Source organism: Platalea leucorodia (assembly GCF_965183815.1).
Source record: "Platalea leucorodia genome assembly, chromosome: 2".
In the NCBI taxonomy this organism is placed as follows: Eukaryota; Metazoa; Chordata; class Aves; order Pelecaniformes; family Threskiornithidae; genus Platalea; species Platalea leucorodia.
In genome coordinates this window covers 115,038,882-115,161,340 of record NC_138824.1, presented here as the reverse complement: position 1 = coordinate 115,161,340, position 122,459 = coordinate 115,038,882, and the positions used below count along the sequence as shown (strand labels likewise).

The following is a 122,459-nucleotide window of genomic DNA, read 5'->3' as shown; positions in this document are numbered from 1 at the left end:
GGGGCGGCTGTATGTGTGGATGGTGGTAGGGGGAAATGAGGGGCAACATAATCCCCAAGTTCAGGAACTGGCAGGTGAAAAGTCGGTCCAGTGGTAAGAATTTCTAGCAGCGGAGAGAAGCATAACAAAGGTCATTGCTATCATTAAGAAGCCAAGGCTGGAGAGGTATGTGAGCTGGGATCTCCAAGCAGCCAACTAGCCTGACCTTGGTAAATGGGAAATGAGATAAAGTGCAAAATGAGTTTACTAAGTCTATCTCATGCCAGGCTATCATAGTAGGTTTATTTTGATAAGGTAATTGACTATGTAGACAGAGGACTTCAGAAAGGCAGTCCTTCTTATAGTGCTACAGGCAAAGCCATTAAGCTGGTGAAACAGGGGATTAATGTGGGTGTAAGGATTTACCTAAAGAAAGGATGTCAGGAGGTTGTGCCTAAAGGCAAGCAGGCAGGGTGGAAAGGGGTTACTAACGATGCTCCTCAAAGGGGTGATCTTGTTTACCCAGCAGGAAAACAAGCTCTAATCAGATTCGGTCAGATTTGAAGGGCTAGTCATTGCAGAGAGCGCTCAGGCTACAGCACAAGAAGAGCTGATGGCACCGAAGACTGGAACAGGGGAAACAGGGTGAAAGTCAGCAGGACAAAGCGCAAGCTTGTGCATGCAGAGAGCAGCTGTAAGATATTTTGCTCCTGGCTTGTCCCCTGACATTCGGAAATTACAGAGAAAGGGGAGTTTTGATTGATTGATGATGAGTCCTCACCACAGTGTAGCCAAAGAAAACGAAGGTGACCACAGATGAGACCTCCCCAGCTGGTTTAAAGGCACCTTTGGGTGGCTATGGAGGCTCGGGGCCCCCGCAGTGGGCATGCAGGGTGGCTCTGGGCAGCCCTGCCAGGCTGACAGAGGACAGGGCAGAGAGGGCCAGGCTGGGAGGAGAGCCCGCTGTGTGGGGAGAGACCAAAATGGCATGGCCAGCGCCCAGAGGTGTGGGAGAAGCCCCATGGCAGTGACAGCAGGGTGCCGATGCTGGAAAATGCAGGGTGCCAGTGTCTCACCAGGGCATGAGGGCAGCCAGTCTGAGCCTGTGCCTCCCTGTGAGCCTGCTGCAAATCCACCCTCACCCGATGGGGCTGGCGATGCCGGGTGTCCACTGCTCAGCGTGCCACCTTGCCCTGGGGTAGATCTTCCTCGCAGTAGTAGGGACAGGGCTGGGTGCTTGGGAAAGCTCTTCCAGACCTGTTTGCTTCAGGCTTATTTCCAAAGGCAATCTTAGCGTTGCTGGTGGTGCTTGCAACCTTCTTCTGAAGGTCCTGACCATGGTGCAGCCTTCTTCTGAAGACTGAAAACTGAAAACCAGAGCTCAGCTGTGGGATGCCAGAGAGGGAACTTGTGTGTATATGGGCACGGGCAGCACACCTGCCGAACAGGCCAAACACAGCACCTGTGCCACGAGATCGCTTTGTCTCCTCTCATGACTTTTCATGAGCACGTTTAGATCTCAGGCCTCCCCTCGGTCTTCACCCTCTCCCAGTGCCCAAAGTGGAAGATGAGATACATTGGCTGAGGAGCTGAATTCAACAGATGGGCTCACCTGAGCCTCCCAGCGAGTGGCTGGTGCCTCTGAAGGAAGGCACAACCAAGTAAAAGGTACCTGTGCCCCAGAGGTCCAAGGGTTTCCATCAAAAAAGTGTGATGCGCGTGTTAAGGGGGAAGTCCCACGGCCCGCACTTACAGAAAATCACTCTTTTTTAGGTTTGAAGGGAAAAGAAACAAACCAAAGCTGGACACCACATTTAGGTTTGAGGTTCAGATGTTTTCAGGTTTGCTTCTTGTTTTAGGCTTTGGGGGCTTTTGCTTTTATTTGTTTTCTCCTGAACTCCCCCTCCCACCTTCAAATGTCAGCCTGGCAGGTTTCTGGAATTGAGTCCTTTTGAGCTTTGCTTCTTGAAAGCCCTGAGTTTACACTTCCCGTAGTGCTGTCTGCTTTGTGTGTACACTAGAGTGAGCTATGTCTGCGGATGCATCAGCAAGCACAGATACATAGCTGTCTCTAAATAAGCAAATCTGCCAAAAATGTGTTTGGCAAGAAAACTACTCCAACGTGAGGAGTGGCCAGTCTGCAGGTTGCCAGCACAACCTTGCTGCAGATGGAGGTTTTGGAGGCTTTCTGTACTGATCCCTCTACTGAGCACATGTAAACCGCAACCAGCTAATGGTTTTTAACACACATATGGGCATATTTTTTCATAAGGTCGGAAAAAGCAGGGTCCCTGACAATGCTCTTCTGGCCATTTCATTTCTTATTCCAACGCAGAAACAAGCCAGAGCCCAGTAAGGATACACATGCACAACCTCAGACATAAGGGAAAAAAGCTTCTTATTTTCTTACTGTTAGTCTTAGAAATAGATGTTTCTTTTCTTTCTTTTTTGGTGGATTTTTTTTTTTAATAGATCAGTCTAAACTGTACCTGGTATATAAAATTTCATCCCAGCAGAGCTAATGCCGTTAAAATGAAGCCTAACCACAACCAAAGCAGAGGATAACAATGCCTAGCAGCGCTGATTACAGGTAGTGCTTTCAGCTCTGCTTTTAACAGAGGGTATAATTATTCTCTTCAGGTGTGACTCCTATTGAAATCAGTCTTGCATTATAGATACAAATCTGTGTCAGAATGGTATTCACACTTGCAAACACTGTGCTTGTCCATATGGGGAAATTGCAGGTAGGAAGCTGGGCTGCGAGGTAGCAGCATGCTCCTCGATTCTCATTAACTCCTCATTTACATGCTCTTAGTGGGCACGGGGTGTGATTTGCCTTACTCCACTCTCAAAGACAGCAAAGGTCCGAATGCAATGGTTCAGGTGAAATTATATACAACAGTCAGAGCTGATTTAATGCCTGGCTTTTGCCAACAGGGACCTGTCCCTTTTCTCTGCCCTCAGCCCACCAGATCCTGCTGCTGACACTGGTTCTTGGGCTCGTCTGATGTTCCAGTGAGTTGATGCAACTCACAAAGATGGCCAAGAAAAGCAAGTGGATTTTATTTATTTTCTTTGCTGGGTCAGCACGTTGAACCAGATTCCAAGGGGGCACTGAGGGGTAAATGTTCCAGGGTGAGATTTGTCCCTCTCTCTGATCAACTGTGTGGAAGTAATTCTTGGGATTTTTGCCAGCCTACATCTTAGAAACCAAGCACCATGCGAATCGAATGTGGATTACTAAAATCAAAACAACATTCTGATGAGCAAAACCCACTTACAGGTTGTCAGCCTTTAGTCGTATTGACAAATTCCTTCAAGTTGGCAGGACAAATGCCCAGCAGACCTCATGTAGAAGGCAGATCTAAAGAGCTGTTTCTCAAACATGCTACTTCATGCCTTGATTCATTCATTTTACACATGCGTTTCCATATCTGCACATCATCATGTTGACACACATGCTTAAACATTTACTTGCTTACGCTTGCGCTGTGCCAGTTTCTCATTGTCACTGTGGTTTTATGATTAGGACAGCTTGAACTTCCATGGACCTCTGCAGAGCCTCTAGGACCAAAATCCTCAGACCTCGCTTCCATGGGGTCCACTCTGAAGCCAACTCAGAGCCTTACACTTTTTTGCCCAGTGAATGGCTCTGTTCCCCAGGTGACACAGGGCAATACTGTCCTATCTGGATAGGAACCAGATTGAAAATCATCTTCCCCATGATGCAGTCACTTGTGCCAAATAGTAAAATGCCTGATTAGGCAGGCTTTCCAGGGATCCGTCTGTCCTCAGCTGCACTCTGGCACTGCTAACACCCGGAGCAGGGAGCACAGGTGCTCTGCCTGCCAGGAGAGGCAGGGCTCCAGCAGCCCTCTGAGGCAGGAGAACAGGGCCGGGAGCGTGCTGTAAGCGCGTGTACCACGCAGCAGCAGCCCTCTGAGGTCAGGCAGGTCCCTTTTCAATGCTTGCTCATTGCTGCATTTAAATCTCTCCTGTGTAATAGCACAAAAAAGGGAAAATACAGCACCGCGTGTACTACCAGGTGCTGCGTTTCAGCGGTGTCTACCTGATCGCTGGCCTGGTGTGGCAGCCAGTGCTGCTGCCTGTGGTGCCGTGTTGTCCCTGCTTTCTGTGCCGGGGCCACAGTGAGGGTAGTCAGGACGAGACCATCTCAGGCACAGTCATGCTCCTCCTGCAGAGCTGCCATGCCCCGGCAGCCGAAGCTGCTTGTGAAAACAAGACCAAGGCTCTCAGCCCCTTATGAGCCAGCAGAAGCCTACAAAGCAACCAGCACAACAGCACGGTACAGCCAGCGATAGAGTTTGAGCCACCCATGTGCTGAAATAGTTGGTGCAAATGTTAAACAAAAAATCAGCCCGCGTCTTCCTCGCAGCCTGCTGCTGCCGAGGGCTGTGACTCCCTGGCAGGGAGGGCTGGCACAGCCACTGCCGGCAGCGCAGCCTGCTTTGTGGAGGAGAACCGGCGCTATCTGCTGCTCTGTCTTCACGCATTGGCGTGGAAACCGTGGGAGATCGAGTTCTCTTTACTAGCAGATGAACCACCTCTGCTGCAAGGGAAGAGCTTGCAGGAACTAGCCTGGGGGGGCAGGGGGTGGATGAGGGCAACTGTGCGTGCCAGCTTGCAACGCTGCGGGGCAGCGACCCACTCGCTTTTTCCTGCATGGACCACGGGAGCATGCTGGGCTTCTGCGGGGTGGGTACACAGTGATACCTCGCAACACCACCCTGCAATGATCAAGTGGGTCCCATACAGCAGTTTGCTGTGAGGGTAACTGAAGGCAGCTAATCCCAGATTATTAAGGCAACTTTGGTTTTGGCAAGAAGCCCTGGTGCTTTGAGCAGTAAATCAAATATCCACGCAGTAATTGGGATGAAGTTACGCCTGCCAAACAGTATGGGTGCATTTTTGCATTTACCTTACTTGAATGAATTGCCTACCTTTCCCCCTCTCTGTTTCTGAGTTCAGAAGATTTTTTTAGCTTTATTTGTCACTCCTGACTTACCATGGCGCAGCAGACATACTACCTGTGGTTTCTAATGCACCATGGCAGCAGAGCATGTTATCTGTCTGTGCATGGCCAGTCCAGCGCCGAGCAGTGCTGCATGCCCTGGGTGTTGCTGGGCTCTGGTCCCAGCCGGGCACTGTTCTTGTGATACTTGTCCCATCCCCAGCACACTCTGATAGCAGCGACTCTCTGCCTTGGTCTTGTGAGAGCAGAGTTTGGCCCTCCAGATTACTGAGCTAAAGAATTTGTGGATTTGAGTAGCTGAGTGATAATGGGAAACAGAGTCTGTCTGCTAGCTTGGATGTTATCTGATTGCAAAGCTGCTAGCCCTCTGAAAGGCCTGCCACAGCATACAAACCTCTCTTGAAGGCCAGAGGACCGCTGATCTCTGGAGCATGCATCAGGCTGGATGGGCTGCGGAGCAACGGTGCACCGAGCCCAGAACACTCTACAGGCGAAGGGCACAAACGTTGGCTCTGAGCCCATCTCCCGGGTTTAAAATGTCTTTTACAGGTCCAGTGAGGACTTCCTTGGGCCCAGGGTGGTGGAGGAGCACAGTACCTAGGGGATGGTGCCAGGGGAGGGATCCCCAGCCAAGATGTGTGACCTTTGCTGAACAGAGGGAGAGGACTGAGCCCCGCACGGGGACACTACCCCAGGTTTCCTCCTTCAGTTGGCCTGAGCACCAGTGCGCGTCGAACGTGAAACCCCTTGAAGTGGGCCATCGCCCAGCAGCGTCTTTGGATTAAAGTACTTTTGAGAGCTCCCAGTGAAGGGCCTAGGGCACAAGAGGGGCAGGCTCCCTCCCATGCTCTGAGCGGTTGGTGCCATCTGTCCTGCCCTGCTGAAAGGAGGTTGCACAAGTGAAACCTGCCCTTGTTTCTTGAAAGTCCTCTTTTTCTTTTTCTGTAAACAAGACCATACTTGAGCTCTAATCTGTGCTGAGGTGAAGCATTTAACTTCTTCAAATCCTGCCAGCTTTACAGTCTGAAGGTTGGGGACGGCTAGGGGAAAAACAAGAACAAGAAATCTCTTGAGCTGTGGGGTTTTTGTTATTGTTATTTTCCTTTGTAAGATGAAAGTGATTTTTTTCTGTAACATGAAACTGTTGGATTTTCCTCTTTCCCCACAAAGTTTTTTCTTTTGTTATTGACATTGCATAGGAGACAGTCTATCTTTGTGTGAACAATTTAGCTTCTCAGGATGCTGGGACCTCTTTGCTAAGGCTGCCTTCTGCCCTTCTCTTACAGGGAAAAAAAAAAAAAAAAGGTGCCATTTACTTCCACTGGTGAACAGATGACTGTTATCAGCTGAATTCAGTTCATTACTCCATATACCTTGTATTCCACATGCTGATATTGGAGCCATCAAATGCTGACAGGACGAGAAGAAACGTCCTCAAGTTGTGCCAAGGGAAGTTTATATTGGATATCAGGAAAAATTTCTTCACTGAAAGGGCAGTCAGGCCCTGGAACAGGCTGCCCAGGGAAGTGGTTGAGTCTCCATCCCTGGAGGTATTTAAAAGACGGGTAGATGTGGCACTTAGGGACATGGTTTAGTGGTGGACTTGGCAGTGCTAGGTTAACGGTTGGACTCGATGATCTTAAAGGTCTTTTCCGACCTAAATGATTTATGATTCTATAATTCTGTGAAAAAAAAAACTTCCTAAAAATGTTACTCTGCAATGGGATCATTTCTCTGACAGAGATGTTTTTAGAGCACTTGTGCAATCATTTTTTGGTGATTTACATCTCTGGAAACACATCTTGGTTACTTCCCATTCAACCTGGACGTTCTTGTATTAAAAGCGTGCGCATGTGCTTTTAGTTCAGATTGACGCAGACGGGAATGTCCGTTCGCATTAAAACCAATAAAAGAGATCCCAGTTCTGTAGGAGGGAATGTGGTTACGAATCCTCACCAGAGAGTAGCGGTTTGGCCAGTTCTGCCCTTTCTGATATTTCTCTGAGATGTCGACAGAGAAACAGGGGGAGGTTGGTTTTTTTTTTGTTTTTACCAATCACTAAATGTTCAAATTAATGATGTTTGATTGCTCTGGAGGTGCATTTCTGCAGTGGTGGCTCTGCCGTTTAGAAAAAGTTGGTGATGTCAGTGGGTCTACAGGAGAAATCTAGCAGCGATATAGCCTTCCCTTTGAGAGCAAAGGATTTCTACCACAACTGCTGATGACTAAAAATTAATTTCCTCTACATAGCCCATACGCTGCAAAATTTCATTTGTCTTTTCTGCTTTTTTCCTAATGATTTTGTGTGAAAGCAAAGGAAAAATGCGGTGTGTGTGATGCTCTCACATCTTCCTCTTTTCCACAGTAATTGTTTTTAGCAGAATTTAAAGGCCCTTTCTTATTAAATCCAAGCTTCCCTTTTCAGGCTGCAATGCTGCTTCTACCCGTTTAAACGTGTTTCTGCAGCAGGTATAGATGAAATGCTGAAAGCTTATTAAAGCGTGTGAGAAAGCTTATTCCTATGGGGATTTCTCTGTGAATTAGTGGGCTTATAGTACCCACTCCAGTGCTCATATAAAGGAGTCTCTTCTGAACTGTGACTTCAATATGTATGAGTCCTTCAACTTTGTTAGCATCCTAAGGATGCATAATACCTTTTCCCTTGAAGAGATGGTTTCCAAGAATCAAGGATATGTGCTTAGGGAAGCTTTACGTGATGGAAAAATTATGACTTCTGCCTCTGATCAAAGCAGAACAAAGCACTTGGCTGCTACACTCTCTCCGTTATTGCAGTCTCCTTGCAATCAGGGAGCTCTCTGAAGGAGAAGATACCAAGAGCCATGATACATAGAAAAGGAGAAGGAGCTCTGACCGAGAAGAGCATCCATGAGATCAGCTGTCGATCTAAAACCTAAGCAGCATTAATGAAGCAATTAGCTGCTCTGGGTTTCTCTGTGGGTAAGAAGGGGTATGATGCCTCCTTGCTACAGACTGGCAGCCGATGAGCTCAATCGCTTTCCCTGGGACTGCTCGTCTAAGAGCAGGGTTAAACCCCAAGCAAAAAATGCAGATGTGGATGTAACAGGCTGGAGTTTCTTTCTAGTTGTAATATGCTAATGGCAGAAATATTAAAAAAAAAACCAACAAACCAACCTTGAATTTAAAATGAAAGTGAGATGGTAAACTCTACAGCTATAACAGGGCTGCCAGTAACTCTATAATGATGCAGGGTATGTGATTAGACTAGGAGTAGAAAGCGCACGGGCCCTGTTGTGGTTTCACCGCAGCCAGCAACTGAGCACCACCCAGCCGCTTGCTCACTCCCCCTCCCCGGTGGGATGGGGGAGGGAATCAGAAGAGTAAAAGTGAGAAAACTCGTGGGTTGAGATAAGAACAGTTTAATAATTGAAATAAAATAAAGTAGAAAAAAAAAAAAAGAAGAATATACAAAGCAAGTGATGCACGATGCAATTGCTCAGCACCCGCTGACCGACACTCAGCCCGTCCCCGAGCAGCGATCGCTGCTCCCTGGCCAGCTCCCCCCAGTTTATATGCTGAGCATGACGCCATACGGTATGGCATAGCCCTGTGGCCAGCCTGGGTCAGCTGTCCTGGCTGGGCCCCCTCCCAGCTTCTCGCTGGCAGGGCAGGGGAAGCTGAAAAGTCCTTGACTGGTGTAAGCACAGCTTAGCAACGGCTAAAACACCAGTGTGTTCTCAACATTATTCTCATCTGAAATCCAAAACACAGCACTAGACCAGCTACTAGGAAGAAAATTAACTCTATCCCAGCCAAAACCAGGACAGCCCGTCTGACTTGCAGGGAGTTACAGTCCCTGTTTGCCTAAAATGCTGCCCAGCCGTATGGGACAGGCAGTGAGGGGAGGACGGATCGGTGGTAGTCATGATATTTTTTTCTTCTCTGAGTATCGTGAAAACACTTGTATGTAAACACATGGTCCTAGTGTCATCTGCATTTGCAAACTGTGCTGGCGGTCCTGTTTGTTAGAAAATCCACGGGTAGAGTACAAAAGTACAGGATTTAAATTGGAGCCCAAATAACCAAACCCCTCAACGGAGAGACACAGAGTCCCAGTCTGACTCAATGGCAAACTCCTCTCTGCCGTTTCATACAGAACAACTTTTTTCTCTACAGAGAAGTTGTGACCTCTTCTTGTTCTGCCATTTGATTTCTCTATAGAATACCACCTGGTTAGTTAAGTCAAAATAAAACTCTGATTCGTACTATGATCCAATAAGCCCAATTCACTTCTACATCAGTACATCTACTCCACCTAATCCAAGGGAGCTGTAATGAAGAAAAACTGGAGCAACATAATGGCAAATCATTTCTGATAAAAAGGATGCATGTGCTTTAAATCAAAGTAATTTAAATCAGCAAGCCAGAAATCTGCATTTAAATAAATTATTTTAATCTTGGTTTGCATTTGCACTTTATTTTTTTTCTTGAAGAAAATCAGGTTTTTGTTGGTGTGTAACCCTCTCACTGTGATTATTACAGCTAAATATAACCCCTTACACTATACCCAGGTTCGTTTCATTTTGCAGGAGGGCGTGCAATATCTGTACAAATCTACATCACTTAGCACACGTTTACTCCCTTGGACTCTTATTTACTAAGTGGTCGTTTTTTCTGCTGAGGATTTGCTTCAGACTGGTTTGGCCCTCCTGTTCCTGAGGGCTCTCCCCTTCCAGGCCTTAGAGCAAGGACAGCCCGCGCCTCTCCCCGGCCCCGTCTGGAGCTGGGGCGAGCGGGGGAGCAGGAGGAAGGGGCTGGTGGTGGGTGCCATGGGCAAGCGGTGGGTGCCATGGGCGAGCAGTGGGTGCCATGGGCGAGCGGTGGGTGCCGTGGGCGAGCGGTGGGTGCCATGGGCAAGCGGTGGGTGCCATGGGCGAGCGGTGGGTGCCATGGATGAGCTAGTGGGTGTGATGGATGAGCTAGTGGGTGTGATGGGCGAGCGGTGGGTGCCATGGGCGAGCGGTGGGTGCCATGGGCAAGCGGTGGGTGCCATGGGCGAGCGGTGGGTGCCATGGATGAGCTAGTGGGTGTGATGGATGAGCTAGTGGGTGTGATGGGCGAGCGGTGGGTGCCATGGGCGAGCGGTGGGTGCCGTGGGCAAGCGGTGGGTGCCATGGGCGAGCGGTGGGTGCCATGGATGAGCTAGTGGGTGTGATGGGCGAGCGGTGGGTGCCATGGGCGAGCAGTGGGTGCCGTGGGCGAGCGGTGGGTGCCATGGGCGAGCGGTGGGTGCTGTGGGCAAGCAGTGGGTGCCATGGGCGAGTGGTGGGTGCCATGGGCAAGCGGTGGGTGCCATGGGCGAGCGGTGGGTGCCATGGATGAGCTAGTGGGTGTGATGGGCGAGCGGTGGGTGCCATGGGCGAGCGGTGGGTGCCGTGGGCGAGTGGTGGGTGCCATGGGCGAGTGGTGGGTGCCATGGGCGAGCAGTGGGTGCCGTGGGCGAGCGGTGGGTGCCATGGGCGAGCGGTGGGTGCCATGGATGAGCTAGTGGGTGCCATGGGCGAGCGGTGGGTGCCATGGGCGAGCAGTGGGTGCCGTGGGCGAGCGGTGGGTGCCATGGGCGAGCGGTGAGTGCCGTGGGTGAGCGGTGGGTGCCATGGGCGAGCAGTGGGTGCCGTGGGCGAGCGGTGGGTGCCATGGGCGAGCGGTGGGTGGCTCTTGGACGGGGAGGACACGGTGCTGGGAAGGCCAGCGCTCCCTCCGCCTCTCTGGCCAGGGCTGGTGGATGCTCCCTGGAGCCCGTTTGGTCCTGGTGCTGTGTCTGGCGGCTGCTCCCTGTCCGGGTGCTCGGCCGTGACGGCCAACATGTGCGGTTTAAGCGGTCTTTCTTGAATTTTCTTTATGTACCTGAACTTGATGGATTACATCCAGCTGGGCCTGAAATGACAGTGTGGTTTTGTTTTGTTTTTGTTTTTTTTTTTTTTTAATTTCAAATGTAATTTTATGGGCTTATTCCCACAGTAGCATCAGCGGTTTCACCCAGTCGCATTTTAAACTCCAGCTTGAGACGCCCCGGCGGTGCCGCACTGCCCACAGCCCCCGCTCGACGCCCGCCGGCGGGGCGCAGGCCCTCATCTGCCCCCTCCGCCCGGTTCCCTCCCGGCCCCTCGCCGGGGGCGCCTCCCAGCCGGCTCCCAGGGGCGAAGGCGGCACCCGGGGCCGGGGCCGGGGCCGGGGCCGGGGCGGCGGGGGGCGGCCGGCGGGCGCTGCAGCGTACGCACGCCCCGCGGGAAGCCGTGGGCGGGCGTGAGGCGACTTATGAGGCCGCGCTCCCGCCCGCCGCCCGGCCTTGCCCCGCGCCCCGGCGGGGAGTCAGCGTCTCAGCGGCAGGAGCCGGGCGCCTATGGCCCGGCGCTGAGCCCCCGCCCCAGGGGAAGCCGCAGGTACCCGGGGCACCGGGGGGAAGCGGGCCGGCGCTGCGCTCGTGGGTTCTTTGGGGCGGCGGCGGGCAGGAAGGAGCGGGGCGCGGCGGCGGGCGCCGCGGCTGCTGGGGCGCCGCGGCTGCTGGGGCGCCGCTCCCCTGACCCTGTCCCCCTCTCCTCCCCGCCCAGGAGCTACAGGACGATGGCGTGCCTGCCCGCCGCCCCGCCGGCGCTGGCCTTCAGGAGGTGGCTGGGGCTCGGGCTCCTGGTGCTGCTCTGCCTTAGCTTAGGTAAGCGGGAGCGGCCGGCGTGGGGCGGGGGGGCGAGCGGGGCCCCGGCGGGCGGCAGGGCCCGCCTGACGGCCTCCGAGGGACGGCGGCCCCCGGGCTCTCCTCCGGGTGCCTGCTGCCAGGGCTGAGGCTGGGCAGGCTCTGGGGGTGGCTGGCTTGCTGGCCACGGCGCCAAGGACCCGCGAGCTCTCGGCTCCCCAGGCTGGTCACGGCGGCGAAGGTGGTCACCCACCCCAGCCGGGGCGAGCAAGGAGGGCGTTTTCGGGGGGCTGACGCCCACAGCAGGCAAGCGGCGTGGCCCTTGGGCTTCGGTGGCAGGGCAGTTTCTGCAGTTTTTCGGATGGCTAAAAGCGAGCGCGCAGGGCGGTGGGTTGGAGGGCGCAGCCAGTGCTTTCTCCGACACCACAAGTCCCCATCGGAGGACTGCAAGGGCTGTCCCCCCTCCTTCTCCGAGGACCTGCCGCACAGCTTGCTGAGGTCCACAGGTCCCCGCTGACCTCAGGAGGCTTGGGATGAGTCTTCCCGGCTGTGTGAAATGTTAACCTTGAAACCGCACAAAGCTCGCTTCTCAGCTGGGATTTGTTGTGGATGCAAAATAGGTTGTGCTTATTGGCAATTTTAGTGTTTCATTGCAGCTAACGATACTCTGGAGCAAACCTGGGCTGAACTGGGGCTTTGATTAAAAATCAAGTGATGCAAAATTAGGAGCTTTTCATGCTGATGTTGTGAAACTGGGAGATATTTGATGCTGAGTTTCATTTTGAGTTTCAGTCTCAGAATCTTAAAACAAAACTTGGAGAATTTAACAGGGATTGAATCACAGAGCTCACTTGTGAAGAAAGCAACCACCTCAAACATCACTTGTGAGATCTCTGCTCTCCTGTCTTCCCCTGCACTCCTTCCCCTACCTCTGCGCTTGTGAAGCACGTGTCAAGCACAGATGTATTTTGCCTCTACCGCAATGGGCAAACAATCCGTCATGTGCAGAACTGTTTTTCCTTCCATACTGTAAGAGCTTGTGGTACGTTATTAATGTAATTATGAGCATGTGGTAATTAACCAGTCATGTAGTTTCCCTAAAAAGGATGCTGATTGCAAGACCAAAGACTGGCAATACGTGGATATAAAGCCTGATGCGTGCTAATAGCCAGTACTAGAAATACGAGTTTGATAACAGAAAACTAGGTGTTCCTGTAGTTGTACTTTTTTTGATATGGCTTACCAAGGGAACGATAGTTTATCCTGCTTTCCATCTCTCCGTATTTCTTTAGATCCCTGCTCGTAACTTTCACATCCCCTGCAAAATTTGACAGGGAGGCAGAGCTGGCAGAGATGCGGTATCCTTGCCCACTGCACAGAAGCCCCTGGCTAGTTGCGGGCAGCACCCAAACAGCCGGAGCTCGCCCTGCCCCTCCTTGTGCCCCACCGGCGGAAAGGGCAGGAGGCAGCTGTGAGGGGGCTGTAAGGAGCGTGGCGGCACCGAGGGCTTGGGAATGGGCTGGGAGGCGTGGGGAGAAGTGCCTGGGCTGGGAAACACAAGGCACAAATCCATACGCCAGCAGGGTTTGGTCATCCTTTGGCTGAGAAGATTTACTTCTCCAAATCTGGTCGATTACAAAATTCTGGGGTTTAATTCTGCAAGAGGCAGAGTGGAAAAAAGGCTTTTTTAAAAGCATTATATCAGCTTTTGGGGCATAGTTGTTAGATGCTTCCCACACACTGAGTCTGTGGAAGTCCTGGTGCCTCGGGAGCGGGTTGCTTGGCAGGCTGACAAGGACAGCACATCTGATGCGCTTTCTTTCTCCCTCTGTATGCGTGCGTACACACCCTGCCACCTTTCTCTCCAAAAAGAGGTATTCCTGTGTTAGCAACCCTTGAAAATACATGCTACACTACCCACAAACGAGTGATTTTAAAAGCTTTAGCGGCACTTGTAGGTGATGCCTTCCCTAGGTCACCCACAGGGACTACAAGGACCAACTTCTGACCTTGTCGTGGCAAAATGGTGAAGCCCAGAAAGGGAGTCTGCCACGGCCCTGCCAGTGACTTCCCACGTGTTGTTAAGCGAGTCACCAAGGTCAGCGTTTACAGAACTGGCCCCATGTGGGACTGATCATGACCATATCAAGGCACAGTCCAAGCTGGCACCCAGAGCCTGTGGCTGCATCTTGCATCTTTGGGCTTAGCCCAGGTGTTCTGGTGCTTGCACACCTCCGTGCTGTAGCACTCCAAAAGGTCACGTAGCATGCTAGGATGAAAGCAGGTGCTCTCTGTACGCCCTACTTGAGTGAAATAGTAATATAGGAAATGCCAGGCTGAATTTTTCCATCGTAGCAGAAGGCGGCTTTAAGAGGGTCTTAATTAAAAAGGATGATTTGAAGGTTGTAGTTCATAGGAAATGGTGTATGCCCAAGCTACGCAGATACGTTTGTTTCCCCTTGAATTGAATTTTGCTACTCTGGGGTTCACCTGAGGTGACCCACTGAAATGCCAGTGTAATTTAGAGCTGCTGCTGAGATGTCATCTGCTGCTGGAGGCACTGATGTGCAGGAACACCATGCTGTCTCAGCACAGTGGAAAAGTGGCAGAACAGCCTTGATTACAGCGCAAACTTATTTACGGTCTGAATGCATTGCTGGTATCCCCATGGGCTTGGTTTTTTCCTGCCATTGCACCTTCACACCTACCGATGAGCATCAGGATGTTCTCAGTCCCAGTTTGTTGTATTAGGAAAATGTTGCTAGAAGTCACCCAGTACGACCTTTCCCTGCCCTGTGTGCATGCGTGGCATAGCCACTGATTGCAGGGCCCCAGCGAGCCCGGGTTTTGTCCATGGAGTATTCCTTTTAGGCTTCCCTGGAGTCTCTTCATCCGACTGGGGACTGTCTAGTTCCTGGTTTCTTCCCAGTGGTGACTTTTTTGGGAAGTTTTGAGGAAAATCCCTACAGCTTTTCTGAGTTATTGGAGAGTGGGGAGGGGGGGAATAGCCACTTCCCTCGCGTTGCCAGCGAGCGCTGGCTCACAAGTAACTCACTCTGGGAATCCCCTCTCACATGTTACTGCCAACAAAGAGCTCGGAGTGGAGCTGGGTTTCAGAAAGGCACAAAAAGGGTTGAGAACGGGAAAGATTCCCTGTTTCGTGGCCACCCCCAAATACTGAAGTGCTTAGCAATGAGCTTTAGGTGCTTGGCGGCTAATTTCCGTGCCAGCTCCAGTATGAGTTGTGCCTAGGGCAGATTTCAGGGTGGAGATGGCAGAAATTTTTCTTTACGTACCAGATTTGCCCATTTGATCACTGGATGCAAATTGAGTTTCTGTCTTATTGCTCTTGCTGCCTTCAGCTGGTTTTTTGATTTCTTTTTTCGGATGAGTTTCTGTCTCCTCCTGTTCCAGACATGCAGAAAAGAAATGTCTTTGGTTCAAAACCAAGAGCAGCAGAACTAAGGAACTCCTTTTCTGTATGTCTGTCTATCCAGAGTGAAACCTGCTCTAACAACTTGTCTGGAGAAACAGAAACCCAACTAAAGGCTCCTGCTTTTGCTTATAGACTATTTTACTATTTCTGTTGTGTTTTTTGGTTTTGTTTTGTTTTTTTTTTTTTAATGAAAGAATTCTTTAGAAAAAACACAGAAAATGAAACGCAGACAGGCTACATTCTTACACAGTCAAAATACAGTTATATGCCTGCATACTGAGTTCGTAAAGCTACTGGTCGAACGTTCACCCACGTTGTTTCCTTTTTCCAGTTAGATCAGAATGAACCCAGGTAATTCTGGTGAGCTCACATTAGTCTGAGGGCAACAGCTTTTTTGCATTTCTTGGATCACTGAGACATTTGTAACCTTTCTGCAATGTGAATGTCAGATATTCCTGCATTTAAACATGCAAAGTTTGGGGCTGAAGTTTTTACGCACTGCGTTAGGTTGCCAGCAGAAGTTGCCACCCTGTATGCCCTCACGCCTTTCCTGCTCGTCACTGCCTCAATTCTGAGTTAGAAGCATGGTTTAACAGGCATCATTGATATAAATGAAGGCTGCCACTGATGGAGTTATCCCCCTGCCCTGCTTGTGATGAGTTATTTTTTTGTGGGGGTCAGCCCGCTCTCTTCAGTGCCAGTTTGCTTTTACACCCGACGCTGTGTACCCCAGAGGGGGATGCAGACAGGCAGCACAGCTGAGGGGACCAAACAGGCCGTTGTCACTGAAAGGTGCAATCCTGCTCCTCTCTCCTCTGCTTCTGGCTATGCTATCCTCCTTGGATGATCTAATTCACCTTCCAGCTTACCAGAAAGTTTCTTTTTTTTTTTTTTTCTTCCCCTTGTTTGACACCAGTGTGGCGTATTGAACCTGCCTCTGGAAAGCCCTGCAAGGAAAGCAGCGGGAGCACGTGAGGTTGGAAGGGAAAGGGGAGCCAGATCCCCTCTGCTCGTGTGGGGAAGGCACAAGATCGGTGCCAGTTTGTCATCTGGCTGCGCCCCGAGGTCGTGCCAGGCTGGAGGAGAATTTCCATGTTCAGAGAAACTCTCCTTCCTTTTTAACATGTGTTCCCTACTATAAGCCCTGCGTGCATGTAGGTGTGGCGTTTTTCATGAGGTGGCAAGGCAAATGTGCTGAAGGCAGTGAAGTCTGTTTGCATGGCAAAAGGAGGTCGGTTTTGTTTTTAAACAGATGAACTTTATGTTTAATTGTAGCTTTTCTGTCCCCTTGGAGGGACATCACCATCGGGAGTCTCAGGAGGTCATTTGAGAATATGTAAATCTTTCCCAACACGGAAATGCCACAGGCTTTGCTTCTGCTTTTTCACTGTTATGCTTTTAAAATATCATTGGTCCCAGGGGACTCCCTGGCTGAAAATAAAAGTGCTGACTGCTGGCTAATGGTGGCACATCTAGCCATACAGCGCTCAAAAGAGATTCACCTTTTGGCAAGCCCAGAATGCCACCGTATCGTATAAAAAGTTGTTAGAAAAGAGCATCGAGGCAAGTCTCTCTGTGCACTGCTGCTCTCCCCGTAGCAAATACCCCTCCGGTGTTGTTTTAAATGCCTGGCAGACAAGGATTTCATCCCTGTGCCGGGGGAAGTGCTTTGGTCTGAGCAGACCTCGCCATCAGATGGTGCTTCCTACCAGCCGAGAGAGCCCCCTCCCTGTGCCGCTCTGCCCCGCGGTGCTCCCAGCCGGTGCCTCGGGCGGCCCCTGCCCACCTCTCTCATTTCGCTCCCTCCGTGGCTTTTGTAGCTTTCGGACACCTCTGGGCTGCTTTGGTCTTGTTTTCGTAGTCATCCTGAAGTTAATTACCATTCGCCATGCTGCACTCTTATATAGGGCTGCTTAATCTCTCCTCCAGCTGCGGGGTTATTGTCAAGGCTGTTGCCTTCAGAGCATTTGTGAGTTAGTGCCCAAGCAGGGACCAGGCTTTTGTAACAAGATGAGGGCTGGCAGGTCTGTAGCATTGTTAGCTGCACTGGTGAATATTGCTATGACTGTGGACAAGTACTTTAGAAGCAAAAAAGAAAAAAAAAAAAATTGTAATTTTCCTAATTTTGAGTGGGTTTATGTGAGAGGCATCATACTTGATTTTCCTGGTTACTGGGCACTTTCGCCTTCTATTAGTTTCAAGAGTGGGCTGGCTACTTGGGGAGCACAAAAGGCAGTGAGATTTAGCAAGCACGGAAGAAAACTGGGGCCTTAAGCAGTGGGGAGGACCTCAACTTCAACATCTGTGCTCCGAGGACAGCAGTATGCATGGCAGTGGTACTGGAGGAATTAGGAAAATTATCTGAGAACATCTTCAGCTGCGAGATAAATATAGAGGAAGTGTGAAGTGATCCAGTCAGCGAGGGACAGATTCTGCAGGGGAAAAAATTAACAAATTTATTTTCGTCTTTGTATGCGACAAATCTCCCCCAAAGGCCTGTCTTACACAACTGCCACATCTAGTTTCTGGCCCCAAACCGGGAAATTTTAAGAGTGCTGAGCCAGTTGCAGGAATTTGATCTCGAAAGGAGCTAAAACATGCAAATCGTCTGAGGACATCCAGATTTAGTGTCGCCCCTGCCCTTTTTCATTCTAGCGAGGTCACCCGCTCCACGTGCTGCGAATGGAGAAAAGGGGAAGGTTCAGAAAGACTCTTGCCTTCGCTCCTTTACCCAAGTCAAGGACGTCTCTCTGTCCCCATCGCTGGTGTCCCTGCCACTATGCAGCACGGGAGATAAGCAAGCCCTCCTTCCTTTCCTCCCTGAGCAACACCCATGTGGAGGGCTCCGCAGCAAAGGGGAAGATCTTAAGACACAATATAGTCCCCACCTCGCCCTCAAGTACTTTGGCGTCTCGTCTTCAGCTCCTTGCTTGGATCTGACCTCCTGGCTAGCGCCAGAAATTTGCTGACTGACTTGTGAAGTGTTGAGATCTTACTCATGTTATAAACAAAGCAGACTGGACATACCCAGGCGGTGGGCTTGCCCCAGCTGGGGCAGTGGTGACTCAGAAAGCAGTAGATCTTTATCTCAAGAAGTACAGAAACAGGAGCTGGGCACAGCAGGAGCAAGAGGGAGGGGTGCAGGCTGGCTGGAGCTGCCCCAGCGCTGCAGCAAGCCCCGTTACCAAAGTATTTCAGATTCCCTTTTGTATTCTCAGCTGCTAATTGCAGATCATGGAACTTTTTTGTGATTAATGGAGTTTCCTTCCCTTTGAAACCAGGTTTATGACACAGCCGTGACTCAGTAACGGTGCTTCCTTGGCACTTCCTTTCATTCCCCGTTGCCTTGCAGGCTTCCGTGGCAAAAAGGCTATCAGGGGGGCGTGAAATCTGCTTTCTGGTGAGCTGCAATTAAGACTGGAGAAAGCAGAGCGTTCATTCTGCAACCTGCAAAGGAAACCGTAGTCAGAGGGAGGGCTTCAGTGGGAGTAGTGTGTGTCTAAGAAACTGGGATCGCATCGGACACCAGCGTGTGTTGAGCGCGCCCTGTGAACCACTCTGAAATGAGTGTTACCTACAGTACATCGCTGCTTATCTAAGTATGCTCAGGGAGACAAATAACATTGATAATTTCATTCGTCATCAATAAGGCCTCAAGTTAACATGTTGCTGGAAAAAAAAAAATGGGATTGGTGCGCACCCCCAAATGTGGGCTGTCTTTCTGCCTATAGATGCAGGAAGGTGTCCCTGGTTTTCACAGCCGCTTCATGATTTCAAGGATTTCTTCACTAAAGGCTTTGCATGTGAAACAAAACAGCATTAAAATGGAACGAAGGCTGCTGAAGGAGTCAAGCACCAAAACACCATGGGGAAATTATAATCATTGCCAAATCATGCAGTATAGAGCTGAGTGAAGCAAGGTTACTGTTTTGTTTAGGAGGAATGTGGCAACGTGACGATGGGAAGCGCATAAAGCCACGTAAGGGGCGCCATGCCCTTGGTACACCTCTCCAAGCAGGGCACCCCAAGGTTACGGCACAGAAGCAAGCAGAGCTGAACTTTTAGAAAAACCTCTTTAAACTGTTTTCCTTCCTCAGGCCAGCCAAGACATCATCGTAAGCTAGGATTAATCCCGTCGTTTAATGACCACGGGCACGCTTGACTAGCGTGAGTGGGCACAGGGAAGCGAGACTGAGCAGAACCGCGGCCGAGTGAAGTGTGTCGCTATTTTTCTTTGGGACGCCTTCTCTTCTGCTCCTCTCTCTCACCGCATTTGGGATGAGTCAAGGGAACATGACCTCGCAAGAGGTCACTGTGTCATGAGCGAAGCAAGCTGGGTTTGCAGTGGCTTTGCTTTGCTTTGCTTTGCCAGAGCAGCCTGGAGCAGCTGAAGGGTAGCAGCGGGCCTGCGGTTTGTGACCGGAAGGTTGGGCTTGGGGTTGTGCAAGGGGAAAGGGCTGCTCCTCCTTTCTCTGCATGCTGAGACCTCTCTTTGCATGCCTCCGCTTGCCAAAGTGGAGTCTGGGTAGAAGAAGCCTGGGAGCCTTGCCAGGCACTCGTGCCCAGGTTAGTATGCAGTCACGGACTCCCTAAAGAGCATGGCCAGCAGGGCCTGCCAGCACCCGCTTTTCTCTGTTTCATCCCACCTTTCTCATTTCACGGGGTCTTTACAGCAAAACGCAAAGGAAGGCAATGATTTTATGTGCTGCTGAAATGTCATGATGTTTCCACGTAGAAGTTATCTGGGCATCTAATGGGGTCTTTTCTGTGATCAGTGTATTCACAGTGTCACAACACTGTTTTAGCTTAAATACGAAGCATTTCTTCATGTATTCCAGTGTAGCGCAGGATGTTTGCTGAATTTTAACTCTACGGAAAGCTTTGGGAGAATCTGATTCCTCAGTGGCAAAATCACCTGGGATAAAGAAAAGACCAAAGTCTTTTACAGACTCGGCTTTTCAAAATTTCTCAATTTTTCAACTGATTATCTGTCTTACTGAGAAATCCCCACAAAATACAGAGTTGTCCTCAAAGGATAAATCCTGCAAGTTTGGGGCAAATGTGCTATTCACAGAAAACGAGAGGCCTGAGCTGCAGAATTACTCGGGGACTGTCTGATGTGATTCCCGCACTGACCCCAGGGGACGGCTGCCAGGAGAAAGCTGCAGCTCCATGAGACATGTTTTCCCCAGCTGGCCCAGCTTGGTTACCAGAAGTGCCCTTGCCTTGCTACGACATGGTGTGCACCGACTCCCGGAGCTGAGTGAAGTCCCTTTTTCCAGCCCATGCCCAGGCAGAGGGCAAGAAGAGTGTTGGTGCCCTGGCAGAGCGGGAATCCTGGGTGCGTGGTCCTAGGCAAAGTCAGTGATGCCAATAATTTAAGAGTACAGAGACCAACTGCTGTTGCAAAGATAAATAGGGGACCTTACGGGGAAAAAAGCAACACAAGGCTGTTTCGACCCTCCTGGTTTTGGAGGGCGACCAACAATATGCCTCAGAGCTTTTTGCAGAACTGTCAGTTGAAAAAATGTGCAGATCCACTGTCTTACCTGCTGCTTACACGGGGGGGGGGGGCAAAGGACTCCAGGCCAACCAAGAAGGACCTTTCTCTTCACGTGCATTGCTTTGTGGGTTGTGTGCGAAGCAAGGTAACACAAGGTAAGATCAAAAAAAGGCAAAGCAGTTCAGCAATGGGGAAAGGAGGGGAAAGAGAATGGCTTTGCGGTTTCTGTTCACTGGGAATTATCTGAAGGTTTCCAACAGTTCAGCGCTGCTTCTCTAAAGCATGGCGTGGTCTTTTACTGCCTTTTACAGTCAAATGTCTCTGCAGGACTTCTGTCCCGGAGGCAATCTGCTCCTCACATACTGCCTGACTGTATGCGTGGCCGGGATAACCAAGCTCTCTGTGGCCGGGGAATTTCTGAAACACAACTTGGGCAAGGAGTGAAGGAAATAGGGATACAGGCTCAACAGCTCTCCTGCTTGCTGACTCTTGGAGCAAACAAGAAAGGACAGGCTTCTTCTACACTTACCTTTCTGTTCTCGTTAGCCCTGCCATGCGGGTCATCTGCGGCACACGCGTAGTTTGAATGAAACATGTTTTTCTGCCTGGGGAACACAAAGTCAGCCCTTTCATCGGTTCAGCATTGCCACACACCGCGGGCTTCCAGCGATGGAGCAACGTGTGTGCACAGCAAGGGAGTGGGGGGGCTTCAGGGGACGTGGGAAGAGGAGGGATCTTTTTTTCTAGAAAAGTCATGAAAAATTATTTCCACGGTGGATACCTCCCCCACAGCCTGGTTACAGAGAGCACTCAGCACAGAAATGGGACAGAATTGAATTTTCATTTTTGCTTTGCAGTTCACCTTTAAAGTGAAAGGGGACTTTTGTGGGGCTGAATGACTCTTCGTGGACTTTGGTTCCTTCAGGCTTGCAGCATTCAGGTTGCAGTTTCAAGGGTGCAGAGCCTTTTAAGGACAGATGTGACATCAGCAGGAGTTTCCAGCCCCTGCACATGTACTGCCGAGGAGGTTTTTGTTCTCCTTTTGGTTGCAAAGGAGACTCTTAGGGGCAAGGCGTGGAGAACCTCATGCAACTCATGATGTGATGTCACCCTGACATTTACTGTACGCCTACTCTTCCCCTATTGCTGCAAAAGAAAATAGAAAATTGACTTTATTGGGCTCCACAATCCCAAAGTTTGACTGGCTGCTCTTGTGAATCTCTCCAGCAATAGTAAGAGCTGAACTGTGAGAACGAGCGAAGATGAGGGCGAGAGGAAAAAACGCGCGCGTGCGCACACACGCACACACACAAATGCACACAGGCACGCAGGAGGAGGAACTTCAAGAATCACAGCCTAAAGTGGGATGCTTCTAAGGTGAACAGAAGGAAATGCTTTTTCACACAGCATGTAATCAAACCGTGTAACTCATCATCACAGGATGCTGTAGAAGCCAAAAATATACATGCATTCCTGAAGGGGAAAGATCTCTTTGTGAAGGGTAGGTCTAGCAGTAGGGATTAAACTGCCAGTGTCAAGAAATCCCTAAATTCGTGACTGCCACAGGTTGTCAGGGCATGGCAGTTTTTATCCCGCGCAGTGTGGAAGAACTGTTTTTTCTACCGTTCTGCTACCAGTTGCTGGCTGACACAGGTCAGCGGGCTGAGTGGGCTCCTGGTCTGCCCTGGTCTGGCTGCTCGTAGTCTGCAGTGCATTATAAGGGGAAGTACAGGTAGTGGCGGGGGAGAGAATTGTGTCTTGAGTCTTTCCCTTTGGAAGACCAATGAAGTGGTTGGGTGGAGGGAAACCAGTTAAATGAGAAGTTGATCGTTTAATTACATATTCTACTTAATTGGTATTAAAGCATTCCATAATGTTGCCAGGACCTCCCCAGTATTTTTTACTGTGTTTCCTATGGATTTAATGTAAAACGTGTGGGTGGGACAGGGGTAGGTGTGTCCCAGGGGAAGGGGGTGAAAACTTATTTCACGTTCTGTCCCAAGCTCTCTGCCTGGGCTAAACTTCCTCAAGCAGCCCCAATGCTGCCCCAAGATCAGGCTGAGCATCTGCTGGTCTCCCTCCAGCACCGGTGGCTGGAGGACTGCAAGGCACGTCATCAGGGTGCACAGGTCAGCGTGCTGCAGGGGCCTCGCTGCCGGCTGTGTGACAGCGTCCTAAGGGTCTGTGAGTCACCTCTAAGCAAATAAGACCTGGTGGGCAACAAGCTTGTGGCTGTTTTGGACACTTCAGCTGAATCTGAATGTCACAGCACGCCGGTCACACCCTGAGCGCTGCACACTGTGCCAGTGAACGGCGTGGCTGTGGGTAGGCATTAGCAGTGACAATAACATGTGAGCCAGCATCAGCCAGGTTTTGCTGGGGGTGGGTGGCAGTTCTTAGGCTCAGCTTTGTCAAGTGTTCAGGTCATGCTTCAGGCTGAGGCTTTGCACATGGGCTCTCAGTTCCATCGATGGCTGATGCTGCACTCTCCCCATACACTGCCTGGTCAGGACTTTCCTGCTTTCTCAGCCGTGTTTATTGAGATCTGTTCTGCAGGGAAGGAAGAGGGAATTTGAATCTTCTCTGTCCTAAGGCTGGCTATTTCCTTGTTTTTCTGCTCTCAGTCAATGGAGTGCAACAGATTGGTATCCCCCTTCCGCTACGGGAGATGAGCGCTAAGGTAGCGAGGCTGAGGCAAGCAGGGCAAACGTAAAGCAACCCGACCTTCTGGACTAACAAAGGAGGGCGCGCAGGGATAAGCATCATCCTCAAGGCTGCACGAGCCCAGGCGAAAGCCCAGCCACCTGCCCTGGCCTTGCTGCAGCACAGGACCGTGTGTCAGTCCTGGGCGACTCTTCCAGCAACAGCTTCCTTGCTAGGCTGCTCCCTCCTGTGCCAGGTCCTGGCCCCTGTGAGCACCTACCCACTGGAAGGAGGAAGGGGAGTGGGAAGGCAGGGCTGATCATGGGAGCGGCGTGCTTAGCAGTCGCAGTGTGAAGCAGGGGGATTACTGCTAACCTGGTCAAAGTTGTACTGAATTTCCCCCTTGCAAGGGCCTCAGCTTGTTATTGTAGGCGCATGCCTGTATACTAGGTATGGCACCAATGAGGTTGCTGGGCAGGAGTTGAGGAATGCATGTGCTGGTTCGCAAGTAATCCCAAGCGAGGCCAATGGGCCTTTGCAAATATACATTTGTTTTAGCTAGACTAGGCAAAATCGTTCATTTGCTAATACTAGGAGGCTGAGGACAGCGTGGCTGTAACCTTTGTTTATCATTGCAGGGCTGCTTCTAGCTACTGGGATCTTGAAAGGTTTGGGTTTTATTCTTTAAAAAAACCCTTCCAAAAAAAGCCCAAACCCCCAAACTAATAGTCCAGTGTGGCCCTGTTTGGCATGCAGGAAACCCACTGGAGGGTGACACAGACTTTCCAGACCCTGAGCTCTGAACAGGGAGAGCGGAGGAGATAGCAGTTTGGGCATGTATGTTTTTATCCCTTTACATGAATAATGGCAATTCTTTACTCTGAGGTGTGGTTTTTTCAAGGGGCCAGCAAAATTTCTGTTCAGGCAGGTAACTCTCCTGCCTTTGCCTTCAGTAATCCATGCAGAAATCATTGTGTGCCCACTCGCTCGGGATCCTAAGTAGGACTGGAACATCACGTAAAAGGCAATGCCAAGGCAGGCCTCCCCTCAGTGCAGAGCCGAAGCTGTAAACAGCTTTGTGGGTGATGAGGTACATTAGTGGGCACAGACAGAGCTGAAAGAGGTGAGCTCGACGCAGCAGGTCCTGGCACAAGTCTCACTGACTTTTGTTTGCCCCCCACCTACAGGCTACGCACTGGAGAAGAAAGTAGTCAAAAGCAAAGTGGGAGAAAAAGTCGGCCTGCTTTGTTGTCATGAAATTCCCAGCTCAGAAAGCCTACATAACTACCGGGTCTACTGGCAGAAGAACATCACAGAGGTTGTGCTTGCCTACGCGGAGGGGAACATGATCTCCAAGCACAAGCGGTACGAGAACCGGACAGAGATGGACACCAGGAACCTCACCCTGTGGATCTCCCCCGTGGAAATCCTGGACAATGGCTCTTACCAGTGTGTGGTTCAGCACCGCAGACGTTCGCAGAACTCAGTTGTGTGTGATGAGCATGTCACCCTCTTCGTTACAGGTAGGTGGATTGCCTCCCGATACCTGAGGCTTTCTGGTGCCAGCCTCTGGGGGTAAGAAACACTCCTCCAAGCTTAGTGTCATAGTGTAGCAGATAGACTTTCATCAGGAAGCCTAAAAGAGTGGTGGAAGGTGCGTTAAGGCCCCTGTATTTCCATTCTAGCGTCCTCCCTCCTTACCTTTCCAAAGCTGCCCCAGGTACAGAAGATCCACCTTTCCCACCACCAGCCCACCATCCTCCCCTTGATGCCTCGCTCCTGGGCAAGGACCCTCCCTGGGCACCTCCCCAGCAGCACTGCTGCTGGGTGCCCTGGGCCGCCTCTGCCCCCTGCTGTCTTTTGGGCAAAGCACGGACCAAGCCCTTGGTGCGCGGGAAGCGTCCAAGCCAAAAGAGGAATGGGGTGGGTGGCATTCCTCCTCTGTGGCCACAGCAGCATCCCAGCCCTGCATCCAACCCCTTGGGAGCCCAGGCTCTCCGGGGGGATGGCCAGCTTGCCGGCGACACTGCAGCTCCACAACCTACAGCTGAACTCAGCTGGAGATCTGAGGCTTTTTACCTTAAAGAAACAACCCGAGTTCCTTTGCTCAAAACGAATCTGAATCTTTTCTTGGAGGCTACAAAAAGTTCCGTTGACATTATTTTCCATTTCCACCACTGTTTTTGTGGCGGTTGGTTTCAACCAAAGGCAGAGATACTGGTGACATATATAAATATATACATACATTTGAATACCTTTAGCAGCAGAGAGTTCCAGGAATCTTCCAGACAAGCCAGCTGAATGAGCATTCCCCATCTGGAATGAGATTTGTCAGCAAAATAAACAAGCTCCTGAGGTCTGGCCATTGCCTGCCTGTCTGAGGGCATGGTGGGCATATGTGCAAGGAGGCAAATTTAGTGATCTTTCTGGGAACCAATATGAAAAAAGGGAAGTGCGCTGCCAGCACCCTCTCTAGCTGTGAGGGCTGAGGAGTTAACTGCACAAAAACCGTGAAACAACAGATCTCTTTTCCTCTCCGCAAATATTCCAGTGTCTTTCCGTCCAGAAATCCCTTTGCTGTCTTAACAGGCCAGTTGTAATAATTGTGGTAGACTTCTGCTCCCTTTGGAAAAGTGGGATCTGTTATTGCGGGGATCAGGAAAGGGAAAGCTCCCCTTGCCCCTGCTGGAATCAGGCTACCCTGCGAGAGGCAGAAAGGTGTTACTCCCTAGTGACTGATCAGAGAGCCTCGGTGAAGTCGGCTGGGATGTCTGAAGGGACTTTCCAGACTGGATGTCAGTGCCGTGTTGCTCAACAGATAGTGGGCCTGGAAGGAGATCTCCTTGTCTGCCACTGGCTGGCTGTGCAATGTTGAGCAAGTTTCTTTCACTAGTTAGTCGGTAGCCTAGACCGTGGGCTCGTGGTCAGCATAAGCTGTGGAAGATGCGCTATGACCGCAAGGCTGTCTGCCTTATCGCAGCAGGCCTGTGGTCAAACGGTGAGGCAGGCAGGCAGCCATCGCAGAAGGGGTCGTTTTGCAGTGAGCTGAGCAACCTGCTGCAGCTCTCTGCCTGGCCTTGCCATGGCTGGGGCGAGCGCCTGAGGGGGTGTGCGGCTACGGGCCTACAGCTGGCAGGGGTGGGAGGGAGAATTCGGTCCCTTTGGCAGCGGTGGCGTTGGTGTGACTTATGCCCACCAGGAAGCCACATGCTGAGTTTCTCTTTCTGACTGGTTCCTCTCTTGCTAAAGATGTGGTCCCACAGAGATTTTTGCAGTGGGAGAGTTGCCTTAAATAGTTCCTTTGCCACCCCATGCCTCCTCCTCCTCACCCTGGGTCATTTATTGCAACTCGTGGGCATCCTCAGTTGTACCAACACAACTGTTTACAGTAACACCACGAACCACAGTAGCAAAGGGAAGCAGGCTAAAAGACACCACCTTTCTTCTCCTTCTTCACTCATATTAGTCCTCTCATCCATTTCACCATGCAGCCTCACAAACGCTTACAGCAATACATCTGACTGGGTGGGAAGGCATGGAACAAGCTCTGTGGGTGGGAAACCTCTGAAAACTGTCTTTGGCAATGAGAAAAAAGTCCAGTGAGAATGTGGTCTGAGAGGACCTGTGTATTGCAATGTATTTTTGCAATGAGTAGTATGACTGGGTCTTGCTCTCAGCTGGGCCTTCTGGAGGGGCTCTCGTGCAGAAAATGTAATTCAGCTGCTTGCTGGCCATCCAGGCTGAGAGAGCAGCAGCTGCCTCGCCTCCTTCCCCAGCAGGGACGGGCTGCTGGGAAGGGACTAATGAGGGAGGGGAAAAGGAAATTGTCTACCATTGCCTGTAAGATGGATTTTTATTCAGTCCTGTATTTTTCCTACCTGTTTTATGATTCCTTCTGTTGTTCCACAAACTGCTGTATGTAAAGAGAAATGGCGGCATTGGAGAGGAGGGGTCACGAAGTCTGCATACTACCCAGGGAGGAAAAGAAGCAAAGGCCAAGGCCATATCCAGTCAAGGCTGTGGGGGGGGTGCTAAGGCAAAAGAAAGGCCAAACAGATTATGATAGAGGAAGAATGCCCTGTGGGGGAGTCTTTGCTTTGACTGTGGGTGATCGGGACTGCAGCCCTCGCTGTAATCTGACAGAATGGTAACTCAATCTTTCTTGCTTCAGCTGACTTCAGTAAGCCGAACATAACAGCAGAAGTATCCGCTCATTCTTGTGAATCAACTGAGATGGTGGTAAGCTGTTCTTCTCATGGAGGTTTCCCCAAACCCAAAATCTCTGGAGTCCTCAACAACATGTCCGTGGTGTGGAATACCAGCTGGGTGTCCGTGTCCAGCCTCAGCCTGTACAACGTCACTGGCAAACTGTGGCTCAACGTGACCAAAGATGTCAGCTTCACTTGCTCTGTTGAATACAATGGCTTTGTCAAGTCCACCAGTTTGCTTCTGAGTAGGTTTTATTAATAGTTTGTGTTACAAAACCATTTTGTTGAATCTGCTGAGTTGCCTCTCTGAGAAAGTGGTAGATTTTGTGTATCTGTTCAAGCAAGGATGACCCAATGGTCCTGCCTGTGAGCTGCACACCAAAATATTTCAAAGGCTGTAAGACAGCGGGGGTGGGAGAGGAGAGTTGTGACAGTGACTGACAAGCAGAGATGGCTCTGTCTTCCTGCTGCTCTTCCGTGAGTCACAGCTGGGCTGAGAGGGCAACTGGATCCCGGTGTGACCTGGTGGTGGCAGCCTTGGTGGCTCCCACGGGTTGGGGTTGCCACCATTCAGTGCCCCTCTGTACCAGCACGGTCTCGCTGCCAGTTGCGTGACACAGACCTGGTATTTGAATGGCGGGACTTGAGAAATGCGTGTGCCTTAAAAGCCACAGGTTGCACTTAAAAAGAATTTTGCCATTTAACAAGCATGTTTGTTCCTGCCTCAGTGACAGAAACTGTCAGCTGGGATCTAGACAAAATTCTGCTTTCATACACATATTTAATATAGGGTTAACTCATACAGAAAAAATTCCATCACTGTGCATGGCTTAAAAGTGATAACATAATAGATAAGTCTGTGCTTTGAAAAGCTTGAGGCACAAGTGGAAACAGCATGAGGGAAGGCAACATGCTACAATCCAGATATTTTGCAGTAGAAGGGGATTTGCAAGAAAATTCTTAAAGCCAAAAGGATTTTTTTTTTTTCATGTTGTTACCAAAAAGCTAGAGAAGCGCTGTTTTTCCTAGGGAATTTTACCTTATTCATCAAAGTACCTTATTCATCAATCTTACTAAAATCAAAGGGGCTCGTGAGGAGAGGTGCCATTCAGCTTCAGGACGAATGCCAGAAACTAGTGCTTTATGAATATTGGTTATTGCTGGATGTAGTGCATAATGTCCCTAGAGATGGTAATGGAAGAAGGTTATGAATATTGTACTACGTAGAAAAGGAAAGCAACAAAAAAAGTAATAATAGTAATACACTATTGTCACACAGATTCTCAGAGGAGGGTGCAATCAACAGTGACAACAGCAGTCACAAAACCCCCACTTTTTGATTTTTAAGATGTGGAACCACTCCCATTTTGGTATGACGGAAATGCTCCTCCAAACAAGTCTTTCATGAGCATGGAGTTCCAGACAGAATACAGCCTCTGGTAAACATAGGAGGGGAGGGGAAGATTGTACAGCGGCTCAGGCTAGTGTCTTAGAAGTTGAATGATGCTTAATTGTGCCAGATGCAGAGGATGAAAATCTGAAGACCTATGAATATGCACCAAGTCTGTCCCTCCTCTTGAATTAGAGTTGTCCTGTACGGTACGGGAATGGCCTGTTATCTACTCTAATGTCCAAGTGGCAGAATGGTCGTCTCCAGTGGTGAAAAGCCAAAGGCTCCAGATCCACTGAAACTGAACTCTGCCACAACACTCTTGTCCAGCTATGCCGAAAAAAGTCTATCCTAGTCTGTTTAATGCATCATTCTCCATCACCTGTAAATTCAGAGGCAAAAAAACTAGGCATAAATCTGGTGAAAACAGTAAGAAAAACTGCAGAGTACCTTTAAGAACGGTAGTTTTCTAGATAGGGACTCAGGCTTTTCCACGAAGCCTAACCAGTTTCTTTTAAAAACAGCTTATGTGTTTTTAAATATTGCTTGTCTCAGTCCTGTTGTGGACAAAGACCCAGCATTTCAGATTCTGTGGATGTGTTAAAAATTTCAGCACATAGCAAATGTGGGGGAATGGAAAAAATGTAGGTGCCAGGTTTATCTGTTTGTTTATTGAATAGGTAAATTTTCGGGCTGAATATTTGAGTTCGAATTTGGCCAGAACCACCAAAATTCACATACCTGCTTTTACATGAAAATGCCAATATGTTGTTGGGCCCTTTATTTATGTTCTATTTCTTCCGTTTCAGAAAAAAACGATGACTGTGTTGTCCCTACTGTGCCTCCATCTTATAATGTCATTACTGCTTCAAGTATCATCATCATCATCTTCATTTTGGCTATCACCCTAGCAGCAAGATACCTCCCAAGGCATGGTAAGTGTAGCTCCTTTTTCAAGAAACAGTCTCTTACTGCTTATGGAGTTTCTATGTAAAATACACATTTATAGAAACTATACTGACACACTAGGTATTTTTGTACCTTCTTCTCATTTCCTTTTTTTTTTTTTTCATGCAGCATCTACTGTCACAAAATCTAAGTCCAGCTCAGGACTTTCCTACATTTTGTGTGCAGGCAGCTCTAGGGTTCAGGTTTGAGAGTGAAGGGGTGATGGGGAGTTTTGACAGCAGATCAGAATATTTCCATAATCAGGGGTATACAGAATTGAAGAGATTCATAAAGGTCCATTTTTATGTATTAAGATGCTTGAAGATGCCAAGAATCTTGGTGATCAGGATAGATACATCTGAGCACTGATAGTTCCAAAATTGGATTGCTCTACACACCCTACTTAGACCACCCCTCAGAAAAGTCACAGAGCCAAAGTTACAAAAATACAGAATGCTAGGGCCACAGGAAGGACTTAAGCATAGCAATATGTCCCACTTTTAGGAGAAACCCGATCAGGAGAGATGGATCTGTCATCTGTGTGTCCAAGAATGGCACAGGTGAGGTGCCCTGTCCCACTCCATGAAGTCTTCAGTAACTCCAGACATGTCTCCAGGAGTTTTTCAATGGCAAAGGGCACCTCAAGCATCTCAGGACTAGCTGGCAGCTGAATAGATGGGTGGTTTTTTTTTTTGGTGGCTCAAAAAAAATCTCATCTGTTAGCTGTTGCTCCTAATCATGTCTAAGCTGACCTAGCCAGAAAGCCCCTGAAGATGTAGGTAGACATCTAATGGATTTATAAAGGCAGCTGGGCATCCAGACAGTGTTGAAAGTCAACAGCAGTAGATGTCCTATCCACACCCTGTTAGCAGCTTTGAAAAGCAGTCCTGGAGAAAGGCAGCAGGCCTCGCAACACGTTATAAATATCACCCAATCAAGTTCTGTCAGGTCACTGGGGAAGTCAAGTCTGGAGGCAAGAATCCCACACTGACAGCGCTCTGTGTTCAGCCCACTTAAACCAGAAGCCACCAGTCTGAGTGTCTTAGCTCATCATGGTCACAGTGGTATCCCCCGTTGGAAAGAGGTTATTTGCTAGGCAGCAGGGACTCAGTTCACTTAGGGACACTGGTAAGTTTGTCATGCTTTTGTCTTCTGCTGCCTCTATTTCAACTTCAGGCAAGTTCACTCCCAAGTCAGAGGTGTGGAGGTAGCATTACTCTTTTTCTTTTCTCCTCCTCACCAACAACATCCCTTCAAAAACTAATGTGACCACTGAGTCAGGCTGGGCTAATTTTCTTTTGGGTGTTTTATCACAAAGAAAGGAAGCTTCTGTAAGGCAGTGACTCTTAACTACACCTGTGCACCTCTTCATTTTCCACTCATGTGCCCCTATGACACCAGTGCTGGGTCTGCCCTGCTGCTCCCTGGGGCTATGTCAATGGGAAAGCAGCAAGCAGGTTGAAACCAAGAAAATCACAGCTGATCACAGCCTGTGCCATTAGCCGCATGGATAATAAAACTTCTAATTATAGGAGAAAATGAACTGGAATTGGAAGATTTGGATCGAAACGAATATAGGCTGGAAATTAAAAGTTTCCTTACCATTAAATTAGTAAGATTTTGGAGCATTCTGAGATAGCCTTTTATATAGAAACCAAATTGCTTTTAAAGTAGATGTAAAAAGCATACTAATGCGGTAGAATGTGATCACCTGCAACAGCATGGGACGTGGCTGCATAAACTGGAATTTCCCTTTCAGTCCCATTTTCCTAATATACACAGGGAATAGATTTGCCGAGTCAGGTGGTGCTATTTTGTACAGCTGCTTCCCAGACCAGGTATGTACTGTAAGAAACTGAAGCTAGAGCTTCAGTCCAACTTCCCAGTTTGTACAGTTGTCATGTTTCGGTGCTGCTGTGCATTGCCACCTGTCTGGGGAGGGAAATAGCTGTCCTAAGAGTGCTTCCTGCTGGTGTTGCTACAGCTCACCTTTCGGGAGCTATCGTGGGAGCTCAGAATAGGTCTGAGAGCACCTCTGTTGTTCTGGCATAGGGAAAGCTGAGTCAGGAGCTGCCTTGATGCTAAGAGTGGTTTCTGAGCTCAAAAAGCCATGCTTCAAAGAGCTGGAGTGTGGGAGGGAAGAATAGAAAGATAGAGCAAAACGGAAATATGAGTTCTCAGATGCATGATTGTGGTGGTGACCAAAACATGTAGATGCTTTGTTGAGGTTCACAACCCCCTACTTTGAGGAGCTCAAAGCCTATCTTTGCAGTAATTTAAGAATGGAAACTCTCCAGATTTTTCTTTTTTGGGCTTTTCAATTGATTTAACACAAAGCACCAAGATTAGACTGAGATTAGAGCTCACTTAAAGAATAGCTTAGGATCCATGTTGCAAAATTCGTGCAAGTACAATTTGCTGTAATAGTACAGAGAGATTCAACTTGAATTATTAAAACAAAAGTCACTGATAGATGCTGAGATGAGATAGTAAGGGGATCTGTTTAATCTGAACTCCGTTTAAAGCACTGAAAGAGTTGGCTGGCTGGTTCTAACACCGGTGTCCTTTCACTTGCTTGGTAAACTGCATTTAGCAACATGTAACTTTTACTGTTATTTCCCTTCTGACCTTGTCTTAGCATGTACCAACCTGTCTTTGTGCCAGGCTGAGGTCCTAGCCCTGTGCTAATGAGAATGGTTCTATCCATATGACACTCTATAGATAACGTTTATATATAAGAGAGCTTTCTATCAGATCAGACTATGGCTCTGGGCCAGCCCTGTTCAGATGTACTGCAGGGATGAGCCCTGCCAAGGAAACATAGAAGTAACTAGACCTAAAAGATTTTTTTCTTTAATTTCTTCTCTGCTTTCTTCCCACTGTCAGTTATACTTTACTTTGTTGAAGAAGACATTTGGGTTCAGCACTTTTATGTCTTCTGGAATTCTGAATACTAATGAGGGATCTTCTTTTTCAGTCTGTTCTCACTGTTGTAAGCCTCAGGATTCAGTGGAAGAGGGTGTGAAAGAATGTATGAAGCCACCCGTAAGCTCCAAAGTGACATCTGAAACATCATCTGTATGACCAGATTGCATTTGCAGGTAGTTTTCTTCACCATTCTTCTCTTGGCAAAATAGCTTCTCAAATACTATTAGATTCTCATGTGATGTTAGCTCACAAAACCACGTATGGCTTTTAATATGAGTGTGTGCTGTCCGTTAGGGTAAATAAAAGTGGTAGAGCCCTGCTGCCAACTCAGACACGTGGTGTTTCCCGGTCAGGTAACTAGAGGAATGACGCTCATGTTGCTTGTGGGGCATTGCTTTGTTTGGGTTATTTGAAATTTCTAGAAACGAATCTAGTGAAAAATGTTAGAGGACCAACTTTCCTGGGCTGCTAAGCTGCTTCCTGCATAGAATGGGGCCTGCATGGATGGCGTGCAAGTTTTTGTGGCATTCATTTCCTTAATTAACATAAATTTTTAGGGACTAAATGGGGATGGAGAGAGAGAGATGAAAGAAAAGGAACATTTGACAACTTTGACTGTTAGTGTCTCCTCTGAACCCGTGTAAGGAAGCTGGTTAATATCTGAGAGGTGGGTTTGTAGCATGGTCATCCATCCATCAGGGTCTGCAGTGACACCCCCTGCCACTGCCCTCGTGCTCATTTATGGGCCTTCCAGCTAAGAACGGGGCAGTCTTTTAGTTCCTGTCCCGTTGGACTCATTTGGGCGTAGCTCATCGCTACTACAGCTCCCACGTGTGGCTTCATCCCCTAGAGGTTATTTCTGGCTGACGCCCTGTGAGCCATGTTCCTGATCTGGTGCATAAACATGGGAACATCACTGATGGTAGAAATGAAGGATTGACCAAATGGTGGCGAGGGAGAGGGGAACAAGAGAACAACTCCAGCTTTCCCCGTAAGATTAGCGATGCCAGTCCACTTCTGAGATATCTCCATTCCCTTCAGCAGCTGGAGGAATGGAGGAGGAAAAGTTTCCCCTCTAAGACTTGCTCAGGAAACACTTGTATTTTAAAAACAGTCACTTTTGATAATGAGGTGCTGTGAAGGATGGGGTGGGGAAACGTCTGGGTTACCAAGGTTTTATGACTACAAAGCATCATATTCATTTGGGCTTGAAAGCTCAGCTGTGTTCAGGGCTGTGTCCTCCAGAAAGACATTTTTCAAGTCAAGAGACTTAAGGAAAGATTAGCAGCTAACTGTTCTTATTCACCTCATTATCCAGGTGACTGCATTTCCTGCTCTCGCCACAGCATGCTGAATTGCCAGGGTAATGCTGTAGAGTAACAGCTGTAGAGTCCTAGAAGTCATGAATTTGTCACGCTGTGCATTGCAGTAATCTGAAAGCTTAACGTTTTTGAGATGGAAAGGAGGGGAAACTATCATTCAGGCCACTCGTCTCATTTCCAAACTTGACCACCCACTCATGTTTTCCTCTGGGGAAGGCCCTGTCTGGAACAGATACTAGAGCCTTGGTTAGCATGAATTCTGGGGGGTTTTGTGATGGGAGTGGCGGGAGTTCACCTACTGAATAAATCCATTCTGCCACATTCCTCTTTTGTTATAAAAGTTTGCCAGGCTTTTTCTGTAAGTGGCTGGTGTTTCCCAACTCCGGTGCCTGGGAGGGGCTGCCTGTGGACAGGGATGGAAGCTGTGCTTCCTTCGTGGCTGACTGTCATCTCGTAACCATGTGGTGCACTGAGCCATGTCCTGTCGCTGCTTAAATAGGGTAGCGCATTCATTAGGCGTCCTCACTTCGCAGAGGGATAGCACCTCTGTACGGTCCAAAGCTGTTCACAGTAAGTGTTGAGCCGGTCTGTAGCTCACTGTAGTGCCTGTCTTGAGCTGTCTAGCTCTGAACAGCTCTCTCTTTACTGCAATAGGAGCCCTCTTGTGGAGGGCTATCGCAGCTGATCCCCGTTTGTCTCGGCTCTGCAACATTCTGGCTTACATTTAGGATTAAGAAGGAGGGGGGAAAAAAATCAGTAAAATCTTTTCTTTGTGTCTTTCAGGTTTCTTATCCTGTGTATTCCGCACTGCAGTCCCCACCGTTCGTTGTACAGCAATGCTTATTGCGTTGATCCTTTGGCTCTCCGAAAGGGGATGACAGCAGTAGAAAACTGCTCAAGAAGACTGACAACGTAAGCTTGTGTGAATGAATACAAAACCCCACCTGCGCCACAGAAGCTGCGGGGTGGTCTCGTTACAGCGGGGGTCGCTGGAATTCCAACTGGGAGGACCCTCCGTGTTCCTGCAATGGGGCAGCAGAAGAGTCGTCAGCATCGACGCACCAGTTCAAGAGTTTGGGATCCTCTGGCTTTTTTTGCTGCCTCTGTGAAAACCAGGGGGCCTGCAGAAGCCCTAGCAGGTAGCCCTCGCCCACCTACCCCTTCAGTAACGCAGAGCTGGCCTTTGGGAGACCCCAGACCCCAACACACAATCTCAGGTCAGGCTGTGCCTCCATGTTGTGACTGGGAGCAGCTAAAACTTCTTTTATATTCAGCCATGCACAGGTATCTGCCAGTACTGTTCTTTGTGCTGCAGGACTTTGGATTTGGACTTCACCATTACAGACACATGTCCCTTCTCCCCTAAAGAGGCGATAATGCACACGCTTTTGATGAAAAAGCACCTTGAGGTGGGACTATATGCCTCATGCTTATTTACAGTGCTATGAGACTTTTTAGGGAATGATACCTACCGATGGCACACCTAACAGTCTCGTGGAGGAGCACAAAGCCCAATTAGGCAGGTGATGTAACCAAAAATAATATTTATTCTAATCAAAAGTGTTTGGTACTCTGACAAACATTAGTAAACCACAGGTTTGGGATGCCAAAGGGAATTTAATACTACGCAGCCGACTTAAGAATTCCTAAGCTCCAGAATGACGACTCGGAACGCGCAATCTCTCACCTGATAAAGTGAGGGCTCTCAACCGTGAGGAGTTACCTTGGGCGGCGGTGCGACCCAAGGGGAGAGTCCCCCACTGCAAGCCCGCTGCTCCGAGGAGGGCTGACTCCATTTGCCCCCCGGCAGGACCCTGTTCATAGCCTAGTCAAATCTCGCCCGTGGTCATGTCCGGTCGTGTCCGTTGCCGTTGGCCAAAGGCTCCATTTACCTGCGACTGTGTACAGGACACCAGTCACAGGAGGGCTGTAAGGGCACGAAAAGTAACGAAGGCCGGGTGCATCTGCCGCAAACAGGTAACTGATGTTGCTGAGCTACAGCAGTGGCAGAAGTTCTCATAACCTTTCTCTCTGGAAAGGATGGCATCGCCAAGCTGGGTACAAGATACAGCTCCTCCATTAAATTACTCGGAGACACAGGAGCATATCAGACACGGCGCAGCCCGCTGGTGGTGGTGTGTGCGAGTGCATGCGTGTGCACACCTTTGCACGTACACGTGTACAAGCTTTTATATGCATTCCTTCCTACCCACACTTGTAAAGCCCATTTAAATTTCTGTAACACTCAGTGGTTATCTATCTCGCATGTATCTACTGTAATGAAATGTAACTCAGGGCCTTGCTTCATAAACGTAGGTCTGCTTTTGTTTGTACGTTTGCCCAGGAATGCTTGTTAGGGTGGGCTCTCCAGATTCTTGGGAGTCTCTCACAGCGACATAGGGATTTACCTTGCGTTGAATGCCACTGCTTTCTGCCAGCCTTCTCTCTACCCAGCTGGGACTTGAAGGAAGTTCCCTACAGTATGCTGACATTGGATAGGACTCATCTGATCCGGGTGATATTCTTACCTACTGTGTAGGAAAAAGTGGTTTCTTGTTTTGAGGGGGAAAAGAGGAAAAAGCCCCAAGCCCCAACAAGCTTCCTAAGCAACTCTGCATACTAACCTAACTCAGCCCTGCCCTGAGTTTGACAGGTTTGGTTTTCCCTTTCGCTCTGTCCCACGGCAAGCTGTACCCATTCCCTTACTGCTCTATCCATGTGTGTAGTTAACAGGGCAGACCGAAGTCTGAAAGCACCATGCCGTCCTCTTTGTGGGATGTTTTGTTGCTTGAGCTGTTTATCTTGCTAGGACACAGCAACAAAATATTCCATCCATTTCACTTTTTCCTAGCAGGTACATATTGAGAGAGAGATTGCTGGAGGAAATAGGACTAAAAGCGGTTTATAGAGGATTGAGCTATGAGAGGCTAAGAGATCGAGGTGCTAGTAAAAAATAAGAGACTGCTCCCTTTCTACTCCTGCAGAGTCATGCTGCCCCATCAGCTTTTTTACTGCTTTCCCATTGTATGAAGCGAAAGGGGAACTTCAGAACATTCTTATGGAGGGCTTTTTGACAGAGAAAAGGAGACAAGGTGGGGGATAAGGAAACGACACTCTTTGCGCTTGTGCGTTCTGGTTGCAAGCAGAACGTGGGTGACAGAGAAAGCAGTGTTTCCAAAAGGCAGCCTGACCTTATTGCAGGACCTGGTGCATGGGCAATGGTGTCTCATGCTTTTCAAGTTTCCTTTTCTTTCAGTCTATGCTTGTTCTTTCCAGCAAGCGACTAGCTTCTTGCAGGCTGAGCACCCTCTTTTTTGTATTTACTTTGCTCACTTTCAACGTTGTGCTTCCTTCCTTGCTATGACCACGAGGCATTTCCACCTTACCAGCCACACCGCAACTCTGACAGTTGTACCGGCACAACATTTTTCCCTCTGACTCTCCCACGCTCCACTTCTGCTCCTGACTGACGATTGCACAGCCTCCTGGAGAAGGGTTTGTCTTTTGCAGTGTGCCGAACTGTTCCACATCACCACGGACTCCTGTGACACTTTAAGTAACTCCTTCTAAAGGAAACAAAAAGTCCCACTAACAAATATGTCTAGCATCAGTTTATTTTCACATTCTTGATGGGCAGGTTATTTGGTTTATTTTTTTCCTTTAAGCACTTACACTATGAGTCGTGTTTTCTGTTGCCTCATGCTGTATTCAGTGAATTGCGTAAAAATGGTTTCTGTGAGACCTTTTCAGCTTAATATCTGGGTCTTTGTACCAGGTGAGCTGCTCTGTTTATCACGGGTATTTTGTATATAACATTTTTTCCTGGGGTTCCTCCTTTAATTGTATTAAAGAAAAAAAAAAAAAGGGGGCAGTAAACTCAGTTTCCTTTTCTCAGTAATAGAAGATGTCTGTTCTATGTGCTGGGAAGCGGCAGAGCCTTTCAATTACTCACATGAGCCCCAGCCACCACTGCGCAGCTGCTAAAAGCATCCGCTGCGTAGCATGGAGGTAGGTGATGCAGCTGGTTGGCGAAGCTGTAACAGGGACAGCTGGCACCAAGACACAGCTCTGTTTGGCGTGCTCAACAGCAATGACAAAATGGCACTCAGGTACCCAACGTGTAGCTTCCACGTATCTCATGTCTGCCAATTTGTCAGGGATTAACTGAGCAGTGTAGCTATGGTGCTCGACACTCGGTTTGCAACAGGTCTTCCCTTCTCCCTCCTGAAAAGGGAGGGTCTCCGCAAAAGCAAAATCCAGTGTAAGATGTTCTCACTGTAGCCCTGCTACTTGTGTTACCTACTCCCAAAGGGGAGGACTGATAACTTCAGTGCTGTGCTTTTGCTGGGGCCAGGGGGGAGCGGGGGTATGGAGAATCCCTTACATTTGTATTGAAAAAAAATAAGCTCTGAACCAACTCTTCACTCCCCATTCGGACAGTGACTTTGAATACAAGAAATGAGGAAGTGCAGGGAACTGAATTCAGCAGGAAACAGCAAAACATGGCTGCTAATCTTGAGTGCAGATGGAAGTCTCTGCTTCCCCTTGCTAATGGGTAGCATAAGGACATCTAGCAGCCCCTCCTGCCTCGCGCGGAGAGAAAATCCACACAGCTGCTATGCCTCGGCTCTGCCTGCCCTCCCATGGAAGCCCATCCCTCATCAATGGTCAGACACAAGAAAATCAGTATTCTTTAGACATCACATCAAATACCACTAAATAGGAACAGAGAAAGACAGGAATGACACAGCTAAATGTCATCAGAACTGCTGTACAGATAAGAGTGTGCAATATTGGGCGGGGATGTAACAGCAAAAAAAAGAGAAGGAAGAAGATAAAACATCGCTGTGTAACCACAATGGCAAAAAGGTGACTCGGAAAGGCCTGCTATTTTGTTTTTTGAGGGGGCAGAGGACAATAACACTGCTGTCACCAATGCATGCAGAGCTCAAACCAGGGAGGGGGAGAGACATAGCCATACCTCTGCTTAGTCACATCCTTCGCTTACCCATAGAAAAGGAAAATCAAAGCTGGTTGATGACAACCCCGAAACACGTGCATTTCTTCAATGGAAAAATGAACTACACTGAGGTGTTTAAAAAATAAAATGCTCATTTCAGAAGTCAAAAACCACAACACCTTCTTGGAAGCAAGCTGTGCCAGAAATCTGCTTTGGGTGGGTGGAAGACGCTCTGTGGAATCAACTGTTCATATTTCAATCAACAGTAATCAGCTGTAACAGGGACAAGCATTCAACCAGAACAGCCTGACTACTCTTCTTTTGGGGAGGAGACCCAGCCCCCTGCCTGGATGTAAATCTCTTTAATAGGAGAAAAAAAAACTCCAACAAAGGAAGGAGACCGGAATTCTGACCTTCTGCTTTGAGGGAAATGGTGACGGGCCGCCTGGCCCTTCTGGGCCCAGGCCGTTACGACATGAACTTCAGCCCTACCCATAGGTAAGAGCTATGACTTAACAGTGCATCTCTGGTACAAAATAACAGACAGAGCTGGCGCTCTCCTGGCTCTTGTCTTTGTTACTGCCCAGAGAGAGGAATGTCTGACACCGCCGCCAGACTTCATTGCTCGCTGGTGGGATCTTAGATAGAGCTCTTCTCATGGGGTATCACTCAAGTACGTTTCTCTAATGAAAATACTGTACTAACATAAAGAGCTTATGGACACAATCACCACTGCTAGATGGCTTTATTGAGCGCCTTGAACCACATTTCCCCCAAAGGTAATCCCCTAATTTCCAACCTTCAAATGAAATTAGAGGCCTTTTTATTGTTAAAACTGCCCACAGTGCCAGTTTTTCCACCATCACCACCAGAAACAAGTCATCCTTTCCATGGCCCCCTCAGCCACACTTCTACTGAAGAACCCAAAACATGTCTTCTTCAGGGTATTTCTGTATCCTTCCCAGCTCCTCCACCCTTCCTCAACATTGATTACAAAATACCTCAAGTACTGTAGGAATCAAGTGTGTTTTTCTGCAAAAAGCCTGAAGAAACCACCATCAGCAAAACAGCACTGCTCCCAGCCAGGCCAAACCAAGCTGTGGGAGAGGGACGGCGAGAGGAGGAGGAGGAGCACCACTCGCTCTGGTGCTGCCTGTATTGCGCTTCGACAGCAAGTTCGTCAGGCGCTGTCAGCAGAGCAGCTTCCACCAGAGCATCATCAGCTTTCGGAATTAGGGGACCTTTAGCATCCAAACTATTCATAGGCTCCTTTACCTTGAATATTTCTACATCGCTGGTGGTTTGGACATTTTCAGCAGTGAAATGGGTTCTAGACAAGGCTCTGGGGCCCCCTCGCTGCCTGCCAAACCTAGATGACACTTCCTAGTCTGCAGAGAGTCTGCATTTCCACCTTCTCAGGTGGAACAGGTTTGGCCCTTCCAAGCTCTTGTGCAGTGATATGCATCCATGAACAATGTTTTCAGCAAAATGCTTTTTCACAAGTGCACAGGATATAACTGTGTTCACAGAAGACCTCCATGACCCCTCGACTGAAGACTTTTACGAGCAGAATCAAAATACTTTGTAGCTGCTTACAACAGAGATCTGGGGAAGACTCAGTAGCTCCGAGATTCTCTTGCTCTCTCTGTCTCCGGTCCTCCCTGGGCATTGCTTTCCGTTTGGCCTAAGACTTCAGTCACACTGAGCCTGGATTGCCTAATGAGAGAAGAGAGGGTGCAAAGTCATTTTATGCCTGTGTCCTCCTGACAAAGGCATCGCTGCAGAATCTCAGCTCTTGAAAAGCTTCTTCTAGAACTGGGACTATTTGTGAGTTTTAGTAAGTCACGGAACGAGTGCCATAGCCTTTTCTCCCCAAAGCCTCCAGCTATCCTTCTTCTTTCCTCTCTTCAACGGGGATGGAAGGAAGGCAGCAATGAAGGAAAAGCCAGACTTCTGGCCTTTCTCAATTTCGGTACAGAAATACTAATGTGCTTGTCCCGCTTGTCTTCTCGGCCACTGCAAAAGTGAAAAACTGGCGCAGAGTTACTGGGCCGTGGCGGGGCATGAATTTTGAAAAAAATACCTTGTTACAAATAAGCAGCAACATCTAAAGCTGGGAAGAAGTTCTCAGCCTGGTATGTGAAACACACCAAAAACCAAGAGCAGAAGAACCGAGGTTTAGAAAACCTAGTGTGTCATGGTTTCTTTAAATGTTTGAACCACACAGACCTAGACACGCTTCTAGTCAAAGACTCGAACAGGCAGAGCTGCTGTTCCTTACCACTCCGCTAACTTCTGCTCATACAGCTCCCTGCGCTCGCGATTTCTCTTCTCCTGCAAGGTCTCACCAGCAAGCTTCTGCATTATCATTAAGAGGCCGCCTGCAGGGATCCTAAAGGAGGAAACAGAAGAGTCACAAGTCACCCAGGGGACACACAACAGTAATAACTTACCGGCATCAGCAAAAGGAGCATGCGGGGGCCAGCCACCAGATCAACGGAGCGTAACCTTCCCCAATGCTCACGTCGCACCACAGCCTAAGGTGCTCCTATTCTAGCGTCAGCCACCAAACGCAGCCTGTCTTCAGCTGTGACTCACTGTAGCCCCTTCGATAACATATTTTGAATTTACTCATTGACAGGCACACACAGGGCAAAGGGGTGAAAGGATTTAGGGTGCCCAAACAACCCCTGTAGATCATCTAACCCATAATTTAGACAGTCACAGCCCTGCTTAGCCTCTGTCCAGCTCTGGAGGTGTTTTCACTGGTAAAGCTCCCTAGGCTGCTTCCAGGCATGCCCACAGTCGACACTGTCCTGACGGTGCTAAGTAGCACATAAAAAGCTCAGCCTCTCGTCCAGGCGAGATCCCCAGATTCACTTGTGAGGATATTCACAAGTCAGTACTTTGAGAAGAAATCTCAGTTCTGCTTGAAAAGTCAGACTTCTCCTGAGTTGAGAGGTCATTGTCCTGACGGACAGAGCCCCAGAGAGAGAACCACAGGTTCCTCCATGCCCCAGGGAGCTTTAGGAGATACACGACTGCAAGACATACGCAAAGAGATGTGCCACCTTACAGCATGGGCCGTGCAGCCCAACCACGCAGCTTCTTCCTCAGCATTTCCTAACGGCTCCTGCTCCACATTTTGGCTTTGATGGAGCCCATTTTGTAAAAAAATCATTTTTACACAAATTCCTAACCTAGGGGCTGGCAGTTCCCAGAGTGCCCCCTTCTTCAAAATGCGTCACCATGACATCCAGCACCCCTCGTGTACCGTCTGGATTCTGAGCTGCCACAGGAGCAGTTGCTGATGAAGCTGAGAAGGGAGCCCAGGAGCTGTGTCTTACACTCCTGCCTTCACCCACAGACAACACAATTTCTTAAAACGGACGCCCAGCGGTTCTGTGCCCAACCATTGGGCTCATCAGTGACCACGCCAAGGAAGGGGGACAGGACACATGGCTATAACCCATCCTCATAATTTCCTATCTAACAGGAGCTAGTGTCTCCTCTAACAAGCAAATAGCAGCAAGATGCTCTATTAACAGCACTGAGTTCTTATTACTGAGGAAGCAGCAAAACACAAATCAAGAAAAAAAGAAGAAAAAAACAGTTTAAAGGTTGGAAGAATATTCATCGTCATGAGGTCCCAAGAGAGATGATACAGAAAATCCCTGAAGGCAAGAGAGGAAGGAAAGCTTCTGTAGTCCCACCCATGATTCAAGGGTTGGTGTGTGAGGCCACCCCCAACAAACACCCTTAAAGAGTGGCTGTGTGTTGATCACTCATCGGCAGCAGTCGCAACTCACCCAAATGCTGTTCCGAACACGAAGCCGCCTGCCAGTCCCTGCAGGCCCAAGTGCATTCTGAAAAGGGCTCCTGTGAAGGCTAAAAAAAACCCACAAACGCACTGAAACCACGCACAGCCCCCCACCAGCCATCACATACAGATGGAGGGAGCTGCTTTGCTGCATTTCTCCTCTCGGTGAGCTGACATCTACTTTTAACAGAGCAGAAACCAAGCGCTGTGGCCAGCGGGAGGGACCCTCACCATACAGTCACCACAGGCTCTGCACTAAAACACTGCACAAAGCTCTTTCTGCTTCAGAAAAACTCCCCAAGAAATGCTAAGTATCTATGAAAGTAAAACCGAGCTCTCTCCAGGCTGGAGCGTGATCCCTCCCCCTCTTTTTTTTTCCACCCAAAAGAACTCCAGCGAGTATTTCAAAGGTGATCTGATAACTACAAAACTCCCCAATGGTTTCAGAAGGGCATCGATATCTGTCTGTTACAAATAAAGGCATGCAGCAGTTAAACAATGGAACAAAGCCACAACGGCAGTTGGTAGAACAGGAAACAAAACCCAGGAGCACAGAAGCTAGAGAGCTGCTCAAATCCAAGAGATATGGATTTCTGCTGATGTTTTTCTGCTTATCACCCTTCCTCATAACGAGAAAAGTACACAAGGTTAGAGCAGTCTTACCTCCTGCTGAAGCAAAATTACTGATGGTGGTTTTATTGCGGTACACAGACAGACCGGTGCTCACCGCGCTGCAAAGATAAGGCACAGAAGAAGTCAGCAGTTGCACATGGAAAAAGACAGGTAGCAAAACATAGCCTGAAATAAAGCTGGATTTCATTAAGCCAACCCTCAGGTTGCCTCTAACTGCCTCGTTGCCCATCTGTCCAGAGCGCACACGCGCCAGCCACACGTGCCTTGATTTCTGTAACTTTACTGCAGGCAGCCGCAGAGCCAGAGGCCGGGCGACACCAGGATTCCTGGCCTGGATCTGGGATATTCTTTCTTTCTCTTTTTGATCAAAGATATTTTTTCCATTGTATATTCAAGGATAAAAGGAACTGAGCAATGAAAAGGTCCCGTCAGTCAGTCAGTCCTGACGTAGCACCTTTACCCCCAGAAGCTGAATCCGTGTGTCAGTAAGGTCTTCCCTCCCTTGATGCGGACAGTCCCCACCCCTAGAGCTAAGTCACACTCCTGATGTCAGCAGGGCCACCTACTCTTGCAGCATGAGATGTCCCACCAGGGGAGGTGCACCACCTCCCCCCAAAACATCAGTTAAGCCCCCCAACACTCTCTGTTCTCAGTTCAGCAGCCACATCCTCCGCAGCACTTCAGTGAGCCTCCTGCATGACATCTACAAGTCAACAGCGATGATGATCTCCTTCCCAACGCTGTAACGTCACCCTAGCCTTTGCACAAGGTAAAATTAAACAATTTGGTTTGAAACTGCGAAACTCAAAATTCGCGCAACTGCAGGACAAAATCTCCAACTTGGACTTTACAGAAACAATTAGAGCTGAGTGGCAAATATCTTCGAAAGCCTTTTACAAAGGGGTGGTGAAAAAGGGGGGTGGTCTGACTGCAGGGGAGACATCTGGTGGAAGATGACAAGGTTACATGTCAAGCCCAGGAAAACCTGAAGAAATCAAAAGCTCCAGGAGAGACAGCAAACAATACGCTAACTAAACCTAAGAACAGATACTAAAACAGAAGGAGCCAAAGAAACCAAGAGAGATCGAGGAAGGAATTCAGAAAGGAACAAAAAAATCAGGGAGACGGAAATATAAAATAATGCTTCTCAATACTGCTGGTATCCTAAAAGCAGAAGGGGAATTCAAACAGAACACACCTGCAGATGTAGTCAGTCCAGGTTTAGGACTACACAGAAATTTACCATTTTGAACATCACGGAAGGAGATATTCCTAGTTTAAAGGGGCATTGTTTGGAAGAGCGTGCTTAGGTTGATGCTATGTTATCAGAAATACACTGACACATCTGGGGGAGAAAGTCAGGGAAATGGATCGTTATCTCTGCCTTGGTTGTGTGCGTAGGAAAAATCTGAAGGCCCAAAGAGATACATACAACTGGTAGGTCTGATGTTCAGCGACTGCTTAATAACAAGACAATCATCTGCAAGCATTTGAGGACAAGAACAAAGAATGGTGAGTAATGCTAGTGTACACAAAACTCACAACACTGACTAATGCTAGTGTACACACAGTATGTAATGAGACATTTCAAACAGGAGAAAAATTAGGATGGATTGAAAGCTCTTCCAGAAACAGCCAACACACTGTAACACCCTCCCAGAGAAAACCGCAAAAAAAAGAGATGAAGCAAAAGCAGAAAGAAGCCATCAAGTACAGGGAAGAACAGTATTCAAGGCAATAACAGCACGGATTAGATGTACGGAACAGGGCTTTTCCAGTTTTAGTTTTTGTGTTGGCTCATTAGAAGACTTGAATTCTGGGATATTTATAAAAGGTTAAATCCTCTTCATGTTCAGGCCTTATCAATCAGACTCGCTGTTAACGCAACACTTTGAGCCTCGGTTAATCACCAGCAGTCTCCCAGGGAGCTGCGTGCACCGCCGGCACGAAGGGCTCCTGGCCACTAGTGCTTCAGCAGAAGCCAGCTCTTCTCCCACTGCCACCGGGAAACACTCACTTGAATATTGTCACAAAAGCGGCTACCCTCCAGCTCCAGCGCCAGCCGTAGCGGATGAAACTCCTGAGACCAGCACGATGCGCCGATTGCTGCGGGAGAGAGAAGAGGAGGTTACAGACCACAGCCCTCCTCCTCCTCGCCCGCACCACCAGCCCGCTGCCATCGGGGTACTCGCGACAGGTCGTGGGACTGGTGTCGCTTGGGAATGATACCCTGACCTGCAGGGATCGAGTCGGTCACCTTCAGAGGAAAAGCCGCTCACGTTTACCCCAGCCACCACGGGGAAAACCGAGAATTAATTCCAGTTTGCAACATCAACTGGTCTTTCTAATCCTGGTGCTGAGACACACCTGGGGGGACGGGGAGAGCTTTCTGAGGGCAGTACAGGAGAGCAGCAGAGAAGAAAGCAGGGACAAACTAGAAACTAGTTCTTCATTATTATGAGTTCATAACTATTACTAAATGATAACCATTAATAAATAATAACCATAACAAGTAAATAATAACCACCTACTTCAAACGTTAAGAGACCATCAAGCTCTGCAGTTTAGCACTGGTGCTTAAAAGTTTGACAATAAGCGGCTTTTAAAAAGATGCGATAAGCAGAAGCTTCATAAAAATTAAAAATATTCCAGTTAATACCATGAAAGAAAATAAATTCTCTCTTCCAGTGGCTGCAGTGTAAGGGCTTAGCCCGGGTGCAGACACACAAGGCAGTCAGCAGAAGGACAGAGTGAAGCCAGGCACCGATACTTTGCAGGCCGCTACGTCGGAGCCAAATCTAAATAGTGAATGTGTAAAAACAGGCAGATTTTTAAAGGTTTTTTTTTTCTAACAATCCAGGTAACCAACACTTTCATCGAAGAACAAACCCCCAACACACCTATAAAATGTCACAAACGTCCTTTGTTGCGGGGTGTAGTGGTAAGCTAAAAGAATTTTAAATGGCCTCAAAGTAACTCGCATGAAGAAGAGGACGCCGCCAGTTTGACGCTGTGGAGTGAGGCCTCTAACACACCAAAACGGAACAGCCCAAGGACTGTTCAAGACCGTTTGGAGACAAATGACCCCCTTAACGCCCGCGCAGAGCTGCCCGCTCGGCACCGCCCTGCAACCAGGCCCTTCGGCCGCCCGCCGACCCTTCCGCCGCCGCCAACGGCGGGCGCCAAGGGCGCCTCCTGCCGCAGCCGGACCCCCCCCGGCTGCGGGGCCCCGCAGGCCTGCGGCGGCCCCGGGGAGGCCCTGGGCAGCGAGGCCGCCCCCGGCGGCCCGGCGACGTGCGGTGCCCCCCGCTCCCCCGGTCTGACCGACCTCCCCCCCGGCTGCCCCGGCTCGGCGGGCGGGCTCGTACCACCGCGTCGGCGCGGTTCTGGAAGAGCTCCCCCTGGCTCCCCTCGATGAAGGCCTTCCGGGCCTGGTAGAAGGCCGGCAGCCCGCCGTACACCCAGCCGACGACCCCCGCGGTGAAGGCCGACTTGATGATGTTCACCGTTTCCTCCGGGTACCGCTGCCGCTCGCTGCAAGGGAAGGGTAGGGCTGGGCTCCAGGCACGGGGGGCACGGGGAGCCGGCGGGCAGCGCCGGGCCCAGCGCCCGCCCGCCCGCCCCGGCCCGCCCCGCCCCGGTCCTCCCCGGTCCTCACTCCCGCCGCCAGAGCTCGCTGAGGCGCTCCCAGCCCGTCTGCGGCGGCGGCGCGGGGCGGCCGAACCGCGGCTGGGCGCCGACCGCGTCCGCCATGGCCCTCCCGGCCCCGGCCCCGGCCCCGGCCCCGGCGGCGGCGGCAGCGCTGGGCGGGCGCGGCAGCGCCCCCTGCCCCCCGGCGGGGCACCGCACCGCACCGCACCGCACCGCCCGGAGCGGAGCGGCGGGAGCGGCCCGGGCCGCGCTGCCCCGCAGGGAGCGGCGAGGGTCCCGTCCTCTCTGCTAAGAGCAACCGGTCGGGGCCGGTTCAGCAATGCGGAAAAAAAGGAGTGGGAGCGGAAAGCCGCCGGTGGGGACAGGCCCGAGCCATTCCAGCCACCCGCGGCTGGCGGCAGAGGCACCCTCCGTATTACGGGGGCAGAGGGAAACCAGAGAGGCACGCTTCGCCGTCCTTGGGGGAACAGCGATGGCTGTCCAATAGCGATAGGACGAGGGGTAATGGTTTTAAACGAAAAGAGGGCAGATTCAGACTAGATATAAGGAAGACATTTTTTACAATGAGGGTGGTGAAACACTGGAACCAGTTGCCCAGAGAGGTGGCAGATGCCCCATCCTTGGAAACATTCAAGGCCAGGCTGGATGGGGCTCCGGGCAACCTGATCTGGTTGTAGATGTCCCTGCCCACGGCAGGGGGGATGGACTAGGTGACCTTTAAAGGTCCCTTCCATCCCAAAGCCTTCTGTGATTCTATGAAACAGCTGCGGGCTATCCGGATCTTTTACTGCAATTCTCATTAAGCAACAATGCATCCAACAAAACTTCGTTTTCATTTGTTTTATTCCAAAAGCACTTCACTAAAAATCGTTTAAAAATACTATACATAGCTCTTTCCGTTTCTCAGCCTCTCCATTGACTAAAAATACAAAACCAGAAAACCCCTGCGACTCTTGCACAGCTCTTTTCCTCAGAAACCAGGCTATTTTAATACCCCGATTTGTTTCCTTTGCAGGAAACATAACCGGCACGCTGCTCCAGCAACTGGCGCTTGACAAACAGGTCCGGCGGTTACGTCCCCACACCAGGGCTCGGCAGTGCCGCGAGGCCCCCGCACGAGCGCGTACCTGTGTAGGTGCACTTCGCGTTACTGTTCCTTGTAGTGTTTTCTTCTTCTCCGATCCAAACCGCCTGCGGAGGAGACCCTGAGCTGCTGCTATCATTCTTGTCCATTAATGTGTCGCTTCCTAAGCCTTGAGGCCGCTTTATCATCAAGGGTGCTCCCCTGGGAGGCAGCGGCCCTCCTGGGATCCCGCTGCTGCCTCCCACGCTCTTGCGAGCACCCGTCTGGATGCCAGAGAAGATGCTGCTTCCTACCAGGCCTCTCAACTCAGGGGCCGCAGAGCATTTCAGAAATGGCACTCCCTCTGAGCTGAGCAGCCTGTAGTGGGCGTAACTAACAGTGAGCACAAGCAACCTGTGACTGAACTCAAAGTGAGTAATGTGAGGAGTAGCTGCCACTCTGTGGCTGAAGTCGTTCCCTCAACCAGACTGAAGGAGATGAGAAAAGGAGTGTAACAGCTGTGGGAAAGAAAAGTGAATACTGAACTGAGCAGACGTGTTACCAGCTTCAAAAAAAAACAAAAAACAAAACAACAGAAAACCAAAAAAACAACCCTAGAAAGATTACAGCGGAGAATCTGTGAACATCTGGAAAAAAGAAGAGCTGACTCTAACTGCATCTACTTTCTCTGGGTTCTTAAGGACGCCTGGCCAGCCGACCCGGGAGAGCTTGCTAGCAGGGGCTCAGTTCTGCATGGCTGCGCGGGCACCCGCTCCTCTGTCGGAGGATGAGCCGCCTTTATCTCGGGTGCCAGCTGCCCGCCTGCCTGCTGCTCAGGCTTAGCGCCCTGGCAGCATCGTCGCCACCGGCCGCCCCGCTATGAGGTAGGTAGGTCAACTGCGCAAGGACCATTTGTCCTTTCAATGGCACATCAAAGCCTTACCATCAACCTCTTTAGAAACCTGACATAAAGCATCAGAAAACTAAGCTCTAAGCTATCTAAAAAGGTTACCCCAAATCCCAGTACCTGCTTCTGTCAGAGAACACCTAATATCCCAAGTGATATCACACGGGTGGCAAAACATTGACCATCTACAAAAAAAGGGGCAGGTATCTCCCAGCTGAGTGTAGCTGACAGTCTGTGTACCTTGCTCACGAGTATGGAGGACTCGGTAAAAAGTCCAGTAAAATTAACAGAAAGGCTTCTCATTGACTGACTGGGATTTAGGATCATTCTGAGACAGGTAGTAACTAAGTCCCAAATGCTAACAACCCTCTTCCAGAGACGAGCATAACCACCCCATTAAATAGCCGTAACCCAACATTCTACTCAATGTTCTCACGGCGAGAGTATAACCGGGTCCCATCGTACGGGAGAAATTTCAAAGTCGGCCTATTGCTGTTCCCTGTAGTTCTAGCGTCAAGGATAAGAAGTCTGAGAGAAGAAGATACACTGATCTTTAGATTTCCACAGAGATCAGTTTGAAGAGAAAAACAGAGGAGTCTCTACAGTTCTGTTTTCAGCCATTCAGAAGTGATCTCGCGGTAGCTCTTCCTCCTTTTGACTTTGTAAGTCAGGGTTTGGGAATATTCAGACAGCAGATGCTCCCAGTAGCACGAGACATCCTCCATCTGCAAGTGCTCGGTGATGAATTGGCGTCCCCTAGAGACACACAAGGCACAGTCAGAACCAATTTCCAGTTTCTACAAGAGTCTTTGGTTTTGTTCTATATGTACATCAGCTTTCACTCTTCTGTGTTTCAAATGAGAAACAACACGCGCTGCTCTGTACCATCTATTTTAATGTCACACTTCCCATTCATGCTTGCAGCTCTGACAGTTGCAGTGCTTTTGTTATCCTCAAGATGGTATTTGTTATCTGGGATAATAAATATCAGATTTCACATATCAGATACAGCCTGAGCAGCACTGACGCACGCCGCTTCAGAAGCCAGGCGCTGCCAGCCCGGATACATAATGCTTATAGTGCAGACACAGTTCCCAGGGGTCAACTGACCTCATACTGAGACGAAAGCTCCCAACTTCTGATAGCGTTCAGTGGGGTTCCTGACACGGGTCACATCTGAACCAAAGCCCTAAGCATAGCATCTTGCTCTCCCGTTCCCCCTGCTTGTTACGAGTTCTCCAGCCCTCCTGCTGTCATTGCGGAATATCAGCTATACCGCGCCCTATTAATACTAGGCTGTCTTTGATAGGTAGCCCCTTCAAAAGCTGCCTAAGAACGTGCTTTGGAAGACTGCCCGATAGCCAGAAAGGACACACCACTTACCTCTCTGAAATTTCTTGTGCTATGGCATCATTTTCCTTTACAAATTGCAACAGCTCCCTAAAATGAAGACCAAAAAAGTGCTATGAAACAACTAGCTCAATGGAGAACGCAGTCCCTTAGCTAAACTACTGCGGAAGACGAGATTAAGGATCTACAACTGAGTGAGCGACTGGTGCTCCTCATTTCAGAGCACAGAAGAAACCTGCCATTCTCAGTTGTTCCCTATCAGTTCTGGGCGGCATGCTGAAATCTGGGAGCTAACACAATTTTTGGCCCAGCGATACGTTCCTCTTTCCCTTATCTGTGCTGCAGGGCCCGCTTGGAAACTGAAGTGCCCAGTGCCTGCCGATTTCAGCGAGGGTGATAGACCTCCATACCCCAGTGAAACCGTACTCTCTAAGTAACATGAGTGAAGGATTCTTTGGGGGCAGTAATAAAAAGAGCACGACCTCCAAGAGCCTTTGTCTGATGCCTCGGAGTGGAGGCACTTCTTAGTGTACTACAAACCAAGCCGCCTTCCCAAACGCAGCAGCGTTTCCCTGTGGCGCGCAATGCCCCACTAAGCACGCTTGGGGTCTCACACCTGACGTTAGAGAGGTCTGATCGGACTGGGATGTAGTGGACCCAAGGCTTCAGCTGGGGGTAGAAGAACTCCAACCACTCTTCTCCAACGTGAAAGACGAGTGAACCACACAAGAAAAGGTGTTTCAACCGGAAACTGGCAGCCACTCCCCGGAAATTAAACAGATACCTTTAAAAGGAGAAGCAAAGAGAGGGACCTGGTTACACCTGGCATTTTGTGAGGAAATGCACTAAGAAACTGGGCTCTGAGTAGCAGTCAGCCTTCCCTCACGGGTAGCAGCTGGGGGGGTCTCCCTCACACTCAGCCAAGCACCTGCCGCTAAAACAAAGGGAAGACATTTATTTGAAGCTCCTCACAGGAAAGGTGAGCTGAAGTTAAGGATGTGTTAGGTGAGTTTCTGCTGCCCATCAAAACCAAGGGAGAAAAATCAAAGCGTGCTGCTTTACCTCTGATAAAGACCCCTGCCCGTGACAAACCAAAAGAGGCCTCACGGGCAACGGCCAGCAAGGCATGGAAGGTCACAACATGGGTGCTGATCCTGTGACTCTACACTTCAGAGACTCTGTTACCACAAGGAGCTTTTTCCCAATTCTCTGTTGTCTTGCAGTGAGCTTTTCTGTTCATTGTTCTGCTTTGCCACATCTATCTCAGTTGGTTTTTTGTTTTTCTTTTCTTCCACTGGGATCCTGCTTTAAACTGAATGTAATTGTTTCATATTAACTTGGGAATGCAACCCCAGGAGGTTAAACAGGCTAGCACACAACAGATGGACTTTGCAGATAACAAAGAATCCACAATTTTGTTTTCAGTATTTTCTGCCAAGTTAGTAAAGTGGGCTTGACTGGTGGGGGATTTCTCTTAGCAAACTGTATCTCAGAGGGATGTTTGTTTGCTTACTTGCTTGCTTTTTTAAACCCACATTTCTCCAATCATATGGAAAGCTGTTTTTCCTGTGGGTAAAACCCCTCAGTACATATAACTAATCTTTGAAGTCAAACATTTTGGGCTGGGGCAAGGGAGTTCTTCCTTTAATTAAGCTATTTGGGGTGAGATGGGAATTATGTATTACATGTATTTTGGGTGAGTTGGGAATTATAGCTAAACTTATTTCAGTGCTAAGTGACAAGGAGTAAGTCTGAAATTATTTTGCATTCTTTGTATTACCTAGGAGCTCAAGGCAGGGATGAGGAGCTCACTGTATTAGGAACTCAACAAATACATGTAGAGATGTAACAAGAACAGGGGTCTGGAAGCGAGGAAACGCCTCTGTCCAATTCCAGACACGGCTCCCACCATCTGTCACCTCAGCCAAGTCACTGAGGGCTGCTCTCAGACAGCCTGCTGTAGCACCTACACTGAAGGAAGCAGCGAGAAGTTCGTGTTGACCCCACCAGACCCTGGGCTATGACAAAAGCTTGTGAGAATGTCTCAGCCCATACTGTACGAGGGGCTCAGCAGGCATCAGGAGTTGGGAAGTCTATGTGTAACAGAAGGGAGAAATCTGGGCAACAGTCTAGTGAAATATAAAATGAGACAAGTCAATCATATTTGCACAAAAACACAGATCCAGCCAAATGACTGAGCTCTTACATCAGCAGATTCTAGCTGGTAGAATTGTAACTAGGTAATTCTAAAGCAAAAGAAAAAGCACAACATCAGACATGCATACACACTAAGAGTTTATATTTCTTACACAGAAACCCACAAGAATATTACACCAAAAGCCCCTCCCTAAAGTAGTTAAAAAATAAAAACCTTTGTAATTCAAAACCACATTCTCCCAAACAACATACAAAGTATGAATCAATCCTGTACCTGCTTGATCGTATTTCAGGTTCTCTCTTTTACTATGTACATCCAACAGCAACACTTGCCCCAGTATGCACACGATGACATGATTCTTTAGTTCCTTATGTCTTTGAAGACAGTAATGCTATCACCGTAGCACCGAAAAAATAATTTTGAACACACAGCTTGGTACAGGAATATAAAGAAAAATTGATAGAAAGCCTTTTTGATTAAAATAAAATAAAATAAAATTTTCGATCTATATGTTTATTAGTGATGCAAGACCTTTACTTTCCCCAAAGCACTTTATTTCTCCTGACCTGACAGGGGAAAGCTGACACCGAAAGAGGCCATGTTAAGCTCCCCAATTTTCAACCGCCTTCACAAGCTTCCTTGTCTGCATGGAGCTGGTTGCTGGAATCAGACCTTAAAATAAAATGAGACCTTACACCATAGCCCTTGAACAGCTTTAGTAATCGAAACTCTTACTTGTATTTGCAGTGATCAACCAGTGGAATTTCCTTTGCAGGAGGCTTTCCTAAGGTGTCCTTAAAATAAAGAGAATTAAACAAAATCAGTAGGCTTTATATAGTGATTTCATATTTGTTTTCCTTCTCAGTTAGAAACAAAGCTTCAGCTTTGTCTCAAAACCCTCCATTCCCACTTCTGAGAAAACCTTCTCTAGTGGGCTTTTATAACTATGATGAAGAATTCCCAGCCCTTCAAACAAGAAAAAAAGTTCAGTAAATTACACACTGCCTGTAAGCAAATGCCAGCACAAACACATTAAATGATAATGTTTAGCTGGCAGCTACAGAATGGAAAACAGCTTGGGACAATGGGCTATGTGAAGCCAAGTGTAACTGGATTAGCCAAGACTGTCTGGAGAGAGCTGGACTGTAGACTAAGCGTGGAACTAAAAAGTGATCGGCAGCAGCTATCAGAAAGTTATCAACAAGACGACCAAGAAACGGAGATGACAGAAAAAGGTTGAAAAAGACTGACAACACCACACAGGCAGCTTGGGGCTAGAAGGGGAAGAGTTGGCTAATTTGGTTGTAATGGAGGAGGAAGGGATTGGCACAGGCTCGTTTTCTTACGTGTGCTCGTTTCCTTGAACAAGAAAGTGTGGATGGAAGGAAAATGTTTGGCCTGCCAGGCTCTAGAGACTCCTTCCTTTCATCCATCAGAGAGACGCAGCCATCAAGGGAACTACAAGCCTCCCCCACTCTAGAGGATCACTCACAACTCTCCAACAAGATGCATCTCAATCATCAAAGCCATCTTGCAATGCTACCCTTTCTGGCCTTCACGCTCAGGAGACAGACAACACCCGCACACCTTCTCAGATTTCCAGGCCTGGTTTTTAGTGTACTCGGCATCAACAAGTTCTGGGTTTTCTCGGGACAGCAGAATGAGGGGATCTCTCTCGGGGCTCGTTCTGCAAAAGAAATGCTATCAGTAACTGTCAATCCGCATGATCCAACACAGCTAACAAACTACAGGACTCGAGACCCTGCCTCTTTATGAGGCTGACCTCCGTATGTGCCCCAAAAACATTATATGAGTGCCTACCATACAGTGTATTTCTGTCTCAGGGTATACTAGCAGAAGAGAATGAGTTATGTGTACCGAAATTATGTGAGGCCATGTGTCTTTATTTCACTTACTAAATATTTAATGGTATTATTTAAGCAATTCCCAGGACAAATCAGCAGAGATTTTTTTTTTTTTTTCCTTCAGGCCTTATCCTGATGGGTGCCAAATACTTTAACTCTCTTCTATGTCAGAGAGCGAGCTAAGAGATGCTAAGCATCTTCAGCACTTGATCCCCCTGACACTAATTTAAAACACTACTGATAAACAAAGTTATGACATCCCTGAGACTCACTCCTCATCACCTCCTGAGCCTACCCAGTAAGACATCAAATCCATCCCTACTGGAGATGAAGGAGGAACAAAAAGGAGCAGGGGTTAACACTGTTTTCAAACTGTCGCTGGAGAGAGGGTAAAAATAATCTACTTTCTTATCCCCCACCACTCAGGTAATTTAATGCAAGAATACTTGTTGATTCACTGTCGAGCACTTGCATAGCGAATAAAGTATTCACACTGGCAAGAAGCGTGCACATCAATATCAAATCTTTAAATTTGTATCATGCACCTGCAGTTCCCTTCACAGAACAAAACAAGCTTGTTCCTAGTGTGACAGTTTTACTCATTAAGAAATAACGTAGCAAATCCATCACAACTTCTGTTTCCAATATTAGACTTCTGATAATAAACTAGTTGCAAATGGCAGTTCTTATGGAGAATCACTAATGGGGGAATGCTGCTGTACAAAATGCCTTGCTTTCCTCACTTTTAAAAAATACATTCCGGGTTACATTTGTTTAGGTCTTGGAGATACAGAAATTTCTACATACAGACAGCTGTCATAGCATATTTTGGTAGAATCTCCTGCTGTAGGAAAATATGCTCACCTGGATCCTCGGAAATATCCTTTAGAGATTTTTTTCATCCATGGCCATTTTTCTGCAGATCTGAAAATATTGTTTATACATGGCAATAAATGATTTAATATAACCACGAAACAGCGCTCTCATCAGTTTTCACAGCATGATCTCTTTTTATTATTCTTCATTTTTGATGGAAATCACTTTCTTCATTATAGCAGAAAAAACTCTCAGCCAGGTCCAATGAAACAGGTTTTCCTGTGAATATTGTGTTTAAGGCAACATGACATCGGCACATTCTACTTTTCAGAATACTTTTCAGTCAAAACAATGACTTACACACAACCCCCTTACTAAATCTTTACAGGTATTAAAATTTACCTAAAATTTGAATCCGCTTTTTGCACTGTTGTTTTATTTTCCTGTACTTCGCTGTTGTGAAGTGACTAGCTGTGACTAGTTTCTAACCACTGCCATTTTCCATTAAAAAACCCCCAAACAACAACAAACAAAAAACCTACCTAGTGTTTTGCATTTAAAACACAGGGGTTGATTATTTTCCCAAATAACTTTCATTTTAAATCTAAACGACTCCTTCAAAATAGCAGTTCACATGTTTTATTTCTGTCAGTGCAGTCACCTGCCTCCCTCTGGGGAATTCTTTGTTGCACTTTTTTGTTTCACCTGGCTTGATATGTAGGTCCTGATCCCCAAACTGATCTGCACAGGTCAAGCTCTGCATCTGCTCGTAACCCAGTGACACAAGTGGGGTTGACTGGGAAAGAAAGGATAAGTAAATGCTTTGGATCTTCATTACATTACATCACATTAGGCTTCAGCTATGATTAGTCCCATAGAGCTTCAGATTTTGAAGAGGGAAACATTCAACCTTGCATTCTGGTGTCAAGTGATGGACATCAAGGTGGGTTTTTTTCTCATTATGTTTCTATGTTCACTCACTGTTGCACACTTTGTCACTCTCCATGGGAAACAGCCCCTTATTCTGCTAATAGACAAAGATCCTGCCAAAAGAAAGACTCTCAGAAGAGTCTTCTGTCTTACTCTCAAGCCCAGTAATGACTCTTGAGTCTTGGGAACGATTCCAGGTTTCTCTATTGCACAACAATACGCAAGTAAAAGCAGATCTAAAGAAGACTTTCCTTTACCCTTCCAGAAGCTTATACAAACATCCTGGATCATCCCTGCAGTGAAAAAACCACAGCTCTTAGAGAAGTAGTTGGAAACAAAGGAAAACATTTCCATGTGTCAGGGGAGATTTCTGCAGGCAAAAGATAACTGCTGCTTTATTGACAAACCCTATCCCAGCAAAAATGATAGTAATCTGGCCCTGACAGCATGAAGAATGTGTATACTTTGTCCTCTGCATTCCTTACTAAAGTGCTGGAAACAGAGAAGCTAATTATAACTTCTGGTTACATCATCCAAGGTTTCCATGGAGAATTCTCATACAGCAGTTAGGCTGCATGTAGTTCACGGGAGGCAGCAGGACAGATCACAGGCCAACAGACCTATGGTCTTAGACTTCAACGTTGCCCTAATGCTGCCCAGTGCTAGATGGCTTTTTACTGTGAGTTTGTCTTCCATTAAACCTCCTCCCCACATAACCATTTCCAAAACATACCTTCTGAGGTCTTCTCTCATGAGGTCCCAGCGCCCTAAACCTGTTGGGTAAATTGGCCAAACAGCTGGTCCTCCTTCCCAAAACGTCCAGGCAGGATACATGATATCATTGTATTCAGGCGTCTTCAGAAAAAGGAGAGTAACGTAAGAATAAGAGTAATATCTACTTCAGTTTACTGACTGAGCCCACCAGTAAGGAACGTCCCTTCTGGGAGTTCTGTCGGCTCTCTCCGTTACTGTTCCATAGGCAGCCACAAGAGCTCTGCGGCCACCACGATGTTGCTGGGGTTCACATAAAGACAACCCAATATCGAAATGTTTCAATGATTTGAAAAAAGGCTACATCTTGCTGCATGACAACATGGGACTTTCATGTTAGAAAATTACTAATCAGCTCTATCATGGATCTCTCTTGTTAATAGCGGAAGACCTGAGCTCCACTCACCTTTCTGAAGACTTGTGCCTATGTGTAGCTACAAATGTTTTCTACTGATCATATGTCAAGAGGCATTATTATCTCCTCAGAGAGAGGCACTTATAGACACTTTGACATTTAGGTTTCCAACACTTCAGTTCATTCCAGCCTTCCTAGAGATCACTTAACAATTCACTGTCACAAATATCCAGGTCACGTAAGAATTTCAGTTCCTTGCTCCTATTTGGATGTTTAAATTCCCATATAATCAGAGGGAAGGCCAGCACTTAAGTAAGACTAAACCCTTTCATGAAACCAGACTATAGGCCGCTTCCTTGCACTAGCAATAAACTTGCTATGCAATTATCCATCTGTCTGTCACCTGGAGATACTGGAGAGAGTCCAAGGCCACCACCGTAGCTAGGAGGTAGGTGCACATGACGTATAAACAGGGGCTGAGGAATGGGTTTGTTCACACATAGGAAGAGGAGGCTTGGGGGAATCTAAATGCCATCTCCTACTACCTAATGAGAGAGTTCAGAGAAGTTGGAGGCAGACTCTTTTCAGAAGTGCAGAGACAGAATGAGAGGCAACAGGCTTTGATTACAAGAAGAGAAATTCCAATTAGATATTGGGAAACACGTTTTCATTCTGAGGGAGGTCAAACACTGGCTGTGGACACCCTGTCCTCAGGGATGGTGAGAACCGGGCAGGACACAGCCTGCAGCACCCCGGTCTCGGTGGTCCTGCTCTGAGCGAGGTGCTGGATTGTGTGACCTCCTCAGGTCCCTTCCAACTTAAATAAGAGTGTTCTATGATCTGCTCCTTCTCAGTCTTGCTATAAACAGGCATCGATAACAAACCATGACAGATCCACCACCACCCCAGGGTGGACCTTCTGAGACGTAGAATAGGACAATCCTGCAATCCCTTATGCTTTCAGCCTCAGAATACATCCTGGAGCCTTCCTCCTTCCGGCAGTGACTAACGCTGGCTGGTTAAATCTGAGCTGTGCCTGGGTCACGGGGTTTCAGTCAAGGACAGGGCTGAGGTTACAGTTCAGAATCTCAGACAATGGTGACCGGAGAACTCAGTTTCTTGTGGGGTCCTGCAAGGCACCCAGGGGCAGGATGATGAATACGGGTGCAAAGATTAAACTCCTGCAACCTGCTCTGCATCAGCTTGGGTCCTGCTGGCTGGAGTTAAGGCTGTGCAATGGTCAAGGGGCAAGACAGCTAGTGTTACTACTACATCTGGCAGCGAACATGGTTCTTGAGTGACAGCGCTTGCAATGCTGTATTGAAATTCTAGAGAGAGTTTTAGGATGGCTGGAGACTAGGCAATAGTTACGGATTGTATTAGGGTTCAGGCTGCGTGAACTGAAGACCTGGGTAAGATGCTACAAGCTAGCCAAAACAGAATAGGGCCTGAACTAGGAAGAGCAAATGGTTTATTGCTTCTTTTGCATCTTACTGTCTGCTGGGCTTCAGCCAAGGACAGGATCACGATCAGGGTTAGGTAGTGAGGGTGCAGGATTTGGGCACATGAGGCATACACTAAGGCAAAGGAAGATTAGCTGAAGGTGTAACGGTATTTTGTTGAAAAGGATGAGACACTATGCTACAGTCAGGTTTAACAATGGGAGAGGCAGGAAAACACATGGGAGGGCTCTCCAGTCTGGGAACAGAGACGCAGAGAACGAATGTCTGTGTGTGTGTGCCTCTGCGTGCGTGTGCGTGTTTGGAGATGGAAAAGGGAATCCAAGGGAAAAGCGTTCACAGGAGACAGCCATATTACAGAAAAGAAGATAAGAAACACTTATCTGTGGTACCAAAAAAGAGGACTAAAATATTCATATTAAATGAGATTAACTGTGTGACAGCTGACTGATGATCAAAAATCCTTAACAATACTGATAAACTACTGCTACAATTTTAGCAGAAACACTGTAGCAAATGACAGCGATGCTGGCACATATCCCATCCAGCTGTGCATCATTCCACTGCAGCAGAGGTACATTTTTTGACCTGGAAGAGGAGCTAATGAGGGGAAAAACCGTTCTATTGAACAAATCTGCAAGTCTGTCTGCCAGAAAACTGGAAGCAAAAGGAAACAAAGAGCAAAAAAAGAGCAAGCAATTTTGACACAAAGAAAACCTGTGGGGAACCATCCTCAAAAATACATTCCCAAGAGAAAGGAGGACATGCACGTCTCAGAAACGCTCAGCTTTTAAAGGTGTGCGCACCTTACTGAAGGAGAAGACTGGGATAATGGGTTTCATCCACTTGGGGACCTGGGGGTAGTCTCGCACGTTGATCACCATTTCCATGTCAGGGAGGCGGCTGATGAGCCCCAGAAGGAAGTGCTCAACTCCACTGCATCTGTGGAGAAACGACATACGGCAAAGAGCTGTGAGGAGAAAGCACAATCCTGCAGTCTCTTGCAGGCCTGCCTTTCTGTGCAGGAGCAGAAGAGATGGTGAGCCTGAGCCACACCACAATGCAGGCTAGGAACTGCCGATAGCAGCCTCTAAGCCCCAACGCGGTACAGGCACCAATGAAGTAACCAATCCTGTTAAATCTGGTCTGATCTGCAGCTTTCTCTGGGATCCCACAAGCAACCAACTCTTTGTATGCCAAAGTGCAACAATGACACTTAACTCTTGCTACATTTAAGCCTCATACATCATTTTCTAGGCTCCTGCTCTGATAAGGAATTCAGACCTCTGAAATATCGTTGTGCTCCGTGGCTTTCAACTTGGCAGATTTGGAAGTACTCCTGTGCCCCAGCTAGGGAGACGAGATCTTCTGCACAGCTCTTACCTTGCAGGGAACAAGCAGTCCTCCTCACGGTACAGTTTATTCTTAATGATTTGGTAGTGTGTCCCGAGCTTCCGGCTCACCACATCTGATATTATCTCCTTGGAAATGCCACCTCGAAAAGGAGCCAGGTCCTGCTTCCAGACACTGAAACAAAACAATCAGCCATTATTATGTACTATAGGAAGGATACTGTGCATTAAATTACTGCACTATACAGAACAGACTTCTAGCTAAAACAAGCTCCGTGTAGCTTCCAGGAGCTCTGCTACATGTGGCGTAACAGAGAATTTAAGTCACTTTGAGTCTCTGAGTAACAGCTCTTCCAAGGTCCAAGTTTCACTCTTTGACTATCTATGTGTTGTATATTGTGCTGTTTGCCCCAACAGAAAGCCCAGCACAGGACTCTGAGGCTAAATCAACATGGACAACTCTAGTTACTCTCCCAGACAGGACCCTACATACCCTGGCAGGTTATGGGTAAAAGCCTTCAGCTCACTTAACCTTTGAGTTGCGAAGCTTGTGCTCTGGCCTTCCATGAATGATGGGCCACACCATGACCAAACTCCTCACACAATGTCACGCTATTTATACATGAAAAAGAAGGTAAGAGTCCAGTCACAAGGAGCAGCATCACCAAATAATGCTGTGTGCAGTGAAAGCCAGCCCAGGAGGAGAGGCCTATGTAGTTTGTGTTCTGTGGCACCTGCACATCATCAGTGAGCTCCAGGAATGCAGTATGAAAACATAAACCTAACGTATAAAAGAAAATGCAGAAGGAGGATGCAGTTTATAGGTCCTCAGATCTAACTGCTTGGAGCAGTTAATGAACACTGTCAGATTGCAACAGCCATGGAGATGTCCTCCCCACTTTTTGGTAGACACTGCATCAATGCCTTGGTTTAATACAACACTGCAGGGGTGATCGCACTGTGAGGGTGGTCAAACACTGGCACAGGCTGCCCAGAGAGGCGGTGGAGTTTCTGTCCTTTGAGATATTCAAAACCCAACTGGACACAGTCCTGGCAAGCCCACTTGAGCGGAATAGTTGGATTTAATGATCTCGAGAGGTCCCCTCCAACCTCCAGGACTCTGCTATTTCATAATCAGGCAGAAAACAGTAAAATTACATAAAGAAGTGCCATTGTGCAGATGGACTGACCACAGGATAAGCAGTCTGGCAGGGATGCAAATGTAATGAGCTTGAGAACAGGAGCAATGTTGCAGTTTTATGGCACATCCATGTCATTGTAACCTAAGTGACAACTGAAAGGTAGCAACAAACAAGTTTGGACCTTTGCTCCTTGCCCACTGAGTCACAGAAGACTAGACACAAGTAGAATCTGTTATACAGGGGAAAGTACTGGCTTTCAGTGTTCTGCTGCATATTTACATATCTCCAAATCAGCTGTCAAAATGAACTGAGTTTCTCACAGCCTATGTGCTGTATTATCTTCCTGGATTCTTTTGTACTGCCTGTCACTACAGCAGTGCTCCTCAACAACCCTTAAATAAACTACTGCTTTAGTGAAAACTAGGTTTCAAGATCCACAGCAACCCTAATTTCATGTTACTATTGCCTGTCACGTTCTGAAGCAGGTTTGGAGGTTGTAACCACTTGGGAAGATGTTCTTCTCAAAGGTGGGCAGAGGATGGTGCAGTGTATGTTTAAAGATTAGGAGATGTCTTTAGGCTGTATCTGAATTGGAACTGAGGAAAAAGACTGGAAGGCTAAACTAGAAGAGACTTTTCCTCATCAATATTTCAAGAGCAATGAAGATCAAAAACTCCAAACAGAGTGTACAAACAGTTGCCCAACACGACTCATCTGATATTAAAAGCCGATATAGCACTCTTCTCACCCTCAGGATTACTGAGCACATCTGGTATTTTTTAAATAGGAGGCTTAAAGTTGGGCATCTGTGTTTCTCCATTTGGAATCCAAATCCTAAGGACAAAAGAATATTTTGACTCTTCCCTGTACTCCCTCTTCCACTTCAAATAAAAACACTGCTTAGAGATACCAGAAAAACCCAGTCCTACAGTCCCTACCCACATTAACAGCGATGACCTATGCACCTGTAATATTCTCCATGCTGAAGTCATGCTCTACCAGTGGGAACAGACGGGAAGTTTGGTTTGGCTATGTCTACACTTGTACCACCTACAGTGGTCTTGCGTCCACATACAAGTTTCTAGCTCTCTGCACTATATTACTGTAGGAAGATTAGGCAGAGTGCTGGCATTTTGCATAATGCTCCATAGTTATAAAAAAATAAACAGGACTTGTGTCTTCCTGAATGAGCTCCTCTTGGATCATACTTCGGTCACATGAAAATCAGGTAGTTGAATATCCACTGCCACTCCAATTCTCACAAGCAGTGAGCTGAACTCCCTAGAAAGAGCACTCCTCCAATTCTCCCCTCCCCTCTTCCACTGGAAGCCCTGTCCAAGCACAGGGAGTGAGCAAAGTACAACACACTATCACACCAAATGAATCTGTGTTCTGTAACAATCTTTCTCAATCTAGCAATTTTAAAATATTTTGCAGATACTTGTTTTCTTCCACTTTTAAAAGCCCACGAGGAAGAGTTGTTAGCAACATTGCACTGAGAGAAAAGGCAGACGTAGATTGTTGACACAGAAATATCACCGTGTACAGGTTTATTGCGTGATCATTTGGGGATGCTGACATAGTGTTTGTTGTTCAATCACAGAGGACAACAAGGAGAGTGATCAGTTTGCAGGTGAACACACCTTCTGTTGAGGCCAACCTGTTTCACACATTAATAACCATTAATAACCTCCCTCTTTGAAGCACCGTGACCTACGACGGCTGTAGATGTGATACCTCAGAGCCCAAATAGTCTCTAGCTAATTCCCACCCATCAGTGCTGGCAAAAGTATTCCCTCTCATGGCCTGTGCAGTCAAAAGGAAACCAGCCTCTCACCTTTGGTGGCAGCTACAATTCTCCTTTACGCATGGCTCATAGACTTCCACCGCTGTCTTAATTTGGTCAGTTATGGCTTTCCATTTGGCATCTAAATTACACAGGAGGGAAAAGTTAAAGGAACGAACGCATTAAACTATCAGAGCAACTAGCGGGAGTTGAACAGGATTTCTGGCCACGCAGCTGAGGGGGGATGGGGCAGGGGGTCGGGCACCCCGACGGCCCCCGGGCTGAAAGGGAAGCCGGGAGGAGCCCGAGGCTTCCCTTTCGGCCCGGCGGCCACCACGGGGTGCCGGGTTTGCTGCCCGGCCGGGCGGAGGCGAGAGCCCCCCAGCCCCCTCACAGGACGCGCGGGCTCCCGCCCGGGCCACCGACCCTCCCCGCCGGCCGCGAAGCCGCGTCCCGTTCCCCTCCCAGCAACACCCGCACGCCCGGGCGAAGTGAGGGGCCCCGGGCGACGCTCACCTGCCGGGTCGCCCGCCGCGGAGGGCTCCAGCCGCCACACGGCCACCGCCGCCAGAGCCCACAGCGCCAGCGCTGCCCGCCCCATGCCGCCGCCGCCGCCAGCAGGGCCTTGCGCATGCGCGACCCGCCGCCCGCCAAACCAAAGATGGCGGCCGTGGCCCTCAGCCCCGCACAAAGATGGCGGCGCTAGCCGCGGGCCTTGTGCCGCGGGCCTTGATGGGAGCTGTAGTTCCCGCGGCGCCTCAATGCGGCGCTTTCCCTCCCCACTCAATGGCTGCGTGTGGGGGGACCCCCGTTGAGGCCATGTCGTGACAGCAGGCAGCTTTTGTGGCAGCAGGCACTGGCGTGGGGGGGCCACAGTAGATGGGGACTGTGCTGCAAAAATATCCACTGCCAAGAGCAGACCTGAGTGTGGATCTGTGGTAGTCCCTCCAAATCATCTCCTCGCTCCGCTCCTGTGCGGCTCAGGAGCCCCGCGAGCCTGGTGGCCCCCGCTCCTTTTGGGTTTTTTTGCGGGGGAACTTCCCTGGACACCTGAATTCATGAAGCAGTTTGCCCAACCGGTAAGAGGCTCCTTCTCCTGGCCCGACTTCTTGCTGTTGCCAAGGCCTGATTCAATATGATCATTTAGGATTAAGTCATGAATCTCGTTATGGCATAAAGGTTTAGATGGATTTGTGTAAAATACTCTGGAGCTTCAGGGATGTGGACTGCAAGAAAGAAGAGAAACAGCAGGACTGAGAATTGGTGGTTGAGTGCCATCAACATAACGCACAGGACCTCCTCTTTGCAAAATGGTTTCTAAGAATACAGTCTTCAGAACTACGCTCCACTTAGTGTTCGAGTCAGCCTTCAGGAGACAGGCTCGTTAACACCGTGCTGGATGCAATCACCATGCTGATAAGCAGCCAAATTAACACAGGTAAGAAAGGACGGGGCTGAGCAAACACTGTCCTAACATGAATCCGTACCAGTCAATCAATGTTTTTCCCTAGGTTGAGTGTGGGAAGGCCTGTCCTCTCTTTGTGGGGTCTATGTATTCAAATGCGAACACTAAACCTTCATCTTTCCTAGCCCAGATCCACCTTGGAGGTTTTAGATTCCAGGAGGAGGTGCCGTGGCTGCTCATTAATAAGAAGGAGCCACATTTATGTTAAGTTTGTACCTACAGCATGAAGGCTGAGTGATTAGCCCCAAAAGCTACCAACTCAACTTGTTATAAAGGCCTGTTTTGTGTGAAACAGAATTGGTCCTGTAGGTATCCGTAGGTTTGGATGGAGAAATAGTTACCAGAAAACAGACCAAAGAGGAAAAGCATGTGCTGAGGAGTGTGAAGCTTTCCCGAGGACTAATAAATTCTAGAGACTGGTAGTCCTCCTGAATCTGCAAGAGCTGATAAACTCCAGGCACCAAGTGTCTGCTCAATCTGTGCAAGGCCACAAGTGAATACCGGTATCAGCCGTGGGTTGTGTGACTGTAGGGCAGGCGCTGCTATATGCAGACGAAGATGGCAGGATTATGTGTACATCCATTGAAATAAATGACTTTGAGGGACTTTCTGAACACCTACTGCGAAGTTGCTAGCGTGTCAGCACAACCCTCTACTGAGTATACAGCTGGGGTTGTCCTCCAACTGGGTAACTGGGTGATTGTATGAGTAAACTATGAGGGAATAAGTGAATGTTGTGTGCATTATCTGCTATTAGTAGTAACAGCTTCCTAGAGTGAAAATCTTGAGTACTTCTGGCTGTCTCATCCTAAACTCCTGTTGCACAGCCAAAGAATTTTTAAACAAATCAGGGGAATTAATCTCTTCTTTCCATCTTCTCCTAGAGTCCCTCTGTCTTCCTTTTGATTTCTGCATCGGGTCTGCTTTCTTCCTTTTCCTCTACAGTCTCCCTTGCAGCTACAGTAGTCATAGATCCAAAACTGGAGGCTGGTCTGGAGAGTCCCCCAAAAGCGTAAACCTTAAGTAAGGTAAAAGCAAAAATTGCCAATACTCTTATATATCTATATTTGCCTCCACTGGCCTCACTCAGTCTTAGCCATCTCTACGTGGCTAATCCACCCATTATTTCTAGCAGTTTTCTGTCTTCCCTCTCAGGTTCCAGACCAGATTTTCCTGCTTCTTTCCTGGTTGACTGAATAGAGACATCAGCGTGCTGTTCCAACACTGTTTCTGGTTGTTTCTCACAGCTCCCTGCTAGTCTCCTACACAGCCAGTTGAGCTGTAGTAGTTCACTCTGTAGCAAAGGTTATTTCGGGTGCTTTCTCTGAGGCAAAGAGTAGGAGTGGTAGTCAGCAAAAATGCTTAATAGCCCCTGAGAGCTAAGACTTTAAGATGAAGCTCCTTTTGAAGCTACATTTGCAGCCTCTGCTCTCCCAGGCTTTGTATAATGAAAGCACCCCAGGCCACTGTGGTGTGGTTTTGGCATGCGCTGTAGTTCCCCCCGAGCACCTTGGATGGTTGTAAGCTTCAGAACCCCTTGACTCTCACTTCAAACACAGCCTTTGCCTCACCTTCTCTGCCGTCTTAATTTCCTGCAAATCCAGAGCTCTGTGCAGGAGCATCTGGCTCTGATCTTTGATACCCTCCCTCAAACACAATCCCTCCCTCATTTTTTTTCTCTGCCAAATCAAGCACAAACACCCACAAATTTACTTTCATCATGTTCCATGTGCCTGGAGTGGAAAATCACTTGGCTGTAAGTCTGGTGTCCTTGCTTTACATATTCAACATAGGTTAGAAGAGGGGTGCTTGGGAAAGAGTTTGGTTCTCTAAGCTGGTTATAAGACTGAGCTAAAGGAAATGTGCTTTCTAGATCTTGTGTCTCTCTCAGAGCTGTGGTCTGCCTTGTCTAATTGCTACTGTCTGCTTGTGCAGGGGTGCTCCTGGGGGCCTTTCTCCCTTAATTCATCCTTTTGTGCTAGATGGAAGTCCTAGGTTTTCTGAGCTCCTCAAAGAATGGCAATTTTTTCTTATGGAGAACGGCCATCCTACCTGCACTGAAGTTTTCCAGAAGTATGGACAACTAGAGAAGGTTTATTTGCAGATATAAAAGGTGATGCTAGTAAAAGGGGAAATACCCAGTCATGATAAATGAAGCTTCCAATAGTTGTGAGGTAGCTGATGTGTGGCTCTTCTTATAGCTTTCACGCTTGATCATCAGTGGGGCTAGGCTGCCGCAAAAGGCTTAGATAGCTCCGCTCAAAGCTCAGCGGAGGGAGGAAGCTATACAGGCTGCTGAAGTTCAAAACCTGTGATTGACGTTACCAGGGCTTCTGGGGCTGAGCCCAGTCTTTCCCATAAGAAGCCACACGGCTTCTAGAGCGTCAAGATTGTTTCCTGTTGGTGAGCTCCTCGTGGAGCTTCTTTTCCCTTTGGCTCTGGGCTGTGTCCTGTAACATTCAGCCCTGTGGAGGTGTTGGACTGTGGCTGGCAGGATTCAGGAAAGCTGGCCACATCTTCAGTACCTGGCTTGGGGATGTTTGGTATTGAATATTCAATTATTTTATGCAAAGGAGGCAAATTATTAGACCGTTACAGTAACTGGAGCACTGCATGAGAAGTGTAGTACCAGAATACAACACCCAGTGAGGCCTGGGGTCATGAACTAAGGCTCAGACTAAGACTCTGCAGGACCTGCAGAACAGCTGAGTTGGACTGGGCAAAACAAGCGCAGGAGATCCCAGAGTTTGGTCTTGATGAAACCCCATCGGAGTCTGCCAGTGAAGGAAGTCAGTAAGCCAGCCCTCAGCCTAGCCTGAGGGTTTGTGAAGGCAATGGAAACAATGGAGGATCCAAGAAAAAGTGGGCAAGGCATCTGTAGCTCAAGCCTGAGGTCAAAGTTTAAGTAGTTGTGCATGCTGTGGGAACAACACAAACCAACTACACCTGGTGCCTGAGAGAAGATGCAAGAACTGCAGTCGTTTCACCCCTTGAGGAATTTGTATGTGCCAGGGGATGCCTGTGCTCATGGCAGTGATGACAGTATTATAAATAATTTTTCATAATGGCAACAGAGTGTAGCAGCCCCGAAAGGGAAGAAGGACACCGGTTTAGTGTGAACTGTATGTGTAAGTGCACATATAAACATGGGGCCAGGACTATATTTAAGTCTTTTTATTTGTACCCCTGAAAATGGGAACAGGCGAATCCACCTTTCTTTGGAGGAGTGCAGAAAATGTAGGATTCTTGTTTTGTGCAGAAGAATGAATGAGGGATTAAAAGTCATCAACGCCCCCACACAAACAACAAGCTGGAAAAGGCACAGATTTGTAATGGTGGAGCATGGGGGGATCCGGTAGATTCGGAAGGTATCAGGCCCTTTGCCTCATCACGAGGATGTATTTAATATTTGTACCCATTTGCCGTTGCAGTTGTGTCGCAGGGCATCAACACAAGCTAAAATTGAGTACATTCCTATAGAAAAGGCTTTGGCGTTAGGCCATGGCTGTAAAGACTTTTAAAAATCTGTTTGAGAGGCCATGTTAACTAAAACTGATCATAAATCACTTTTTGCCATTGCCAGTGGGGTTCTGGCAAACACCTTCCTGCAAACAGAACGTCTCTTTCTTTAGCTACAGTTGTATAACTTGCAAATTGAATGCGAACCTGAGAAAGATTTAGTAGTTGCAGGCATACTCTCTAGTGCCTTTGACAAAAATGCTGTGGAACAAAGTCCCAGGCTAGATTATGTATATGTCAATTGGGGAAAACAAAACAGAAAAACCCAGCCCTGTCGGTTCTCAAATGAAATGCAGACTTTTATTGCTAGTGGTTTGCTGAGGACGAGACACTGCAGGATGTAATTAAGGTTCTACTAGAAAATGATTTGCACAGCTTATTCTGTCCCTGTTTCAGTTTAAAACGATTTAGATACCACTTCTCTGAGGCATGAAGAAAACTGATCCTTGAAGTGTTGCAGGAAAATAAAGATACAGAAAACCATTTAGAGCCTGAAGGCAGCGCAAGACATCTCTGCCTCCCTCAATAGTCAGAAATACAAGTGATGTTAAATGGAGGAGCGCGTGCTGGTGGAAAACACTCACCCTCTAGAAGGAAGTTAACGAAGCAGGCTTGCATCAGCTTGATGTGGGAGTCCTGAGCAGCCATTTTCATATCGCCGGGTAGTCTTTACTGGAAGGCACTACAGCATTATAAGCGAGCAGGTCACTTGTATCTGCTAACACTGGATTTCATATACATAACGTCTGTCAATGGACTGCAGTTCAGTACAAGCTTACATGTATCGCAGCTAATCCCCAGTGCCTACATCTACCACGCCAGTGGAAAGCGATGTCAAAATACTGCCAGAAAGGGGACAGTGTCAATCTGCTGCACTTCTGGCACTACTCAGTTCCAGTGGATTGTCACATCTGTGCTAGCAGAAACTGATATCATAGTACGGGTGGGTTGGTTGAGATAAGTAAACAGAAAAAGTGGAGCAAAAATGTGGTATGAATTTGTAGTCTGGGATTGGCAGCATTTCACAAGTGATATAGATGCATAGTAACAGCAAGAAACAACAATTACAGATGGGGCGTGCTCTGTGGAGACTTTGTGATCATGTGAAGTGGTTGTTGTAGGCAGTGCGTGCTGGGGAGAAATAGATTCGCTTTTCCCAAATTGCAGAGGGCGGTGGGAGAGTGTAAATTGCTGCCTTTCACAGTGGCAGTGTCAGGTTAGAGTGGCTGTAGTCCAGAAAGGCAAGCAGCTAGAAGTAGTGGGCTTTTTGCTAACTAACCATGGTGTGGGTTTTCCAGAGGACACAGGTGACAACGCAGGACATCTGGGACAACAGGACATTTACTGGGGGGAGCAGACAGCTTGTATGTACAGACAGCTTGTATGTACTTGCCACTGTCCATTAGCTGGGTGCAGCTGAACTTGGCTCCCCAGGGAAGCTCTGGGGACCTGTACCTTTCAGAAGCTCTCAGAGGAGGTGCCATTGCACGGAGGCTCGTGCTGAACAGCACCCATCAGCTCGAGCTCAGACAGCGATTAACGCAAAGCTCTTTGGGGCTCCTGGTTAGGAGTAATTCCTGAACAACGCAGAATATGGGAGCTCTTACGTGCTAATTCAACTGGCAACAAATGGCGTGTTCATGTACAAAGAGCTGAGTGTTGAGAGGGCTCTCGTTCCTCCTAAAGCCCTAGCACTTGTCACTACCAGTGTCATTGCTCCAGCTACTTTGTTTCCTGAAGACCATCATTGCTGGAGAATTCCTAGATGTTTGTGACTCCGTAGACGTTAATTCATTCAAGTTGTTAAATCATTGAAGCATTGAACTGTAATTGTGAGCAGCTTTGTTCCAACTACTTTTTTTGCAGAGCTGAACAAAAATTGTGCTTTTCTGTATCTTAACGTTGCTTGAATGTAATAGAATTTCCTTCTGCTAATAAACTGAGGCATTAAGTTTCTAATTTAGGGATGGGATAAAATGAGTTGTGCTGTGATTTCTAATCATGGGAGAACTGTTCTAATGTGCACACGTTCAGTGTTTGTCTTATAAAAATGGTTTCTTAACAATGCCCATTGCAGCTAATTTGTAACTACATAGTGTAAACATTGATTTCTAAAGTTTTTTTAATAGATCCCCAAGCTACTTAATTATCACTTACTGACCCTTGTTTTCTAATGGTGCTTACTTTAGTTTCCTCAAACTTTATAAGAACTGGGTCTCAAGAGGCAGTAAGATGGACAACTTCTTATTCCATATCTAATAGGATAGGAAGGTCTCCAAAGCATTACTAGTTCACGTCTTCCCAGGAGTAGGATCTTCCCTTCACGGTGATACCCCTCTTAGCTGGCCATCTAGAATGTTCTTTCTGGTTCAGCTAAAGCTTTTATTAAAATCAGGGAGAAGCAAATTCAAATCAGAACTTCTCCAAGGTTTAAAAAATCCTTCCTCTCGCTAAGCCTCTTGCTTGTGGTAGGCTTCTTTCAGGTCTGGCACACCTTTTGGTCTATGAACCAGCTGTATTCTTCAGTACCTGTGTCAATGTGAGTTGAGGGGAGAGAGCAACCTGCTTTCTGAGAACTGTTTGCCATGACAAAAGTCTTCAGGCTAACCTAATCCCTATTACAGTTCCATTGACTTGAACAGTTATCAGAGCTGAACTTCTCTTTTAGACATTGAGTCTTCCACTGCAACTTTGCAGCCCGCTACACTATTTAAATGACTAGCACATTGGCTGTAACGTCAGAGCATCACATCTTACTCTGATGTTCTTGTAGTGCAGATGATTAGAGAGCAGTTCAGGGACTTGGCCACCTCGAATGAGCTATCACCAACAAGAAAGGGGATGGTTGTAGAAAAAGTTGATCAGTCTCTATCCGCATTTGGAAAAATAAAAGGTGAGATACATGGAGGGAGATTGGGAAAGCATAAGGAAATTATAGAAGGGTCATCAGAGATGCCAGAGATTTCAAAAGCTTTCAAGGCCATTGCAGACCATAAGGTATATTCCTTATTGTCCTTGTTTTGCTGTAGACTAATCACAATCTGTAGTGGGCACTAAGCTAGCAACTGGAACACATGACCTTAGAGTACCCCCTGCACTGCCTGTGCTACAAAAATAATAGTTGTACTTCACCTGTCAGGTAAACCCTACAGTTTATAAAGGGTGAATAATTACCAGCTATTGAAGATGTGAGAAGCAAGAGATTCATGCATCCAGAAGAGATCTGAAACAGTTGGCAGAGTTCAACAGATGGCTTGTGCTCCTCTACAGCAACCTGGGACATCTTCTTGTAACAGGACTGAAAAGAATATCCTTGGGCTAGGAATCCAGGCCCCTGGACCAGGTGCTTCAAGCAGCTGTGTTGTGTAGAGTACCCACAAGGCTAAAAGCAGTTGGCTTATTCAGTCCTCAAAGCAAGATAAATCCTGATAGCACTGTTGGTTACTGAAATATATTGAGAAGACTAGAAGAGAAGTGGGAAGCACGGGGAAAAGTGCAAATTAAAGAAAGGGGGATAAAAGAGAAAAAGTAGGGACTGATTTTGACTTATTTAGGCAGAAAATTTGAGAAAGGCTTTTACTGATCACAGAGGAGATCTAGAAGAGACTTCCAAAAGCAGCAGTTGTTGGTTTTTCTTGTTACCTCCTGTCGTTGGGGGGCTAGATCTATCTTAAAAGGGATGCTGAGACGGTCTGTCAGTGATGATAGGGCATAGCTCAGAGACACCCACAAGTCTGAAACAAGCAGTGAAACTTCTTGTCAAATACAGTATCACTGAAAACTCAGAAAATAGGACTGAAAGATGCATTGGGATGCCTTCTAGTCCATCCCTCTATCCGATAGCATGGCTAGCTGTCATTCTTGACCAACATTTGCCCTTTTCTTAAAGACATGCAGTGATGGAGCCTGCTCAGACTTGTAGGAATTTTTGGCTCATTTTGGACTTGCTTCCATGGTAAGTCCAAACCGTGTCTTCCAATGCTGGCATTGTAGCTGCCGTGTAGCTAGTCCTGCCCCTGTCTACTGCATTTGAATAGCTGATTTTTCCTAAGTAACTGTAGAATTTTGCATGTCTTTTTTGAATAACATCTTTTTTTTCCCCAGACTTTCTCAGATAATCAAAGCTGTTTTAAATACTAAGTCTGTTTTCCAGCATATTTGCAGCCCCTCCCAGCAAGGTGCCATCTAAAAGTTTAATAAGCTCAGCCTCTGTTCCTTCATTCTTGTCATTAATGAAAATATTGAATAATACAAGTTCTGGGAGAGTTCTCTACAGAAATCCAGCTTGATGCATCTCTCCAGTTTGATGGAGAAGTAGCAGCAGCTTCACTGGGTATGAAATTTCCCTCTCCCCCAAATGATGATCAAGAACAATTTGCTTTCCCAGGTTGTGAAACATTCCAAGTTTAAAATCTTTTACGAAGAAAAGTCTCCAAAGGCTGGGGAAGCGTAGAATATGCCTAACAGCAGAATTTACTCATAGATTGTAGAAGATCCATGCTCTAGCTGTAAAATCCATAAACATTTAAAGTTAGACAATCTGCTCAAGGAAATGCTTTAAGTATTTATGGCACCCTGCCAGACAGCTACCAGGCCAACACACCCCCTGGCCTTAAAGCTGGAGTGTTACAGAAATAGTCTCAGCAGATTGTTGAAAAAAAACTGTGGATTTAAGTCTTTTGGAACAGGTACGACCTCTGTAGAAAGCTTGGCAGTTCCTTAAAGGTTTTATTTCTTTGAAAAAAGCTCTTATGATTTGCTACTTTTGACTTTTGAGTCATACAGTGATCTCGTACTGAGGGTACATTGATCTGCATGTAGCTAAGTACTTCTCAGACATACTTCTAAGGGTGCTTAGACATTCAAATGACCAAGAGGAGTGCTTGAATTTTTCAAGGTAATGATGCCTTGTACCTTCAAGATTTAAGCCAACCTCTAACTTTTTGGTATCAGGAAGAGGGCTCTGCAAAAGGCAGGTTATTCCAAATGGTTGTGCTGCCGTTCAAAGGGATCTCAACAGGCTGGAGAAATGGGCCAACGGGAGTCTCATGAAGTTCAACAAAGGGAAACACCAAGCTCTGTCCCTGGGCAGGAATAACCCCATGCCACCAGTACAGGCATGGTGAGAGGCTGGAAAGCAGCTTTGCAGAGAAGGTCCTGCAGGTCCTGGTGGACACCAAGTTGAACATGAGCCAGCAGTGTGCCCTTGTGGCAAAGGCGGCCAACAGCTCCTGGGCTGCGTTAGGAAGAGCATCACCAGCAGGTCAAGGGAGGGGATCCTTCCCCTCTGCGTGGCACTGGTGAGTCACATCTGGAGTGGTGTCCAGTCCTGCGCTCCCCAGTACAAGACAGACATGGGCTACTGGAACAAGTCCAGCAAAGGGCCAGAAAGATGATTAAGGGCTTGGAGCGTTTCTTATATGGGAAAAGGCTGAGAGGGCTGGGACTGTCCAGCCTGGAGAAGGGAAGGCCCAGGGGGATCTTATCAATGTGTATAAATGCCTGATGGGGGTGCAGTAAAGAAGACAGAGCCAGACTCTTTTCCATGGTAAAAAGTGAAAGGACAAGAGGCAACAGGCACAAGCTGAAAGACAAGAAGTTCTGTCTGAACATAAGAAAACCCTTTTTTTCTTTTCCTTTTTTACTGTGACGAGGGGTTGAACACTGGAATGGGTGTCCAGAGACATTGCAGAGTCTCCATCCATGAAGATATTAAAAATCTGACTGGATACAGCCCTAAGCAACCTGCTCTACTTGTTTGACCAGGGTTAGACTAGGCAATTTTCAGAGGTCCCTTCCCACCTCAATGATTTTGTGATTCTTGGGGACATTCTTACACGTTCCTCTGAAGCATCCATGTGTGGCACCGTCAGAAACAGGGCACTGACTTGAGTCCCAGTTTGTACAGAAGTCCAAAGGAGGAATTTGCATTTTGATGTAAGGGAATGACAGGTGTCTGTTCCCTGTGTCTCTCACACTTAGCAGAGACACCTCTGCATGTGTCAACTGATGCCAAATTAGGATTTTACACCTAAGTAACTCTGGAAAGGCAAAAGGAAGAGGTGAAGAAAACCCTGTGTGATATAAGTGCAGACCTTTCTATGCATACAGGTCTGGATACATAATTAAGAATGCTCTCACTCAGTTATAAACTTTATTCATTATTATTGTTGTTAATGTTTTCCTATCATTATCTGTTTTTAATTACAGGCAAAGATGGATACATAAATCATCCCCACTCTGAACTAATGATGAAGCAATTGCATTTTCTTTCCCATAGTGGAAGAGGACACAGATGAAGCCTGTGCCCCAAGCCACAGCCTTGAGCACAAGGTAAGCCATTGGTTTCAAATTACCTGTTTGAAAAAGAGGGGACGGGGACCTGGGGAGCTGCCACTGGGACAGGCCATGGAAAGAGTTTGGAGCGTGGCCTGGCAAGGGACAAGAGACATTGCTTGCTCCAAAGGCAGACTCCAATTTCTGTAGAGGGAAACCACCTCCCTTTGTGTATTTCCACAGCGTGTAGGGAAACGGGACTGGAATGCAAGACAGAGGCTGTGTATCAAGAAACACTTTGCTGATGCAACTGGTTTCTTCTCCACATAGGAATAACCCAGCAGAGCCTCAAAAGCTAGGCAATGAGCAAACAGCATATTGGATTTTTCTGTATAGGTATATTAACAGTGTGTATTTTTCTCAGGTTCTCAGGTAGACCTTTTCCTGTTCTGTCTATTTCTTATTTCAACATCCTTTTTTTCCAAGTTGTACAGTCTTTGTGTACACTGCAGAGGCGCTTCTGTGAATATAATCTGTCCAATAGGCCCCCAATATGTAGTTAAATGCTGCTTTCTGAAGGCATCTATAGGATCCTGAGAAAGAAATAATTCTTTAGTTTACAGAGAGCATTACCTGTTGCTCAAATGTAGGATTCCTCTCTTACTTTGGGGTGCAAAACCTGGAGCTCTGCTTGTGCCGCGACTTCAGGTTGTTCTGTGACAGAGCTTTTTGGGCTACCCTATAATAAAAATAAGAAGGCAAATGTCATAAGGGACATTTTAACATGTACCTAAAGTCTGATCGGTATTTCCATACTGCTTCTCTATATCACAGAGCAGTAGTGGTCCAATCTTTCTATACTAAAATAATTTTAATCCAATAATTTTGGACTGAATTTGAGGGCTGACCTTTTACTGGGATGTAACTGGTGCTGTGTGAGGGAAATTACAAAAGAGGCCGTTATATCGCTGCATCTGGATGCCGTATACATATGCTGTATACATGAGCTGTCGTCAACATCTGGCCTGCGTAACCAGGTGGTTTGAACTGGAATTGCAGAGTGCTGCCATGATGCTGGTATCAGCAAGTTCTGGCTGCAGAGGCATCAGCCTCTCGTGTGCCGCCCTCTGTGGAGCTGAACTGGCTTTATGTGAGGGCTTTTCCAACAGAATCCAAGATGCTGTGACAACAGCTGTCTGCCACCCAGACAACACCCAGACAACATAGCATACTCTCTCTCTGGTACAACTAGCTGCTGAGCTCTCTGAATCGCAGCCCTGCCATCCTTATAGGACCTCTGCAGTAAAATAAAATGGCCTGCAGGTCTGGGGTGAGGCTGCTGGAGCTTCTCCTGTTATCCCAGATCTGAGACTCCAGGAAGAAGGAAGAATTTCTCCTCCCCAGAACAGTGTTTCTCATTAGCCCTAGTTTCAGGCAAACAATTTTTGGATGAACTGGTATCCTTCAGCGAGACAATAGTACCTTACATGCGCTCCTTTTGGGGCCGTGTGCTTTGTGCATTAGTTCCTCCTGCCTTGAAAGAAGAGATGTCTGTATTTACAGGTTTATCTAGACAGTGGTGTTGTATCCACGTGGAGTACCATACACGGATACTTTAAAATGTGCCAGACTTCCTGCCTTTTTTTCCTTTAAGCTGTAGGGTGTTTCTGATTTGTTCTTTACTGTGCCCTTCTTGAAAGGGGGAACCGTTGTGTTGCTGAAGTGGCAGCCTTGGGCAAGATGCGGTATGTGATTTCTCTCACCAGCTTTGGGGTTAAGTGCCAGCACTGGGGTACTTTGTCTTGCCCTCCCCTCCTGTCCTTCTTTCCCTCCCAAGAATCAGGGAGAAAATGCTGCCCCTGTCATTAACCCGTATCCGTTTAGGACAACGTTCTGCCTTGGTTTCCAGGAGAAGTAGAAGCAGCCCATGCTGCTGGAGCGTCTTCAGCTGCAGCCCCGCTGGGGTGCCCCTCCTGCTGCTGAAGTGTAAATCCCCAGTAGCTCTTTTAACCACCCTTCTCATACTACTTGAAAAATAACTTTCTCTTGTCATTAACGCTGATCTATAGCCGCATTAATGTGTGAAATCACTGGGTGTGAAAATAGTGTACTAACCGCTACTTAATGTAATATTACCACAGTAATGTCTCTAAAAATATCTTGTCCACTTGATTGCTTTCATTGTGAACTAGAGATAATGTACCACTTACAGCTGATGATTAAAATTCATAAAGCTTTGGTTCTTAATTACAGCAACTTGCAATCAAAGTGAAATGTCAGATCCTGAATGTTGTTTATCTGTATACAAATTCACAAAAACAAGAAAATATAAGGACCGTCTACACAACAAAGCTGAGCTGCTTTGCTTTAAGGTTAAGTAAAATAACTACCCATGTGTGTATTTATTGAGACAGGTTGGAATCAGTGAGCGTGAGATCTTTGACGAGGCAGAACTCATCTCTTATGAAATGCATATCTTTGGGAATATTCAAATGTTTAAATTATGGAAGAGATTTGGAAAATATATTGATGAAGATGGAAATGTAAACTTGATAGAAAACTGTTGTGGATGGATGGAAGTAACTAATTGATGTGCTACGAATGGAAATTTTGCAATGCGGGCTCAAGGTTAAACCTAAGAGGCATCCAAAGAGGGAGATGATACCTGAAAATGCAGATATGGATTCCCACTGCCATGGGGAATTACTGTGGTGGCTGACAGGAGAGGGTAGGGTCCTTGGCTTCAGATGTCAACATGACTTAACTATAATCATGCTCTTGGTCAACAGTGGCACTGTAGAACAAAATCACATTCTTTTGGGTGCCCTTAGCTCTGCATTTCCAGAGCTATGGTGTATCTTCTTTTTTTTTTTTTTAAAGTTAACACTAAGCTCTGAGGGTTTACAGTGCTCTGGGGTGTATCTTACCCTAAATTTACTAATACATACTCTCAGCCCTAACTCCATGTCACCATAGCTCCCCCGCCCTCGCTTTTTTTTTTTGTTCTGGTATGTGAGATGCAGGCATAACTAAGTGTAGAAACTACAGTTCTATTCCATTTATAGTCCTACTGGCATTCTTCATTTGTTGTATCTCTCCTGTGCCAGTCTGGAAAAATCCAAACCAGAGGGAGACAATTTCTTATAACATCAGTAAAACAAAATAACATTAGAACAATAGGATCACTTCCTTACTAAATCTGAGTAGCTCCATTTCTTTCTTCTGATTAAATGTCACTTTGAAGGAGATCTGGCCCATTGTTTGGAAACTTCTTTAGAAAAGCTAAGTTTTTTTTCCACAGGATATTCCCACTGTCTACACACTGATTATTTTTTTGCATCCTTTTTGCCAGTAGATTAAAAAAAAAAAAAATCATTGCATGAATGGGAAATCAAACCTTAACAACGGTATTCATTTTCCTAGGCTTTCCATGCCACCTGTCCCTTCAGGTGTTACTCTTCCTGGTGGTTTTGGTCATCTTTGCAGTGACACTGATGAGGAAAGCGCTCAATTTTAGAGCTGATCCAGTACACCCAAGTGTTATTCCCTTGGCAGTTTGTCTCATAGACATTTGCTATTTGCCTGCCTCTGTTCCAGCTACACTGGTGAACATTTTCGAAACAGGAAAACCATTTCCTACGCTAGCCACATCATGCAGCTCTGATTCACTGTGACTTATTCTGGCACGGAGTCTGTCCTGCTGGCTGTTGTGGCTCATGTAGTAGCTTTTGTAGCTGTCTGCTGGTGTTTGCACTGCTTGTGTATCATGAACAGGATGGCTAGCTTGCAGTGGGAAGGATTTCTATGGCTGTGTGGCTTGGTGAGCGCCTCGGTACATGCTTTCCTAATGTCAGCCTTAGCCATCAGCAACTCCTAACAACTCAGCATGTCTGGGGTGTCCCGCTGCTACCCAAGCTCTCCTGCTTGGACTGCTGCTGCAGCAAAACCTGCTTTCTGCGTGGACTGTGCTTCAACTGGAGCGAGCCTGTTCCTTGTACTCTTCTGTACCGGTTTCATGGGCGCTATCCAGAAGACATGCTCATCCACAAGTAGAGCCAAAGCCTCTGAGCAATGCAGAGGCAAAGTCACCCCACTTCTGCCCCTTTGCAACTTCAGGCTAACCCCTTTGCCTGGGGCATGGTATGAGCTTGCTGCGATGTTAGCTTTTTGTAGCAGCTTCAAAAGGTCTCTCACTGAGTCCTGCTCAGAGCTTTCCCCTACTTAGTACCTGATCCCTGTTTCAGTGTATAAGGTGTATGTGGCACAGTCCAGGCCAAAAAGGAAGATTCTCATCACAAAAAAATACTGTCTTGTTCCTCCTCTTGACATCCCAGCCAGAACACTAGTAGGAAATTCGATGCAAAGGTCCTGTTCATCTTTACGTTGCAGATAACTTGGCCCCTCACATCTCAAGTGATGGGTTTGCAATGTATTGCTTCCTGCAAAATCTGTAAAACAGTTACCCATCCTTTTTAGTGCCAAATGCATCATGTTTTATGTCAGGTGGCTTGCAGCTGCAAGTGGCATCCGTATGTACCTCCTAGGCTGCTTCCAAAGCTCCTAGTCTGCTTCCAGAGCCTGAACAAGTTCATCTCCAGCTAACTCAGGCATCCCTCCCCTCCAGGGCAATGTGCACTGTGGGCACACTGCTCCCAGCTTACTTTTCAGTCCCACTCTTGGGGCTGTTCACAGTCCCTGAGAGGTTTAGGTGCTTCTCGTGGGAGTTCGCAGCTGTGGTGAGGATGTGAAAGGAGATAGACTTAGCTCAGCTGTGTCTATGTTGGGCACAGAGGTACAGATAAATGCCCTAATTTTCTAAAGTGCAATTGCAGCAGGCATAACCTGGCACAGCAGTTTAGAGACAGGTAACCAGGAGCTGCCTGGCTTGGGGGAGGAATCCAGGATTTTCTGAGCAGCCTGAGCCCAGTGAGGAACGTGTCCTCAAGAGGCAACGTCTGACAGCTATCCTACTCGCATGAAACACCACATGTCGAGGAATTTAATGTGAGCACAGTGGGCCAGGTTTGCATTTCGCCTGTTGCCTCTTCACACTTCCCGAATGCTGCAAAAAGGCCCAAGCGTCAAAGGGAAGGCAGCCCCTGGCAGTCGTGCTTCGTGCCACTGGAAATCCTGTGGGCTCCCGCTGCCATATGCTGCAGGTTGCTCGGGGAGGGAAGGCTCTCTTGTGCCTCTAACGTTAGCCTTTTATTCCGTGTAACAGGTTCGGGGCTGGTGATGACAGCTTTGCACCTAGGGGTAAGACAGTTAATTTAGATTGGGCACCTGTGGCTCCCTTGTCCTCTCTGGCTGAGGATAGATCTCCTTTAAGTACTGTATTCGTTACCTACGCCGTGAGCAAGAAATCAGACTGTGCAAAGGAGGCGAGGAGGTACAACATGTAAAAAACATGTCCTCCCACTCTCCCTTTTCCGCAGGATAGGCGATGTTTGACTTCACACTCAAGGAAGCAGCTGAGAAATCCTTCAGATGGTTAAACATTTCAAACGGTTTGGATGGGTAAATGTCCTAGATTTTAAAAATTTCGCAGAAGTACTTGAGTTACAAAGCAGACCATGAAATGTTTGTGGAGATGTTCTTATCCTCCTGCTACTGACATCAGAGCAAACAACGGGGTAAGGGAGGGGCGGCGGGAATTTTAGGGTAATGGGAAAACAAATGGGTGATGCTAGGTTTCAAAATAAATTTCTCATCCTTAGAATGGAGATGCTACACTTGCCCGGTTTTGGTTTCCCTTGTTTCAGAGAATATTCAATTTCTGTGAAAATTTGCCATTTTGGTTTAATAGTGTTTCTGTTTCGAGTGATGCTTTCCGTCTCAGAGGGCTGCGGTTCTGGTGACCCCGGGCTGAGGCTTGGGCTAACCGACGGTCACTGGGGAATCCAAAAGGGAAAATTGTCAGTGCTGGTGAATTAGCATTTAGTAAGAGGAAAACATGTATTCTGGAATACATAATACTGCTCCTCAGCGACGCTCGGCTTCAGCTTCCCATTCAGCAGCACGGACATGAGTGATTTTTCTTTCACTCTGCAGTGGTGAAAGGTCCTGGCCTGACCGCCCTGGGAATTGAGCCCTGTGTAAACCCTCAGCAGAGAGGCAAAGGATCCCGGCTACAGGCTGTTCTTCTCATCCGGTTTCAATGATGGAAGAGGAAACAGAGTTTATACAAAACCTAGCCCAACCCCCAGAAACATCTTGCTTTGTTTATGTTCCGAGCTGAGCCTGCGACTCTCGCAGTTTGGAAGAGCTATCCAGACATTTCTCCATCTGACTGACTTCGCATCTATTCCTTGATCTCATCAAGAGATCTGGCTTTTAGCTCCCACTCGTGACGTCCCACTTTCCTCTCTCTCTCTCGCTCTGCTCTCCAGCGCCTGAAAGATCCCTGTATAACGCGATTATGCAACCATGCAAATGGACACGGTTCTTTTCATTTACTGCAAACCCCGCTTCGGGTCTCCCGCTATGAAAATAAAATCGTCGGTGAGAGACACGCTGTAGAAGGTAGCAGGGAGGGAGCTTTATGTGGCTGGGTTTGAATGCTTGAAGGTGGTATTAGAGATGGAAACAGACTATTTGAAGTAAACCGGTGTGCCACCATCTCTCCACAGGAACCAGCATCAGTTAATAGACTCAGACAGTTCTCCTCTGAATCCTTTCCCCCTAGGAAATGGCAGACACTCGCCTTCCTGCTTGTTTTCCTCATCTGGAGGTCTCCCCCCCTCCCAACCCTGAGCTGCAGGGAAATTAGCGGTGCGGCTCTCCCAGAAGGCTAATTTGCACCCTCCCACTGTAAACAGGCAGTTGCCTTCTTCGCTTTGCACCCAGGCGGGAGGGCCTCGGGGGGCAGTTAACCACGCTGCCGCTGCCGCTGCGCCCCACGCTCAGCACAAGGGCGCCCGGCACCGGGCTGAGGGCGATTCTCGTCCTGCGGGGATGAACCGGCCTCTCAAATTGCTCGCGTTGCTTGGAGGAGGAGGAGGAGGAGTGAGGAAGTCCCTTACACAGAGAGGGAAAAAATAAATAAAATAAAAGGCCCAAAGCTCGTACTACTTGGTTAACGATTCAAGAGACCTCAGCCACCTCATGTGATCCCTGTAAGTGAAGATGCCCCCCTCCACTGCGGCAGGAGTCAGACCTGTTCAGTTCTGGTGGCCTTGCTCATCACAGTGCTCAAGTCCCTTGCTGGGGCTTCATGGCCCTTATCCTACGGGATGATCCCATGGATCATCCCTGTGTTACGTGCGCTGGGAGCAAAGGTACAGGGCAGGCTGAGCTCTGCCACGGAGGTGGGCTGCAGGCTTGTGTCCGCCTTCCCCACGCAACCCCTTCCTCGCTCTCTGGCGGTGGTGCTACATCGCCTGCAGAGCGAAAGGGGTACATTAGCTCTCTCCGATTCTCTCCAGAAAAGCTGTTTTTCCATTTCACTGCCCTTGAGGAGGGTCTTACCTACCCAAAAGTTCCCCTGACTGGGTAACCAGGGCTCTGTATCCCCCCGGTTCCCCTGACTGGGTAACCAGGGCTGTGTATCCCCCCGGTTCCCCTCACTGGGTGACCAGGGCTCCCCATGCTTCCCAGATGTGGGCAGCGATCTGCAGCTGCCGTGCCCTGCAGAGGCAGCGGGAGGCCCCCTGCGGCAGCCGCGGCAGCAGCAGAGATGCCGGCCCTCGGCCCGGAGAAGCCGGGAGAGGCGAGTGCGGCACGGCGGCAGGAGAAGCCGTGGGGCGAGAAGGCGGAACGCCGCGGGGCGGCTCTGCGGCGGGCGGGGAGCGGGGGCCCGGCCGAGGCCGGGGGGCGAGGGCGGGCGGCGGGGCCCGGGGGCGGCGGGGCCGCCCGGCCGCGCCCCCAGCCCTGCAGGGGGCGCCCTCTCCCGCCGCGGGGGCCGGCAGGGGGCAGGCGCGGCCCCGCCTCCAGCGCCCCGCGGCGCGGGGGCGCGCACCCCCCGTCCCCTTCCCCCCTTTTTCCCCTTTTCCCCCTTTTTTTCCTTCCCGTATCTTTGTTCTTTGGGGGGTGGCGGTGCTGCTGCCTCTCCCCTTGAGCTGCATTTGTCTCTCGCTGCCCGCTCCGCCGGCCCCCCGCGCCCCCGCCAGCTCCGCGCCGCCGCCGCCGCCGCCGCCCTCCCCGCGGCTCCCCCCCGTGAGACGGGGCTGAACGGTTGCACCGGAGCGGCTCTTTCTGTCGCTGCCATATGTCCCTCTGCCGAGGCACCATTTCTCTTGCGGTATTCTGAATGCGTTCGTGCTGGAAATACTAGGACGATCAGGAAACTGTGAATTTCTGCCTGTGCCTTTTTGGATCGTAATGAGATTCGAAATTGAGCGTGAATGAGGTTTGATGGATGGTTGTACTGACATTTTGAGCCGGTTTAGTTCAGAGCCATCCGAGAGGCCCAGGCTCGACACTGCCGGGAGGACCTTTCAGGAGGAGAGGGAGCAACCCCCCGGCTGTCACCCGCCATCCCAGCACCAAGAGGGATGCGAGCCACTGAAGTGGCATCATCCTTTCCCTCCCCCCCCCCCCCCCCTTTTCCTTTGGAGATAGATACGGTTCTGCAATCAAAGAACCTCTAGTAATTGCCCAGTTGCTTAAACATGAAAAGATGATGCCTGCCTTCATCTGCAGGGCACCTGAAATGACAGTGGCCGTGCTCAGTGTATGCTACCCCGTTCCCCTTCATGTGGTGTCAGCTGAGGCTGCCTCTGTAGCGCAGGACTCCCCTCTTGACGCCTGATCTGTCCCCTTGAAGCCCCTGCTGGAATGCCCCGCAGGTCCGACCCCTCGCACACACGCACAGGGGGATGCACAGCCCTGGGTCCCTCCTCCTGGTGAAAAGGAGCTTTGAGGCTGTGAGCCGTACCGCCCTGTAATTAATGTACACTCGGCCTCAAATACGCAGTGACAACAACTTAAATGTCAACATTCCTAGTTAATCCCTTGCTAACAAAATATGCCTGGAAAGAGATGCATAATCTCCAGTGAACAAGATCTTATTTTAGCAGTACAAGCGCTTGGGAGATTCCCCCAGTTTGACCAACGAAGCCAAAAGCCAAAAGATTGGCTTTGGTAGTCGCAGCTGTAAATGATGCGTTTGATCCCCGCAGTGAAGACACCCACTGCATGCGGCAGAGCGTGCAAGCCCTCCTCTGCCCAAGCCCTCCCCCAGAGCAGCAGCAGGCTGGTCTTCCCGGGTGGCGTCTGTAGGACCAGGGATGGGATCTCTGTTCTCTGATGTTCGCTGCTCTCCTCCCTGTTCAGCGAGACGTCCACAGGCTCTTCCTGAGTCACGTCTTCCAGTCCAGACAGCTAGCAATATTAACAAGGAAGTTGTAGGGGAAAATGGATTTTAATACCCTTGCAGGAGCACTGGAGCAGGGACCATAGACATGTGGTGTTTGGATTCCTCTCTTTATGTCTTGAGGCCAGCCTCGTGCTTATCCTGGGGAGCCCAGGCAGACCCTGAGTGGTGGTCACATTGTTTCCCTGTGGCTGTTTTAAGCCTTCAGCGTTGGCGAAAGGCAGAGTACCCAAGGTGAGGAGACAAAGCTCCTTGCTGTTCAAAGCAGTCCAATGTTTTCCGCGCCCTGGTTCCCCGCAGGCAGGATACGTGTGCTTCCGAGGCTGGCATCCACAGTCGCAAGGCAGCAGCATCCCCCTCCTGCAGGCTGCAGAGCCAGGGGGGCACCGACACAGGGTTTCTTGCCTGGGGTGGATCGGTGCCTGAGCTCTAGGCCCAGCACAAAAACACAGTAGAAAAGGTGGTGGGCCATTCTTCTGGGGATCGCCCCAATTTAAGATGCAATCCTTGCATCCCCTGGTTATTTGTGTCTGTGGTGTGCAAGCACGTGTTGGGGAATTGCGCCATTCTGCCTGTGGTTTTCAATCACTGCGTTCCCGCACGCCAGCGTCACCTTCCACTCGATAATAAAACGATATCCACTTCTTTCCCTTGCATTTTATGTTTTTTTTTTCCTTTTTTCTCTTTGTCACTTCCTTTCTGAAGGGTGTCTGAGGGGTGCTCTCCCCACCATTATTTCAGTCTCTCATTTCAGCCTGACTCCGTTCACGCTCTCTTTCTCACACCGCCTCGCTTTTATTCTGCTTTGTTCTTCCACCACCACCTGTCACCAAAGCCTCTTCCTTCCCTACTGCGTTATCTTCTAGAGACCTATCGATCTCCTTTTTCTCCATTCCTAATCTCTCCCTTCCATTATTTTCTAAAATATCTTCTCCGTCTCCCTCTTTCCCACTGCCCAACACTTCCCTGTGCCTTAGCCATCCCTCCCCAGCTCCCTGCCATGGAGACACCCCCCCACCGAACTTGCAGTCGCTCCCTGCCTGTTGTATGCCACAACGGCGCAGCAACTCTCCCTTTCCCTGTCCTTGCTCGTCCTCAGCATCTCCTGCTCGCAGCAGTTGGAGGCAGGTTACTGGGCTGCCTTGAGCTTTGAGGCCCAGCTCAGCTGTGCTTACAGATGGAGCTGCCCTCTTCTCTGAGCGTTCCTCCTGCAGCCTCTCACCCCTCCGGAGGAGTCCTTCCCCAAGGATGTATTTGCCCCAGTATTCCCCATTGCTCCTGCACAGGGGCTCTTGGGGGCTGCAGTTGTTGCCCCTCTCCACCACCCCTGCCCGCAGTTGCCTTCCTCTGCCTTGCCCGCTCCTCGCCTCTGGGGCCCCCAGCCCCGCTAGAGCCCCCGCGCTGCTGGTCCTCTGGACCCCGGTGTGATGGAAATCCAAAGGCTTTGTTCAGCTTAAGTCAATGTGGAAAGATGTGACTTCTGGGCCAGGATGGGCTCCCTAATTATTTAGTAATGAGTCTAAAGTGCTTGAATCCAAATAACTGTTAGAGATGGCTTCCTGTAGCCCTGAGCCACCCTCTTTACCATCTTGCTGTGCTGAAGCAAGCGTGCAGCACGCTCGGGCTCTGGAGATGACTGGGTATTTTCGAATGCCTCCATTCTTCTGCAGAACTTGTAGTGCTTCCATCTTTCCCTGCCCTCGCCTTATTCCTGACTCTCTTCCCATCGACTGTGACTGTTTTCTCTTTTTACTCTTGACAAAGGGTTGTGGGCTTACAGGCTGCTCTTGTAGCTGTAGATGTAAAATGCCTGCTGTGTGGTGTTTGTAATGAAAGAACCGCTCCTGGAAATTAACTAATTCACAGACCTAACTAATTAACTCTGCAGCCGTGCCGAGCGGTGGAGGAGTGTCAGTGTGGTTTCATTGCCGAGGGCGCTGGGCTGGGGGAGAGGGAGAGAAGGGAGGCGGAGAAACCCGTGTCTGTGATCCCAGCTCTTCCCCTGGCCCCTGCCACCATAAGCATGTCGTTTCCCATCCCTGTCCCCCTTCTCCGTGCCCTCACTCTCTTCTTCAGTCAAGCCGCTCAGGGCAGGAGCTGTTTCTCATTATGCCTATTCAGTGCCTTGTACAGGGAGGCCTTGACATTGGTGGGGGCACTAATCGCTGCTGTTGTACAAACAATAAATACTGGAGAGACAAAGAATTATGGAGCCAGATAGCTCCAGATGTCAGTTTGTCCCTTTCTGGATTTCCTCCCTTTGCTATCTCTGCCTCTAGGAGAACGGCCACATGGCTTTGACAAGGGCAGGTTGATTCCTCCATGGTGGCACCGCATCCCATCTTTTCTCCTTCCCTCAGACCCAAACGCAGTCCTCCCTGGAGCCAGTGAAGAGACTCCTGCGGAAATACATTGGAAGTGGGCCAGGCTCTTCTGCCCTAAGCAGTGTAGTTTTGACATCAACCTGCCAGTGTTTAGAGTACACTGGGAGCCAGACGAGGTCACCCATACTATTTCAAGGCTGGATGTTTGATAGGAAGGGTTTCCCTCCATGCCTGCTCCCACGGAATTTCAGTACATCTATCCTACCCGCCCTGGCTCACTCTCCCCTCCACGTGTGCCGCTGGAGCTCCCCGGAGAGCTCTGCTGGGCACCTGTGTGGTGATCGCTGGCAGCACGTGGACGGGTGAGCCCACTGCCCAGGGGCCTGCTGAGAGACTGCCAGGAGCTTCCCTGACCCACGGGAGGGTCACCCCTTCCTTCTGCCCGCTGCCTGCCCCCGAGCAGGCAGTGCAGTAACTGTGGCTTGTTCTTGCTGGGATGGTGGTTAGGACTGGGGCTTGCTAAGTAGTGCACAGCTCAGATGGGTTTCTGAGGCTTGAGGCGGCCAGAACGCGCGAACTAGAAAAATCCCGTCCACCGGGTCCCAGCGGGTCGAGGCGGTGACAGCTGGTGCTGTTTGGGATCAGGGATCGTGCCTGATGTCGCGGCTGCATGTGCTCCCAGCTGACACACAGGGCTAAGCACTGCTGGGACCGCATCCAGCATGTGAGGAGGCAGAGGCACTTGGGCTGGGGACCGAGAATGAGGAGAGGAAGCAGAATAATTGCTGGATGAGGGAGGAGAGACATTCAGCTCCTTGACTTAAGCACGCCTTCCTGCAGGATTGCTGGGCTGTGCTTGCCGAATGTGAGCTCTGGCCGCCAGGGACAACAGAGCAGGAGCTTTTCTGGTGGTTGATGGCAACTTGAAGAGAAGGCTCGGGGCTGGGCAGTGCTCACTAAGGGGACACATGACGATGACTGCCAGGCTGGAAGTATGTGAGTGTGCATGCTGAAGCATACCTGGCACTGGGGCAGGTGACAAAACATACCTGAGATCACTCTGGGGCGAGCCCTCTGGATTCCCCACCCTCAGAGAGAAATCTCTTGACGTCACTCATTCCTCCGTTTTTCTCTCCCTGGATATTGCAAACATCTTGACACCGTGATGCAAAAGGTGGTGCAAGGATGTCCATGCCGGTGAAGACCCAAGCCACTATGCCTGTGCAAGCACCATGAAGCCTGGTAGACTTCATAGCTCAGGCCTTGATCCCATGGAGTCACGGTCCCTTTTTGAAGCTGTGCACCCGGTATTAAGGGTGAAGCTTGTTACAGAAGGCATGCTACTGAACTGAGGAAGCAAGACTAGTACCGGACCCGTGTCCCACCAGCTCTGCTACGCCTGTATGCTCTGGGAGAGTTAGCAGCAGCAGAGCTAACTCTCTGTACTGCACAGGTGTCGGTGTCACTGAGGTGGCCAATGCTGCAAGACCATGCAGACTGGCTCTTTGGGGCATTGGCTGACCTGCCAGCTGCGTGAGGTGTAGCTTTCAAAAGGACTACTTTGTCACCAGGTGTCATCCCCATCACTGTAGAGATGTATCCAACTGTGATTCCCAAGGACCTTCGGACCTGCCCCCAGTTTGGCAACCTTGCCTTGCTTCATAAGGATCACTGGTTATTGCTGTGGTTGGTGACTGTGAACCTGCAGAGAACCCAAAGACAAATGGAAGTAACTGGAGTATTGAAAGCCTTCTCTTTGTAATTTCATGCTGCAGGACTTTATGTGTTTGTCAGAGCAGACGGTCAGAGGTCAAATATGGGGGCAGAGCCAGAGCTGAGGAGATGTAAGAATTAACCTAGCAAAACCACTATCTCTGGTTCAAGACCACTTGCGCTTTCAAGTTCTGCCAGGCTACAAAGGCTGAAGCTGATGTCAGTCTCATGTACCCCGCTCACACATGACGCAGAGGCTGCGCTTCTTTTCGCACCAGATCTGCCAGAGGTCTGGAGAACCAGCTACTGTGCTGGTCCTTATTGCGCCCACATGGATGGGCTCTTTCTTTTGGCCTGGCAGTGCTCAGCACCATGCGTTATGCCAGTCTGGGATTGCCACCCAGTAGCTCTGCAAGAACCTAGACAGTCTAGATACCAGCTCATGCTGAATCTGGAGCAGGTAGCTCAGGCTAACGGCAGCAGAGAGCCGTTACAGCAGCAGAGTTTCTTTCCAACAACTGTGGTTGTTAATTTGCCTCATAATAGCAACAGATATTTGGGCAGGAAAAAAAACAGCAATAAAACACCTGTTTGCAGTTTGAAGTTTTAATTCCCCTGCTGTCCCCACCCCAGCCTCTGCGCCCCCTTGCTCTGGGTCCTAGCCGTATGCCCCAGCTTTGCTAGGTTTCTTTGGACCGTCACACACAGAGGTACATGCCATTCCTCTGCCTCATTCCAGTCCCTGATCTGTTGTCCCGGCCTGATGTGTGCCCCTGAGCTCACCCTGCAGCCCTCGACCACCTCAGGGGCTCCTGGGCGAAAGGTTGGTGGGGATCATTGGGGCTGGCGAGAGGGGACAGGAGGGACCCTTCTACGGCACAAACCGTTCACTCGCAGGTGACTTTGGAGCACTCTGCCCCAGCTCTGACAGCGAGTTAGCAATTGGTTTAGCCGGTTAACAGCTGTAATCTAGGTTCATCCACCTGGACGCAAGCATGGACCTCTGCCCGTTGTGCAACCGCTGCCGTGCAGGACGAGTGGCTGGCATGCGGCCCTTAACCCAGGCACCGCACCTGAGACGGGCAGAGGCCTGCCCAAACCCCTGGCACCCGGCGTGCCCCTGCCTCGCAGAGCCCGGCTCGGGCAGCGGTGTCGGTGCTGGTTGCCTGCTGGAAGTGCTGGGTGCAGGCAGGGGGAAGGCGGACGGCTGTCCCCGCTGAGCTGAGGGCCGGGAGCGGGAGGACTGTCAGCTCCAGCCCCGGCCCCGCTGGCGGGGAGAGGGGTGTGTGTGCAGCTGCAGCGTTGGGCAAGAGATGCTAATGGAAAACAGAAACAATTCAAACTGCATGGTGGTGGTGGAAATACTAACAACGTTATGAGCTTGGAGCGTGTAACAGTCCTGCTAGTGAAATAACTGCCGGTGAAATAACTTTTTTTTTTTTCCTTTTCTTTCTTTTAATTCGGACACAGAAGTCTTCCAGCTTGTTATGCCAGGGCCAACAAAATTCTTCAGTGTCAACAGGATCTTGGGCGAGCCAACATTTTTCCTGCTAAGCAATACCAGGGACAGAAGGGCATCACGTTGTATTCCCTTCCCATGCGCTAGTCACTAGGAGCATCGCCTGTCGCCTCGGTCCATGGGGAGGCAGAGGGTGAGGGGGGTCCCTGGCAGGGTAGCAGCAGCTCTGCAGGGCGTGCTGTCCCTCTTTCCCAGCAGAAGTCCATGGGGCAAGCATACTGCAAATGGCACCCTTTGGCGAGAGAGGCTGGGAGGGCTGGAACAAGTCTTTTTTTCCTCTGGGAGGTGACAGAGCACATTCTGGATAATCATTTCATGCTGCTTGGGAGTGGCGTGTAGTTTGGTTTCTCTGTGGTTGTGTTAATTGTGTGGTAAGGTGCCTAGAGCCTTCTATTGGCATCTTTATTTATTTAAATACAAATGAAGAAGGCATTAAATCAATTGTTCCTTTTTCTTTGCTCTCTCTTGCCTTATCATTGTTTCTATCACGTACTCTTAGCTGTACCAGGCTTTTGCTTTTTCAGCTGAATCAGGTACACTAAGTGAGAGTCCCAGGCTGAATTTCCTGCAGACTCAGGGAGGCTGCACTGAGGGAGCAAGCACACTTTACATCGCTGCCTTTCCCCTAATGCTATTTCACTTATATTTCAGGGCACTTCCTAACCTTATTTGCTGACCAAGGCTTCGGTCTGTGACCCCCTGCACACCTAACCCTCCTGCAATGCCAAAGTAAACAAAGAGAGACGAGAATAGAGTTCTCTTACCCCTTCAGCTACTCTGCCTGTCATCTGGATGGGCTAAATCTATGTGACTCGGTTGGCCCCTCTGCTATTTTAGCCTCTAGGTCCTATAGCTAGAAGCAGAACCCAGCATTCCTGGGTTTGATCATTCTCCTGCTATGTAGCAAACAGTTTGCAACCAAATGGCAAACTATGAGTCGAGGCCCTCTCTCCTCGCCAAACTCCATAAAAGATAATTACTCCTGGAGTTCAAGTGGTGGCATGTCTTGCGAGAGATCTGGAAGCCTAGTATGCAGCTTTCAGATAGACATTGTAATTGTGCCTGTGATTCCCCCCCTCCTTTTTTGTTCCCAACGATTTATTAAATTCACAGATTGAAAACTTGCTGGAAAACTAAGATGTCTGTCAACAATCTGCTCATCGTGGTGTGCCAGAAATCAAAATACCTGTATGCTGATTGGGAGGCATTTGTTATGCGTATGGACTGGTGAAATCACAAGCGTGTGGTCCTGAGGGCTGAGGACTCGGCACCTCTCGTGGCAGTAGCGGGAGGAAGGCAGACTTGGTCCTTCCCAGAGGCTGTATGTCTTCACCATGCAGAGGTCAGAGCAAGGGAAGCTCTTCATTAGGGACTGGGTTCCCTCTGTTTGGAGTCTATACTCTAAAGGTTGGACCAGATGATCCTTGAGGTCCCTTCCAACCTGGTATTCTATGATTCTGTAAGTTTTCTTTTAAACTTTGACTCCTCTTTGTCTCTGGCGATACCTCCTGCGACGGATGCTGGCCTCTTTGCTTGCCCTAAATTCTGTTGTACTTACCTCATTACTCTCCTAATGACGAGCTGACAAATGCTTTCGCTTGATTTACTGGCGGTGTTACAGGTGTGTGGAACACTTGTCAGTACCTTGCTACTACATGCCTAATTTTTCAAATGGCTGGGTGTGCTAGCTTCCTTTGCAAAACGTCCCTGCACATTTACCTGGTATTATTCCCCTGCCGTGGGCTTCATCACATACCTGCACCCAAAGCTTCCAGAGCTATGCCCTAGGATTTCCTACCCACCCCCCCCCAAAAAAAAAATCAGGCCCTACGTGCAGGTGTTGATGTAACTGGCCTTCCGATAAGGAGAAGTGAGCAGAGAAATGGCATGACGGAGCAGCCCTCCAGCTGGCTGTGGGTACTCTGGAGCAAGGATGGTCCAGTACCCACCCTGAGACAGGCAGCAGGGCAGCGTGCGTCCCTGCTCCTCCTACCCTTGTGAGGAGCTCCCGGCTGCTGCAGCCCATGGCGCAGGTTTGCACCCCGCCTTTCACCTCTCGTCTGTTTGTCTTTTTAAACCAGAAAAGGACGTTTTCATTGATCAAACCCCAGAAAGCGGGCCTTGCCACCACTTGCACGAGTGCATCACTGAGATCCAACAGAGGTTTTGGGGCGAGGGAGCAGGGCAGGTGAGAGGTCTCCAGGCATCGCACAGCGATGGAGCGGGAACTGCTCGGCAAGGGAGGGACATCAACATTTCACGCACACATTTCTTCACCAGTTGGGCAGAGCTCTTCTCTTCTTCTGGTTGTGTTGCTAGGAGAGGAGCGCTCTGCCCTCTTCATGGCTATGAATAGCTCGCTCTTGTTTATTCAGCTCAGCTCCGCCTGCTGGTTACAACCACAACCGGCACCATCTCATTGCACGCCACCACCATAAAACAATGCAACTGCAAGAGGAACGGTCCCCCCTCCAGCTGAGGAGACTTCAGGATACTTCTCCAGTGCACCGCTCCAGAGCCGTCCTTCTCCTCCTCTCCAGACACTCCATGGCGCCTCCTCTGCCTCCAGCAGAAGGGTCTAAAAGGTCATCCCCAGAAAGCAATGCTGAGAGGCAGGGCCTGCAAATCAGGGCACGATCTCAGAAATCTGGCTTGAAAATAAATGCACGATCATTTCAGGGTCCTTTTCTGCTATTCCAGTGCTGAAGCCTTTCATGAGCTAGAAAAGTAACTTTTCCTTTATTAGTGAAGGCTGAGATTCTTGCATAAGCCCATGAATCCAAGAACAGGGACTTTAAGAAAAGTAACAGATGGCTTGAAAATTGGCCATAATGGGATTCCTGAGATTTTCTTAAGAATATTTTGTCTGAGGTCTGACCAGGAATGAAGCATCTACGGCAATAGATGGGCTGTATTGACAATGGGATAAACTAATGGGGCTGAGCAAAGGACCTTCCAAAGTGCTGCGAAATGTGACCAAGCACAGCATTTGAGAACATCTACTCCACGGGACAGAGGGGCAGGCAGCAATCACAACCAGCCTATCCATTATGAGACGGGGTGTGTGCGTACAGGCAACGCCAGAGAGCCACAACGCAAGTTCAGAGTAGCAGAGTGGGCACAAAACTCCCAGCTTTCGGAACAGCCTGGGCACTCGACTGAGGAGAGCAAGTCCTAGGCAAGGCAGAGCAGCATAGATCAGAAGAGATATGGATGGGTGCTACACAGGTACAGATGAACCACCCCTTCATTTTCAGCACTGTGAGCTTCCACGTGTGCGTATTTCCCTGGACATCTCATCTTTCTCCACCTGGGAATTTTGTTGGGATGAAATCTGAATACTGTTTACGTTTATTCAGAGTTTCCACATGCCCATCAGGCCTTTCAGATAGCTGGGCTGCTGAACATTTGGAAATTCAGGATAGGTCGACTGCACACTGGGGAGGTGAACTCTATAGCATGCATGCACTATGTCTAATGAATCCAAAAACTGTCAGACCTGCTGTGCATATGCTGTGCAGATGATCTGCATATGTACAGTATGCCCAGCGCGCTCTAAAGGCGTCTGGTCTACCCTGCATGCGCAGAACATCTATATGGTGCAGGTGTATGTATTCCTGCTTGGGAAATGGGATAAACATAAGGGGTTTTACACATTCTTGATATATTTGTAGAGGAGGGAACAGCTGAACGCTTCAGTGCATAGAGAAGGAAACTTAGGTGTATTCATATGTATGGAAGCTAGACTATCCTATTACATGCTACTTGTTTTACAGCAGCCACCTAAACAATATAACTGCGGTCGGGGTCCTATTATACAAGAGATTGTACATGCACATAGTGAAAAGGTGTTATTCCCCCCCACTCCCCCTCAACCCCCCCCCAATATAATCTAAATTAATGTTAGTGCAAGAAAGGGGCATTGTAATTCCTTCTGGACAGACAGGGAAATGAATCCCAGAGATGAACCAAATAAAAGGAAGCTTAGTCTCCTAAAGCAGGACACAGGTGAATTTTAGACATCTGAGCGCAAATTATGATCCTGCAAACCCTTGTTCAGCTGATGCCTGGTGCTGGGGATGCCCAGACCCCTCAGGCCCATCAGATTTGACAGTGAGGCCCATGGCTTCAGCAGCTCTGCCCTGCACCTATCTGGGAAAGCCTCCAGCTTGACAAGGCTAAGCACAACAGCAGCAGCAGGAGGAGCTGGCCACGAAACGCCTCTTTGCCTAAAGGAGCAAGCCTCCAGGACAGGCTCTGTGCAAGCCCCCAGAGAGGCTGATGCTTCTTTTTAAGGTATGGTGTCCAAAGGGGTTAAAGCACCCACGGAGGATGTGGAAGACCCAGCCTGGGCTGCCTCCTCTGCCCCAGGGCTTTCCTGTCTGCATCTCCCATGGACATGGTCCAGCTCTCGAGCTGCCAGCTGTTTCGGAGAGAGAGGGCATGCTCACCTCTTCTGCCAAAGGCGTCATGATTTTTCTTAAAGGAGTTTTGGCTTCCCTGGGCACACACACACAGCGGAGAGGAAACATCTGCAGGAATCACCAGCCTGGCTGTGCAGGGTTTCAGCAGAGAGGAGGGGGAAGCCCACTCTCCAGTCCACTCTCAAGCAACCACTTCTGACTCCTGACTCACGTCTCTGTAATGTAAAATTCATAAGCAGGCACTGGGCACAGGGACCCATGTTTTCCTTCGTACATGGAGTGCCATGAGATCAATGAGATTAAACATGTGCTTACATGCTGTCCTGAATTGGGGCCATGAGGAGAGCAATGGGAAAGTAAACAGAAGAGAAACGTTATGGAAATGAAGGAAGAGGGAAAATCCACCCTGCCAAGAGCAGCAGCTCTCATCAGCTGCAAGAAGATATGGCCTCACCCAGAGCCGATTAGGCATTAGGAAGTCCTGGGACCGGAAAAGAAGACCAAGTCATCTTCATCAATGTTCAAAAACGACCTGAAAGAGTGAGACTTGGAGCAGTGGAGAAAGGCTATCTATGGGGCGCAGCCGTTCCCTGAGAAGGTAAGTTTAGCCCTGGGTTGTTTTTCCCCATTAGCAGAATGTGGGTACTTGAAATCATCAGGATTCAACCTGTGACAATACGGAAAGGCTTTTGTTCTGCCTTAAAAGGCTCAGAAATCTTGAGCTGGATGTAAGGCTCAGGAGACGGGCGAGAGCCTTGCTGCACAGAGCACACACGGCTGCAGACCCTGCTGCCCTACGTCCCGTTGTGGAGACCGTGGGAGATGAAGCCGGACGGGATGACCGCTCTGCATATAATCTGTCCTTGCTTTCAACAGGATGAGCATCGTGGCCATCCTCTTCTGAGGACTTGTAGTGCCATGCTCCCGGCATTTGCCAAGGCGTTGAGGACTCTGTGCCTGGCCCCGCTGCTTCCCACAGCCTGCTCAGGGGAGTTGACTGACGCCTTTGCCCACGGCTGTGGTGAGAGCACGCTCTACCAGCCCCCAAGTGCCCAACTGCAAGTGGTTTGATTTGGTTTTCCTGCCTGTCCAATTCTAGACTGGACGTTCTTTCACCTTTTTATATTCTCTGCATTGTCTTCAGTCCTTCCACCCAGATCCCCTGGCACTACCCTGCTCTTCCAGCTGGGAAATCGGTAAGATCATCTCTGATTTTCCAGCCTTCTCCCCTGGCTTTGCTCTTCCCCTTCTCCTTTCTCCCCAGCCGTTCTTGGTTGCAGTCTTCCTTCCCTGCGTGACCTCTATTTCTCTTTCCTGGGAAGCACCTCATTTGCATCTGTCCTAGTATCCAAGCTACAAATTAGACCTGGTTAACATTTCTCACAGTGAAACCCTGACTCGTCTAAAACTTTACAGTTTGGGGGGATTGCAGGAGCTCTATTTTTGGGAAGTGGCTTTTCTGTTGAGCTCTTGAGCTCAAAAATGTGCATTCTCCCTTCTGAAACAGGTTCAGAAGATGACCTTGGGTAGGTCACTTTATCTGCCTGAATCTGTTTTACCACTTGTTAAATGTAAGATAAAAATACTTGCACGGGTTAGTAAAATGTCTTTGAAATCATTGGACAAAAAAAGCTATCCAAGTGGTGATTATTGCGATTATTATAATTATTTTTATTAACTGAAACCAGCTGATGCTTGTGCAACACTCTTCTGGGCTCCGCAGACCTTTTCCGCTGAGGCTCACAGAAAAAAACTTTTGTTGTCCCTGGACAGGGATGTGTTTTTTGAGACCGAGTTTTGTGGTTTAGTTATGAAACGTACGACAGTCGGTCACGTGTTTTGCTTTCTGGGCCGAATGAACCCTGCTGAACCCGTACGTAAGGCAGCACGCGGTTTAATGATTCACGCCGGCTATGTTTTGGTTTAGCTTTTGCTGGACGGAGGGCGTACAAACCCGAGCGTCCGGGGAACCCTCTCAGCTGAAGTCACTGAAAAAACTTTGCCCAAATCTCCGCGAGCGCGGACCCAGCGTGGCCCCGTTGTTGGGCGAGACCCTTTTTGGGTGTCTCGGGTTGCCAGAGCCGGCCGTGCCTGGAGACACCCAGACTCTCCCACCGGAGAACTAGGCTCCCTCGCCCCTGCTGTCTACAGTGCTGGGGGCTGCAAAAATTTTCGGGAGCCCACGAGGGCTTGTTTTTTGCGATTCCTCTCCTCGCCCTTCTCTCCCGCCGCCGCGTTGCCATGCAGAGGGCTGGCGGCTGCGGGCGAAGTTGACCCCGAGGCCCCCGGGGCTGGGTCTCCACGGTCTGGCGTGCGAGGTTATTTGTGCGACCTTGGAGGAACCGGGCAAGTTCTCCGCCGGCTCCCCTGCCGGGGGCGGCCCCGGAGGAGCGGGAGCGCTGGGAGACGCCGTTAGCGCGGCGCCTGCGAGGACGGGCCGCGGTGGGCCCGCGTTATTCACCCCGCGGGCTCCCCCTTGGCCCTTCGGCTGGCGGCCGGCGTGCCGGCGGGGGGAGGCGGCGGGCTGGCAGCCCCCCACCCTCCCGGCCAGGCCCGGGGCCGGCGGCTGCCATTTTCCCGGGGAGGCGGCGGGCGGCCTTCTCCCGGCCCCTGCGCCCCGGCGGGTGCGAGGAGAGGCGGCGGCGAGGCCCGGCCCGCCCGCCTGTCACCGGAGTTGGAGTTCGCATGGAGGAGGCCGGAGGAGGAGGGAGGAGGCAGGAGGAGGAGGAGGAGGAGGGAGGGGGACGCCTTGTTTGTGGCTTGTCAGCAGCCACTGGAGACAAGCCTCCATGTGTGAAAGCCGCTTGGCATGAATGCCTGGGCCGTACCAAGCGCCGCGGCGCCCGCGGGGGGAGGCCGCCCCGCCGCCCCGCCGCCCCGCGCAGACAATAGGCCCCGCAAGGGTTCCCCCTAAGTTGCCTTGATGCTGCCCTAGCGCCCGGCCAGCCCAGGCCGCGCCGCCGGCAGGGTCCCGCTCCCCGCCGCCGCCCCCCGACATGCCGCTCCGCGCCTTCGCCGCCTGAGGCAGGTAAGCGCCGGCCCCGCCGCCCGCCCCGGCCCGGCCCGGCCCCGCCGCCCCCGGGCAGCCTGCGCGCCGCGCTGCCGGCGGGGGGGGCGATGGCTGGCGCCGCCGCCCCCGGGGCCGCCTCCCGCCCGGCGCGGCGCGGCGGGGCCCGGCTGGCAGCGGCGGGGGGCGGCGTGTGCGCGCCGGCGTCGGTGCGGGCGGGCGGGCGGCTGCGTGTGCCGCAGTCAGCCCCTGCCCGCCGCCCCGCTCCCCCGGCCCGGCTCCGCTCGGATCGGCCCGGCTCGACCCGGCGCGGGGGGGGGGGGGGGGGGGGCGGAAAGTTTTCGCAGCGGGCGGCGGCGGCCGTGCCTCAGTTTCCCCCCCCCGGCGGCGGCGCGCAGGGAGGGATGGCGGTGGCCGGGGCGATCCCGGGACCGGCGCGGGGCGAGAGCCGGGACCGGGCGGGGAAGGGACAAAAAAGCTCCTTCCACCTGTTGGCTTCCGTGCCGGCGGCTTGCGGGGGGCGGCGGGCCGGGGGCGGCCGGCCTGCCCGCTGCCCGGCTGCAGCCCCCGGGGGCGGCCCGGGGGAGGGTGGAAAGCCGGGGCCTTTTGTCAGTCCTCCATCCCGCTGCCTCGAAAGTCCGCCGCGGGGATGGGAGGTGTTTTTTCCCTCCTGGATGTTGGGAGATTAAATGAGATGTATTTACAATTGCCGTTTATCAGCAAGTAAATATCTAGCTCGGCGGGAGAGCAGCAACGTGAAGCCTGCTCGCTCGCTCGCTTGCTGGAGGTTTTGTGGCTGTTAACAACCTACTGTTGGTGAGGTGATAACGTGCAAGAGCAAAAAAAAATAAAAGGCGGAGGGGAGAGAAACCCCGCTCCTCACGCCCGGCCTCGTTACAGCATCGGCGCTGGGTTCGGCTGAAATTTGGAAGGTTATTTTTCCCTTTTGGCATGAGATGCAGAAAGCCTCCCAGCGCGCTAGGTGCATCCTCGCGAGGTCTTTTAAGTTTGTCATCTGCCGTCATTCAGGTTTCATTGATTCTAGTTGTTTTGTTAAAAAATAACCTACAAGAATCTGAGCTGCCCGAACGTTCGTCATCCTAATGTCCTGACACAACCTAAGCGAGGCAGGAGCCGAAAGAGGGGGAGAGTGAGGATATGTTCTTTCCCAGTCAAGGCTGGGAGGAGAGCATCATGTGTTGAAGAATATGAGCAGGAATGGGAGATGGGGGAGGGAGTCTAAATTGTCCTGAGACCCTATTCAATTCGGCAAGGAAGATGGAGGATCTTGCTGCTGCAAAAAAAATGTACGGCAGAAATCTCAGCCAGCTTCTCTCTGACTTGTTACCTCCTTTCAAAAAATAAATAAATAAGCAGAAAAAGAATCAAAGCAAACCCCCATGATTTGCTGTAACGTTTTCCACGATACCTTTATCCCGCGTGCTTTACAGTCAGAGTCCAGTGATGGAGGTATGCGAGAAGCAGGGAGAAAGACTCTGAGGTTTTTTGTCAGAGGAGGGGGAGAAGTATCAGATCGTGTTCGAAGGGAGACTTGTCAGGCTGTGAGGCAGGGAGAAAAAATGCCTGTTCCAGGCAGCTGGACCTGGGGAGGAGGAGGCTCTGGCACCTATGGTTCTGACGCTGGGTGGAAAACCTGCGGAGGGAGGATGTGGACAGATGGGGGAGTGGGGAGGAAGGATGTCCAGGGAAGACCTTGGACCCGCTCCTCGGAGGGCTTTAAAAAGAGGGGGAATTTTGAACTGAATCAGGATACGAGCAAGGACGGAGCGTAGCTAAGCTGAATGAGATCTAGCAGGACTTTTCGGCATGGAAGAAAACAGAGGTTGAGTTCTCTGACTCGGCAGAGTTTGGGGCAGTTGGTTGGGGGAAGAGATCTTTGCAGCCAGCTCAAGGGGTGATAGTGACTCGGACAGGGGTTGCAGCTGAGGGATGGGGGGAGAGCGTGTGGCTTGCCTTTTCCGTGGGTGGTTTCTCTGGTAGGGGGACCTTCTGCTAAAATGTCTCTGTAAATTTCTGTTAATTATGTTGGAATCTGGCAACAGCAAGGACAAAATATCCGTCCCTTGTGAAAATATGCGTGGGGATGAAATAAAGCTTTATCACGAATGCTCCTGCGCACCCAGCCCCTCCGCATGCATGGAAACAGCAAGTTTGTGCAAACACACCTGCTTGTGTAGCACATTCTTCCTCCTGAGGGGCAACGTGCACACATTGTGAGCGTGGTTCCTGCATGGACACGGCCCAGTTCCCATGTTTTCCTCAGTTTACGTAATAGCTTATTCTATCAGCCCGGTAGTGGTAGTATTTGACAGCCAACTTTGCAATAGCACGGATTACGATGTGAGGCACAGGGCAGCTGAGGCTTAAAACTAGTGTGTGCCATGTTTCAGCTTTTCCATTCACAGCAGCGTTCCCATGACGGAGCAGGCACATACCGCAGACATCGCGCGCACAAGAGACGCCATAAAAATGTTATGCACATACACATGCAGAGGACTGATCTCGGGTCAAACATACTCGAAGTTGCTCTCTTTGGGAAGAAGCTGAAGCCGAGCCTGCATGTTGCAGACAGAGCTCGCACGCTGCTGCCGCACACGCAGATCACACGCGTGCACGCTCCACCTTTCCTCTCCGGCATCACCTGTTTGAATTCCAGCTGGGCTGGCAGCGCGGGGAAGTTTAGCAACGCCCTGGATGGGGATTTGATGCCCTTTCTGTTCCAGCTTGGCGCTGGATGGGCTCAAGCCACAAAGGCTTAACAACAGGGAACACTAATGAGCCCCGGCTTGGCATGCTGAGAAGAAAGGCCAAGGGCTGAACGGGCATAAAAACAGTGGCGTGGAGCCCCCTGGCCAGAGCCTGAGCCTCGGCACGAAGGCTGGGGAGGGAGCGGAGTCTCCGGAGTCGGGAACAAGACGGCAGCGCTGCAGCAAAGGCGCAAGAGGAGACCATGTTGGGGGGAGGAGATCAGGCTGCTGTTTCCACATCATCTGAAAACTCAACCTGCTGTCAGGACAGAAGGAAGGCTTGTGCATATTTTATGTCACTTTTCTCCTTCTAGGACAAGCTGCTGATCTGATCAGCTATGCGCTTTAAAATCCTCGACCTGCCGATCAGCAAGTATGACTCGAGGCCAATAACCAGCCTTGGCCTCCTGCCTCCGCTCCTTTGTGGACAGTCGGTTGCATCCCATGCCGCCCTTCCCCGGAGAGTGCGTGCACAATTAAACCCTGCACGCCGCTCCTCAACTACGGCATGGGATGTGACTAGCTGCATGGAAACGGGGACAGAAAATGGCAACGTGTCAGGGCCAGGGGTGGGAGGGAGGCGGGGAGGGGAGTTGGCCATTTCTCACGCTGTTTGCTGATGTCTAGAAGGAGACTAAATGGGTAAATCGGTTTTCCTTTGAACTGGTTGTGCGTTGGTCCAGTCAGCTGCTCTCGCCTCCGAGATCTTCAGCAGCAGCTCAGGAGTTGGTGGGGCTGGCAGTAAACAAAACGTATTTCACTCCTTCAGCCTGGATTTTGGGGGCTGTCAGACAAGAGGATTTCTCCTCAGCAAGTCACTCGGTGCTGCTCCTGCGTGGCAGAGCCACTCGAGCCACTGACATTGCTCCTACCCACTGGAGATGTGAGCACCACTCACTGATGCTCCCTGCCCTACACCTAAGGGTGCAGGCATCTCGGGCATCATAGTTTTGATAAGTCTGGCACGCACAAACACATTATCCCTGTGTCCTGTAAGCAAACTGATTGCCCTAAACACCATTTCGGGATGCGCGGGGAAGCAAATATTTCTGCTATGTGATGTGGACTTAGGTACATAACTGAGTTAATGTCATCCCTGCTTTATCCTTCAATGGTCCTGTTTGAGGAACGGTGGTCACAGGCATGGAGGTCTTGCAGAACTTGCGATCCTGACACAGATTTGATGGGCAGCCTTAGGCAAATCGCTTTAAAGCTCGGATCAATCTGCTGAAATCTGGAAAATGGGGGTAATGCTTGCCCGCCTACCAGGGCAGGAGCAGCGCACCAAATCGCTTGCGTACGGTTGTGAAGTGCCGCATGCTCCTGTGCAGACGCTACGGCGGGCTCGCACACCATCGCATGAACAAAGCGAGTGGTTTTGCACCGAGCGTGACTCATGCTATGATAAATTTTGCTAGAAGTATGCGCGCGGTCGGCGCTCCGTTGGACAGTGAATTCTGTTTTGTCCTTCCAGCAGAAAACAGCGCAACTTGCCAGTGACACGGACCGTACATGTATTCCCATAACAACAATATTATAAACATATGGTAAACCTGGTGTAACAACTGCTGTCCGTGTCTTCATGCAAAACAAGGAGCCGATTAACAAAAACTTGAGGCTGTCTGAGGCTGTATCTCCCCAGACTGTGATCTCATCAGCTTTCCCAAGCTAACCGCAACCTGGTCACTGCTGGGATTGTAAACTTGGGGTGTGGGGGGGGAGCAGTTTGCAGGAATGGCTGTTTGTGATTCAGTCCGCTTCCCTCTGACTCAGTACTGAACCATCCCTCGGTCGGGTATTTGGGGATAGTACGCTTAGGACGTCGCGCATCAGTTTAGTTCTTGGAAGAAATTCTGCAGTGCCCGGGCTTGCTTACAACTGAGTTTTGTCTCGGCATCTTTTGTAAAAACAAAACCCTAAAAACTACTTCTGACTATTAAAAACGCCATGGTAATTTTTGCCAAAAGAAGGGGTGGGGGTGGGGGTGGTCTTAGCCCTGGGCACTTTGCCAGACTCAAGCTCAGGAAATTGCAGTCTATCTAGGTAAAACTCCCCTATAGTTTAAATGAAAAAAAGTATTCATCTCTTACTGTCTTAAAGGGTTAGCACTGTGTTTCTCTGGAGCCTTAAACAGACAGTACATTCTAGCTGGAGAGGTGGTTACAGTTGCTTGCTGGGAGAAGAATTTTTTCTGCAAAAACCGGGGCTTTTTTTTGCATTTTTGGGATGCTTCTAATTGCAAAATGCTGTATGTATTTTAGGTTATTGCAAGGCTTGAATGAATATGCGGATCAACATACAAGTGCAAGGAAATAACGCTGGTGTGGTGTTTTGCACAAGGGGCAGGCAGCTAGCAAATTCATGTTTTTTCTGTAGCAGAAAAATAAGGACCGGTTTTTTAGTCTTGTGCGTGAGCATCTGAGGGCTGGATTTTGTATGTTTAGCAGCAATTGCTTTTGTAAGCTGCTGCTAAGGCACGTAACTGGCCGTGTGCAATTGCAGTAATGGAATGTGAAAATGCAACTACACACAGACCTGTAATCTTGCATGCAAAATACTGCTGGTCTAGTTCTCCAGGTACAAAAAATGGTCTGAGATTGTTCTTGCCTTTCCATTTAACGGTGTTCACCTGCATTTTTCGGGTGGCAGCTGTGTGTATGGAGTGCTGAATGATTATCCTTGCTATTTTTGCTCCAAGAAGGAGGAGGAAATTAAATCATTACTAGTGATCGGGGCAGTACATGTGTCGCGGTAAGCGCAGGGTGAAGTTGGGGTGGGGGGGGTTACAATGATAATTCCATAACTCTCTGAAATCCTGGGGAAATGCATAGGTGAAAAAGGAGAAAGAAGAGGTGAGCTTCCCTTCCCGCTGCAGAGGAGGAGTCTTGAGCCATGGAGTGGGGCGGTGGTGTCAGGATCTGGCCTTGCCTTCTGCCAAATCCGGTACTTTCAGAGCCCCCCAAACCAGAACGTGCATTTGGGCACAGATGGATGCAGGGCTGAATATCGACACCGGTGAGCCTGTCCTTGGATATTCCAGCCCAGGGCAGCGTGGATCGAAGTGTGGAACAGGTTTCCCACTCCTCATTCAGTGGGTGCATCTCAGCCCTGGCCTGGTGAGCTGGGGGTGGGTGGGGGGACGACGGGGAATCGCTCACTTTCGCCGCCACTTCACTCTCTGGGTTCTCTGGTGACAGCGATAACAAACGGCTGCTTGGCATTAGGTGATACGGATCTCTCTCAGCCCACTAAACCTGAGTCCCACAGGCTTCTCACTAGCCCTCAGGGCTTGGGTGTCACTGTCCGCTCACTGCCTGGGGTGGCCTGGGACAGCCCCCCTGGAGACGGAAGGCTGCACCTTCTCCATGAGGTCTGGAAGTACAGATTTCTTTCTACCGAAAACTGTGGTTGTATTTTGGGGTTATTTTTTGCCATCCGGGGTCCTTGACTGCAGTCATTTCCATTTTGCATGCTGTTCTTTGTAATTGAATCTATCGATGTATATTTAATCCACTTGGCACCACGGTTTGTAACTAGGCACTGCTTCCCAGCCTTCTGTCACTTGTTTTCACAATTACCATCTTTAAGTTAGGTGGATGCCTGCCGTTCAGCTCTTCGCCCGATTGCTATACTGTCTTGGAGGACCTGCGCTTAACAGTCAGGTCCACAGTCAGCACAGCTCCCGCCCTTTGATCCGAACCTCAGCCAGGGGGTGTAGGTGTAGGACGCGGGTAATGGAAGCTAAGCCTGTTGGGTTTAATTCTCCTCTCTGCCACTGATTTGCTGCGTGTGATCACGGGCAAGTCCTTTAACCTCTGATGGCCTCAGCTGACTTATCTACTCCAGAAAGGTGTTGTAATGCTTAATTATTGCCAGCTCTTCAGAAACCCCCAGGGGAAAAAAAAATGCATTTTATTCAGAAATGTCTCTGACCTCTCTGGCCTTTCTAAGCCGTCTTGGTGGTGCTAGGAGATACTCTCTTTCCTCCCTTAATAATGTTTCTTCAATTTTTCATCTGTACATTCACCCACTCTCTCAGCTGCATGTAAAAATGCCAAGCTGTCTGAAGTCATGGAAATATTTTTATAAGCTTGACAGCCACGACAAACATTCCTCCTCGGCAATAAACAAACAAGGTACACAACCTGCCATTAACATTAGTTATAGCAGTGAGACCTTCGTCACTCATTGACGAGGGAATCCTAGACAATTCCTGTGCTAGCAAGCCATAAAGTAGTGTTGTCTGAGGTTAGGAAAATAGCGGATCCTTTGGGTTCCTGTGTGCAATGAGTAACTGGGAAGCTCTGTTTGCCCATGTGTGTACAGGAGTGCAAAGAGGCACCAGGTATTTGGTTTATTCAGCGCTCTTTACAAACTATATTTGTTCTGGGCGTACCTGGGTTTGGGGGCTTGGTGTTTGTACGCACAAACTCCTTGTTTTCCATAGAGGCAGTTGAAACATAAAGGTGGTACAAATTAAACTGGATAAGTATTAGACGCTTAAAAAAAAAAGCTGCAAATGAAAGGTGTTAGCGAGCGTTGCAGGAGCAGAGCCCCGGTCACCAGCCTCCTGCGCGCCCCACTTCTGTTTTCCTTGCAGCTGGCTGTGAGCTGGTAGGGTTGGCAAGTACCTGAACCCGCACTGCAACATCTTCTCCCCGCAGGTAATTCTCCACATAAGCACTCAGACATTGCTTGGTTTTGGTGTGTTCTAGTTTAATTTACTCTGAATATGTCTAAATCCAGATCTCCAGGACTTTGGTGCTGACGAAAAAGAGGAGGTGCTGCTCTTTTTCCTATGCTGCTTTGGTTATATCTCATTCTTCTAGTGGGCTCTCTTCCTACCGTCTTTGGGTAGTGGGATCTCTCTGGTGTGCTCAGGAGAAGAAAGTCAGGACTGTTCTTCGCCTGTATCTTTGACAGAAGACTTTAAGTAGGGAGCTAAGCTCCTTTCTACCATCTCACTTGTTCGCTGCCTCTCTCGGTCGCTGCGCTTTAGTTCCTCCCTTCTTAAAATGAGAATGGCAACTCTTCACTCTGCTTTTGCAAAAGCTTTGAAAGCTAAGGAGAAGAAAGTGCAGGGCTTTCTTCTTCCTTCTTGGGGAGACCATAAGTCCTCTCCTCTCCTCTCCTCTCCTCTCCTCTCCTCTCCTCTCCTCTGATTTTAAGAGTTCTTATTATATTCTGTCCCTCTAGGTCTCCTCTACTTCCACCGCTCTTGCAATCTGTCTCTCTCTGCTGTTTCCACATCCCCTTCTATTTGCAGCTCCCTTCCTTCTGTTCATGTCATTTTCTTCTCTCACCCTGTATCTTCTACCCTCCCCCACTATTCATGTGCCGCACACTCTTCCTATCGTCTCTCTCTAGTTTATTCCCCAAATTCCTCCCTTGCGTATCTCCCTGCTGTGGACCCCCCTTTGTTGTCCCCAGCTGTGTGTCCCTGCAGCCCAGCCGCGTGGGAGCTGGCTGGCCAGGGCCCGAGCGGGAAGGACAGGGCGTGGGATCGGCCGGACAGCCCCCCGCCGCGGCCGTGGCCCAGCCGCCGGCCAGGCGGGGTGGAGGTCGCCCTCTGACAGAGCAAGGTGAGACTCCCTCTGCTCGTGTGCCGCCAGCTTTGGATGGTGCTGCCTCGCGTCTTGCTCTGAGCTGCAGCACGGTTGTCACTTCAATGTCCATGTGCTTTATTTCTCCCTGGGAGCCTGATGAAGTCTGTAGTCTCAAATTTTGTCTCCTGATGTCACCTTACCTCCTTGGACATGGCCTCGCGACTTGTTCGGGTCCTGGCCCATTGTCCTACTTCCATTCCCCCAACTTCCCCCTGGCTCTGGACTCTCTGCCCTGGAAACGTGGATTGTGTTCTGCCTGGCTGCTCGAGACGTCTGTGGTTGTCAAGAGGAGGGTGACTGTCCCCCTGCCTCGCTCCCAGCTGAGTTCAGGGTCCCATGTTCTGCCAGGGAAAGCCGTGGTGGAAGGGGGAGAGGACGAGCACCAAACGTCTGGGGAGGCCTCTGCATCTTGTTGCGGAGTTGCATCAAGCCAGCAGCCAGCGGCTCAGGACAGCTGCGCTCGGTTCCTGGGAGACCTGTGCTTAGCAGGGGAAGAGAGCTGCTCTTTGGATGGGCCAGGGGCAGCAGGGTCACTGCGTTAGAGAGAACCCCTCTCCCGTCTGCCCAAGAGAGGCACCTGATCCCATGCAGAGGCTATCCCACTATCTGACGCGGGACGGTTTCCTCCAAATCAGCCGGAGTGGATGCAGCCTATTTAACCACCTCCCTGCAGGGACAGGATTGTGGCAAGGATCCTGGCCAGCAGTGACATTTGAAAGGTGGTGGTTTTTTGGATATCCCTTCATGGGCTCTGTTTGGCCTTCCACAACGGGGACATATGGCGTGGAGAAGTCCTTTCCCCAGGGCAGGGAGAGGTGGCTGCAGCTAGGCTGATGGGAGAACCAGCCAAATCAGGGCTGGTCAGCTCTTCCTGACAGCAAGGCATGAAGAGATCACGCAGATGGCCATGCGCTGAGGTTCAGCCAGTGTCCTGCAGGATAGGGCACGGTGACTTTCTGGCCTCCAGTGGAGTTTAGCTCAGTTTCTGGGTAGCACCACATTTGTTCCTGCCAGGCACGTCTCAGTCCCAGGCTCATAAAAGCCACGAGCCTCAGCTCTCCTAACCAGACAGTTCCTGATTTCTCCCTTCTGTCTCTGCAACAGACCGACCCTTCCTTAGCATGCTGAGATGGTATCCATTCGAGGTGCCATACACCTTTTCCCATTTTTCCCACAGCCGTTTCTCTCTTTCTCCATACCGGCTTCACCTGTTTTACCTGCTCTTTCCCTCCCGCTCTGCCTCTGGGCTAGGTCTCTCTCCAGACTCTTTCCAAAATTGTGTTCCTCTGCCTTGTTTGCCTTCCCATCTGGCTTCCTTGTCTCTCTGGTCATGCTGTGAGCTGTCAGCAGCTAGGGGAGAAGGACCCTTGCAAGAGTAGGGCAGAGACCGGAGGGTGTCTGGGAGAGCAGAGGGGGAAGGCAGAGTATTACTAGATCGGGGTCCATCGTTTGCTGGTGTCTTTGGCCTCTCTGAGGTATGTGCTGTTACCAACATGGCAGAAGTCCCTTTCCCCGAGAACAGTGATTTTCCCATTGCTTCTACTTCACTATCAGCAAGCTCCTGAAAGGTTAATGAAGTCATTCACTGCAAAAGGAAAAAGCATGTCTTCCCGCGTTTTGCATAAATTAATCTTGGAGATTATGGAGCAGCCCGTGTACAGGGCACAGGACACGCAGCTCTGTCCTTGAGTCTTCTCACCCAAAATGGAGCTCTGCGAGTGTCACATAGGTGATACTGTCCTGTCCACTCCACTCCTCGAGATCAGCTTAGGTTAAAACTTAGGTAAAAAGCTGTGGCCTCCCCACCCGTCTTTATTTACGTTTCGTTGCACCTAATGGTGACTGGGGAGGCGGTACCCAGGAATGCTCGCAAGCCTCCCCTTCCTCCCATTGCGGTGGATCCTCGTTTCCCACAGATCCTCTTTAGAAAATGCCCTGTATCAGGTTTCATTCCCACTAGATTTTTTCTGTCTGAGAAGTACGGAAAAAATCATTCAATTGGTTTTGAATCACATGAGTGGGAGCAGGAACCAACCCCAGAAGATAAGTGTTCTGACCTTTACCGCACTCAGAAAACTGAAAATAATAACAAATAAATACATCTTGTTTCTAAACCTCAGACTTAGGGATGCGTACCTGCCTTATGCAACAAGAGCCTGAGCCAGGGCTCTTGGGAGGGTTGAGAATACGAACCTGGCAGCTGCCTGCAGTAAGCAGCAGCCCCTTTGCTTTTCTTTTGGAAATGCAGCTGGTACCAACCCAGATATTCAGGATGGGAGGGGACAGGACCAGTGTCCCCACTCTCCTGCCATCTTGCTGCTGGGACCCTGGATGTTTTCCTGCGGCTAGCGCTCCAGGAGAACAAGAGATGGGTTATTTCTGGCCTGTGTCTGTTTCCTTGCGCTTTCTGCCTCGTCTTTTCACATATAGGGTTGGCCATATAGGGCCATACAGGACCGGCCACCAACTGGACCTCTGCACGTAGGCAGACCCTGAATAGGAGTATGGGATTTGCTCTGAAAAAGTGTGTTAAACCCCCCAAATTGGTGGGTGTTTGAAAATAACTGAGGAAACCTGTCTGGAAAGGGGACATACTGAACTGTGACTCACAGCGAGCTCCCCAGGTCTGGGTCTCAGGTCGCTGACTCAAACCTCCATCATCCCCTGCAGATGCCCCTGGGGAGGTCCTTCTGAGGCAGCCTCTCTTTGCAGGCCGCTGGTGGCAGTAAATATTTGTACGCTGCATACTGAAGTGCTGATAGGGGACTGGGGAGGCGTTGTGCAGTGTGCTGTCCAGGCACCGGAAAGAGACAGCCCCTGTCCTGAAGGACTCATTGTAGTCCCAAATCAGGGCATTCATGGTGCTTTCTGTAGTGGCTGTGACTTGATGTTCCTCCACCAGGACGTTGCTTCCCTTCCCTCCTCTGTTACGCAGGTACCTTGTTTGCTTGGTTTCTGCCATCCAAACCACCGTCGACTGAAGAGACGCCTGTATGCGGAGCTTGGGGAGGATGTTAGGAGGTTTCTGGCACTCTGTCAGTGTAAAGCATCTTATTTATTAGAGTCTAATGCCCAGCTGGGATGCACTTCTGATCTAAAGCTCCTGAATTCCTCCCTTTTAACGCTAAAGATGCCATTCAGAGAGGCCCCCTGGGCCCAATGTGTGCTTCTGCTGAGCACTGCCCTGATCATCTATCTACCACTGTCTTGCTCAGACTCTGGCTTCAGTGATTTTGTTTCCATTAGAAGATCTCCTCCAACATACCCCTTCCTGCAAGGGTTCCAGCAGATACCCAAATAAATATGATTCAATGGGCCGTGGGCTGCTGTATTGCAGCGTATGGAAGCACGTGCATTTTGAACATGCAACCCGATACGTGTGTGGATGCTTGCATTCATGTCTGCTAGCGTATTCGGGCTGGAGGAGGTAGCAGCGAAGGCCTCGGCAGCTGGGAAGAGTGGAATGACAGGCTTGCCAGGGGAGGGAGGAGAGAGTTTGGTAGTTGAGATGAGGATTGGGTAACAACTGGAGGGGGAGATCAGATTTAGGATCCATGTTGTTCACTTAAGAAAATAGGAGAAGTAGTAGCACATTGTTTATTGGGGATTTTGTTATTCCTGTGCATTATTTATTAATCTGCTGCTAATGGTACTGCATAAAGAAGTGGCACTTCTACAGAAATTTCACAGACAGCTGGAAGATCAGTTCCAGGAGGTATTGTAACCAGGTCAGGCTGGTGTAGGGAGTCCTGCTGGGCTCAGTTTTGACAGGCTTTGGAAAAAGAGAAGATTGTTCAGGAGGCATTTGGAGGGGAGAAGGGGGGGTGTCTGTGACTCACCAGGGAACAATGATCACTGTGAGGATAAAGGGGCAGGCTGGAAGAAGACCTGCAGACAATGGTGAATTCCTGGTTTCAACAGCTTCAGGATTCCAACCTCAAGTACGAGAAAGCATAAGAAAATGAAGTGTTTAGGAGGAAGCTTTAGGAGCAATAAAGGCAGCTGGTGAGAGAAAGCCAAAAGTAAAGAGAAAGCAGGTTTTACTACATGCTGCGCCTTGAAGCGGATCCTGGAAGGCTTGAATTTGAGGCAGGAGTCTGAAGAAGGGATGTACAGAGAGAGAGATGGCCTGTGCAGTGAACGTGACTGAACCGTTCTTGACGTCCCTGTGCTGTCCGGTAGCACAGACTCACCAGTTTGCCGCCTCAGCAGACGCGGCAGGCTAAGCAGAGGCGTTGAGGTGCTCTGAGCACCCAGGGACAGGAGGCCACGCAGGTTTGTAAAGTTCGTGGTGCAGATGGATAGGTGCCAGGATGGGTGCTCCCAGCCAGTTCTTGGATACGAGTCCTGCCTTGCCTTTGAAAGATGCCCAGTCGCTTCGAGAGGCAGGACTGGTACTTTGGGAGATGGCATTCTTCTTTCACTCAGCAAATACTGCAGGAGGAAATCACGCTGCTGGTGCAAGCCATCTTTGGGTGAGAAGCAACAGCTGAAATCCCGGCCGACTCATAGTCCCCAAAACACCCAGACAAAAATGCAGTGCCCAGAGGTTTTGTTTTTAAGCTTTGTTTTACCCACCAGTTCAGCCATCTCAGCATTAGGCAGGGAACACCCTGCTGACTGCCTGCGACTGTTTCCATAAGCCAAGGGCAGGTCTAAACGGTAGCTGCCGTGGTGTCTCTTCTGCCTGAGAATCTCAGTGCTGAGCTGGTGCAGAAATTTTGGGGTTGGAGGGGAGGAGGAGAAGCTGCAACATAAACACAGCTTCAGGGGCTGTCCTTTATTTTTCTGACGGCAGTGTAAAGCCAACTTTGTTAGATACAGACTGTCAACATGGGGAGTCTTGTAGCACAGACGGGCTTTGCAAGGAACTGCGTTAGCTCGAGTCAGCCTCTTCCCTCAGCCTTCCCATACAGCACAGCTGAGCCACTGTTACTAAACGGTGTTGGGCTGTAATCTCTAATTACACGCAACATTGATGCAAATCATGCAGCAAGTACATATGGCTATCGGTGTGTTTAAGAAAATTTTTTTAAAAGTTATTGTAAGTCTTAACACTGCACAGTGCCCTGCAGCAAACTCCTTATTCTGTGCAGCAGTCGTGGCTGTGTAGTTAGTACGAAGTGCGCTGAGAAGTTGTAACCATAACGGTGTGAGAGCGGCCTGTAGGTTTTGAATGAACCACACCGTGGTGGGACACGGCTCTGTTAAACCACTGTACCTATTAGAGCAGAAGGTGACTTGGGCCAACCAACTGAAACGCCTTCAGAGAGCGTTTTCCGACCTTGGGGAGAATCTGAGATCACCTGAGATGTGGGACTTTAGTTTTAACAGGGCTTATCCACTGGGGAGGGACTGTCCATTTCAAAAGCAAAGTGCTGATGAGTCCAGGAATGATAAAATCACCCTTGGATTTTTTTTGTGCGTGTGAACTCCTAGAAGTCATCTATGTTGGTATAAATGAGATCATTTGGCCTAATTAGTTCCAAGCTTAATTAGCAGTAATTATCCCAACATGGGAGTAATACCCGAGTAGGAAGTACCGAGTCCTCGATTAGATAGATCTCTAATTGGTGTTACAATATTGTAATTAAAGCATGCTTGTACGCCTCTGCCTCTGCAAGTGATTTGTTTTATGTCTGATTAAACAGGGAGTCCGGCAGCCTCAAGGAGGCCAGGACATCACCACTGATTGAAACAGTGTATTATTCTTTGTTATAGGAAAGAAATGATGAATCACATATACTAGGAAACACTGTGGGCCAAATTAATCCTTTGAGTAATTGCTACTGGAGTTAGGGAAATTACAACAGGGGTGAATTTGGCCTCAAGTGCATAAGCTCTATCTGTATATCACACAGTTAAACAAATACTCATTTGAATGTGCAGTCTGGCAATTACACCGTCAGACGAATGCAAGTAACTTAATCTGCATTTGCGATCACTGGATTGCACGGGTGAGTTTGGCTGCTGGGTGATGGTTACTGGATTGCACATTCTGCTCAGATTTTGCGGGAGGTGGTGCCACGTGTCCCGGGATGGGCTGCACCCCGAAGCAGGCGGCAGAGTTTCAGACGGGCGCTACTGGCTGCAGCGTCCTCTCCTTGTCGGGGTGAGACCCGAAAGGTACCGCTGGGGTCACCAGGAGCACCTCGCAAACGGAGGAGATGGACAGATAAAGTGTCCTCTTTCCTTCCAGCATCGTTACCTCTAATCTAGCCGGTCTGACCCTCCCTAGCAGAAGGCACTTCAGAAAAGCAGGTAAACAGACGTTTTTTGAAGAAGTTTAAGAAAAAGAGAGCGAAACGGGAACTTTCTGAAATTAGTCAGCTTCAGAACATGAAAGCTTCCTATGTCTTTTTAAGAAACCACCTCCTTAGGAGTTGGCAAGTGCACTGCTTTATTACTTATCTCTTCGCTACATGAGTGGGCGACTGTACTTCCTGATTTGGTTCTTCAATATAGAGAGATCATCAGCATAGGTCTGTAGAGGACAGTAACTCCTCGCCTACAGAAAGCAACAAATAGGAATAAGGATGCATGCATCTTCTGGCTGTCACAAAGGATTTCAAAGCACATTCGAGTCATAGCCAAAGTAAGACGTCAGCTTATTTCCATTTTACAGCTGCAGAAACTGAGGCACAAATCAGTTACTTCTCTTGCTGTAGCTCGTGGAGCTGGTGTGTATGGCAGCACCAGGAATGCAGTTCAGATCTCATCGCCTTCTGCTTCACCCACAAAAACATCTTTCTTTTCCAAGGGGGAGAATTCAGAAGGAGGAAGGTAACTTGAGCAAGGAAATAAAATACATAATAAATTCTGTTAAAGCAATATTAGGGGTTAGAATTTAAACACCCCGTATATGGGAATTCAAAGCAAGGGTTTCCATAGCAGCATTGCTTGGCCATATTGTGTATACACTATTTTGCATTGCTCTCATGATGTCAAAGGCATATTCTAATATCTGTGTGTGCAATGTGTCTGAATCTGAGTTGCTATGAAACTTAAGGCTGAATTAGACCAGGGACGCATATTCTTGTGTGGTGCTTGGAGGAAATAATAGAACTAGGTTTTGTTAGGATTTTTCTCCAGTGATACATTTTTCTTAGAAAATTGCTGATTTGCCAAAAGTGTTGCTATTTTTGGGAAAAGTTGATTCCAGTTTCGTGTCCCATCTTGAAAAAAAATGGAGAAAAGTTTTGAAGCTTCAAAATGATGTAAAAAGTGCTTCAAGGAGGCAAAATGAAATCTTGTGTTTAACTCACTTGTTCATAGTTTCTAGGTATAAGCTGTGAAAAGATTTTGGGGTTTTTCCTGATCGGGTACAGAACAATGATTTGAAATCTCTGAAAATCTTGAAGGAATAAAAAATATTGCCTTTCACCCTAAATAACCCCAAACTGTCCCAGGAGCAGGGGGTGACAAGGGAGCGACTGCGCCGCTCGACGCCATGTGTGGCTGCCTGGTGGGCTGCGGTGGGAGCAGTGGGAGAGGTTGCCCCCCGAGTACCTCTCTGCCTACCTGCTATAGGGGTTGCCCCCCGAGTACCTCTGTGCCTACCTGCTATAGGCGGTTGTCAGGTAGAAAGCCTGTGCAGTACCGCTCAAAGCTTTCACAAGGCCTGACTCACTCTAAAACCCCCTGGTATCACCTGGGTTTCATAAGGTTACGCCTTTGGGTTTTGGGTGGGAGCCACTGTCTCTCACATCGTTAAACCTCCCTTCAGCAGATGATGGGATCTCAGTGAGGGGGGAGCCGCCGCCTCTCCCGAATGGACGCCCCACACCAGGGATGACGGGACCTGTCCTTCTCACCTCGGTATGCACGGGCAGAGGGCCTCCTCCGTGGCAGCACAGCTCTTCCCTGCCCTCTCCCCCCCTCCGCCCTGCTGCTTTCAGCACCTCGTCCATGCTCTGAAAGTCCCTGGGGAAGAAGGAGGGATGTTGAGCCCAGGGCTGGGAAGGAGTGCTCGCACTCGTGGAAGAGCCCTGTGAGTTGGTTTGGCGTCACTCTTCCTGCTGGCAGCCACGTTTCCTGACTGCCAGCGTTCCCAGATGTTGGTGTAGCCTGTATGCCAACGGCTCCTTTCTCCCGGCTCCCTCGTGTTGCAGTTGCTAACTTCTGTGCCCGTGCCTGAAGAGCTGTAGTTTAGACTTGCTTTGCCATGCGTTGAAGCCATTCTTGTTTAGGAAAGAAACTGCAATAAGGGGCGTGGGAGAGGGGAAAAAAGGAGGAGAGCTTATTTTTCCTATGGGGCAGCGACGGATGCTGGGTATTAGAGACAAGCTGACAAACATCTGAATGAGTGGAAGAGACTCCTAACCCAAAGGGAGGAGTTGTGGTTTAGGTTAAAGCCACAAAGGAAGTGAAGGAGGTTACCACTTTCCTGTCTGTGGGCAGGAGGTTCTCCTTCTGCTCATTTGAAGGCTCAGCTCTAGCTCTTTCTTCACCAGGAACACACTCATCTGTGTACTTCTTGAAAAGCATTCGATCTGGCGTCTGATCTTGGGAGTGCCAAACATCCCCTTTATCCACAGAAATCAGCGGGAGCTGGGAGTTAAAGAACTGGGAATCACAGTCTGATTTATGGAGCCGGATATTCTAAAGCGTCTTGTTAAGCCACGTCTCCTGTTTGGTGCTGGAGCATGTGGTGCATTTCTCCTTGCCTCTTCCTCTTGCTGATTCCACTCGGATTTTTTGTTGTAAATATCCGTACCTCTGGGGCCTGCTGGCTCCCCACAGGTCTCACTTCCCTCTTGTTCCCAAGTGACTGGCAAATTGCGTAGCCATTCTGCCTGAATCTAGCAGTCTCGCGTGCTGATACAGGGCAGATTCTGAATGCCATCGGGCTCCTACCAGCACGGCCTGCGATCAGTATTTTCCTTGATTTTCACCGCATGCTTTTCTTTTAATGGCTCAGAGGCTCTAGCTGTATGCGGTCGAAAAGTTTGTCATCTCGGCTCTATAGCTTCACTCTTCTTCTGTCAGGAGAGAGTGAGCGGTTAACCCTGGTGTGCTGCAGAAGGCATGCCAGGAGGGAGATGAAAGAATACGGGATTGCTCTTACAAGAGAGGAAGCCTTGTCCTGAGTCTGAGGAGCGCTGGCGTGCAAGCCGGCTATCTTAACCCGAGCCATCAACTGGCGACTGCACAGTTAGAACCGCCGTGAGTGACAGTGACTTCAGTGCGTGCCGCCGGTGCCTTCTGATCACTGCGCGCTACTGTACATGAAAAGAGCATCTGAAAGGTGCTCCCTGCAGAGCCGTTGTGTCGTCTCTAACCTTCCATTAACAGCTCACCTTAGCCCCTAACCCTGGCCTCGAGATGCAGCAGAGTCATTTCATTTACCAGGTGTGAAAATGATATTTTGCCATCTGAGGATGATTGCTCTATCATCAGGTGTATTACGGTATCTGTTTTGGTTGTGTTTTTTTTTTTTTTTTAAAAAAGGCTTTGTTAGCACTACAAGATATCATTAAAGATTTATATGTGGCAAATGTGTCCTTTTTTGCAGAGTGTTTCCTTTTAGAGACCTTCACGGTATTGATTTCAAGTAGATTTTCCTCCTCTGTTTTAAAACACTTCCTTTGCCTATGGATTTTCAACATTACTCACTGGATCTGTGTGCAGTATGTTCCCCAGACTATATTATCAAGCCAAAGTCCCTTACTGCTGGCCTTCAGGGACCACTTCTGAAGCTGGAAAGACCATTCATTTGCTGTGTTCACTCAGTCCCGAGCAACTGTCCAGCATTACATCCTTCTTACTCCAGGATGTACGCTGTCGTCTAGCTGAGCTGTGGGTCTGCTTTCAGCGCGTGCCTGCGGATCCCAAACCTCGTCAGGCACAGCCTGGAGCTATCCCGTGCTTGGAGCGAGCGGTGTGTGTTTGGATGTTTTAGGTGTAAAGGGTAAAGAAGCTGTATAATGGGGAAGTGAAGAAACTGGAGTGGTAAGCGGCTGAAATTGTAAGGTCATTTAATTTTAGCATCAGCATTGTATTGCTCGAACTCATCCTTATGGCCATTAGAGTGGGGTGCGGGGTTTCTTTTTGGAGAGGGCAGAGGACGCGGCAGGGAGGCCGGGAGCGCCGGTGCAGCGCAGAGCCTAGAGGAGCGGGGTACAAGGGAGGTGCCCGGCAGGAGCCGGCTGAGATCCACCCGCCGTCGCTCTGCCTCGGGAGGAGGCCCTGGGATCCGTGTCCTGCTGGCGGGTGAGAGAGCTCCGTGACAGCCAGCAGAAGGTGTGGGTTCAGCCATCTTTTGGTGAATTGTATGTGTAAGGCATTGAAAACTTGAATTCAGACCCTAAAGCATCTGGCTTACGGTATTTGGCTTTGTTTACTGTAGTGTTATAGCCTTAGGGCCACAGAAAGTGCAGCTTTATTGAAATCATTGCAGTTGTGCTTGCTTATGGCAGCAGGGCGCTGGGGACATGTTTTTTTGGAACTTGTTGCCGGGATCATAAACCCTTTTCTTTGGAAGATGCTTTGTAAGGATGGCTCAAGTAAGTGCCTGGGAAACATTGTCCTAATAGAAACAAGACGTGGAAATGATTTGGTCTCAGAACAACTCGTATTTCTTCCCCACATCTGTGACTTCAGAGTCCGCCATCCTAAGGCTCGGTCCTTCTCTCCTTCCTCATTACCACCAAATCTTAGTTTTGAACATCACGTACACCACCAGGAGCTGGGACCCCACGGGGGACACCGCAGCCTCTGCGCGCGGGGGAAACGGGGACCTGGATGAGGAAGCTAGTTGACTTGCATGGGACCCGGGCAGGCTGAAGTCGTGGTAACTGGACAAAGCAGCAGCGATCTTTGTTGTCCGATTCTGAACCTGTGCTTCAGAGTTTAAATATTTACATGCTACGCTCTTTGATGCTGGATACTCCTATAAATTACCACAAATGCAAGTGGTTCTTAAAGACACTGTAGCCAGAAGATGACCTGCATTCCTTGCACGCTGGCTGGGCTGCTGGCATTCATTTTGCCTTGGCTCGACAGAAAGGACAGGCAAAAGGTAGGGGTTGTGTGTAGGAACAGCCCATCTTGTGAGCAAGGCGAGGCGCAGGGAGTGTGTCCCATCAGAGTCGCATTGCCGAGGCAGGTCCCCTGTGCAGCGCCATCTCACCGTTAGATGGATGCTCTAAAATATAAGGATATAGACAGAAAAGAAACATGCTGTCCTCGGTGTCTCTCAGGACCTGCAAGGCAGGTATTGTAAGCAGATGTATTCATGCTAGGGAATAAACAGATATGATTTAAAATAAGCTGGCAGATTTTGTGCTCAGATGGACTAGGAACATTCACGCAGTCTGTTATTGCAGTTCAGCTGTGGGAGGCCAACACCTTCAGCAGAGAGGGACGAGCAAAATGTTTGGGCAGAATTATGTCCAGTCACGACATCTGTTGCTAAAGCGGTCCAGAGTTTGCACCACAAAAGTGCACAAGTAAAATAATTGCGGAAGAACGAGAGTGAAGCACGTATGTGGCTAAGCCAAGACTCTTGAGTGCCCTCTAATAATGAAGATCCCTGTTTTTGTTGGTATAGTCCTCTGTCATCTAGGATCTTGCAGGTCTGAAAGCCGCTGATGATTACTGCAGAAGAAAGTCAGCACCACACTGATGATAAGCCAATGTCTAAACTAAAGAGCAAGGGGGAAATCTGCTTGCTTTCTTTGGAGGGATCTCACTGTTTTATGTAATCTTTGTACAGCACCTGTAAATCAGTGACTGGTGCTTTTGAAATGTATTTCCTTCATCAAAAGCTATTTGAAACAACAGGTAGCACCTTTATCCATTCAGTCTAAGCTCCCTTGACATTTTTAAATGACAGATAATGAAAACTGTCTTCATTATAACTCAAGCAATTTCATCAGACTGTCACCAGCAAACAATGGCAAATTAAAGACTGAACAGCCCTCAACTCTACTCTCCTAGGTACCTGTGCGAGAATACCCAATGTCTTCTCTACAGCTTCTAGGAAATAGAAGAGGTGATTTCTCAGGTGGGGAGGGTTCTGGTGTGCGAGGCACTAGAGGTCAACAGGAACATGCTAAAATCTGTCTGGAAACCAGTGGTCAGATGGCATAAAAATGGAGCACAAATGTGAGAATGATCGTGGGTGAGAGACACGGCTTATCTAACGGAGCGCTGAATTCTGCACTGCCTTCAGTTTATGAATGGATTTAAAGCATGGTGCCAAACAGAGCATATTGCAGTTGTCTAATCCTTAGGTGACAGAGGCAGGCATGATAGTAGACAGAGCTGCATCCAAGAGGACTCATCGGAACGGCCCAGTCAGCCTGGCATTATTGCTACCTGATCTGCGGGAATCGGTCCAGGCCCCTGAATCTGAACTGCCGCAGGGAAACCCGGTCGCGGGAGCAGCTGTGGAGGTATGGCGCTAGCCTATCGTACCCTGCTCGTCTCTCCCCAGCCAGCATTGCTTCAGGCTCGCCTGGGCTGAGCATCAGTCACCCCGGTCCTTCCCCCCTTGCCTCCCTCCCCCCAAATTCATAGACTTAACCAAGCTACCCCCCACAGTTAGATTAAAGGGAGACAGAGAGCAGAGGGGGCATTTCGCAATAAAACATCATTTATATGAGATGGCTGTGGTATGGAAGAGGCTAGCACCAGGGAGTGAATTATAGGGGTCCAGAGAAGAAAGAGACTGTGGCAGAGAGAGGGTTGTTATTGGAGCACACAGGGAGCAAAATGACTGAGATAGAGGGTGTAGATAAATAGTTAGAAATAGCTGCAATGGTGTGATTTGGAAGGAAAATCAGTCACTACTTCAGTCACCAGTGGTGTTCAGTTTAGGGAGCTGAGTGGTAAATTACAGGCAGGTTAGGACTCCAGGAACATCTGTGACCCTGTGAGATGCTGGAGAGAGAAAAGTTGCAGTAACAGTGAGTAAGACTCAGATCTCATCTATCTGAGCGTGAGTATCTCAAGGTGAAATAACAGAAGGAGAGGAGGCGGGAATATTGATTTCTGCCTCACAAAACAGACAACAACGCCTACTTTTTCATAGCAAGAATTTAACCATTCGCTTTAATGGGCCAGTCTGCAGTACAGTGGGGGCTTGATTTCTTCTTCGTGTGCAATCTAGGGGGGAAATCATGCTGAAGTTATTTTTATTTTATTGTAGCCTTGCAGGAGAGACATGAGCAAAATTTTGCCCTCAGACACCTGTGTGCTGACTGTAGGGGCAGCTGTAGTCCCCGAGTGTAACCCGCCTGCGCTGCTGCCCTGTTGCACGGCAGGCGGGTACCCTGAGCAGCCGGATGCTGGAGGAGCAGCGCTGGGAGGCACAGAAAGCCTGTTATGCCAAGAGGGCGAGGGCTGTTGTATGCGCTGGCGACAGATGACTTCTTCTGTCTGTCTGAGGGCAGACTTAGCCTCCTTCCATTTATCCCGTGAGAAGGATGCTCCTAATGAAAGGCGCTTTCTTCAGCCGGTCATGGCTTTCTCAGAAATATTCCTTTGGAAATGAAATTCCATTTGGTTGGTTTTTACACCATGGAAGTGCACACGTGCGTGCCGTGGCGCTGTGGGGCAGGCATTACAGAGAACGTAGCTGCGCAGCTGTGCAGGGGGGCTTGCTGTCTTGGACTGGGCTCGGCAGGTGGCGGAACGGAAGCAGGAGGTGAGTTTGGCAATTTTCTGAGCTGCTGCCATGTCTTTTCTCACTGAAGTCAAAGATGGTCGTACACGTACAAGGGGAATGTAAAGTCATGGCTGAGAATTTTAAAAGGCTCAAGGGTCAGGCGATCCCACAGCCAGATTCTCCCGGCAGCACCGCAGCACTCGGTGTGTGTTAGCGGTTCCCTGTAAAACATGGGGACAGTGTAATAGGAGCAGTGTTCCTGGGCAAACATTGATTTTGGAGTCTCCTGTATGCCAAAATTTCCCACCTTTCTTTGGTATGAATTCATATTTTTCATGTGTTGCATGAGCATATGTTTCCTCAGATTCTGTTTACCTGATTTCCCTTCTGATTCAGTATCTCTTCTCTCCTCCTTCTTCTTCTCTTTTTTTTTTTAATCGTAGGAGATAAAGCTGAGCATTTATCTCTATGGCTGCGTGGTATTTGCCTCATACCTGCTTATTGACTTGAGATATGACTTTCTAAACAGGGCAAGAGCTTCCTGCAATTGGAGTGTTGTAATATGTGGGATTTGTTCATCGCGTCAAGAGTTTTGATGTGGGATCATGTCTCGAAGGGGGGGCAGATCAACTAGAAGGCTCTCCGGAGATCCAGAAGAGTATTTTAACCATAGGCCTGGTTCCATGCTCCAGCCCAAACTTGAGTAAGCGTCAGATTGTTTGGATGTTCATATGCAAATAGGAAAACACAAGATCAACTGTTTCTCTCTTTTCGGTGTAGACAGGAAAAGTGAGAGCAAGGCCTTTCTTGCCCAGCTGAATTTGCCATCATCTGCACGCTGCTGCCATAGGGTGATGTTGTGCAGCCAGTGCTGGTCGGATCCATCAGCCAGTCTCGTTCCTAACAGAGCTCTGTGCGCTGTGCAGCCGGCGAGGCAGTAGTAATCGGCGTAGGTGAGCTGCAGGTGGTCTTATGCCAGCAGCGGGGACAGAGGTAGGGGTGTGCGTATGCGTGTTTGGGGGGGTGTGCGCGCGCGCGTATGGATACCGACATTGATACGGATGTGTATGCATTTCCCTCCTCTGTGAGTCTGTGAAGTCCCGCGCAAGTCGGGGCGCAGAGGGGCTGTTCACCCGAACCAAGTGAAGAATGTTCTCTGGTGTTTGCAGGACTGAGGTTCAGCAAAACTGGGGAGGCTCAGGGTAATGTGTAATACCAAAAGCCACTGAACTAGAAAGAAAGCCGCAACCATCTCTCCCCCTCCCCCAGGCCTGATTTCCTAATCTTTTAGGAATGATTTACAATAAATAAAAGACTTTCTGAAAGAAGGTTTTTTTTCCAAGTTAACTGTGAGTGTTAAACTACCCTTCCCTGTGGTCCTTCCCCATCTCTTTCACACTGTCCAGCTTTAGACTTCATCTTGCAGCGAGATGCATCAAGGCAGCTCCCCTGTGCCCGTGCAGAGAGATCACGGCGGTATGCGAACAGTAATCACCTGGATTCCTCACAGAAATGGGTTGTTTCCTTTCCAGAAGGCTCATTAGAGCACGCAGCCATGTAAAACTCAAAGCTCCTAAGAAAAAGATTTCATAGAGCCTGATCTCGCTCTTGTCCTGCGGCTCCTCTGATCATTTACACCAGAGCAAAGGGGGCAAAAAAACCCCCAAACCTAAAGCAAACAAACAAAGCAAAACATCCTCCTAATGATGTGTGTTCTTCACTTCCAACAGTGATAGCGTTTTACACCCACTTTGCGCAGGTGTACATGAATGCAGAAGCGGGAGGTAGCACGGAGAGCAAAGCTCTTAAGGAGTTAGTGGAGCTTCCCTGCTGGAAGGTTATAATCACACTGAAAGAGGGGAATCTTGCCTCAGCAGACAGGAAATATGTGATGCAATTTCAGCACAGAGTTGCTAGAGATAAAATAGCCCATAAACTGAAAAAAAATTGTAGGGAACACTTTGCATGGCCCAAATGTGCCATGTCAAAGCTAATAGCGAGGGATCCTTTGACTGCAGAAGCGGCAGTGGACTGGCTACAGATGCGCGTGGTGACTACAGCCTTTACCTGCAAGGAGGAGCGAGCACGCATCCCTGATGCTGGCTGTAGTGACTGTTGGCAGATCCTTCTTCATGGTGACAGATTTTCTTGAGGGAAGGTTTTTAAGCATACGTGACTGAAAAGGCTCAATCTGCTGTCACATTTGAGGTGAAACGTGCTTCACGTGGAACGACTGTGGTTGGGGAAGAGGCTCCGCTTCAGAGAGTGGATGGTCAGGAGCAGGGTGTAACTTCAGAAGAGAGCAATGCCTCCAGCCTTCACAGGCTAAGGCTCCATGTCGCCATTGCGCCTGCCCTCGATCCCGTCTTCAAAAGTTCCTGTTCCTCAGATGTTTCCACCTCCTCCAGTTGTGCCAGTTCAGCCGCTTGTGGGGATGAAATCTACATCGGAGCTGGTCTGGCATTAAGGATTTGTTCTTGTTAGTAAGGCTTTTAAGAAAAAGTTGGATCATTTAGACAGCTCACCTATGAGCGTGGCTACATAAGTGGTTTAACTGGCACAAGTGAGCAGCAGTAACTGTGAGAGAGTGTGGCAGGATCCTCTTAAACTGGGTCTGCCGCAGATGGAATAGTGAAACGGAGCCACAGCCCCACACGCTCTTAACGTTATTTGCATGAGTAGCTCCATTGTGTTTCAGTGGGACTCTACTTGCACATGTAAAATTGTTTGCAGGGCCGGGCCCTTAAGAGAATAAAAGCCGTGATTGGGGTGTGCCATGCTCTGAACCATATATAGAAAGTGTAATGCAAATGTCTTTTGCTGGCTGGCCTGTCTTGTCTGATCTGTCTGCTCTGCAGAACTGGGGCTCCTGTAGCCACTTGGCTTAGGCTTCGTTCGCTCTAATGGAGAGGACCCTGCTTTTGAATAGGAAGGCTGATCTGCTGCCCCTGCCGTGGCCAGGGAGTTGTGAGGAGAGTGTACACAGTGTGGTGAGAGCTGTAATGTTTCCACGGTGGTCTTGGATTTGCCGGAGTGCTCTAAAGAGCCGGGACAGCTGGCTTCTCTGGGGCAGCTTTTACGAGCTTGGCCAAGGGAGGGCAATGCCCCAGTGCGGGGGGATGCTCTCGAGGCTGGCAGTGGCGGTCCCGTGGTCTGGGGCTCCCTTCCTGAAATCCTGCCTTATAACCTGTCATGGCGGTTAAGATCATTTGGGAGCCGGTCGTTGTCGTCAGTTCCCATGGTAAAACCCTTCGAGGACAGCAGGAGGGATTTCTCGGCTGAGAATCCCTGCCTTGGGAATTCACTGCCAGTGGCAGTTTGCTGTGGCAGATTCCCAAAGGTGGTGGGTGAAGTAGCAACTTAACTCTTGAGAGTGAAGCAAAACACCTTGATAGTTGCTCTCCGGAGCCCCAAAGAGAGGAAGGAAGAGACATAAAGCCGTTGGAGGGGAGAGGCTTGGTGTGGTTATTTGAGACCGCTGCCTGCAGAGTTGCACAGTCATTTATAACTGTTTGAAATGTGGGGGGATGGGGTCGGGGGGATGGGAGGGGAGTTGGAGGAACCACAGCATCTGCGAACTAGTAGCATTTTATGCTCCTTTTCCCCTGGTCTAACTCCACAAGGGACAAGACAGCAAAGTACCGGGTCAGAGGAGGGAGGAGAACAAAATAGGCCGTCCGCTAACACCTCGTATTTTATCGCCGCTGTTGCACGTGTCAGGATTGAAGCACAGGGTAGGATTTGCAAAGGTACCTTCATGAAACGGAAGTTGGGTGCCTGGCTTCCTTAGGCTCCGTAGCAAAATCCCAGCCTCTGCTGCCCAGGGGAAACAAACTTCCTTTTAAGCAAACCACGATGGGTCCCTGGTGTCGGC

At 49.2% G+C, this 122,459-nt stretch overlaps 3 protein-coding genes across 4 annotated transcripts; 1 reads left to right on the top strand and 2 right to left on the bottom strand.

Annotated features, from left to right (window-relative positions):
- Positions 1 to 11,301: 11,301 nt before the first annotated feature.
- Positions 11,302 to 34,935, top strand: CD80 (CD80 molecule). The gene is made up of 7 exons (XM_082304426.1): positions 11,302 to 11,394; positions 11,563 to 11,663; positions 24,412 to 24,747; positions 27,396 to 27,677; positions 29,632 to 29,757; positions 32,748 to 32,871; positions 34,804 to 34,935. Exons 2-6 carry the CDS (start codon positions 11,576 to 11,578, stop codon positions 32,852 to 32,854), a joined length of 939 nt encoding a protein of 312 aa, XP_082160552.1. The 5' UTR covers positions 11,302 to 11,394; positions 11,563 to 11,575; the 3' UTR covers positions 32,855 to 32,871; positions 34,804 to 34,935.
- Positions 34,936 to 37,452: 2,517 nt separating this feature from the next.
- On the bottom strand, positions 37,453 to 47,235 carry TIMMDC1 (translocase of inner mitochondrial membrane domain containing 1). 2 transcript variants are annotated; one of them, XM_082304428.1, is made up of 8 exons: positions 47,092 to 47,235; positions 46,802 to 46,967; positions 45,451 to 45,539; positions 43,464 to 43,531; positions 42,790 to 42,868; positions 41,262 to 41,372; positions 40,577 to 40,696; positions 37,453 to 37,586 (listed from the first exon to the last, which is right to left on the bottom strand). In XM_082304428.1, the coding sequence occupies exons 1-7, from the start codon at positions 47,184 to 47,186 to the stop codon at positions 40,597 to 40,599; spliced, it is 708 nt and encodes a 235-aa protein (XP_082160554.1). In that variant the 5' UTR covers positions 47,187 to 47,235; the 3' UTR covers positions 37,453 to 37,586; positions 40,577 to 40,596. The 2 variants fall into 2 exon arrangements, with proteins under 2 accessions (XP_082160554.1, XP_082160553.1); XM_082304427.1 differs by lacking the exon at positions 37,453 to 37,586 and having other exon boundaries at positions 39,711 to 40,696.
- Positions 47,236 to 47,980: 745 nt separating this feature from the next.
- Positions 47,981 to 63,669, bottom strand: POGLUT1 (protein O-glucosyltransferase 1). Its single transcript, XM_082335573.1, has 11 exons — positions 63,556 to 63,669; positions 63,091 to 63,181; positions 60,143 to 60,286; positions 59,566 to 59,701; positions 56,907 to 57,028; positions 55,292 to 55,351; positions 54,150 to 54,249; positions 53,298 to 53,356; positions 51,021 to 51,188; positions 50,438 to 50,494; positions 47,981 to 49,810 (listed from the first exon to the last, which is right to left on the bottom strand). Exons 1-11 carry the CDS (start codon positions 63,638 to 63,640, stop codon positions 49,654 to 49,656), a joined length of 1,179 nt encoding a protein of 392 aa, XP_082191699.1. The 5' UTR covers positions 63,641 to 63,669; the 3' UTR covers positions 47,981 to 49,653.
- Between the last annotated feature and the right edge of the window lie 58,790 nt (positions 63,670 to 122,459).

Excerpts from the sequence above, each read along its gene's own strand:
- CD80 (XM_082304426.1), top strand. The coding sequence starts at position 11,576 with ATGGCGTGCCTGCCCGCCGCCCCGCCGGCGCTGGCCTTCAGGAGGTGG. Across the intron at positions 11,664-24,411 it reads GCTGCTCTGCCTTAGCTTAG|GCTACGCACTGGAGAAGAAA; the intron begins GTAAGCGGGAGC and ends CCCCACCTACAG. Across the intron at positions 27,678-29,631 it reads GTCCACCAGTTTGCTTCTGA|AAAAAAACGATGACTGTGTT; the intron begins GTAGGTTTTATT and ends CTTCCGTTTCAG.
- POGLUT1 (XM_082335573.1), bottom strand. The coding sequence starts at position 63,640 with ATGGGGCGGGCAGCGCTGGCGCTGTGGGCTCTGGCGGCGGTGGCCGTG. Across the intron at positions 55,352-56,906 it reads ATGAGAGAAGACCTCAGAAG|ATCTGCAGAAAAATGGCCAT; the intron begins GTATGTTTTGGA and ends CAATATTTTCAG. Across the intron at positions 54,250-55,291 it reads GGATATTTCCGAGGATCCAG|AACGAGCCCCGAGAGAGATC; the intron begins GTGAGCATATTT and ends TTTCTTTTGCAG.
- TIMMDC1 (XM_082304428.1), bottom strand. The coding sequence starts at position 47,186 with ATGGCGGACGCGGTCGGCGCCCAGCCGCGGTTCGGCCGCCCCGCGCCG. Across the intron at positions 46,968-47,091 it reads AGCGAGCTCTGGCGGCGGGA|CGAGCGGCAGCGGTACCCGG; the intron begins GTGAGGACCGGG and ends CTTCCCTTGCAG. Across the intron at positions 41,373-42,789 it reads GTGTTCGGAACAGCATTTGG|GATCCCTGCAGGCGGCCTCT; the intron begins GTGAGTTGCGAC and ends TTCCTCCTTTAG.